General features: G+C 30.5%; 1 protein-coding gene across 1 annotated transcript; it reads left to right on the top strand.

Moving 5' to 3' along the window:
* Positions 1-60,854: 60,854 nt before the first annotated feature.
* Positions 60,855-118,828, top strand: kek3 (leucine-rich repeat, immunoglobulin-like domain-containing kekkon 3 protein). Its single transcript, XM_075369623.1, has 5 exons — positions 60,855-62,412; positions 81,330-81,518; positions 101,422-101,562; positions 107,131-107,409; positions 118,162-118,828. The coding sequence occupies exons 1-5, from the start codon at positions 60,911-60,913 to the stop codon at positions 118,409-118,411; spliced, it is 2,361 nt and encodes a 786-aa protein (XP_075225738.1). The 5' UTR covers positions 60,855-60,910; the 3' UTR covers positions 118,412-118,828.
* Positions 118,829-140,523: the final 21,695 nt, after the last annotated feature.

Raw genomic sequence — 140,523 nt, forward strand, 5'->3', positions numbered from 1 at the left:
ATTATTTATTGAAAAGAAAAGAACCCGAGACAAATTCCAGCTCACCTAAAAATGATATTACTACACCAAAGACATCACAAATTTCAATTTTTTTAATAGAAAAAAATGATAAAGTTTTATCTAGAATGACAACATTAGATGCTTTGCCGTTCAGAGTGATTTATACTTCAACTGAATTGATAAAGTCATTAATTGCAAGAGGTTTCAAAAATATATCAAAATCTGTTAATACTATAAGAACTGTTACAAACTATAATAACAGTGTTCGCAAATCTCTGAAAAAAGGATTAACAGAATTAAAATTAAACGGTACAAATTTTAGTCTCGCATTTAATAAATGGACAAGTGTATGAAATAGACGTTATTTTAATATAAATATTCATTTAGAAAAGGAAATTTGGAATAAAGGACTCACACTTGTCTTAGGAAGTATGCCAGCTACAAAATGTGTAGAAGTAGTTAACTGCAAATTGGAGGAACTGAAAGAAGATATTGTCTCCGTAACTACTGATGGAGCAACGGTGTTGAAATAAGTTGGAGTAATAAGTGCGCAATATCAACAAAATCAAGAACAGAAGAAACAAAATACTCTAGATTTAGAAACTTCTGATTCTGACTTTGAAGAGAGTGATAATAAAGAAAATAATAATAAAACTGTTGAAAGTACCTTATTTGGATATGAAGAAGATAATAATAGTAATGAGGATGAAACATTAACTTACCAAGGACTGCTTCCTGTAATTAAGAAAATTCGAAAAGTTGTTATAATATTTAAACGTTCCCCTACTAAAAATACTGTTTTAAAAAAATATATACTTACTGAAATGAAAAAAGAACTTATGCTAATGTTAGGTTCAAAAACATGCTGAACAGTTTGCTCTTAATCATGGAACGATTTTTGAAATTAAAAACTCCATTTCAGAAAGCATAATTTGACTTAAATTTTTAAATTAATTTTTCCGATAGTGAATTCCGTTTAATATCTAAACTGTATCAGCTCTGCTTCAAATAAACCTGGCTGTAAAGGCATTATATCAAAAGGATTCCAACTTATTAACAGCGTATGCAACAATAAATTTGATGTTGCAATCGCTTAAAGATTGCAGTCACGAAAGACACGTCACTATCTAAGGAATTATACGGTGCATTGAAAATTCGCATGGAGGAATGGCACAGTGAACTAGAAAATATGTTAAGGTATTAACATAAAGACTTTAAAAAAGAAAACGAAAGTAAGAAAAGAGGCTAACAAGGTCAAACTTAATTAAGTTAGTCATAAATTTCCACAAAAACATTTATAAAAAGTAAACACAAAACTATCCAGAGGAATTCGTTGAAGATGTTGATGTTAAAATCGTAAAAGAATTGTCTCTCGAAAAGAAATAATAATTTTCTATAAATTAAAAAATTTCCTCAAACAATAATACAAAAAATAGATTTATCCAAAACCGTCAGACGAGAGAATTGTTAGAAGATGAAGGACTTGAGGCAAATATTTAGAGAAAGTATATCGCTCATTATTAACAGTACAACTAACCAGCGTAGATGCAAAAAGAGCATTTTCAACTGCAGGTAATTTGTGCACAAAATACGTTCCAGGCTTAATATCTATTGATAGTTCAGTAGATGATGCATTATGTTTTTTACGATTATATTTCAAAAATCTACAGTTAATAAATCAGTTTTTTTCTATTAATAGAGATCTTATGTATTAGACTACACCAGTGATTCCCAAATGTGAGCCGCGGCCTCTTCACAGGCGCCGCGAAATATGATAAAAGCTTCATAAATAACTGCAGCAAGACATTTATAAAATAAAAAATAATGAAGATACACGAGTTTTACTTATTTTTAACAGCGTCTGTTACTTACGAGTAGTCATACTTTTACTTAGGGAGCCATCAAAAATTTTAATTGAAAAACGACCCCGCGAATCGGAAAAGTTTGGGAACCACTGGACTACACAAGATTTTTATGTGATATTTACTCTTCTTCATAATAATACCATATGTTTTGTTCCTTCATTGTAATGTAATAATGTAATGTTTATATTTTGATTTTTCATTTCTAATGTTATAAATTATTATTTTACTGCTCTTATTAGTAATATTTGATTTTAACATTTATTCCTTTATTTTATATTTGTAAATAACAAAAATTGTTTATATTTTTATAGATAATGCATTTTTTGTATAAAACTAACAAATATGGCAAAGAAACAACTGTGTTTTTGTACCTTTTTTGAAAAAACTCCTAATATCGGTATTAACACCGGTATTCCAGTATAACTTTTAGAAAATTACCGAATACCGGTAATGTATTTTTGGTCCGGTATTGCAATCACTACTTAGATCGGATTCTGAGGAAGAAATTTCTTTAACACCGATCGATATTAAAGGAAAGGCAGAACGTATGACGACGACTAATATATTGCCACAGAAATATATTTTTTAATGTATTTTTTTAAACATTAAAATAATATTTCGTAAGCAATGTATTCTATTATTGATTTTCTCCAAAACTTTCTAACAATATTTTCTCATCTGTAGAAAATTTCGGTATACAACTTTCTATTAAGACCATTAATGTACTATTGCGAGAATTAGGACACTCGCCAAGGCTCGTGTCATAACTTCCTTCGCACTAATACATCAATGGCTATCATTATAGGCGCGTTACATAATATACTATTAATTTTCACTTAATTAAATTTTGTTGTAGGGCCCGTTTTGTTTCAAGAAGAGAGTGCGGGGAGTAAAAACGATAAAGAAAACAAAGATTAGAAGATATAAAATATAGTCGTGGGTGTAGAATTAAGAGATATGTTGAGACTAAGATGGTGTTCACGATGTTGGTCAAGATCATCCTAAGAAGATGGCGGAAGGAGTGCAGGGACGAATAATTTCCCTTGAGTCTCCCTTGGAACCGTGTTCATATTAAATCAGGCCCGGCCCCAAGATGGGAGTAACCGACAAAAAAAGTTACATCCAAATCGCTTTTCTTTCAGTTATGACGTCACGATATAATATGTACAAATAAATTATTTCTTATGGCCGGCTTTTGATGTTTAAATAAATTATGTTTAATTTCTTAGTTAAAGCTTTGATTCAAATTATTTTTAACTCTATCAACCATCTAATATTTTTTTTTTTTTTTTTTAATTTCAAAACCCAATTTAAAAATTACCATTAAATATATAATGAAATATTTCAACAGATTCCAAGCGAAATTTATCACAATCAACTTTAAAATCGTTCGAACATTTTTACTCGAACATAGTAAAGATTTACTTAACAGTAAAAAAAATCATGACTCAAAAAAGATTTTGATTCGAAAGATATTTTCCAAGACATCGAAAGGGCTAAAATTTATTTTTTCCGATCGTTACATGCAATATTAAAAACTCGTTCTTCTTTTATGAACTTAAACGTCGTTATTCTCTGAATAAATAAAAGAATGAACCAAATAGCAATCGAACAATAAAATTATATCAACCGATTAATACATCGCAAAACCAAAATTTCTTACTTGTTACAAAATTTAAATCCGCACGCACGAGAAATGTAAAAATATTAAATCCTCAAGCAGGTAGGTTTTGGCTACCTTGTATAAATATTTTTATAAAAACATATTCCGTAGACGTATTAAAAAAGTAAACGAAACTGCTAAAACAAAATGTAACATTACGACTCAGATACCGTAAATTATATATTTCAATGGTAATTTTATTACCATCTGAAAGTAATGTATAAAAAAGCCACTAAACCAAAACAGCAACGCTGTAGGATAATAATATTCTAAAGAACAGAATATTTAAATAAAACCAGGTACGGATGGTATTAAAAACAATAATAATAATAATAAGGCCTACTTCAGTACTAAGATTAAAAAGGAGAAACAAAAGAAAAAAATAATACGAAACGAATTGACGATAATAATCAAAAGAGGGATTTTAAAGAAACAACTCGGCAGAAAAATCGTTCGACGTAATAAATAAATATTTAAATAAGTCTTTTCGATACAAGTACCTTAATAAAATCCTTCTATTAAAAGAAAATAAAGACCTACGAATTAAATTACAGTTCTAAAAATAGATAACACAAGACAATACAAACGGATAGTCGCAAAATATAAAATAAAATAATATAAATTATAGGAAAAAAATTAATTTCAGAAATTCAAGAAACTGAATTAGGGATTTGTACTAATTGCTAAACAAATCCTACATTTTAACATAATAATTATCCGCGATGATCTATATAGACCATTCCTTCTCAAAGTGGCCGATATCGTCCCCTTGTGAGCGCTGGAGTCCTTCAGGGGAGGGGGGGTCAGTAGAAGAAACTATAAGAAAATTAGGGTCGTTTAGGCGGTCTAGAAAGACGATTGCTGATTAAAAAATAGGCAATAATTATGTTTTCTTGATATTTCAAACTAAAATCAAATACCTACAACACTAGTAAAGAAAATTAAAGAGATACCTATATTTTATGATAAAAAAGATTGTATTTAAAGTACTTAAAGTTTACAACCAAGAGGCTTAGAGAGACGAATAAAAAGAAAATTAAAGCTTGAATACTCTACTTTTTGACAGTATACTTCAGACTTAAAAAATCTTCAAATTAAAAAAAAAAACAATGATAAAACATTTTTTTTAAATTTGAAAGTTTTTCTTCGTGTTTGATCGAGCACATAAGAGAAATTTTTTCAGTAAACTGCATTAAAATCGTTTAAAGCTTAGCACTTTAGCTTTAATTTCTTCTTTTTTTTTGTATGTCTCTATACATTTTCTGTACCGAAATATTCTAATCTAAAGAAAAAAGTCCGATTTTGTATTTAATGCTGCATATCTCCCGATCTAAGCAACGTATTGATACAAATAAATATGGAAATTAAAGGGTTTTTATAAAAGCTTTAATAAAAAATTGTGAGGTCTTTAATGTAGCGTTGCAGTTTTTTACTTTTGTTCATTTTGCGCCAAGGTATTGGAATCTTTAAAGACTGATACTGCAACATGTATCACACGCTCTCAGCTCGACCCAAGATCGTGTAACAGGCTCAATCATAAAAGATTTCAATACCTCGACACAAAATCCATTAAATGCAACGCGACATTAAAGACCTCACAATCTGTCATTAAAGCTAGATCAAAACCCTTTAATTACAAAATATTTGTATCAATAAGTTTCAAAAATTTTTGGTTAGCTAGAAAATTCTCAATGTGGGGCGTGAGCGAAAACGTTTGAGAATCAGTGATGTAGAGTAACGAAATATCAAACATTTTTATATTACTAATCGATGGGAAAATAATTAGAAAATACATTACGATATCGAATTATCAAAACAGATTTTACTGGAATGAATAAATTTTCATTTTTTTACACACTTTCACACGACCGCTATTTGTTAATATGACCTCCAATAAAAATAACTCAATTATTTCTATTTCTGTGGGGTAATTCCAAACGAAATTCTAAAGATGAACAAGAGTTTAATTCAAACGTGATCACCACTCTACAGACTCTAGAGATTTGAAGGAAAAATAAAGACTTTTTTTTTTTTATAAAGTACTAATTTGAGTTAAGGAACACAAAATTGTCGATCAGTAACGTTAATTTTCGATCCTGTATAAAGATATCCTTATCCCCAAGCGAATGCAGGTGGAATTACAGGGACCTTAGAGAACAAACAAATTAATCCTTTGAAGGGAATTTATTTGTCCCGTTTCGTAGTATTTTATCTATGTAGACTGTCTTTTATCATAGTTTCCTCACATGTTAACCTTTCTTCCCAAGATATTTATGTAATTACGATTAAATATCCATGTGAAATTAAATTTCCACACTTTAAATTTCGGCGGATCTCTACAGCTATCTACTGTGTACAGAGTATTTTTGTGACTAGATGACTCATAGATTAGATTATAGAACTTATAGATTTCTTATAAGTTCTTATAGAACTTATAGATACATTCCTCTTATACATAAACCCGAAACTTTGTTTGTTACACGACTACCCAAAAAGGAGTGTAATGTATTTAGGATGTATGTATGTTTGTTCTACCGTAGCAGCCAACGGCTGAACCGATTTAGACGTATGAGTCCGCGTTGGAATCCTTACATTACCGGGAGTGTTGTAGGCTATATATATATATGTACGTTTAAATAATTTTAAAATTTTGAAAAAATATATATATGTATAAAATTGTCACCCGTCTTTAATTACCCTATATTAAAGAACAATGTTTGTCAGTAATGTTTATTTTTGGCAGTGTTATTTAATTCTTAATATTCAACTCCTTTTTTTGTTTATTTGTGTAGTGTTTGTTTGCATGTTTTCACATCACTTGAGAACCAACCGACCAACTGCTTTCAAACTTGCAGGATACATTCGTGTTATCCAAGGGAAGATTTTAATCCATAGACCGAGGAACTAGCCCCCTTGGGAGTTAAGTTGTCAATTAAAGATATTCATTAAAAAGAAAAAAATTATAATTAAAGATTTAATTTCTGTCAATATGGCAACAGAAATAAGTCGTTAATTTTTCCTCGTGAAAGGTTTGTGTACAGGCTAGCCGGTAATGGCGAGCGAAGCGAGTTCTGCAACCCTGGAGTTGGCCCCGTGGCTCGCCTGTGTCGACCTGCGCCATGGGAGTCCAGGGGCCGAGCCCCGACCGGCTAGGACATAAATATATATATTTTAATTCCTTCGGATTCAATTTCTTTACAGAAGATAATTCTTTCGAAAGAAACAGTATGAAAATCCCAAAAAATATATCCCATAAAAAGGTTTAATTTTTATTTGCAATATTCTTTAGCCCGTGGTATTTCTATTTAAAATAAATTCCCGACGTGTGAGTGTGTGTATATACATATATATATATATATATATATATATATATAGTGTATAGAGTAGTAATATATATAAAGAGTTATATGTAGAGTAATATATATTTTATTTCTATTTGATATAAGCTAGACTACTATTAATGTTCCGCCGGATATCAACCTTATTTTTCTTCCGGAAGGGAATCCTCAATCGAGATTAAAAATTAAAAAACCAAAGAAAATAGTTAAAAATTTAATTTCCTTTAATTATTATTTCAATGAAATCTGTAATTAAAATTCGTAAAAATTTTAATTATAAAAGACCGTAAAAAACCCCACCTCAAAAAGCTTTCCCTTGAAAAATTCTATCCATTTAAATTTTATCTCTTGGATTTTTTTTTGTTAAATTACATTCTAATGCGTACATTGACGCAACAAAAAAAGGTGGTTTTGTTTACCAAAAGCGAAGCTGGTTTAAATCTGTACCGTCAATTTTTCCCGGCAATGTGCATCCCGAGAGAAAAAACTGCAAACAACCTTTTGTCAAGAGATGGTGGCCTGCTGGTAAATATTTTAAGCGAGCCAATAACAGAAAACGCCGAGGTTTCTATCGTGTAAATTATTACGTATATTTAAAATAAGTTCACTCGTAAAGCTTAATTCATCCACGCTTTATTTGGTATTAATAGAAAAATAAACAAACAAAGTGAGAAAAGGAATACGAATTAAGATAACACAGCCATTGAGTTAGCTTTAGTTTTGTATGGAACGCTAAAATAAGATGAAAAAGATTCGGAACAATCTCAGATATCATTTGACATTCATAGCGCACAGATATTTTACCAAACGATAAAAATCACAGTATAATAAAATTTTCTATTAAACAGCCAATCTTTCAAGAGCAGTTTACCTGTCATTGATTGAATACAAATAATTAAATTTAATTCTTCGTTTTAATTTCCTCGATGGAATCACCTAATCATTTCTTACAGGATGTGATATAGTAAAAGAATAATTCACAACGGCTCGGATTTAAATTTAATGTTAAGTGAACATCCAAGTAAATACCCTGTGAGCCTGAGAAATCACAAAAAGAAAAAAATTAAGAAAACAAAGAGGGTGGTATTGTCAAAACGTCGTCAGAACCTAAATTATTATTTTTTTTGATTTCCAGAATATTTATTGATAATTTTATGGATTTTCATCATTTCTTATTAATCTTAATTAAACAGTATCCTAAACAAGTAAATTCTATTTAAAATAGCTACATTTCATAAGAGGATCGGAATTTGCACCCCTCCTCCCGTAAATAAGATACTTAACTTTGCACAGAAGAGATTTCAATCGTCATTATGATAACTACTTCCAACAACTTTCATTAAAATTTTCTTTCCATTTTTGAGTGAAATCCAGACGGACAGAAATCGAGATAAAGTGATTTTTTTAGATTTGTAGAAAAATACAAATATATAGGAAAATACACAGTACGTTCTGTGAAACGTACACAGAAACTCTCAATTAGGTATAGTTTTATTATTCAATAAAATGCTGTAAGATAAAGAAAAAACTGAAAAGTAACATCATATACTTTTTTATGAAAAAATAAAAATTATTTTCCGCATTAAAAATCAATTTTGTTTTACAGTAAGTATTATTTACAAGGCTGCCCAAAAACGAGTGTAATATATTTAGGGTTATATATAGAAATATGTATGTTTGTTCCACCGTAGCAGCTCAACGGCTACCGATTTAGATATATGACCCCGCGTTGGTATTCTTACGTTACAGGGAACGCCACAGGTTGTATAACTATATATACACGTTAAACAAATTTAAAGAATTTGAAAAAACATTCTACTATATACAAATACTACGAGTATATACAAAATTATCATCCCCATCCTCTTTATTTATCCTATATTAGTAAATATCCAATATTAAAGAACAATGTTATTTTTGGCAGTCGTTTTTTTTTTTTTTCATTTTTAATAGTTATCTCTTGTTTAATGTAATGAAGTTATCCATGACTTTTTAACATAATATGTGTTAGCCTGACTAATTTCTTAATAAATTTAAATTATTTTGAGCATTATTATATACTTATTCTACAGAATACTACTGTAATACTGTATACATGTGTATGTATACAGTACATATACATATACATGTATGTATACATACATATACATATACATATATATATAGGTGTTTTAATGAATACAAAATTAGAAAAATTTACATATTCAAGGGTGTAATTGAAAAGTAATTAATTCCCAAAACTTGGAAAATTATGGAAAAACATTACCAGTTTTGGAACTTAAAAAGAACTGATTCGTACCACGATCCGTAGAATATATGTAAATAATATTACAACGCTTAAACTCAAACAATAAAAAACCTGTTTAAAAAATCAAGGTTTTCGTTAAATTTCAAATAAACGATAAATCACTTGAATCAGCGCAAGGAAAATAACAAAAAAAAAAAAAATAATTAAATAATTATCGACTACCTACGAAAATGTTTTTTTTTTTTTTTTTTTTTTTTTTTTTTTTTTTTTTTTTTGGTTAAGCTATCTATATACACGGTACTTAGGAGATCAGGTTTTAATCGATAGGCATTTCAACCGTAACAAGTATCAGTAACACCAATAAGATAAAAATCCGAATTGGGGACCAATGTCGGTCTACCTTTAGGCAGCCCTACCCATTAGAAAATATCAAGGATATCGGTTCCACTGATCCCTACATCCTTACAAAAAACAAAAGGAAAAAGGGATTAAGAATAAAAAACCGGTGGTTAGAAATGAATATCTCGTACCGCGTTCAGAAGATTCCGCATATAGAGGAAAGAAAAAGATCCCTTTTTTCAAGCAACAAGTACTCATCTTGTCCACAATCCCTCGGGATATTTAACCGGATAGAAGCAGGGCATCCTAAATTGTTTTTCCGAAATTAAATCGCGTGAGAAGATTTATACGGAAGATATATTATAGATTTCTAATTAGGCCGGAAGTATATCGCATTAGGTAAGCATTAGGAATAAAAAAAAAATTAAATAACACGCGAATTAATTACAATAAATTAAAAATAATCTACTTTAAAATATATAAATCATCAAGGGAATCGCGTTTTGATAAAAGCAAATGAAAGAAGTTTAACGTGAAAATTAGTAAAAAAGGGAGGTAAATATTCAGTTGATCTTTTTGTATTATATTTACTTTTTTCCTTATAACAAAGGATAACTTAGCGCTACAAAATGAAAGAATGTAAATAAGCGAAGAAATATGATCTAAAAAGAAATGCAAAATCATATTTGATGTTAAACGAAAGATGATGATGTAAAAAGGCGGAGAAGAAAAGAAAGATTTTTCAGGTAAAAATTGTTTCTTAAGGAGAAACAATTTCCAAAGCGCGCGGTAGACAGAGGGTAAACGACTACGACGGGTTGAAAGGAAAACAAAAGAGAGCGAGAAAGAAAATCACTGACGCTTCGCCGTGTTGTCGGTACGAGGGTGCCTTCGTTGATAAAGCACGAAATTCATAAGAACGACCCAGAAACCCGCCAGCCGTCTTCCTATCATCGGCCTACAATCCACTTATACCTACTTAACCTTTTAAGCGATCATAACTCATTCGTATGAAAAATTGTATTATAGGTAAGTCATAATTAAATATTCGTAAAACGTAAATTTACATCGTAAAAAAAAGGAAAACACTTTAAACCGAGTGATTAACATCAAGAGCAAAAATAATGAATTCTTAATAAAGTAAATATTTTTTTCCTCATCGTATTTTATAAATATGACGAGAAAACAGCAATAACCCTGAACGTAATAAAATTAATATTGATAAATAAATAAGATGTATTCTTAAGTAAAGTGATATTAACTTTTCTCCGATTAATACTAAATCGAAAGATTAAATTTAGAATAAAAATTTGTAATAAAATATTAATAAATAAAAAGCCTCTAATGAACTGTATAACTTTCCAGGCTACTCCAGTCGTTTGCTAGGGCATTTACGACGTCTATATGTTTCGGAAATAAACCGAAAAAGAAAAGTTATTATGAATCAAAAACTCGTACGACATTCATATAAAATATTAAACTAATAAATACTTTATGATTACCCAAAAAGCTCAAAATGTAAAATTCAGTACCTGGAGAAAGAAAAATACACCATACGAATGCGTTAAAAAATAGTTACCAAAAAGTTTCATTTAGGTATTTCTTCAGTTATTTATTTATTTATTTATTCTTCAATTGTTTCTTCACGACTTATTAAAAAAAAACGTATGGTAATACATTTTAATGTTATTGATTTAATTTTTTTATTATTATTAAACATAAGATTAGTTGATTATATTTAAATCTTTTAATTTTAAATTTTGTAGTCATGAAATTCCAGAAAATAAAGCAATATTTTTTTTATAATATATTAGTATGAGTAACATAACAATTTCAAAAAATATTTTACGATTTTTTTTTTTTTTTTAATGTGGGGTTCAATAATCAGGATGTTTTTTTTTAATGACTAGAGAATATAATCTAAAATTTATTTTAAATAAATTAAAATTGAAGATTATTTTTTTTTCATTTAAATGTAGGAGGTATTAAGTTATTTTAGTGACTTTAATGTAAAAAAAAATACATTTTAAGAATTAAACATTTGAAATTGAGAAAAAAAAATTGTTTTCTCATTTTGGAGTTCCATACGCATTCGATAAAATTAATTTTTAAGAAAATAATTCCTAAGTGATGATAATAATCCGTAAACAGTGTCCCTGGCCTTAGCGGTTAGAGGTAGAGGCAAAATGAAAATAAGGAAAAGATCCGGAACCGGTGAGCCGACCTGTCATGCCGGACGTACTGCCGGTAGCCGGGGAGACTCATTAGAGTCGCAAGGACACTCCCTTGGGCTGAGTAATACTTGATTGTTGAGCCGGCCCAGAGGAGCAGAAGAACAAACACAAAAAAAAGTGGTGATAATACATTTAAAACAGAACTTTTTCAACTTTTTAAAATTATTTAAAATACAAAGATTCTAAATAGAATTGTAATTTTCTAGGAAGGAAGTGAAAATCTTTAGCTAAAATGTTTTCCAAGAATACTTAAGAGCAATTTACGATTTTTACCTTTTAAATTCAACGGTTAACTTAAATAAGATTCAACATAAAAAAATTAAAATAATTTTTCAAGTAATTAAAAACGGGCACATAAACCCTCTATTTTTGCCTTTATTTTATCTTTTTGAACAGGATTTTATTGGAAATCGGATAAATAGTTTATAGATTACAGTTAATCAAAAAATATAAAAAAATTTTTATTATGAATAAAATTAAAAAAGAAAACCGTACGATTTCTTAAATCGGGATTCTCTACCCAGAAATTAATAAACGATTTAAAACACTAAATAATGTATTTCAATGAAACGTAAATGATTTTTAATTAAAATGTACATATTTATACCGATAGGGTGTAGACAAAGAGTTTGGCATTATTTAAAACCTATTAAAATGCTTTAGGCATTATTCAACTTAAATTAATTTTTCTCCTATCGAGTTGATACAGTAACAAAATGTTTCACAAGATAAAGGGCTACATTAACTTTTTGCCTAAAATCAGGTAAAATTATATGTCCTATGTAATTTATAAGATAATTATTTAAAAGACGGAACCGACATCAGGACCGTGTAATGTGCTGTTGCTCTATAGAATTATAATATTCCCACTGTCCCTACCGATGCTGTAGGGACAACATATTATATACGAGTATAATATGCATATAATTAATGTATATTGGGTATGAAAGGTTTAAGACGAAGTACTTCGATTTTTGATGATTTTATTAACGGTGCTACATATCTTGTGCAGAAACTCACATTAGCTCATCGGGTTGGTCTAGTGGTTAACGCGTCTTCCCAAATCTGCTGATTTGGAAAGTCGAGAGTTACAGCGTTCAAGTCCTAGTAAAGCCAGTTATTTTTACTCGGATTTGAATACTAGATCGTGGATACCGGTGTTCTTTGGTGGTTGGGTTTCAATTAACCACACATCTCAGGTATGGTCGAACTGAGAATGTACAAGACTACACTTCATTCACACTCATACATATCATCCTCATTCATCCTCTGAAGTATTATCTAAACGGTAGTTACCGGAGGCTAAACAGGAAAAAAAAAGAAGAAAAAAAAGTATATATTCCACGATGAAAACGACAACGAGAATCACGTACGTACGTCTTACGTTAACAAAAATTGTTAAAGTAAGCCGCACGGTCAGGGAGAGACCAGTTCCTCGTATCAGATCGCCTAAAACCGCTACGAATATATCTATTAACATGCATGTATCCTTTTTTTCAGCTTAAATTTCACACACTCGTATACAGACATAGATAGATATATAAATATTTTTTAAATTTATTTATTAGTGGTCAGGGCGAGCGAAGCGAGCCCTTCTCGTCTAGCCACGGGGTTCCGCCCCTGGACCCCGATGTGTACGTTATCCTCACGGTTGCGAGAATAATACTAATAAATAACAATTAAAGTTTGAAAACTCTCTTTCCTCGAACGTTTCCCTCGTTCTTGACGTAGAAGTTCTGTCCGACATGCTCCTCTCTTTTTCTATTTTTTCTGTTTAGCCTCCTGAAATACTAAGTTTTTACTTCAGAGGATGAATGAAGATGATATGTATGAATGTAAATGAAATGGAGTCTCGTACAGTTCATTTATATTCATGCATATCATTCTCATTCATCCTCTAAAGTAGTACCTTACAGTGGTTCCGAAGGCTAAACAGAAAAAAGATAAAAGGAGAGGAGCGCATCAGAGCTTCTACGTCAAGAACGAAGGAAACGTCGGAGGAAAGATAATTTTTCAAACTTTAATTAGATACGCTCCTGCTGTATTCGAAGCGATAGCTGGTGTTTGGGCGCAGCGCACTCGGTCCGCAGCTAACAGAAAATCAGCTGTTTTAAAGGACCGAAGTACACTCATACTTTTAGCAGAGTTTGAATAATAAGAAAGGTCATCCTTTCTTTTAAAGACATTTGTTAACTTTTGAAAATCAAATATCGACAGCAAAATAAACTACAATCAAAGCCCAAACAACCTTGCTGAATTTGCTAATTTAAGCTTATTACAATAATAATAATAATAATAATAATAAAGAAAATAAAATATTAAAGAAACAAATTAATCATTTTACTTCATTAATAATGAATAATATTAGTCATTAATTATAATTATTATTTATAATTATAATTATTAATAATAATTACTAAAGTATTTACTTCAAACATTATAATATTGCCGATAACTAGGACAATATACACTTCAATACAGCTGTGAACATTCTGAAATTTTTGGGTACCTTTGTAGATAATTGTGATTATCTTAATATATAATTATTTATTCTGCTATGTAATTAGATTATCACGGGACATGCACGCACTGGTGAAATGAGCTTACTTTGAAAACTCACATCATCAGTGAAAAATAATTTCATCTTGGGATCTTTTACAAATCGGAATAAGTTTTCAAGGTAAAAAATACGATACCAGCCGATCAGACCTTCGTCAGTCTTTCATTAACATACATCCCGTAGACCGATATTTAGTAAATTAGAAACTATAATTTATCAATGGGTTAATAAATTGTAAACCTCAAAAAAAAGGTTTTTCTAAGAAGATATTTATTCACCTTCAATTTCTAGTTCATAAATTACAAACATAATTAAAAGATCTTGCAAGCGATTTATTTAAAATAAAAATAAGTCTGTATATTTTTTATCAAAAGCCATACAGGAGGGTGCGATTGGAGAGGAGAGATATAAAATGCCAAATAGCACAGGCAAAACGAGCTTTCAGTCAGAAATATAATCTGTTTACATCAAAAACTAATTTAAACGTCAGGAAAACATTTTTGAAAGCATATGTTCGGAGCGTCGCTTTTTACGGCAGTGAAACTTGGACGATCGGAGTATCTGAGAGGAAAAGATTAGAAGTATTTGAAGAAATGTGGTGATATAGGAGAATGTTAAAAATCAGATGGGAGGATAAAGTGACAAATGAAGAGATGTTGCGGCAAATCGATGAAGAAAGAAGCATTTGGAAAAATATAGTTAAAAGAAGAGACAGACTTATAGGCCACATATTAAAGCATCCTGGAATGGTCGCTTTAATATTAGAGGGCCAGGTAGAAGGAAAAAATTGTGCAGGCAGGCAACGTTTGGAATATGTAAAACAAATTGTTAGGGACGTAGAATACCAAAATTGAGGGGAGGTATACCAAAATGAAACGACTTGCAGTAGAAAAAGAATCTTAGAGAGCTGCATTATACCAGTCAAATGACTGAAGACAAAAAAAAAATCAAGAGCCAGTATAACTCTATTTAAAGAGTGAGTGAATATTTTTTTAGAAAGAAAAAATATTTCTTTTTTTAAATTAATTTTTGTCCTTCCTTGTTATTGGTACCAATAATATGTTCCTAAATAATATTCGGATTCGAACACGGGACCTCCGGATGAAAGGCCGAGACGCTACCACTCCACCGTGGAATAAGTTAAGGATTTATCACAGTTAACCTTAGACCCGTCCAGGCAAGTATATTGTGCGGTTCAATTTTTTTCCCCGTAATTTACACAAAAAACCCGTTCCTGACATAATTTGTAAAATATATGTACGATGGAAATAATTTTTTTTATCACACCTAGAATATTTTAAAAATAAAAATCTGATGATTAAGCAGAAATTACGAATAGCAGTAATAAAAAAATAATTGATTCCATATCTATAATTGTGTTTATTTAAAGTAAATAAATAAATTTATAACAAACTGAACTACACAATTTAATCCATACGTAATATTAAAAAATTAAATAAACAGGGAATAAAATAAGATTAATCTATCATTGTAATCGTTAATTTCATAACAGGATTTAAACGAGAAAAGCGGGATTATGATTAACGAAAGAAGAAAATTTATAGAAAAAGTAAACTGACGGTACGTATCGGTAAAAATATGAGAATAAGTAACTTTACACAAAGTTAAAAAATAAATAGAAAAAAAAACCAATAATAAAAAGGAGAACTAGTTACGAAACCAAATAACTCAATAAAAAGGAAAAAACAACAGTTATAAGCAAACTGTAATAAAAACTGAAAGGTCAAAGTTAATCAATTTGAAGTAGCATACATTGACTGTACTAATGAACGATTCTTATCCATTGTACGAGTATTCGATGAATTAATAATACCGCGTTAACATATGTTCAATAGCACTTCAACAATAGTTTCGTTGTATTATTAACTACCGCTAACGTGCAAGCAATTTTCATTTCTCCCACAATCATACAAGTCTTTAATAAATTATTGGAAAGTTCCATTCAGACATTACATGGTATATTATACAAACTTTAAAACAAGGTTAATTTTACAACATCGTTGTTTTTTCAATACAACTCGCTGACTTGTTTATAAATTTACTCATAAATTCTAAAAAATAAAAATTCTTTTTTTAATAAAATTTACCTTTATAAGTCACCCATGATAAATATCTCATAGGAGAAGACTTCTTTAAGAAGAATATGTATTTTTCTTGTTCGAGCCCGTCTTTTTTTTAATCAGAAACAAATAAAGCATCTTATATGATTTCCTATTCATGTGTCAATTGATAAATTATCAGGAAATTGATCCAATGATCGGTAAGGCTGCTGCAAAAAAAATGTCCAACCATCTCTAGTAACTTGGTTCCCAAAACTGTGGCTCTATCTTTATTTGATGACAATGTACCAACAACGATTAAAGCAAATACAGCTCAAATTATGCTGGAAGTAGATAAATATGAAGAAGAAGAAGAAGATGAAAAAAAATTACCTGAAGAGGTACATTCTGCACCAAAATGATTTTTCTTCCATTAAAAACATTAAGTTTTCATCTTTTTTAGCTCGTGGTACAATAAATTTCTATCCCCACCTATTCTTCAACAAAGATCCTTCAACATGGAAAAATGATCTTGATTATGAAAGTGGAATTGAAAACCTTGTGTCGATAGTTGTAAATGACGTTTCAAAAATAGATGTTAAACACATTCAGGATTCCAGTAACATGCTCACAAAAGATGAAATTGATAAACGATTTGTTTTACAGATCATTGCCGCAAATCGTAAAAAATACACAACTCCTACTAAATTCTCTCTTAGGAAAGAATACTGTTCAATGTTTGTTAGTTTACGTTATTATGGGCGATGATAATAATAATACATACATTAATAAACCCCTTACAAACATCTTTAACGTTGAAGTTTTTCAAACGACTACACCAAGATATGTACGTATAACTTGTTTTACCGGCATGTTTTTTCCAGGCCGATGGCCCAAACCTATTTGATGATACCAAACGCATCGATTCCGACCGGGTATGTGTAGATTCCTCATTGCTGGACATGGACGGTTCCGAAGAGATCCATGTACTATGGGTCTACTCCGATACGCTATGTGAGTTAATTATCGATATCTAGGAAGTACCATGTATCGTTATGTGTGAGGCCGTCTAATGAAAGCGTTTTCAAATCTCTGAAGCCCCCTGTCAGTTGCACAGTGTGAACTTTTCTTACCCTCCGGAAAAGTTTCTTCACTCAATATAAATACAAACCCGGACCGACTAAATTAGTTCTTTTGCAACGGCTCAATAACTGCTATAAATGAAATTTGTCAGAGAGTAATTTTTATTTTATTGATTTATCCCTATGTAATCTTTCATTTATTAAAAATAATCAAGTAAATAAAAAATAATAATTTAAAAGTTCTTTAAAAAATATATAAATTGAATTACAGAAAATTATTATTTATTTATAAATTATTTATAAAATTTTACGGGGTAGTACACAGAAAAATTATTTTTAAAAGATTAATTATACTGAAATCGTAAGTGTAACCTTTTTCGAAGATAGCCTATAAGAATTTGTTTAAATGGTTTTCAGGCTGAATCGATTATTCGATCCATCAGGCTGGACCAATAAAACATTAGAAAAGCTTCTTTATGGTATATAATTCTTAAATAATTTTTATTAAAATTAAGAAAAATAAAATGCATAAAGATAATTGGTGTCCTATGATAAAATAATTTCTAAATTCTGGACAATCAAAACCTTTCTCAAACCATTATTTTGATTTTTACAGCTTATTTAAAAAATTGGAAATACTTAATAAACCTCCTCTATGAATCATGAGACCTTGCCGTTGGTGAGGGGGCTTGAGTGCTCAGGGATACAGAGTAGCTGGACCGAAGGTGCAACCATATCGGAGAGGTATCTGTTGAGAGCCAGACTAAGGAATGATTCCTGAAAGAGGGCAGCAGCTCTTTCAGTAGTTGTTAGGGGCGTGAGTCAGGACGACTTAAACGGCCGTATCAACATCACTCAGTCCTCTGAGTACTGCGCAGCTGAAAGCAATGGAAAACTACAGCTGATTTTTTTCCAAGAAAATGTGGCTCTGCATTTTCACATATACAATAATGGAGGCGCCTTCCTTGGTAAAATATTCCGGAGGTAAAATAGTCCCCCGTTCGGATCTCCGGGTGGGGACTACTAAGGAAGGGGTCACCAGAAAATTAAAAAATAACATTCTACGAGTCGGAGCGTGGAATGTTAGAAGCTTAAAAAAGGTTGGTAGGCTAGAGAATTTAAAAAGGGAAATGGATAGGGTAAACGTGGATATAGTAGGAATTAGTGAGATTCGGTGGGAAGAGGAAGGCGACTTTTGGTCGGGTGACTTTAGAGTAATTAACTCAGCGTCAAATAATGGGCAGGCAGGAGTAGGTTTCGTGATGAACAAGAAAATAGGGAGGAGAGTGGAGTATTTCAAGACGCATAGCGATAGAGTCATTGTAATAAGGATAAATTCAAAACCTAAACCGACAACGATTGTTAACGTCTATATGCCTACAAGCGCCCATGATGATGATGAGGTAGAATGTGTATACGAAGAGATTGATGAAGCAATTAAACACGTAAAAGGAGATGAAAATTTAATAATAGTTGGAGATTGGAATGCAAGCATTGGAAAAGGCAAGGAAGGAAATATAGTGGGTGAATACGGGCTGGGCAAAAGGAATGAAAGAGGGGACCGACTTATAGAGTTTTGCACGAAGTATAATTTAGTAATTGCCAACACCCAATTTAAAAATCATAATAGAAGAATATACACTTGGAAAAAGCCAGGCGATACTGGAAGGTATCAGATAGATTATATCATGGTTAAGCAAAGATTTAGAAATCAACTCGTTGACTGCAAAACTTACCCTGGAGCAGACATTGATAGCGACCATAATTTGGTGATAATGAAATGTAGATTGGGGCTTAAAAACCTGAAGAAAAGGTGTCAGATGAATCGGTGGAATTTAGAGAAGCTTGAGGAAGAGGAGGTAAAGAAGATTTTTGAGGAGGACATCGCTAGAGGTCTGAGTAAAAAAGATAAGATAGAAAATGTAGAAGAAGAATGGGAGAATGTTAAAAAGGAAATTCTTAAATCAGCAGAAGCGAACTTAGGCGGAATAAAGAGAACTGGTAGAAAACCTTGGGTTTCAGACGATATATTGCAGCTGATGGATGAACGTAGAAAATATAAGAATGCTAGTGATGAAGAAAGTAAAAGGAACTATCGGCAATTAAGAAATGCTATAAACAGGAAGTGCAAACTGGCGAAAGAAGAGTGGATTAAAGAAAAGTGTTCAGAAGTGGAAAGAGAAATGAACATTGGTAAAATAGACGGAGCATACAGGAAAGTTAAGGAAAATTTTGGGGTACATAAATTAAAATCTAATAATGTGTTAAACAAAGATGGTACACCTATATATAATACGAAAGGTAAAGTCGATAGATGGGTGGAATATATTGAAGAGTTATACGGAGGAAATGAATTAGAAAATGGTTTTATAGAGGAAGAAGAGGAAGTTGAGGAGGATGAAATGGGAGAAACAATACTGAGATCTGAATTTAAGAGAGCATTAAAAGATTTAAATGGCAGAAAGGCTCCTGGAATAGACGGAATACCTGTAGAATTACTGCGCAGTGCAGGGGAGGAGGCGATTGATAGATTATACAAACTGGTGTGTAATATTTATGAAAAAGGGGAATTTCCGTCAGACTTCAAAAAAAGTGTTATAGTAATGATACCAAAGAAATCAGGGGCAGATAAATGTGAAGAATACCGAACAATTAGTTTAACTAGTCATGCATCAAAAATCTTAACTAGAATTCTATACAGAAGAATTGAGAGGAGAGTGGAGGAAGTGTTAGGAGAAGACCAATTTGGTTTCAGGAAAAGTATAGGGACACGGGAAGCAATTTTAGGCCTCAGATTAATAGTAGAAGGAAGATTAAAGAAAAACAAACCAACATACTTGGCGTTTATAGACCTAGAAAAGGCATTCGATAACGTAGACTGGAATAAAATGTTCAGCATTTTAAAAAAATTAGGGTTCAAATACAGAGATAGAAGAACAATTGCTAACATGTACAGGAACCAGACAGCAACAGTAGCAATTGAAGAACATAAGAAAGAAGCCATAATAAGAAAGGGAGTCCGACAAGGATGTTCTCTATCTCCGTTACTTTTTAATCTTTACATGGAACTAGCAGTTAATGATGTTAAAGAACAATTTAGATTCGGAGTAACAGTACAAGGTGAAAAGATAAAGATGCTACGATTTGCTGATGATATAGTAATTCTAGCCGAGAATAAAAAGGATTTAGAAGAAACAATGAACGGCATAGATGAAGTCCTACGCAAGAACTATCGCATGAAAATAAACAAGAACAAAACAAAAGTAATGAAATGTAGTAGAAATAACAAAGATGGACCACTGAATGTGAAAATAGGAGGAGAAAAGATTATGGAGGTAGAAGAATTTTGTTATTTGGGAAGTAGAATTACTAAAGATGGACGAAGCAGGAGCGATATAAAATGCCGAATAGCACAAGCTAAACGAGCCTTCAGTAAGAAATATAAGCTGTTTACATCAAAAATTAATTTAAATGTCAGGAAAAGATTTTTGAAAGTGTATGTTTGGAGTGTCGCTTTATATGGAAGTGAAACTTGGACAATCGGAGTATCTGAGAAGAAAAGGTTAGAAGCTTTTGAAATGTGGTGCTATAGGAGAATGTTAAAAATCAGATGGGTGGATAAAGTGACAAATGAGGAGGTATTGCGGCAAATAGATGAAGAAAGAAGCATTTGGAAAAATATAGTTAAAAGAAGAGACAGACTTATAGGCCACATACTAAGGCATCCTGGAATAGTCGCTTTAATTTTGGAAGGACAGGTAGAAGGGAAAAATTGTGTAGGCAGGCCACGTTTGGAATATGTAAAACAAATTGTTAGGGATGTAGGATGTAGAGGGTATACTGAAATGAAACGACTAGCACTAGATAGGGAATCTTGGAGAGCTGCATCAAACCAGTCAAGTGACTGAAGACAAAAAAAAAAAAACTTAATAAAACCTGCAAAAGTACTTTAAAAGTCCTGTTATGAAATAAAAACTACCAAAAATTAGTAACGATTTTTTAAATAGTTTTTTCTTGAATAAACAAATTTTAACAAAGTAATAATGACGAGTTAATAAAGTTGACGGTAGTTAAAATCGATTGATTCTTATTTGTCTCTACGTTTAAAAAAACAATAAATATCTTCTTTTTTAAAAAAAAAATCGTGTAAATTCTTTACAACAAACGATCCTAACGATTTTCTGAAGACGAAAAATATTTATCGTTCAACTGATAAAGTGATGTTTGAAATATCCATCCGGGAAACTAATGAGTTGTACAGTACAAGTTGAATGTTATTAAATGAACAATTTGTTAGACAAGATTATTACAAATAGTTGTTTGAAACAGACAACGTTATAAAGGAACTACAACGCTACAAGTAGCTATGCTAAATGTTAGGATTTGTATCATCTTATTGTTCCATTTGAAATGGGATTTGAAGACTAGGAAACCTGCCAGAAACATAAAGGAGATAGGGTCATACCACCCGATGAACTATTCTGTACCGTATATTTCCGTTCCTGTTCGTGTTGAAAGCTTAACCGCACCTGTACACTAAAATGTGTATTATCGAAAATAAAAATAAAATAGCTCATTTAAATAAAAGACGTTTTTAGCCGACTTAAAACAAAGGAAGAAGTTTTCGATTGAGCAGTAACTTATTTTTATCTTCAAACCTCACTCTTCACCAAACGGACCGATTTCCGATAATTCTTTAAAGAAAGTTCCTTTCTTAGTATCATTATAAATTTATCAAAAGTATTAAGTTTCAAATTTTTAAAGAAGTTATTTCAAAGAGTAATTTGAGAATAAATCAAAATTATACGGTAATAAAAAAATTAAGAAAAATTGTTGGAAAATGTTAGTCAAAAGGAAAATTTACGGTAGACACGATGGATACCGAAAAAATAATACTTTAATTAAAATTGAATACAAAAAAGTGTAAAAAATAACTTTTAACAATTTATTAAAACAGAGTTTAAAACCGTACCAAAAATTAAAGAATACGTACAGAATAGCCCACAAAATAACCCGACATTTATTTTGACAATAATTGTTATTAATGCGTTTTATGTTGGCAGTAGTGATACCAGTTCATAAATAGTTTCTTCTCTTCCCGAGCGCGCTGTTTGTGTACCGTTCCAAGACAGCTGACAAAAGAAGATTGACTGTTGAACAGCATGTAAAGACTGTTGTTTTTTAATGAAACGAAACGTGTGGTGCTTACACAAAGACGGTTTCGTGCACATTTTCAAACCGATGGTCGCCCTCATTTAAAACAATACGTGGACTTTACGAAAAATTTATTAGTGACTGTTCAGTATTTAAGAGTAAGCACGAACAGCCTGTCGATGTTCGTTCTCCACAGAATGTTGAGCAGCGTTGCCGAGGAGCCCGGGCAAATCAACAAGAAAAGCAGCAGCACGACTTGGAATTTCTAGGCGGTCTGTGCAGCGAATTTTAAAAACTGATTTACATTTGTATCCGTACGAAATAACGGTTGACACAAACATCAAAGAATGGCATTAGCTGAACGAGCTGTGAACCAAAACGTATAGTTAAACAATTTTTGGTTTTCAGATGAGGCACATTTTCACCAAGACGGGGTTGTTAATAAACACGAAAAGTGCGTTTTTGGGCTTCCTAAAATCCACACGTGCTTCATGAAAAGATCCATCACGCTCCAAGAATTACGGTACGGGCCGCTATCTCAAGTCATAGAGTAATGGTCCATTCTTTTTTGAAAAGACAGTAAACAATGAACGTTATTTAAAGATGCTGCGTAATGAATGATGTTATCCCTCAGCTTCTTAGAAAAGGATTTCGATTAGAAAACGAGTGCTTCATGGAGGATGTAGCCAGACCACACACAGCAAATGTTGTTCTAGACTTTCTGCGTGAAACTTTTAAACCGATTTTCAAACTGATTTCCTAATCGCTTTGCGTGTGGACAGATCTGGTCTCCGAACAGTCCTGATTTCAATTCGTGTGATTATTTTCTTAGGGGATTTCTAAAGGAAAAGATTTTTCCTAAATATCCTCGTACAGTGATGGAACTGAGAATGATCATTGAGGCGCGTGCAACGAGATAACCGAGGATTTATCGCGTTATAAACAACATAGGCGTTCGTGTTGAAGAAGTTGCCATACATGATGGTGATCATATTAAACATATGATAAGCAGAACATAATCTCCAGGTATATAGTAAACACGTTGTATTTTACTTTTCTATACTGCGACTGAAATAAATATTAGTAACAAAACCAAATGTTGGATCATTTCGAGCGCCACCTGTACATTTACAAACATTTTTTTTTTATTTTATTTTTTTTAATCGGTAACATAAAATAATACACGAAAAATATTGGTTTATGAAAAAAATATAACGATCACACATTTGTATACTCAAAAATAAAAACTATTTAAAACATTCATAAAATTGATTAACATCCAGCCGTAATTTGACGTACGGAATCGGAGAACTACGCATTTACATTTATTTGTTCGTTTTCGCGAATATGACATTTGAAATAAAACATTATTTTTTCGCTGAAAAATAATAGAATACTACAAATGGAAAAGTTTTTATTGTTTCTCAGCGATTCAGGGGAAAATCTAATAATTTTTTTCATATCATCGAAAATTTTTCATACTAAAAACTTCCCATTCTCTATATACTCTTATATACCATACTCTTACGCACAAACTTCCAGTTTATGTAGTGAGTATTTCATCCCCTTACACACACAATCAATTTTAATAACCCGATAGAATTTTATAAGATTACCGAACATAATTTAGTTGCTATTTAAAATTATGTTAACCATCAAAAATTAGTTTGTAATTAATAATAATAAAAATAATAATAGTTTTATTCTCATCTCGTACGTAGTTCATACGTATTTCTTACATAATTACAATATAACAATTCTTGCAAACTTAAAATACAATAAACAAACTTATATAGACATAAAATATACACAGCTATATGAAATGGAAGTATACACGTATTATAATATGTATGGTACTGTTATAGTAACAATGAAAGAAAATTATCTTATATATTCTAAGTATATTACGATTTTTAGATCGTAAAAGAATAAGAACTAGATACTCCATAGGAAATACTATAAAAGATTTTCCAAGTTTATAACTGAACAATGGGAAAATTGGAATTATTAAATAATAAAATTGTTTACGCTGGGTGCTATTATATTAATATGCAGCTTTTCGAAAGTACAAAAAAGTAGAAATAATAGTGGTATAAAATTACTCAAGATATGGAACATGACGATTTGGAATTCTGAACGTATATTTAGTTACTTTATTCAATTTAATGCACTTGTCTTTATTACACTTATCTCATATAAACTTATCTTACTTATATATAATTAATTACCTTATTTATATTCAAAATAAATACTTCTTATATTTATACTACACATAATTCTTCGATAAATTAGCTTATTTTTGAAAAGAAACATTCGATATAAACCTCTTTGAGTAACCAATCTTTTATTGCCGATTTGAATTTTGTAATTATTTTTGTTGTTTGATACCTGCAGGGATTTAAATTAAAATTCGAAGTGCGATAAACAGATGAAATCTACAGAAAATCTGTTTGTTTGGTTTGTGCGGTTTGATCCTGTACGTTCGCATTTTGAAAGCAAAGCGAATGTAGTTGTGCTGCTGGTGGCCAGTTTTTATCTAAAATATTACTACAGTCTTACAAGTATCGAAGGGGTAAGAGGTTTCATTCCCTGAAAATGAGTTAGGAATTTAATGTTCAAGGTTTTTTGGAAATAGTTTTCATAATAGAAATTTCATACTACGTAGCTAGTATCTACGTATAGGTAAGAGTCTTTGTTTGAGACTAGTATCTCGATACCGCATTCATTATATATATTTTTTATATATAGTAAATCTTCCTGTAAAAATTACTGGAAATGATAAAATACAAGTCATCAGATCCTGTCGTCAAAATGTTTAACCTCACAAAATCTTCACACCGGCTGATCTTTAGTAAATTGTAAGCTATTTATCGATAAATTATAATTAAAACAAAGAAAATGCTAGATTTCTGATGGTGCGTTAGGGAAAATCCTAATTTTTTAGATCTTCATAAAATATGTAAAAAAAAAATTAATATCTAAAAATAAGATTATAATACGAAAGAAAAGGCAAAATAGGTTTACTTAAATGGAATAGTCTCTGCGTAAATCGCAAGGGAACATGCAAGACGTTTTTATAAAGAATGAATGAAGCGGAATAAACAAATAATCGTGCAATATGCACAGTATTTATGTATAAATCTTTTGTTTAATATAAGCGAAACTTCTTTAAAAATTGGTCAAGAGAAATAAAAGAAATATCATTTTAAAGAGGAAGTGTTTGAATTTCAGCTTCAAAATCACATTTCATTTTAAGTTGTCAATTCGAAAAAAATATTCCTATTCTAAAAGGATTCGATTTGATTTTCATAAATATATCCAGAAAAAAAATTAGCCATAATTATCTCTTCACGCACGCTTTTATCACTTAATATTACGAAATTATATTATCTTCCAACTTTATAAAAATTTTCATTAAATTTTCAGATTATACATTTTTAACTCTGATATTGTTAGAACGTCAATAAATTATTGGCATTTAAAAAATAATAGTTATAATAAAGGGTGATTCAAAAAGAACTTCACAACTTTAAAGGCATATGAAATCGAAGTAACTTACAAAACGGTTGAGGTCTCACTTCATAGAAAAATACATCAAGTTTTGACTGACTTAGTCCATTAGTACCGAATTTAGCTACCAGTGCTGTTATCAGTGTTGTTAAAAATGGTAGTGTAATGCCTCCTGGTAGATCTCAGCATAAAACCAGTCTGAGCATACTTATTAATGCTGGGCATAGTGATATTATCAATTAGTTGAAAGTACTTTTTTCTTTCTTAATTCCTTCCGTCGTATCAGTTACAACCACCATTTTTATATATTTTTTCTTAGTCGATATATTAACGGTTTATTTTTGTGTTCTTAGTTATTTTAGTTACTTTTCCCACTTTATCCGTTATTCTGTCCTCTCTATATTCACTTATATACAGCACGATATCAATATCCGCTGGTATTATTTCTTACTTCTTCATTTTACTCACACGAGTCCACATTTTGCCGACCTCTTCTTCAAATCTAAGCACGATGCCCGCAGAGCAGTCTGTTCATCATATCAAAAATCTAATCTAATTTTGGGGCTGCAATAATCTTCCTGCTGTCCTTAAATTTGAAGCTATTTACCGTTTTATCTTTTACTATGTTATTCTTGTTTTCCTTTTAATGTTTTTTTTACTTTTAATGTTCCATCTTTCTTTATGTTTTATAATTATACTAATATTCTGGGCAAAACTTGATTTTCATACTTCAATTTCATTATAATAAAAAATTTAAATTATGGCTATTAAGGTGTTTTATATATGAAAGTTTTCCGGTAAATTACAATCATTGATTTTATTTTGTTCGTGAGCTCTGGTCTATTTTGAGATCTAAACATTTGAAACGCATCAGGTCTTTAGTGAAGGATTGAGGCTGTATTAGTGAATGTTTATTAAAATTTACTACGAGCTGTTGTAAATTTTATTTGTGTAATTTATACATCGAGTACACACACCACCAAAACTTTTACCTGTGACTTTGATCGACCCGAATACGAATCTTGAATATTTTAGAATAGTTTGACGATTTAATTTTACAATATTATTCGCAAGATGTCAACACAAAATTGAAAAAGAAATATCGAGTCTATGAAAAAACGTAACATTTAATGAATTTTTTTGCCGGACAGAATTGAAAAAATAAATAAGTTGTTAATGTTCTGTCCATTTTATTATATTCATGTTATTTCTAACACTCAATTTTTTTGCAATTTTTATACAATTTTCCGAATCGTGGCAACAAAGAGACTGATTTTGATTATCCCACTATTAATTTTTAAGTAATTTTGTGAATGCCTTTACATATAAAACCTTCTACTTTCTAAAATGTATTATTAAATACCCATATAGATTAAAAGAAAAAACAAAAACTCTGGGATTGTGTGCGTGTATATATATATATATATATTGATTAATTCTTTTTCTACGACGAAAAAAAAAACTATTAATTTATCTACCTCTTCCGTTTGGCACCTGTTTTTATTAACAAATGTCCATTAAAGAATCGTAAAAATGAATCTTTTCTAGTAGAATCGATCTCTTTTTTGCAGTAAAAATCAATCTATTACTTATTTACTTTTTTCAGACATACAAACGTTTTGAAAACCGTTCTAGTCACATCAATCTACGTAAAATATTACGAAACCTATTTGAATAGATTCACCACTTCCAATTTTTTGAAAGTGTTCCGTTCCAAGTCGAGCCGTCCGGTGCTGCGATCTAGTGGGTGCTAGCGCTCACCGGAGAGTTTAGCTCGTACTCATTTGGCGCTCGAATCTGATTACGTCATACTCTTAGTTCGGATGGACTTTAACTTTAATGTTTTATTTAATTTTATATTTTTTTTATTTTTATACATCAAGTTATACGAAATGTTACAATTCATTTCATTAACTATCAAGACGATAATTCATTAAATCATTATTCAACAAGCAACAAAGCGTTGTCTTCATTCATCACCTATGAACATATAGTCCAACCTCGCTCTAAAACCTACCAGAAAGATTTTCCCAAAATTTTACTTTCGAAACTGGAATTTCACTCAAGATATCGACATATTTAACATTACAGAACCTTCCCCAATAAACAATAAATTCCCTTCAGTACAAGTAAGGAAAAGTAATAATTTAGGCGATGAAGAATATGATAAATCAAACGGTCCTTGAGATTTAAGAAAACACTGGTTCTCTTAAATGTCTATAACTAAACAGTGACATGCTGTTTTATACAAGTAATATAAAACTCATGAGTACGTATACACTTACAGATATATTCGAGGCATGTTTTTTAAGCAATACCGTTTTGATAAAAAAGAATAGGATGAAAATTCTTTTCGTTTGTTTTGGTAAGTCGGAGGAATACCATTTACGTACTGAGCGTCGTACTCGCTAACAGGTTCCGCAAGATGTTAAGAGTGCGTATTTGTGCCTGCTCCTACCGACTAAACCTCCGATCTCACCAACTCTATTCCCGAGGCTGGATCCGCAATTAAGCATTGCACAGCTCACCGAAACAATTTTAAATAGAATACTTTGAAATTAAAGGAAATTCATTACATAGTGATGCAATCGTAAACTCACTGGTTTTTCCTTTAACTCTCTGCACCAGGTAATCTATCAGTAACGACACACGATCGCTCACTCCGTGCCACATCGTGTGTAATTGTACGGTCCACTTTAAATGCCCTAACCTATTTTCTCACCATTCTATTGGACAAGAGTTATCCCCGTACACTACTACTATGTTAATCAATTTCGGCCGCTTTCGTATCTCTTACTTTTGACAAATTACAGCACTATTTCACTATCGGCGATACTGACCATAGTAATAAGCATTTTAAATACGCACAAGAAACTGCAAACAAAGACTAACAACTACGTAATGGCATTAATAACAAACCAATAGATGTAATTACTAAGTGAAAATGCGCGAAACTGCAACAGCCGCGTTGCTGCGGAAATATAACAAGACGGTACTAACTTACCATACTCGAGGTGCAGTCTACAATGTAAACATAAAAAAATGCATACCCTCTACTGCCAATAAGACACACCGGCCAAAACTCCACGTATTCTGTATAAACAAAGAGAAAGTAACAACATTAATACAAAGATCTCAATCAAACAACAATTTTTAAAGCAAGTATATATTTAAACTTATCATCTGAATATTTTTGTGCGGTTTTCTATAGACAGAAAATATATTTTAATTAATCTTTTAGACAAATAATGTGATTAAAGTAAAATACATTTAATGAAATATACGTTGTCTATAAACCATAAACAGATAAGTTAATTTCTTCAGTCAGAGCGAAATATAATAATAACTTATGGAAAAATTTAAGGAAAGTTATGGGTTCACCCCTTTCGGCTATTATGGCAGATTTTTATATGAATGAGTTTGAAAATTCACTATTGCCGAGCATTCTCAACGATCATCAAATCCTTTTATATAAAAGATACGTTGATGACATAATTATTTTTAACAAAAATATTGACGATGACACAAATATAATTTTTAATAAAATTAACTCACTAAATCGTAACATTAATTTTACGATAAATCATGAAAACAATAATAATAGTATTAATTATGTAGACAAGACTATTAAAAAAAAATAATAATAATAGTCTAGAAATCGATATATATATATATATATATATATATATATATATATAGAAAACCAAATCAGCATAACACTATAATGCTAATTCATCTCATACATGGGATCAAAAAATGGCAGCTTAATTCTTTGATTTATAGAGCCATTAAATATCTCAGACATAACAATTTAAATCTCAACTATGAATTAAATATTATAAATATAGCAATATTAAATGGTTACAACAAAGAACTAATTAACAAATTGTACTTTAAAATAGAAATAAAATATATATAAAAGACAACATATGACTGTTACATAATGAATCAGAAAAATCTTATGGAAAAATAGAATTCAACCCATTTTATAATTTTTTTTTTTTTTTGTCTTCAGTCATTTGACTGGTTTGATGCAGCTCTCCAAGATTCCTATCTAGTGCTAGTCGTTTCATTTCAGTATACCCTCTACATCCTACATCCCTAACAATTTGTTTTACATATTCCAAACGTGGCCTGCCTACACAATTTTTCCCTTCTACCTGTCCTTCCAATATTAAAGCGACTATTCCAGGATGCCTTAGTATGTGGCCTATAAGTCTGTCTCTTCTTTTAACTATATTTTTCCAAATGCTTCTTTCTTCATCTATTTGCCGCAATACCTCTTCATTTGTCACTTTATCCACCCATCTGATTTTTAACATTCTCCTATAGCACCACATTTCAAAAGCTTCTAATCTTTTCTTCTCAGATACTCCGATCGTCCAAGTTTCACTTCCATATAAAGCGACACTCCAAACATACACTTTCAAAAATCTTTTCCTGACATTTAAATTCATTTTTGATGTAAACAAATTATATTTTTTACTGAAGGCTCGTTTAGCTTGTGCTATTCGGCATTTTATATCGCTCCTGCTTCGTCCATCTTTAGTAATTCTACTTCCCAAATAACAAAATTCTTCTACCTCCATAATCTTTTCTCCTCCTATTTTCACATTCAGTGGTCCATCTTTGTTATTTCTACTACATTTCATTACTTTTGTTTTGTTCTTGTTTATTTTCATGCGATAGTTCTTGCGTAGGACTTCATCTATGCAGTTCATTGTTTGTTCTAAATCCTTTTTACTCTCGGCTAGAATTACTATATCATCAGCATATCGTAGCATCTTTATCTTTTCACCTTGTACATTTTATATAAATACTTTGATAAAATATATAAAACTTACAATCTAACAACATATACCACTAACAATAAATTTTATACACAACAACGATCCTACTAAAATAATAAACTCTAAATACATAAATATGTTAGATAGTCAAGGAGTCTATAGTTTAAAATGTGAAGACTCCCATCTAGAATATATTAGTATGGCCAACCGTTCTCTTTCCATTAGGGCTAAAGAACATATTAATAGTATAAGTTAAGGCTATTTAGATAAATCCAATTATGCTAAATACATATTACAAAATAAATATAATTACAACCCTGATAATATATTAAAATAATAGATTTTTCCAGGGATTTTTATAAAACCAGCATTCTTGAAAAAATTCATATATACATATATTATTATAACAATAAATTAATCAATGAACATACCAAGCTTGAGAATGATATTCTATTTAAATAAATAATTAATAATTATCAAGTTTCCTAACCTGATTATCTCCCTGGAACCATTATTATTTACAACTGAGACATTCTTACGTAACGGACGTAATTAATTTTATACGTTGACGATCAGTTGCTATGAGTTTAATATTTTACAATTTTTATTTTACATATTTTAATATAATGTTTTAAATTAGAAAAATTCTCTCCTGAAGATGGTCGAGTGACTGAAAGTACTTGAGGATTAATCTACATTTGCTGGTAAGGTTGATTTTGATTTAAATATTTTATATTAGTACTAATAATAATAACACTCATCCGAATTTTTCAAAAATTTTATACCCCCTGCTGAAAGGAAAAGTTTTTATATAATTGTTGTTTTCCGCAAAAAAATTAATAAATTAATCTGTTCCCTTACACTTCTGTTTCGGTCTATTTTATGACTGTGATCCGTGTAAATCATCAGAGTTACAAATGAACTAGTCGAAGTTGGTTTCTTCACAAGTAATGATGTTCATTATAAAGTCAATCCCTCTGACGAACGGAATAAAAATATAACGTATAGAACCAAATATCACCTGCATTTCGTTAGATTGTGAGTATTGATCGACAACGACATATTCGGGTCGATTAAGAAGGAAACCGCTTCGTTCCTCACTTCCTCTTGTAAGAATCTCACGGAAATTTATATTTTTGAGAATACCAATCGCTGTTTTTACAATTTACCGGTGTCTCGTTTCGGATTACTGATGACCGTGATGGTGATTGCATCCGGTACACACGCAACGGAATAAATTTTTTGAATAAACAATATAACGCATCGAATTTCATATTTCATGATAGTAGATTAAATCGTTCTCAAAATATAAACCGAACGGAGGCCGACACAAATGCAAATTACATAAATTTTCATTCGACATTTTAGTATTTGAACTCTTAGGACATCAAAATCTTGAGAATTATAAAAATCCGAAGGGCGACTGGAAATTGTTTTTACCGTTGTAATACATTTCATTTTTTATGTACAACGATCGGAAAAGTAGGAAAGTTCTTGAATACCTTACTATGATGAACTGGCCGCCTCAATAACTATCCGTATGTATTTTTATTCGATAAACGCTACGTAATTAACATTTTGTTCAAACAAAAACAGATTTTTTACTATAGTGAATTTTTCGATTTTTCCTATAGTGAACACAAAATTTAGTCACTCGTAACCATAAACATGCGGTTGCAAGCACATGTGCTGATAAAAAGAAAGAAAACTCCCTTTATTAATATTATAAAGTATTCTACAATTCCTGAATAAAATTACAGACTGCTGCTTATCCTAATACAGGGCTGCAGAAAAAAAAACAAGATCAATAAAAAAAACAAAACTTAATGTATTAAAATATTCGCTAAATTTTATCCATCAAATACATAGGAAAAAAAAATGACAACAAAAAATAATAATAGTTTTCTATTCGGTGAATATTTACATATAAATGGGATATATATATATATACAAAACAAGACAAGAAATCTGAGCTAACAACAGATGGCAAGACAGATAGATAGCAAGGGGACAAGAAGGAGAAAGAGAAATTTGAAGAGAAGGACACAAAATGGGCGTAACCTAGCGAGAACGGAGGAAAGATCTACCCATCACTCCCACAAGTAGTACCGCAACCCCGTACACACAAGCACACGCACCGAAAGAAGAAAGCAAAGCAAAAACAATACCCCATTATACACTAGGTCACATGAATAAACAGTGCTACACCGCTGTCGAGTACCCCTTTTCAGTGGACACACTATTCAAAACATACATATAGCCGCCTGCTTTGCGTACGTGTATATAGCCTATACTCGTACATTAAGCGGCGAAACAAAGCAGAATATTTGAATAAATGAACTTCTATCCTTTCGCTAAAATTAATTCCGTAATGATAATTACGGATCGGTGTAATTCTTATATTAAATAATATAATTCATATTTGATCTAAAATTAAAATCCAACATAAAAATATAGACCAGTATAGGCCTATTAATTTGAAAATACAATCCTAGTTAATTGAAATTTTATCAACTAAACCTTCTGAACTTCAACATTTAATTATTTATACAAATTATTTCAAATGTTTAATCAATTAATTTGAATTATTTATCTAACATTTAATTTTTAAATAAATGAATATAAAAAAAAAAATCAGTACATATTTTAAGCCTGTTATAAAGGAAGATTGATTTTTCTGTTTTATCCATACGTTGAAACAGTTTTAGAAAATTTTATCATTCAAATGTAGCTAAAATCATTCTTTCACTAAAAAGGAAATTGGCTTATAAATATATCAGCTAAACTACCCCGTGTTTCTCCGGTTACAAAATCTTTTGTAATAACGAAATAGGAATTCGGGAGTAAAAATTCCAAAAATATTTTTTTTATTAAGATAGTTTCATTTTTATTCGCTTCAATTTATACCCTCCTTTCTATATATTTTTTTAAATTATCTTGCAGCGAGCAAATCTTAAAAAAACTTGTCCCGCCAAGTTGAAGAAAGTGAGCCATTATTTGAATTTTTTTCTCTAAATTAGACAAAAAACAAATAAAACTTAAAATGTATACATAATTTTATTTTTTTTTAAATTGAAGTAAATAAATCAATCGAAACAAATAAATATTTAAAAAATTTTACTTTTATTCACAACAGAACAGACTAAAGCGTAACAGAAAGATATAACGATTTTAAAACAAACAAAAACATTTTTCATACAAAAAAAAACTCTAGAACTAAATGTAACCTACTAAACACACAAAAAATCATTAAAAAAATGAGTTTTTAGTCTTTAAAGTTACGTAAAAAGAATAGTTACGACATTCATCCATATTTCAAATTAAATTATCAAGAACCCAATCCTTTTCAATTTTTTAATGAAGATATTAGCATATAATTTTTGCTAACGAATTTCCTAACAGAAGAATTCAAAGTCTCAAATACCATGCCGTCATTTTACTTTCGGCATAATGAATAATGTTAAAAGTACTATCTAAATTAAAAATATTCCAAGGAATTTAAGCAGGATAAATCCTTCCTACCAGGAATTATCATTAAAATAATTTATTACAGTCACTTCTTCTTTTACAGTATCTTATGAGGTATAACAAGACCGGTATAACGGACCTGAGTAACGGATTCCTACCAATTATGAAAATAATAGAAAATATAATAATGGGAGGAATCTAGACAGGGGGCTAACAGAACCCTTTTAGTATAGGTATCAGGCCCGTTTAACAACGGTTCTTTGTAAAACTAGCTACTAACATACACTAACATAACAAATGTCATTTTAACAAATGTTATATAAACATGAGAAGTTACCTGACCAAGGTTTGGAATTTCATGGGAAAATGTGAAGGCGATTAATCATCTCACGTTTCGAGTTGAGTCCGGTCCGGCAGGTAAAGAGCATAAAACGACTTTCAAAACTCCGAGGAAGACCAGTTAAAAATCAGTACTGCGAAATAAGTCTACGCGAGAGCGGTTACGATATCAGTCTGAGAAATGTCAGTCAGCAAGAGTATTCTGCGAGGAGGACAGTGAAGAAGCGAACTTCTAGTTTAGGTTCGACGCAAATAAGGTGACGACGTCACAAGTAATTCCAGTACACGAAAACAAGAATTGGTTCGATGAGTTACTATAAGATTATAAACGAAAGGAATAATGTACTAAATTTCATTCGTAAACTGTTAGGGTAGTTTTGTTTGTGAACAGCAAAGGTATTTGCAGTCAAAGAACTTTATATTTGTCTTATCTATTTTATTATTGTTGTTAATAAAACGTATTATATAACAAGTGTATTATTATTGATTAAACATGTTTAGACTAGCGGTCCTGCTAATAATGTCTTTTTTCAATAGGACCCAATTCTCGTTTTCATTATTTATCTATCTGTGAATAAATTCTGACGATTACTTTAAATTCTGTTTTTATGTAATCTCTGTTTATTATTATTGTTATTTATTACAATTATTATCGTGGTTGTGATTACTATGATTATTTATTCGTTATTAACATTTAATATTATTATTATTTACTGTTGCTATTATAGTCATTGTTCTAATTATTATTGTGAGATTGTTTACAGCCCGTTATTATTATTATAATTACTATTATTCTGATTATTGGTTGTGATTACTATACTTCTTTTTATTATTTGTTTTATTATTGTCGTTTACTATTATTATTACCACTGTCATTATTATTATCAATGATTTATCTTGTTTTATTTAAGTTTTTAAACCAAAACATTGTAATTATATAAACATTTTCATTTGTAAATTTCTTAATATCCCGATCGAGCAGCGAACACGCGACAATAACATTATCTAGATCTCTATCTTCGTGGAATTATTCTATAGATTATGCGGTAGAATCCCACTGAAGTTTTTGCTGAATTTGTTGAGTTACTCACTTACATCGTCATGAGTGGAGGGGGGTACTCCATCAAAACGATTTGTAGTACGCTTGTATACTTCTATACAACTCACGGTACCGGGAACATGCAAATTCGTTCTTTAATGAACCCTAAACTTGTTCTCTATCGGCTCTTAAAATTTCTCTTGAAAAAAACAGTCTATATACAGAGTGATTCAAAGAAACGGGAAATTTTGAAAGTTGTGTTGGTAGCCGTGGGCGATTGGTACCACTTGATAAGTGGCGCCAGCCTCTCTAACCTAACCTGCCATTTAGGTGTCATGGATCCTTGGAGTGGTGCGCAACGAGAATTTGCTATCAAAGCGTTTTAAAAAAACAATGACAGTGTGGAGGGAGAGCGTAGAGAATTTTGCCGTCATTTTAATCTGGGACACACGACCGTGTTCCATCAGCACATGCAATTAAAACATGGATATCTAATTTTGAGGAAACCGGTTCGGCAATGAAAAAGAAACCTCCAGGCCGTGAGTAAACCGTCCGTACATCACAGAATGTTCAAGCTTTACAAGGTGCTGTCACACGAAGTCCACATCGGTCAATCCGTCGTCTCTCAGCATCTTTACAATTGCATAGTTCAAGGGTTCGAAGAATGTTAGTGAAGGACTTGCAATTCCATCCATACAAGTTGCAGATCGTCCAGGAACTGAAACCCCGAACGATGCAGTTGTGCGAACACAATTCTGTAATGTAATGCTTCAGAAGATAAATGATAACGAAGAGTTTGTTCACGAACTGTGAATGTCAGATGAAGCGCATTTCCACCTCAGTGGATTTGTTAACGAGCAAAATTTCAGATACTGGGTACAAGAAAATCCTACGCAGCTACACCAGCGTCCGTTGCTCAGCCAGAAAGAGACCGTGTGGTGTGCTATGTCATCTTACGGTGTAATAGGCCCTTATTTTTTTGAGGATGACAACGGTCTTGCGATTACAGTGACGTCAGCTCGTTACGTAGCCGTGCTTGAAACCTTTGTTGGGGAACAACAAAAGAGACTTCCACCGATTCTTAACACAGCCTGGTTTCAACAAGACGGAGCAACGTCACATACTGCACGAATATCGATGGCAGCTGTACGCCGATTGTTTGGACAACGTGTCATTTCACGAAACGGTGACATTAGATGGCCTCCCAGATCGCCTGATCTCTCAGATTGCGATTACTTTTTGTGGGGTCACCTTAAAAGCAAAGTGTTCCACAGTAGACCTGCTACAACGGAAGAACTGAAGGCAAAGATCCGATTAGCAATTGCGGAAATTCCAGTTGAGATGTTACGTCAAACCATGAACAATTTAACGAAGAGACTTCGTGAGTGTTTACGTAGAAGAGGAGGTCACCTGGAAGATGTCATCTATAAAAAATAAACTAAAATGTATGTATCTTAAAATGGCAACATTTGTACAATTACATGAAATAAAATTCATTTTCTAAAAAAAATTTTTCATTAACGTTATTTAATTTTTAAAATGCCCCGTTTCTTTGAATCAGCCTGTATTAATGTCGGTCAACGGCAAAATTGTTGATCATTGAAGTGATACGCTTCTCCTATCCCTGATTAAAGATGCTCCCGCTTCCCAAGGGAATTTTGGTTCGCTGGCGCCTGTGATATTGTGAGGTCTTTAGCTACTCCACGAGTCCGATTGTTTTTTGTCAGCTCCAGTAAACAATCCGTTCTCGCTTACTACTTATTTTTCTTATCCTTAATGGGATCCAATCTTTCCTAGTTTGAATTTCAACGATGTAAATTGGACATAAGAATTAACAAAAACAACATTTTTAATCTAACTCGAAATTAATCGACCCTGTGATCCGTGTGAACAGGGCCTAATCTTAGAATCTAATTTTTTAAAAGAAGATTCTACAAATATGCCCTATTAACTATATAATAATTAATCGTTTATTATACTCTTCCGCTACATCGATACGGGTAGTTTGTTTAGAACAAACAGTAATCTATTTATTGGACATATTTCAGATAATAATCAATTCAGACAGTAACAGCTATTTATAAGAATTAAAAATACATGTAGTATTTTTGTTTTTAATATTTGAGAAAGAAATGAAAATCTTAATGAAATACAATTACTCATACTTGGATATTCGCAACAGTAGTTGTATAGTCTGTGTTATTACGTGATCATTGTAATATTTTTTCCTTGTCGTAGTATTAATTGTAGGAAAGATTTTAAGATGTTTTTCAAATACCAATTTGTCCCCGTTGTAGTAAAGATTATTTTTTAATAAATATATACGTTTTCTGATTTCAAAATCAAAATGTTTTACCTTATTTTGTACAAATTTGCTTTTTATTCTAAAAGCAGTTAAGGAAGCAAAATAACATTTTAACGGACCCACTTCAAAATGTAATAATAAATCCCTTATATGTAAACCCCTTTAAATATCAGACTATTACAAAATAATCTGATCTGACAGCTATCGTACGTACCGCAAATCTCCCAACCTTTGTTGGTAGAGCACAGAAATGTTCTATCTTTTATCCGAAAGATTTTGAGTTCAAACTTCGGTCACGTTAAGGATTTTCAACCCGCTTAACAAGCTTAAGATTACGTAACAAATTAAATTCCTGAAAAAACTCCCCCCCCCCAAAAAAAAGACTAATCGCTGCGGTAAACGGATTCAACAGATAAAACTGTAATCACCAAAGGTAGAGAATTGATTCCCACACACGCGTCGGCGCGGGCGCACACATAAATAAATAGAAAGTTTTTTCACGATCTGACGATCGATCGGTATTTTCTACCGTTACGGTATTTTCTTACTTGTTAAGCCTAACTTAAAAAGGATAATTCAGAAGAAAGGGGAACAAGACACTATAAAGCGATAAAGAAAGTGATACGTTTACGAGTGTAAACATACGCGCGTGACAAAGTACGTGTTAACCTTACCTCTTCGTTTATCTTTAAATTCGAAACAATATGTTAAGTTATCAATACGTCGTCAAAGGCACGTTTGATGTATATCTTTTTACATTAGTTACAAAATATAAACTACAAGTGAAAAGATATCACGAATGAAATCTTTTGTAGCCGAATTACTGAAAAAAGACTTCATATTAAGTAAAAAAAACGTACGTAAAAATAAACGAAATATTTTACGATAATCTTCACAATTTAGGAAAACATATCAAAGTGAAAAAAAACCACGATTCTAATTAGTAATGAAGTCATAAAAAATATAATTTTTAATATTCTTTAAAAACAGAAATTTATAGGTACGAGAAATATATACAATTATCAAAAACTCTGTGAAAAAATTGTTTGGACTGTTTCAAGATAACCTGAACGATGAAATGATCAATTTTGTACAAAATTAAAAAATTATCGGTAAAATTTGCATTAATTAAAACAATTTTGGAGCCGACACAAGATCGCCAGATAGCGCAGAGAATTAGAGCACATCTATTCCTACTTGTTATCGACGGTTCAAGGCCACGCCGGAAAAGTTATTTTTTAACACTAACGGCTTCACTGATATCACATAGACTGCTATTCTGCTGCGGATTTCTAATTATTAACAAGCACTCTGGATCATTAAAATCCGGTAATGTGGCAAATTATTCACTACATAAACAACGAATGCAGCTACCGAACAAAACCGCAGGGTATTTTTATAAGCATCGATTAAAAAAAAGTTCTATGAGCTGCCTAATATGTTTACTTAAAACATTCTGTAGTATTTAAAAATCCCTTCCAGTCATCAATCAAAATAAATGAGAAACATAATATGAACCCGCATCATAAATATTACTATTATATAGAAATTGATGATAAATATTAATTATTTTAAATCGATCGATTAAATAAAAAAACTGTTGTGAACTAAAATAACTAATTATTTCATAGTTTTGTGAGTTTCCTGTCTGATTAAGCAAGTTTTTGAAGTAGTGCTAGGCGAATCGTAAAATAATCTTTCTTTTCAAAGAAAGATTATTTACAATGTCTAAAAGTCATTTATAATAAGAAAGATTAAAAAGTAATTTTTTAATAAATTTTCTTCTATAGCTAAAAGGATATAATATTTAGTATATATAAAAAAGTCGTAAAGTTTTAATTCAATAACAGCACGTACTTTTAAAATAAAACACAAAATCAGCAATCGTTCATCAAAATCAATTCAGTAGTTTAGGGTGTAGGTCGGTCAACATTAAAGAAAAAGAAACAGCAAAAAGTAAACGCTCATAAAAGTTTCTGACTCCTCAAACTTTATTTAATTTTACCTCGTTATTTTCAAATTTTTTATTTTTATTTTTATTTTATGAGATCTGCTACACAAATTAAAATCGTTTAGTTTTACTAAATTTTGAGACCGGATCGTTTAATCAATCAATAATGACTGAAACGGAGATCGGAAGCAGGTTTTTATGGAAATAAAAAACTACGTCTTTGTGCCTATAAAATCTCTAACGTTCATATTTGAGCAATTCATGATGTTTAAAACTAGCAGTATAAAATGAAATATACATACATTTCGAAAAGAAAGTGTTTCTAGAAAGCGATTTAATAATAAGTAGTATTCCGGGACGTATTCTCCGAATTTCAGGAACTGATTCAACACACCAAAATGAGCAAAAAAGTTCATATTGACATAACTCAGTCCTATTTTGCTTTATTTTCCCATTTAATTCTGGTCGCCATTTTGAAATTTTCAACAAAAAAATTATATCTCAAGAACGGGTAAACCTACTTTAATTAAATTTAACAAATCTCAGACTACTGTCTTATTCTACAAAATAAAAAATTTTGAAAACATTACGTTCAAAAATTTCAACATGGCGGCCATCCTAATTTTTTTATCTTCAACATCTTTGAATTATTAGTTTGATCAAATTTTTACTTATTACATTTATTAAGCATTTTATTTGAAACAAAATGACATCTAACTTGTAATAATCCGTTGACAAACAATCAAGTTATTGCAGACAATTAACCCGGCAGTACGCTTTCGCACAGTAATGGAACGTACAATTTTTATTAATTTACTATTATTATTTGTCATTAATAAATCTTATTATATTTGCTATTAATAAATCTTATTACATTTAGTGGAGAAAATAAAAGGAAGCAGAAAATTATCAGCTTGCATTAAGGTGCGAAAGCGTACTGCCGGGTTAATTATCTAGCGGTTAACTCATCGCAAATCAGCTGATTTCGAAGTCAAGAGTGAAAAGGTTCAAATCTTAGTAAAGGCTTTTATAAAGATTTGAACACTAGATCGTGGATACCGGTGTTCTTTGCCGGTTGGGTTTCAGTTACCCACACATCTTAGGGTTGGTTGACCTGAGACTGTATAAGACTACACTTCACTTACATTCACACATATCATTATCATTCATCCTCTGAAGTAATACCTTACAGTGGTTCCAGAGGCTAAAATTGTTGTAAAAATAAAACACGCTTTTGTTGCACTCCTGAACTGTACATCTGTCTCTGTTGCACACTTGAAGGTCATCCGACTTGTTTATAGTTCAGATAAGTTATTACATGATATTATGTTCAAGGAGGTAGTCAAATTTAATTGCATTTTACCTAATTAATATCTTATAATTAACGGCAAGAATTTTAATGATAATGATAAATATTGATTATAATGTAAAGAAATATATAAACTTATTTTAACATGGTGAGACACAGAAGTAAGCTTCCAGATAAGCCTCCTGATAAAAGTTACAAGTGCAATAAAAAAATGAAGTATGTATTTTATGTAAAATTGTTTACTACAGAAGAAATTTTGAGAAACTAGAAAAGGTACTTATGCGGGTGATGTCTTGATAATATGTCTTCAACATGAAGACCTAAACATAATCTCAAAAGTCAATAACGAAAACTTGGATTCAAATATAAAATTCATCACAGCAGAGATTAAGAAATACGAGAAATCAGCAAGATTTATCTAATAATATACTCGACTTTTGAATAAAACTTGACGTGATAAGACATTACTAGAGGAGGATCTTGATTCGCTAAAGACTGAAAATCTACTCTTTCTACAACCGAATGAAAAGTTGAAAGACAAAAACAATTTGTTGAGAAATAAGTACCGATAACAAGGTAAAGCCATAATCCCATGTTTCAGTAATGAAAAAAAGTGGCAATACAAAAAGAATTTGTACAGTGTATTATTGTACAGCCAAAAAATCAAAAGAATAAAGAAAAAGGCTTTACAAAAAGTCATTGAAAATGTACAAAAAGAAGTTCATTATCTGATTAAAAATGTCTTTGCAGAGAAAAATGGCAGTATTAATATAAACTGTGGACATATAAATAACATTTCTTTTTGAAATCCTGTCTTGTAAAATGAGTACGGATAATGTAGTATAGATTAAACAACCTAGAAAACCTAGATTAAAAATTATTAACGTTCAGAATATCACAGATCACCAAGAACTGGAGGAAAATATAAACAAGAGAAATTTAATCAGTTCAGTGGTATTTATACAGTATTACAAAAACATCAAAGCAAAAATGGTTTGCGATGTGCTATCATACAAGTTATACACACAAGTAAAAAATAATAACAATTCTATTTACATTGTTTGTCAGAGATGTGATGGTTATAATGATTTAAATTTAATGCCATGTACTTACTGCAGTAGAATGGGTCACAGTAAGAAAGAGTGCAAATATCCTACCACATGTATTCGCTGTAGCGGCAAACACAATACTGTTACTTGGGACAATTATGCTGTTTTAACAATACATATGCTAATAATGTGTTCTATAGAAACAGAGATACCAATCATCTTTCTACAGATTCAGTAAACTGTAAAAACTTAAAACAAAAAATTAAGCATTGCATTTCTAATACCGACTATCCCATCTATATAGGTATTTCAAAATTCATCAGCAGTATAAGCAGATATATCAATTCATCTTCATCAACGATAGATATTAGAAAGTTAAAATATGTGACAGGTAACTGTATCTTTATATTTATTCTTAATATTTACGTTAAGTGAAGATTTGTATTTTGATTCTATCATAGATCATGAATTTATTCACAATATTAATAATTTTAACTGTAGTAATATCATTTACGATGACATTCTTGTAATGCATACAGATATTCGCACTGTAAACAAAACCTTTAATTCTCTCTCTGGAAGTATTAATAGAAGGTTTTATAAGGAAACTGACATTAATTTGCACTGGAACATGGCAACTCTCGTGTGCCTCTTATTTTCAACTAAAATGATATAATAGGTATTCCAATAATAGTTGGGGGAAGAAAACTGATGGTGTTTTACTGTAGGACAATGAAAAAAAATCAAGCACCAAATTCAAGTAGAAAAATATGGTAACTTGATGATTATAAGTGCATTAATCAATACTAGTGCGCAAGAAGATATTAAAATAAGTGGTGTTTATCGATGTCATTACATTACTAAAAAAGAATTTATTGAAAATATTTTATTGTTTAAACTTGCAAACAAAAAGTAACACAGTCACTTTTTAGCATCTGATGTATGGATGTATTGAAACTGAATAATGAAAGTGAAACCTTTCTTAATAACTTCCTAGAACATGAGTATCTTTTGTTGTTTTACAGCCCCACAAGATAAAATACTGAAGGTGATTGTACTTGCATGAATAATTTTTCCTGTAATCTAAAAGGTTGAGGGTTCAATCTCATAGAATAACACACAAAATTACTGACAATTAGCCAATCTTTATTCATATTGAGACTAACAAAAGAGTCATTATTCAAGAAATTAGGACAAACTCAAAAAGTTAAAAGCAAACTACTTTTAAGATTGTGTGAACATTCCAACACCGTAGGGGGAAGACATCCACCTTGAGACGCTTCCAGTCGCCACCCAACCCCGTTCCTAGCCCTGATGGGCTTTAACGGTAGTCGTCTTTCACCATCTAACTTTTTACATTTCATAATAATAAGCCAGGCCTCATCGGGATGTCACCAATGTAAATGCCTCGGTAGACATTTACATTGGTGATTTTCAAACTCAGCTTTTTTCTTGTAGGCCTCGTCCGGACATCTTGAATGTCCTACATCGTTACCCTCTGAAGTAGCTAACCGAGTTCGCGGAAGCATGAACCCCATACCTAGTTCTACCTTTAATTTGCCCGTTTTTAGTAAATGTCTTGAAATACAAGGCGGTTTAACAAAAACATACCACCTGAAATGTTTTTCGCAACAACGAAATTTTGTCCTGGTTCCGTTAGTGAACTCAACTTGCAGTTCATACTCCTGAGATTGTGTGAACATCCCAATCCCCGTAGGGGAAGACACCCACCTTGTGATGACTGCAGTCACTACAACCGCCTGCCGTTCACTGCCCTGATGGGCTTTAATGGGAAGACTGTGTAAACAGTTAAACTGTATCTTATCATAAATTCAAAACATTAATGAAACCTTAAATGCTTTTTTACGCAAATTACATGAGCTATTTCAAAAAGCCAGTTTAGACAAAAAAGAACTAAAAAAAAAGGAGAAACCTAGAAAGGACTGGATCACACATGGTATTATTAAATCTATTAAAGCAAAGAACTTACCTTAAAAAACTTAGAAAAAATGCCCTCAAATGTTGAACTAGGAAGAAAGTATTGTTATGTATAAAAATTAGATAAAATCATTGATTTAGCTAAGTTGAAATGTATAGTGAATTTTAATAAGAAACATGGAATTTTGTTAAAAATAAAATAGTTGCTAAGGCTAAAATTCACCAGAAAATTAATTTTTTGAAGTCTGACTCTGAAATTATTAGAGGTTAAATTAATATAACTAGTCATTTGAATAAATATTTTAGTAAAGTGAGGTGAGACTCTAGCTAGTAATTTCAGAAATGATATCAACATTGAAGAGTGTACCAAAACCTGTTCTTATAATATTAACACATTATTCTTGAACCCTACTACTCCACTTGAAGTTGTGAAAATAATAGATTCTCTTAAAAAAAATCAGATGGGATGGATGGTGTACATGCAAGCATTATTAAAAAACATTGTTATCCACTAGCTGATATTTTCAACAAGCGCATTGAAAATGGTTATTCTCCATCTCATTTCAAAACTGCAAAAGTCATTCTGATTCATAAAGCTGGGGCAAAAGTTAATGTATCTAATTGCAAACCAATATCACTCATCTCAAATTTTAAAATTTTCAAAAAGATATTGTTTAATAGATTGAATATTTTTTTTACTAAATATAAGATAAAAATTACATGGCAGTATGGCTTTCGTAAAGAGGTTGGCTGCAATAAAGCCATTGCTCACATAATTGACTATATTTACAGTAAACTAGATAAGGGTAAGCCAGTAACTGTGACTTTCATTGTCTTGGCCAAGGCTTTTGATACTCCAAATCATAGGATTTTATTTTAAAAGTTACACAAATATGGGCTGAGAGGTTTAGCTTATAAATTAATATAAAGTTATTTAACTGATAGATCTCAAGTTGTTAAAATCAATATAATTCAAAGTGATTCTAGAAATATGAATATTGGAGTGCTCAAGGTTCAATAATTGGGGCATTGTTATTTCTATTATTATTTATAAATGATTTATTGGATTTGCTTTATGGTGTTGTTTCTTATGCAGATGGTACCATTGCTTTATGTTTGAAAATAAAAAATTTTTTATTTGTAACAAATACTTATATAGTTACGTTATTTCTCTACATAGTCGCCACTCTGATTTAGACATTTGCCGTAGTGTGGTACCAACTTTCCAATACCCTCGTCATAGAACGAAGCCACCTGTTTTCAGCCATGTTTCTACGCTGGTCTGCAGCTCAATGTCTGTGCCAAAATGTTGTCCTCCTAGCCAGCAATTCATGTGAGCAAAGAGGTGAAAATCGGATGGAGCCAAGTCCTGGCTGTATGGTGGGTGATCAAACACTTCCCAACGAAAACGCTCCAGGGCTTCTTTGTTACAGCTGTAGTGTGCGGCCGAGCATTGTCATGGAGAAAGACAATGCCTGATGACAACATTCCTCTCCACTTATTCTGAATTGCCCTTCGTAGACGTTGAAGAGTCACGCAGTATGAGACTGCAGTGATGGTCGTGCCACATTCCATGAATTCCATCAAGAGAACTCCATTCCGGTCCCAGAACACAGTAGCCATACACTTTCTGTTGGAGAAGGTTTCAAAAAATCTTCTCCTTCATTGTGGTAGCAATGGAGAAACGTTAGGGAGGCGTCCATTTTCATTGTTTTGTGATGGTCGGACAGCATCTTGGGAACCCATCTGAAGTCTCTCACTCACAATGGTGTAGAGAGCTGACCTTGAAATTTCAGGAAACGAATCACTCAACACAGAAATTGTGAACCGACGATTTTCTCGAATTGCTTCATCCACTCGCTCAACGAGATTATCGGTTGACACTCGCTTCCTTCCCTGACCGCCTGTATCATGAACATCTGCACGTCCTGCTTTAAAGTTCCTGCACCATTGTCGCACTTTGCTGTCACTCATTGAAGTTTCACCGTACATATTCGTCGATGAATTTCAGCTGCATTACACCCCTCAGCCTGAAGAAATCGAATTAACACACGCACTTCACACTTGGCGGGAGATGCTATTGTTGTAGACATGTTTACGTGCTAGCTGCGTGTTCAGAACTAAACGAAGTGACGCGGCGTGATTGAAGGCCATTACTAGAGCACTGCGCAACACATATGCGCAAAGGTTCATCCGATTTTTGCGCGGGTTTTTATTTCGCGACCGATCGGACCTTGAAAAAAAAATAACCCTCGTATTATGGACTTTTTAATGGTATTGCCAGTTATGGCCTTATAGCAAACCTGCTTACAATAATGCATTAGCACCTATATTAAACTTGCGCAAAAGAATTTTAAGAGCAGTATTTAAAGAAAACAATAATAATGACATCAAAATGGGAGTAAATGATCATCATACTTAAAATTTACAAGTTTTATTGTATAACTATGATAATTTAAGCAAAACTTGTCTAATAGCAAAAAAAGAAATAAATCTTATTGTTTTACTGTTCGTTAGACTCAAAGTGGGCAAAAAAAGGCACTTGTACAATGCTACAAAAGCGTTTAATAGCTTACCAAACAACTTGAAATTATTAATTACAAATAAAAATATACTTAAATCTAAACTGCAAAGGTGGCAATTAATAAGTAAATAAAATAATTCAAGAAAAGATTACTTTTATGTTTGTAGCAAATTATATAACAAGTATTTTTATTATGTTAATTTTAGGATAAATTGTAGTTATATGGACTTTTGAGATGAACTGAAGTACATATAATATTTTTTTTGAGTAAGATATTTATGTTTTCATTTTTTTACTTTTAATTCTATATCTGGACTTGCACACAGGTTTTATAAACCTCTTATGAGTTCCAGTGCTGCTTATGTATGAGTAATAAAAGATAATTATAAATGTGTTATTGTAAGATAGTTATAAATGCATTATAATATTGTAATAATATCTGGAAAACAAATAAATTACTAAATGAAACCATAATATATATATGATGAAGTTATAAATTATAAAATAAAGAATGACTATTCGCTAATTAGAAAGTCTAAAGCTGAACAAGATAGTCATCCGATGACACCAAACCCTTTTAAAATAAGTATTTATAATCGATTGAGTTCATACGGTAGAAAAAAAAAACAGGGTTGTTAACTAGAGAGAAGGCGATGCAGCTAATGCACATCTACATAGCTGATCGACTAGAAAGAATGTATTAAATAGAAAAGGTGATTAAAGAATGCAAAAAAACAGGAATCAGGATAGTAGATGACACATTCTTTCATCAGTTATTTCCACATGACAAAGTGACTACATCGGTGATAGAAGGTAACATCATTTGCAACAATTTAACAATTGAATTACATGTTGTAAAATGATAAATTTCAATAAGCCAGAATATTCAATGGGTGATCACGCTGTTATGTACTGAAGGATAAAAATTAAAAGAGTATATAATTTATTTTACTCAGAATCAATATCTCAGAAATCCAAGGAGGTTTGGAAAAGGATTAAAGAAAAAATAAGTACTGGAAGAACAGCAACTGTGTTTTATATCCAGTACACCAGAGTAGTAAATTCATTATAAGACCACCTTTAGTTTTAAAGAAGAGCACAAATAATATTGATGTTAACTGAAACTGTTTCAGAAACATTTTTAGACTACTGAAATTGGTGTGCAAAGGAAAATGATATAAGAACAATGATACTGCAATTATAGAAGTAGAAAAACCATTACCATGATAACAGAGCGCCTGAGGATGAAAAATAACAGAAATGAAATGAAGAAAAATAGCATAGAAAAGTAATGAACACATGACTAAAGCAAAAACAAGATGACCTGAATTTTTCTAAATTTCAGCAGAGAAGATTTACTTGTTAGATACTTCAGCACCTAGCCTTTTGAGCACTGAATCATTAATCATCTATCCCTGGACACGTACCTATTGTCAGAAACATATCAGAAATCCACCATAGATAAGAACTAGGTAGCAGCACACATATTTTCTATAGTATCTGTACAAGAATAAGTAAAGGAGAATTAATGAGTAAGACTCTGTACAAAGACTAGCTGTAATATGGACAGGTAATATACTATTTTGCTCTGGCCAAGAATTTGACTTTGAAGACCTCAGTCAGTAGAAAAATTCCATCTGATCTGAGAGAATTATGTGATGAAACGATTTGAAATAAGGCATTAAATAATTAATGGCATCAAAGTTTGCTATGTAATTTTTCATGGTGTACTACATTCAGAGAAACTGAGGATTAAGGAAATTTTTTGTTGCTTTTCATTTTAAATAAAAGCCTCTTTAGAAGTTAAATTAGCTAAAACATAACACTAACATAAATAACTTTTATGATTAATTAAATAAGGAAGTCTTAAATCGTCTAACGTATAATTCCCTTAAAAATGTATTCTTAATAAAAATCTGTAATATATATATATATATATATATATATATGTATATACATATAGATTAAATGAACACAATTGAAATTTTGATAAAACAACAAATAGAACATTATGAAACTTCACAAAATTTAACCTATCCTTTTTCCCCTTTTCCTTTTCCCTCTTTTACCCATTTTCATTTTTACCATATTCCCTTCCCTTTCACCGTTTCCCCCATTCACTTTTGTTCCATGTCCTCCCTATTTCCCTTTACTTCCCTTGTTTCTCTTTCCCTTATTTCCCTTTTATCCTCATCTTTCCCCCTTTCCCCTTTTCTTTTTTATGTTTTCCCTTTCCACTTCCTTTTTCACTTTCCCCTTCTACCTTTTTCGATTTTTCTCTTTCTCCCTTTTTCCCCGCTCGTAAATCGGTCCAGTATTTTTTTAGTTTATAACGGACACACATATCGGAAATACTGAAATAGAATCCTAAAATATTTAGTATAGCGTGTGTTGCTTTTACGTCCAACAGATAGCAATGTTTTTCATAAAAAGCAAGTTTTTACCTGTAACAAGTGTGACACCTTATGTATATAAATAGTAGGTATATAAAGACACGCGCGTATTCGAATGTCAAAATTTCAAAGCAATTGGTGAAGAACTTTTGGAGATTTAAGATTTAACAGACGAACATTTACATTTTTATTTATATAGATTTAATATCATGTTTTAAATAAAAATTTTTTTTTTTATCTTCAGTAGATGTATTACAAGAAAGCAATTTTAAAACGATATTAACATTTTTTAATAGTTTAATTTAACAATAAAAAACCCTTCGCATATTATAGTTAATATTTTTTTTTACAAAATAAAAAATTCCTCTTTTTCATTCCTCAGCGATTCAGTATAGTTAGGCTAACATAAGATGAAGAAAAATATTCTTACGAAATATATGATCATCACGCACGCTCGAGGCTATGCTGGTTTGGCCAGGAGAAGCAGCCCAGCAGCAAAACTAGAAAAAAAAAAACCTCATTCCTAATGGGATCACTTTATTTCAACTTCATTTAAATTCCAACTGGACCAGTTATGTTGCACCGTAACAGTCTCATTTTTAATAACACAGCACTTCAACGAAAGTGCGTAATTTAATTTAAAGTACCCTAATTATTTTAATTACGAAATTATCCATTGCCTTATTTATTTCAATCTTTCTATCACTATTATTTTAGCAATGACTAATAATTTAACATAGAAATATGTATAAAAAAAATTTATTTCCAATAAATTTTATAAGATTAAGCATTTTTTACATATATGTCACGTAACAGGTTAATACAATCAAAAATAATACGAAACATGAATATATAATAAAAATAAGAATAAAGTTTTACTAAAATTTGTTAATAACATTTTTAATTGTTCACATCTTTAATTGCACATCTCGTTATTTCTCTTCTACCTAAAAATATATCTATATTCGATATAAATTTACATGAAATTACTAAAATATGTATTTATTATTTAAGTTAGTTCTTAATTACAAACGATTTTTATTTTAATAAAAATATATTATCGTTACATGAGATTCCATCCTTGGCTCTTGTAGTGAAAGGTTGTGTTTTATTGTGCTCTGTGAATTGTCAGTTGTAACCAGTCCAGCCAGGTGTTCAACAGTTCTTCTACCTGCGTCGCCAGACAATGTGAGAAGGGTCTGCTAGGACATCAGCCGGGCGGCCAGCTACCTGGACTACAGGCCAGTCACATTAAGAAAAGGATAATCCTTTTCTTAATTTTACTTTTATACTATTCAATATTTCTAATAATGTAAAGTGAACTCTTGTAGTCATTGTGAATACGTTAAGTAAATAGCCTATTATTATAGGACTATTGTGCTACTTTTAAAATAATTTTATTTTTTAATTGATTTTCTTGTCAGTGATTTTATTTTACAGCAAGTGTAGATTAAGAAGTGTAAATTAAGTTTAATTTTAATTTTTAAATTTTTCTTCCTTATTTTCCTCAATGGAAGGAAAAATAAGGCCTCCTCCACCCCGTTCTCCCACCACGGAACTGTCCGACGGTGGAGAGGAAAGCGGGTCTGGCGCTAGGAAGCGCCAGAAACGCCGGGACTCCGCGCCTCCTATGGAGGCGGAGCCCGTAGCGGGCTGTAGCAAGGCTGCAGCAGCCGCCAACTCGCAGGCTGATGATGGGGCCCCATCACAGCCTGCTACCGTCAGGCGGGAGAAAATCCCACCGATAATGCTGGACTGCCCGAAAGAGTGGCCAGCATTGGCGAGGGACATAAAGTCGAGGATTGGGGGGCGCCTGGTGGCTAAAAGCACCGGGCTCTCGATAAGGCTGCAGCTGGGCAGCGAGGCGGATTACCGGGCGGTGCAGAGTTTTCTGCACTCGAAGGGAATCGCCTTTCACTCCTTTCAGCTCCCGAAGGACAGGGAGCTGAAGGTGGTTATACGGGGGATCCCCTATGGGGCTGCCCCGGAGGAAGTAAGGGAGGAACTGACCTCCCTTGGCTATGAGGTGGTTTCGGTTAAGAAGCTCCTCACAAGGGACGGTCGGGAAACCCCGACCTGGGCCCGGGCCAAAGGGGTCCTCTTAAGGGCCTAGTGGCCCTTAAGAGGACCCCTTTGGCCCGGGCCATTTATGACCTTGGCAGTATTTTTTACTGCAAGGTCGCAGTGACTGCATTTGTGTCACGAGGGGGGCCACCCCAGTGCCACAGATGCCAGAAATTTGGACACTCGTCCAATTACTGCCAGAGGGCCCAGCAATGCGTAAAGTGTGGTGGAAACCACGACACTTCTGCCTGCGTCAAGCCGCGTGAGGAACCAGCCTCATGCGTCAACTGTAAGGGGCCACATCCGGCCAATTACAGGGGCTGCCCCTATTATAAGGAGCAGACAAACAAAGTCAAGGGACTTAAAAAGCCCGCGACTTTGGACGGCCGCAGCTGGGCCCGTGTTGCCGGTGGGGAAAAAACAGTCCCCAAACCGGAGGTGCCGGCACCCGTGGCCAAAGCGGTCGTGAAAAAAGGGGAGGTAACCTCCCCAACACCCGCCAAGCCAAAACCGGCGGCAACCACCAAGAAGGTGGTAAAACAAAAGGCGGCGACAAAGCCGGCCCCGGCGAAGAAGGCCAAGCCTTCCTCGACGGGAAAGGCAAAGCCGGCTCCGGCGAAGAAGGCCAAGCCTTCCTCGACGGGAAAGGCAAAGCCTGCTCCGGCTGGGAAGGCCAAGCAGGCTGTTAAAAACACCGCGGCTCCTGTGGCCCCGCGCCCCACCAAAAGGGCGGCCGCGCCAAAAGGCACCCCCAGCGGCAATCCGAAACCGGCTACCCCGTTGGAGACCACTGGCATGGACTTCCTGTCGCAGATGACAGTGAAGGATATCCTGCCAGATATCATGATGGTTTTGCCACGCCTGCTCCAGGCAAAATCTCTCAAGGACTGTATTCAGTCCTTAATAGAGTGCATCATGGCTGTACTGTCAAGGTATGGTTAGGCCCACCCTCAGACTCTTGCAGTGGAACGCCAACTCAGTAGTAGGCCGGACGGAGGAACTATGCCGTCTGGCCGAGGATCTACTGATAGACGTGATACTGTTGTCTGAGACGTGCTTGAACCCAAACAAGCAACTGACCCTTCGGAACTATTTTACATATAGGACGGATAGGCCAGTTCGACCCGGATCTCGCACCTCTGGTGGAACTGCGGTTTTAGTCCACAGACGCCACATGCATACGCGCGTTGTTCTTCATACAAACGTGATGGAGCAAACGTGTGTGCATGTGGAGCATCTGGGCACGGTGTATCGGCTGGTTTCGGCTTATAGCAAGCCGAACGACGCGGTAACCGGCGCAGATCTGGATGCCGTGCTGGAAAATTGGGATGGGCCCGTGATACTCATGGGCGACCTCAATGCCAAACACGTGTCATGGAACAGCATTCTGACAAATCCGAATGGCAGATTGCTGTACGAAAGGGCGAGAGCCCGCCGCTTGGTCGTCGTAGGCCCTGAGGTGCCCACGTTCGTGCATCGCTCAGGCAGATCTAGGCCTGACGTGCTGGATATCGCAGTCATGAAGGGGGGTACCCTCCCATTCATGATTGAAACGATAGAAGACCTCAGCTCGGACCATTCCCCTGTCCTGTTGGAACTAGGTCAGGCAGGGGGTGGCCGAGATCCCCCGCCTATACCCCGAAGGTCAGTCAACTGGAAAAGGTTCTACGAGACCCTCCAGCGGGAGTACAGGCCGGTAAATCCTGAGCTCCTGAACACCCCGGAGGAAATCGACGACACTGTCGGGCGCGTCACGTCGTCAATGACCGAGGCCCTGGCAGGCAGCTCATCGGCCAAAACTCGAGCAGTTGTTCGAAACGACCTCCCTCCTCATATCTCCGAAGCCATAACGGAGAAACGACGACTGAGGAGGAGATATCGAATCACCCTGTCCCCCGCTGATAAGCGGGCCTTTTATAATCAAACGGACAGGGTAAAACAACTGCTGACAAGCCATCGAGAGGATTCGTGGAACGAATACCTCGCCTCGGTCTCTGACGACATCTCCTCGGTGTTCAGGTTGAACAGGAGACTGCGAGAAGGGAAGAAGCCTCGCCATCCGGTTGTGGGGCAGCGAGGTTTTCTTGCATACTCGGAGGCGGAGAGGGCCGAGGTATTCGCCGATACCTTGGAGGAGCAGTTCACTCCAAACCCCCCTCCCTCCCCGAACGACGAGCACACAACCGAGGTGGAATCCTTTCTTGTAGATTATTTCTCACAGGTGGAGGACGCCCCTCTAGAGATTGACCAAGTCACTGAAGCGGAAGTTTCCGCAGCCATTAAGGCCACAAGCCCCGACAAGGCCCCGGGTGTCGACGGGATCAGCGCCCGTGCATTCCGGAACATACCGGCCTCCGTGATTACAGCAATTTCGGTGATATTCACGTCCATTTTGTACGTTGGATATTTCCCGAATTGTTGGAAAACGGCCAAAGTCGTATGTTTACCCAAACCGGGGAAAAGTTTACTTTTCCCACGGAATTATAGGCCAATCTCCCTGTTACCGGTATTGTCTAAGTTGTTCGAGAGGATTTTTCTCGAAAAACTGAGGCGATACATGGAGGGAGAAGTGCGGCCCGAGCAATTTGGGTTCAGGGAGGGTCACTCAACCACCCTCCAACTGGTAAAAATAATAGACGACCTTGTCGGAGGCCTGAACAGGAAACGGGTGACTGCAGCCGTTTTTCTGGATGTGGCCAAGGCCTTTGACAAAGTTTGGCATAGCGGGCTGCTTTATAAGCTAGCGCGATCGGCGATCCCGTACCGCTATGTCAGACTGATGCGGTCATATCTGCTAGACCGACATTTTGTCGTGCGCGTAGGGGAAACGATTTCCTCTACCAGAGAAATAGCCGCTGGGGTTCCCCAAGGAGCAGTACTTTCCCCGTTCTTGTACACTTTGTACGTGAACGATATGCCGCTGTCGGAAGGGGTCAAAACGGCCCTTTACGCAGACGACACGGCATATTTCTACGAATCTGCAAATGTGGATTACGCGGTCCGGAGGCTCCAAAGGCAGCTGGACTTAGTGGAACCGTGGCTCGACATGTGGAGAATCAGGGTCAACGGTGAAAAATCGGTGGCCGTGATGTTCACATGCAAGACACGAAAACCGACCAGAGAGCTGGAAATCTCAGGGGAGAAAATCCCTTTTGAGAAAACAGTTAAGTACCTGGGGGTGGTGTTGGACAGGCGGCTTACCTTCGGCGAACATGTAAATTATGCGACCCGGAGGGCTAAGGCCGCCAGAGCCTCGCTATACCCAGTGCTGAACAGTGCCAGCCCGTACCCACTGGCAACTAAGCTCCTCATTTTTCGGCTGTACGTACTGCCGATTCTAACATATGCTTACCCGGCATGGGGGGCAGTGTTGAGCTCCTCGCTTCAAAAGAAGATCGAGGCCGTCCAAAACATCGCGTTGCGGACGATCTTTGGAGCTCCGTGGTTCGTCAGGAACGCCACTCTCCGATCTGATGCGAGATTTCAATCCGTGTCCGAGGTGGGGGTGGCGCAGGCGCGCAGACTGTTCGGGAGAGCGGCTGTGTCCGAACACAGTCATCTTCGGGACATCTGCCGAGAGGACCCAACTCCGACAGTTGTAAGGAAGCGGCCTCACGCCGTACTGGACGAACCACCGTGATGGTGCGGTGCGGTAGCCGAAAATCGACAAACCAGGCTTAGGGGCCTCCATATCGCATGAGCCATAAACGGAATAGTGCGTCAGACGCGTTTCCGGGGTCGCGAGTGAAAGGTTTTCGCGAGTTATATAGTTTGAAGACGTCAAACACGGTAAGTCGCGCGTAAAACAAAAACGCGGTCTAAATTTAAAAAAAAAACTTACAGTAAGACAAAATATCCCAGCAATTGCGACTCCTCCGGAAAAGGGGACGCATTGCTCCCTCCTTATAGCTAGTGCCCCGTTGTGGCGTATTCCTGCTAGCCTATTAAAGAGTTAGCACCGAAAGGACTTCAGTGGACGGTCTGAAGGGGAATTACGTCGGGAGGACAGGCTTTATAAGCCTAGCCTTCCGCGGTCGGCCCATGAAATGGGTTCGATAACGCTGGTTTAACAACGGATTGGAATGCAATTAAATCCGTCTTAAATTCACTAAAATAATAATAGACAAAACTTGAAAAATTAGATCCGAGATTAAAAAATAACCCTTTTAAAAACAAGCCCGATTAGAATGATCCAGCAGCAAGGGACTCTGTCCAGGTTCTGCGATAAAGTAGGGAGTAATAGACTCCTGCCAACTTTGCATTCCATTCCACGTTACATGAGTGGATATATATATATATATACATACAAAATCACATATAATAAACGCTCCGTCAAGTATCCAAAAGTCAATCACCTTAAGCACTCTTATATTTTTCCTCGATTTGGCAAAAGATTGAATTTTTAAAAGATTGATAATCATAAAAATTTATCAGGCATAATTCTTAATAAGAATTATTGACAGCGAATAAACGTTTAAGAAAAAGCAAACGTACCTTGAAATTCAACAACAGAAAACCTTTTAATTAAAAAAAAATAAACACAAAAAAATTTATAAACCAAGAATATCAGTTTTATGGAAATTATATATAAAGATAAGCCGAAACAAATTTAGCTTAAACTGAATTACTTCCTTTACAATACAAACATTGTATTACTTCTGCGTGTATGTGTACGCCTGCGGTGTAACAGATAAGGAATAAAGAGCTTTGCATACATCCCAGTCGACATACAATACTCGATGACGGTGAAAGGGAAGGGTGTGGTGAAGGAGGGATGACAGATAATTGCAGAAGAACAGCAGGGAGGGAAGAACAGAGAGTAGATTTTGAAGGGGATTGCCGGAAGGCGGGCTCTCACCGGTCGGAAGTGCCGGTCAGGAAATTGCAACTGACCGGGCTAGCCGCACCATTTTTGAAACCCCCTTTACTATGCCCCGCTAACTCTTGACTTCTTACTCGCTGACCTAAAGTAAATTTGATCCGATGTATAACAGACTACTAGAGTACGATACTTTGTAATCTCCATACTCTTTTATCCCCTCTCCTATAAATTTATCTCGTTAATATTGTATTAAGCATATTATAATACGATAATATTTATCATATTTATAAACGTAATAATATAACGCGGTGTTATCAGATAATATAACAAAAGTATCTAAGTTCTAAAGCGATAACAAAAACATATATTTACACCAGCGTCAATTACTCGTTTCAAATTTTAAAAAAATAATTTTTTTTAGAAAAATTAATTTAAAGTATAAGTATTTAGAATTAAGTACCATATTTTTTTTTAAAATCACACTGATATACTTATCACAAATTTAAATCCACCGATCAACAACCATTTTCATTCATTTAAACGTCATCGATTCTAAACCCCGTTGGACGTTTTTTTCTTTTCTTTTTTTTTAAATAACAATGTCCAATGATAACTCTTTGATTTTGAAAGCAATCAAAAAATGTGAAATATCTTACCGGATATTTAAAACTACGTAAAAAAATTATACGAATCATCCTTAATAACAACAAAGGGATACAACCCCTTGAAAAAATTAGGAAGTTTCCTACAAATTTTCTTTTATTTTAAACCTAAAAACAAAATTCTAGAGCCTGACATTAATAATGATGCATTAAAATAGAAAACCGGCTTGTGTACAACAAATCAGAACACTGATTACTTAATGAATACTCAAATCCGATTTAAATGTAAACCTGACTGTGTTGTAACTTAACGTATTTTATACATTACTTAATTTCGATTTTGATTTAAACAAAAAAGCAAGCGGATAAATAAAACCCGTGATTTAATTTATAAAATAAGATATGATTTTTCGATAGGTAAATAATAAAATTAATACCTGCAATAAAATCCCTATTCTTCCTAACGAAATGACAGGAAGATTAGGAACTGGAGAGGAGTGAGGCAGTGAAGGGGAGTGAGACTGCATGTCATCAATACTGTTTAATATATATCTGGAAGAAATAACTAAACGTTATCTGAATGGAAAAAAGGAAGATCGGGGAAAGAAGAATAGAATATATACATTTTGCTTGCTGATGACATGGCGGTAATGGCGGAGAATCAAGTAAACTAAATGAAATGCTTGACTTAAATGAGACTTGCGAAAGTCAGGATATGAGGATTAACGAAACAAAGCCAAAATGTACTGTATTAGGTGGAAAAGAGGAGAGGATTAAGATTAGCATGATAAGAAATAAAGTTTAATAGCAGGTGATGAAATTTCAATACTTAGGGAGCTTCATAACTGATGACCTGACTTGCACAATGGAAATTAGAATAAGATTATCATGAGGTAAACAGGCATTTAATAAGAGGGAAAACTGAAGGCAAAATTTTATTTTTATTTTACTGATGCAAATGTCTGCTGAATCATTTACATGGATGGCATTCTGACCGCCTGGCTGATGACTGTGAAATGTAATAAGTTAGAGAGTCTAAAGACGACCTCCGGTAAAGCCCCTCAGAGCTCGGATATGAGGGGGTGGTGTGTGCGACCGGTAACGTCACAAGGTTACCTTGTGACGTTACCGGCCGCCGTAGGGGAAAACGGGTATCTTCCCCTACGGGGTTGGGATGCTGTGTGGAAAGTTAAACTTAGCGTTAAGGAAGAGATTACTGAAATGTTTTATTTGGAGTGTGATTTTCTTTGGAGCTGAAACGTGAACAATGAGAAAGGCAAACAGAAAACAAATTGAGGCTTTTGAGATGCGGGTGTGGCGCAGAATGATAAATGTCAGATCATTTATCATGTAACAAACTTCGAAGAAGATACTTCGATCATGTAACAAACGAAGAAGTATTAACGAGAATGAGATAGAACAGGAAGATGCTAAATGTGATTGAGTGTAGCAAAAGAAACCGGCTAGGATTTTGTATGAGAAGAAGGTGTTTTTAGTGGATGCGATAGAAAGCTTGGTGAATGTAAGGAAAGGAAGAGCTTACAAATGACGGAAGAGATTGTGGAAAAGGGAAAATATGCGGAAACAAAGGTGTTAGCAAAGGATAGAACAACGTGGAGAGCAGCAGCCGTGACAGGGACCTACCCTAATGGCAAAACACTATGAATGAATATAGTAAAAAAAAACATAAATATTTACCAATAATAAATACCATGTAGAATACGTATAGTAAAATGAAAATATTAATTTCGCATCGTTAAGAGTAAAAAAAAAACATATGTTGGAAAAACATACTGGAAAAATGTAACTGGAAAGCTGAGTTTTATATCGAATGAAAACGTTTTTTGTTCGTTTGTAGAAAGCCTGCAATAATAGTAGAAAATTACACATAATAGTCCGTTTTCTCCTCTTTTCCTGAGAGTGCAATTTTAACACTCAATAATTTGGTTAAATATGCTTTTTACGTTTATGCTTTTACGTATATATATATATATATATATATATATATATATATATATATATACATAAAAGAAGAAATGTAAAGAATTGGAAAGCAAATTGAGAGTTGACGGACTATCTTGGAAAAATAATATTAAAAATCGCTATTGAAATCGTTTATTTAACAAAAACCAAAAATCAGTCAGAAAAATATTCTATATTGTTTATTGTCAGGAGAAAAATTCAGTTTGAAAATTAAGACGAATAAATTAAAGATTACGAAATGCGAAAGAAAAAAAAGATAATATTAAGATAGCACAGCATAATACAGCGATAATTTCAGAAATTTTGCAACTAGGGGAGGAAAATTACAAGGAATGAACGAAATAAAATGGAGATGAAAAGCAGAAGTATAACCGAAGAGTGATTCATCCACAAAAAATTATTTAACTATAAAATACAATTTATTTAGAAAAATACTCTTGAAAATATTTGTACGGAGTACAGTAGTTTATATTGATGAAACACGGACGGTAGGAAAAAGAGAAAGAAAAAAATACAGGCCTTTAAAATGAACTTAGGAGGAATGTGAAAATAGGGGTGGGGGTGTCTAATAAAATACGAAATAAAGTCCTAAAATATAGAAAGTAGAGAAAATTTTAGGAAAAACTTTTAAAGAAACGAAATAGGTCGGTAGGTCCATGTTTCCGACATCCGTGGCGCGAGTAGTAGCGTCTCGTCCTTTCATCCGGAGGTTAAAAAGAAAAAAAACAAAAAACAAAGGTCTTAGACATCCGGGTTTAGTTAATTTTTTAATAGATAATGTTTATACAGAAGGTAAAAACAAAAAATTAACTGAATTTATAAAACATATAACAGAGGTCGCAGCATGTAATAATTATATCGAGGTTAAAAGATTAGCACAGGACAGTACGGAACGGAGCATAGCGCTAAACAAATTAAACACTAGTGACTCGCAAAAAAAAAATAATAAGAACCTTTATAAAAAGTTACTTTACAGCATATTTAAAATCGTTTTTCCTTGTTAGGTTTCAATACAGCGGCCATTTAAAACAAAATCGCCATTTTTGGCCTCGGTAATTAATTAGGTGAAAGATAAACCTGTCTTGTAAACCCACCGGGTCGGTCTAGTGATGAACACGTCTTAGCAATTCAGCTGATTTCAAAGTCGAGAGTTCCAACGTTCAAATCATAGTAAAGGTAGTAGTTACTTTTATACGGATTTGAATACTTTTAGCGTTCTTTGATGGTTGGGTTTCAATTAACTACACTTCTCAGAAACGGACGACCTGAGACTTTACAAGACTACACTTCACTTACACTCATACATATCATCCTCTGAAGTAATACCTGACGTTGATTCCCGGTAAGCTAAATAGGAAGGAAAAGGAAAAAACCCTGTATTATAACTGTTAAAATAAGTTGTTTAGCGTCAAATAAAATATTCCCTTTCTTCAATGGAAATGAAATAACTACTAAAAAAAAATTTATAAAACTCTAGCTAAACAACGAATTTAATACTATTCAAAACTCAACTTTTTCATAAAATGATTTATTAGAACTATTAAAAAAAAAAGCATTTTTAAGTTCATCATGAATACTGTTGTGGTAATAATACTGAAAATTGAAAGTCAGAGCATTATCATATTTCATAAAGCCCAAAATGTAAATTAAAAATAAAAAATTAACGACGATAAGTAAGTAGGGTTTCAACTAATTAAAAATAACCGGTAAACTAAAATTGTTATACTTGAATAAGAACAGGGTTTACTAGAATCACACAAATTACTTTCACCGAAAAGCGAATATTTAATCCGATTAGCAAATGGAAACAGACAACTACATTTAATAAAAATACATACGGTATAATCTGAAGGAGTCATTTAAATTTGAATTGCAAACATTAATAAAGCTGTATTTGCATCCGAAGGGAGTTACACAGCACGCGCTAAAGATTTTATTATAAGATAGCTACATCACTTCGACCTATACTTTTTCATCCCGATTTTTTAACTGTAGATTTTTATATTTCGTAACAATTCTCTTAATATTTTTATAAATCCCAGTAATGTCTCCGAGTAGATGTACAAATCTGATTCTGTAAAATTCATTTGCGAAAGCTGATTACATTACTCGTACACATAGCAATGAAAATATTAATTATCAAAAACAATGATGAATTTTCAAGAGATTTTAAATCGATACTGTATCAAAGAAATTATTTTTTTCTGTGTGTGTTACAGGGAATGGCCGCTGGTAGAGAAGAAGAAGATGATCTGGAAGGTCAGTAGAAGTCGTAGGCGGAATGTTATGGAGGTTACAGATCGCGTGGCTGGTGCTAGTCGCAGTGAAAACTGTGGCCGATTGTCCGAGCGCCTGCGAATGCAAATGGAAAAACGGAAAAGAAGCGGTTTTTTGCATGAACACCAATCTTACCGGTGTACCTCAACATCTGGATTCCGGCACGCAAGTTCTCGATTTAACCGGAAATCCGATAACGAGCGTAGAACGCGATGCGTTTCGCACCGCCAATCTTCTAAATTTGCAAAAGGTTTTTCTCGCGAAATGTCGAATAAAAAGTATCGACCGTTACGCGTTTCGAAAACTGACAAATTTAGTGGAATTAGACCTTAGCTATAATCACTTACCGGCCGTGCCATCCCACGCCTTCGAGTCGGTTTCTGAACTGCGCGAACTCAAACTTAACGGTAATCCCATTCAGAGACTTTTAAACGACGCGTTTATCAATTTGCCGCAGTTGGTGCGTCTTGATATATCCGACTGTCGTTTAGGAACGATAGAACCTAAGGCTTTCAACGGACTACAAAATACTTTAGAATGGTTAAAATTAGATAAGAACAAGTTAACGGACGTAAGGTCGACGACTTTGACATCGTTGGATAGTTTACACGGACTGGAATTGACCGGAAATCCGTGGAACTGTTCGTGCGGGTTAAGATCGTTACGCGAGTGGATGTTAAGACAAAACATACCGTACAGCATACCCCCCGTGTGTAAATTCCCGCGTCGGCTTTCAGGAAGAACATGGGATAAATTAGAATTAGATGAATTCGCGTGTACGCCTTCGATAGCGGTAATTAACGGTAAAGTTCAAGCCGAAGAGGGTCGTAACATCAGTATGAGTTGTCGCGTAGGCGGTTCCCCTCGACCGGCCGTGAGGTGGTTGTGGAAAAATCGAGTAGTGGCGAATATATCGAGCGGTCTTTCCGCCTCTAGTAAAAAATTATACGTGTTACATCTATTTGAAGATACGAGTAGATTAACTATCCTCGCGGTCGAGATGCAAGATGCAGGAACGTATTTCTGTGTAGCGGAAAATAAGGCCGGTAGAGCGCAAGGTAACGTCACTTTATCGGTGACCCAAAAAATAAACAGCGACGTATCGATAGCGTCGTGGAAAGTACTTTTAGCTAGTGTTTTGATAGCCGCTTTATTTCTATTGGCGTCGTGCTTAGCGGTGTTGTGTATGTGCGTTATACGACAGAAAAACGCTCTCCAGTCGAGTCTACGTCGCGGTGACAGTTACGAAAAGATAGAACTGAATCACAAACCGGCGACCGTAGTGATGAATCACAGCGGAGTCCCGAAAGGAGCGAACGGTTATTCTGAAGTAGCCGTTGTGGGTCCGCTGAAACAGCACCCGAGACACAGCGAATACCGAGGGATCCCCGCCGACGAAAGAGACGCTGATGTCGAGGAAGAGGACGAGACTTCAAGGTGCAGAACAGCGCTTCCAGAAAACGAACACAGAGTGCAAACCGGTCAACCGTCGCTTCAAAACACTAGGCAAGTTAACAAAATGTATCGTTATACTGATTTTTATATTTTTACAACCATTTTCTCTGGGCTTAACCAAACGATTTTTTAAGGCCGAATACAATTCTTGATATAGACTTATTTTCAAGATGCTAGAAACACATTATGCAAATTAACGCTCCATCATTTACTAGTAGTATTCGATGTTGTTATTTAACTGTATTGTTCTATGGAAACGAGCATTTTATCACATCCAAGACCACTTCTCTGATATAGTGATCTAAAATTATTAAATTGAGGAAAAAGTTAAACTTTCATAACAAAAAAATAATAAATTCACTCAGATTATTAAAAACGTTAAAAATGTTTATTTTCTTTAAGCTTTTTTCCTACCGTTTGGTGTTAAGGACAGACAATTTTGACAATTATTTCTGTAACTAATAAGCAATTAGAACAAACAAAATCTAACAAATCAATAATCTAATAAGGATAAATGAAAGTGTGGTAACAATAAGAATATAAGATGGCAAAAAGACAGAAAAATATTTATTTTATTTTTTTTTACAGAAAAAATTCCTTTCACAATTGCAAATGACTCGTTGACCACAATACATATACAATACTAACTCACATTCTGACTTTTTTTATGGCAAAAAAATTTGTATTATTAACTCGGTTTAATATCTATAAATACGATTTAGAACTTTGTTTTTTAAGTGAAAAAGAATACCTAAAAAAGAATTTTTATTTAAAGGAAATTTCTTGAAGGCTATTTGGTGAGAAACCTTACGTACTAGGAACACCATAAAAACGTATGGACCGAGGTTAACTTTTTTAAACCGATTATCACCAGTCCATTGATTTTTATGAAAGCTACTATAACGAAAAATTGTGTTTTAATGGTTTCTTTTCAAACAGAATTGTCTTGAAAAATTTTATATTCTTTTAGCTATTGCCTAATTTTAAATAAATTTTTCATTTTAATTAAAATAATGTAACATTCTTACTTTTATGTAAAAACTATAATTATATATACACCTAATACATTTTATTTTGTAATTATTTGTTTAAAAAGACAATGAAACAAAAACACTGCTAGCATTACAAATATGATGTAAAAGTCAAAAAAAAAAAAACCATTACAATACAAACAATTAAGTAAACTGTTTCCTTCTTTAATTAATTTTTAACTGCCATTGACTTCATGGTAACACCATTAAAATCGCATCAGACATTGTTTTAAGACAAACTATTATACGAAATGTGTAAATTTCCTTGAAAACTAGATCACTTGATAAATTCTTCACAAAGTTATGCAAAACTGATTACATTACATATGATAATGTCAAAACAAATAAATTTAATAAAAAATAATTATTTTAAAGATGATGATCAGATATAAAAATGCTTAAACAACTATAGATAAAGATAACTACAAAATGGAATGGTGTCATACGTAATCTGTCTCATGTAAGGCTGTTAAATTAAAATGTTGTTGTTTAATAAAATTTAAAACTAATGTTAATGGAAAAACCTGAAGTTGTAATTTTCATATAACGATTAAAAACAGCAATAAGTAAATCAAATTAAAAATAATATTTATTTCACTGCAACAGAAAACAAACTATAAAAAAGTATTTTAATCATTCATTTTGAAAAAACATGTTTTTGGTTATTAAATATACCAGTAAATAAATATATATGTATTAATAAAAATCATTGTAAATAGTTTTCTAATACCACAAACATCAGTAGGCAACAAACATGTTAATCTAATACAATTGATGGAAAAAATAAATCATTGTACATGAAGAAAGAGATCATTCCCATAATAAGAATGATTAAGATGAGTGCAATAACTGTATGACAAGATTTTTTTTTTTGAAATGTTAAGAATAAACATAAAGAAACACAGAAAACCATTCAAATATTCAAGTACTGAAACCTCATTAAGTTTCAAGCTTCAATAGAATTAATGAATGTTACTCAAAACACTATTGTGTACTCAGTTGACTTATATTTAAATTATTCATCACTAACCTAACTTACATTAACAGGAATAATCAAAATATCAGTTTTAACTAAAAATGTCATTTTTAAAAAAAAAAAAATACGGTTCAAACACTTAAACAGAGTTTAAGTATCAGGTATAAACAGATATAAATACCAGATAAGAACAGGTAGCTTAATTAACCAGTGATTATTCTGTATTTTTGTAACTTAGAATAAATTAGTATGAGTAAAATAATACTATGCCAGTTTTTAAACTAAAAATACTGTTTTTAACTAAACTTAAAAACAGTATTTTTTTTCTTTGGAGTGTTACAGTGAAGCTAAACAAACAAATTATAGGAGGTTATCATCACCTGGAAAACATGAATAACAAATACTGCTTGCAGTAATCGTCATCTAAGAAAATATATCATTACAAAATTTTCCAATCATTTGAAAATATAAGAAGTTCACAAAAAAATACAAGAGTTTTTTTACGGTCCCCATAAATGTAAAGTATCATCAAATTTAAATGGTTATTTCTCTCAAAAATATAACAAAATAGATATATAAATAAATTAGCAAAAATCGGTTATAGAATGTAAGTAATGAGGTAGAGGTGTGAGGACTCCTACCAACAGCAAATCAAACCTGGAAAATACAGGCTGAGCAACATAAAACCGAACCCATAATGTAACCGCTGCAGAATCAGTAGGTTATGTTGGAATGAGATTTTATGAATGATACGGATAAATTAAATACGAAAAACATAAAACGTAATTTAAATGTTGCATTTACTTACTTATTGTTACAAAAGATGTTCAAAATGACCACCTTGGGCATCGATGCACTTTTGTGCTTGACTGATCATATTGAGAGTAATCTGATGGAAAACACTGTTGTCACTGCATTGATTTCTCGTTGAATTTTCACCTTCAGTTCATCAATATTGTGGGGATTAGATGCATAAACTCTCTCCTTTAAGTAACACCAAAGGAAAAGATCGCAAGTAGACAACATTGGGAAATGTGGAGGCCACCATCCTCTGACAGTTCATTCATTTATGAAAGCTGCATGAACACGATTCAGTGAAATATTTGATGTGTGACATGTTGCTCTGTCTTATCTTCTTCAAAAGTGGCATCTACTGGACTGGCAGTAATTCTCCTTTCAACATCGGCAATGGCATGTGGAGTCCTAACGGAAGGTTGCCTATTTCATTTTGCATTTGAAACCGAACCTGATGTATGCCATTTTTTAACTAAATCGTGTATGCTACTCTTTGCTGGAATACAGGGATTCAGAAATTTTTCTACGAATTCTTGACATGATTCTTCAAATGATCCAGAACAAATATAGGCCTCAACTATAGCTATCCTCTCCTGGATTGAATTGAATGCATTTTACACAAACACAACTGCACTCACAATATTGCACTGCAGCAAAACGTATACTGCACTGACACATAACCACCTGATAAATGGCAGCAACAATCAGTAGTAACATATACACCCACTAGTCACTCTAGTTGTGTGAGAGTCTTTTATAAATAGTGTTGGGTAGTGGTTTCATTATGGATTTGGTTTTATGTTGCTCACTCTGTATATTAAAAAATTCAGATATAAGCCTAACAAATTAAAAAAATTAAAAACATTTGGCCATACCATGTCCTAAACTACTACTAATACCATGTGGTAATTTAAACATTTCATAATTTTTCAATTAAGAAGAATATCATGGTAAGCAGCAATTACAAGAAAGGTAGATTGAAATATCACCAGAAGCCATAAGGTACCTATGCATTAAGTTGGTATCCCAAATGCAAATGTCAGACGACTTCTTCATAGCAAATGTCTCACACTGATAGCTGTCACTACTGTATTCTAGCTTTAATATATTTTCTTTACACCTGTCAATCATTTGCTCTATTGAGCTGCCTTCAACTGACTTTAAAACTACACATTATCAGAATGGATAAGATAATGTGCTTTATGAAAGATGGTTATATGCCAAGATTCATAATGGCTTTTGTAAAATTATTAAAAATATAACGTAAATAATCATCCTACCCTTCATAAAATAATGGTAACAAAAGCATTAACATTAATAAATGAAAATAGAATAATAGCGAGTCAACTTACATTACATCTTTATAATATTGTGATGAAACAATAACAGATGTGCAGAAAAGATTAATTAAATATTTTTTCAGCATCACTTTAAACTGTTTTGAAATCCAGACTTTAAGATCTGAATAAAGGGTATCTAAAAAGTATTTAATAAACTATTAAACGCAGTTAAGGAAATAGCAAATCGAATGTCCCAAAATAAGAAGATATTTGCTGGAATATTGTATTTGCATCAAAGGAAGGATATAGATTTGTTCAAATATGATAAAAAATGAGCTTAATAAGAAATTAAGAGAATAGTTCTGTGAGTGTGGCTAAAACAACTGGATACAGAGAAAAGAAAGCACTGACGCCATTTGTACCCTACTGTCATACTAGTAAGTTTATTAAGATAGATAAGTCTGTAGGAAATCAAAGCAAAAGCATCTTTGAAGAGCGTAACACTAAGACTGACAAAATATACGTTTCATGCTATATACTTTATGAGGTTGATTACTAGAGTTTGTAGAGAGCTACACATAATTTTGTTATTGTTGTATCAAACTCTGTAACAAAATTTAACAGTCAAGCTTAAAATAGGAGAAAAAGGGTAAAGTAATGTGTATTTTGTTTAGTATTAAAACATTTTGAACTGACCTATTGACTATTATAAATTAGAATTAGAATACTATATATTATCTACATAATTTATATGATATTTCTTATTTTGTTCTTTTTCATTCAGGTTAAAAAAAAAAATTGTTAACAGGCAATATTCAAATAACATTATAGATTTAATTATAAAAAAATCAAAAATTAAAATATGTAAAAATTAAAAAAAAAGATTAAGTTTCTTTCATAAAAAGAAAAAGTTAAACTTAATGTTTTATAATTACTACGATTTTATTCTATAAAATGGAAAAGCACTTTTCCATTTAGAGAAAATTATAAATTAAATGTGAGATTAATGATAATTTATCAGGGGATATCAAAAATTTTTAAATTAATTACTAAACAAAAGGATATGATATAAATATACAGAATTTTGAGATATTTTAGAAAGGAAAATTAATACTTATCGCAATGAATCAGTCAGATTTAGTAAAGAAAATAATATTATAATTTATAATTTGAAGCAGAGTTCAGAGGAAGTTCATGCAGCAGAACTTAAAAATATTACTGTTGATCTCTTTAATGATATTTTAAGAATGAAAATTACTTGAATAATATTAATAGAATGTTTAACTGATTCAAGTAATGACTTCTGGTGTGTAGATTTGAATCAAGCTAAAAAATATCATTTCATTTATGCAAGACAAAACAAAAGGTTTTTTCTATTATTATAATCGTACTTTCATTTTATTGAATCGGATTATTGGGAACTCAAGCCTATAGAAGAAAACATGACGTACATATATCATTATTTTGCCTAATGTACTGATAAATTTGATAAACACATGTAATAATTTCAGTATTCAGTATTAATGAGTATTCAAAATTCAGTATTAATGAGCGCTACTCATGTCAAAATAATCAAAACATTACACAGAAAGGGCAAACGGAAAATTATATCTTTTTAAAAAAGATAACTGATAATTATATACATTTGTTAAAATAAAAAATTAAACTTTTTAATTCATTAAATATATTAATCAAAGCTAAGAATAAGTTCACATCAGATTCTTAAAAACTTTTTTTAAATGGCAGGATATGGTACAGAAACAGAGAATGATGAGGCAAAACAAATTTTTAAATTCTATTCTAGTTTTAGAATATTCAATATTTGAAGACTGTAATGAGATAATTTGGTGGAATGCTATAAATGATAAACTGATAGCTCTTCTGCTGACTGATGATGCCATTATTTCTTACTTAACTTATAACTCCTCTGCTGACTGATGATGACATTGTTTCTAACTTTTAAATGAAGAAACTCAAAATAATGAAGACAATAAAAAACCAGAAATTCCTATGCAAGCATAAAGAAAATTCATAATGCAGAAATGCAATGAGTATCATAATAGTTTGTTGCAATTTCCATAGAAATCTTGTGAAATTACAAAGGCTTGTTCAAATAATACTGAGCAAATAATCAGACAAGAATAATTAAAACTAGTGTAAAAATTTTAATTAAAAAAAAAGAAATTATGTTAAATTAGAATGTAAGATGTAGAATTAATCCACACAATTCCCTACAATAAAAAAAAAAAAAAAAAAAAAAAAAAAAAAAAAAAAAAAAATTATAAACTCAAATTAGAGTTCTACGATGAGCAATATCTATGTGATAAGAAATATCTTATTAAAGTACAAGCCTTTAATGTTAGGTATTTCTACTGCATAATAAATAAATACAAGTACTATGTTTTTTTTAGAATACTAAAGCAATATAAAATAAATTTTTATGCTTATTAATATGTAAAACTTTGCTTGTAGAAAGTAGACTCTTCTGGACAGTTAAAATAAATAAATTAGATGATAGGTATTAAATCTGTAGAAAACAAACAAGAAGGAAGATATGGATGAGCACAGAATAGGCCTTTGTTCAGAATTAGAAGAATTAAGACCTAAAAGAAGAAACTTATAAATGCTTCAGTTATGATTTAGTTTATTATTTAAAAATACTGTTATCCACGATCTAGTACTCAAATTCATATAAAAGTTGAAATCGGCTGAAACTTGTCATCGCAAATCAGCTGATTTTGAAGTCGAGAGTTCTAAGGTTCTAATCTTAGTAAAGGCAGTTACTTTTACATGGATTTTAGTACTAGATTATGGATAATGGTGATCTTTGCTGGTTGGGTTTCAATTAACATCTCAGTTATGGTCAACCTGAGACTGTACATGACTACACTTCATTCATATTCATACATATCATCCTCTGAAGTAATACCTTATGTTGGTTCTGAAGGCTAAACAGAAAAAGAAAGTTATGATTTAGTTTATTATATTAATTCTGCAATCCAGCAGAATCTACATGTAGTCAAATCATTCAAAATAATTCAACTAAAATATTCATCAGTGGTTATGCTAACAGAATTACAGTAATGAAATGAATCAAAATTTTTTAGCATACTAAATTTATTTATACGATAAACAAGGAGTAATGGGAAAATATATAAATTCATGTGTAGATACATATGAATCAGAAGTATATGTATATTAAACAATGACTGATGGAGTACGTTCATTATTATATAATGTCAAGACTCTATCAGCATAATATGAAGGAAAACAAGAGTAACAGAAAACTAGGAACAAGGGTAACATCGGAGGAAAAATGAAATAGAGAATAGGGAAGAGAACAAGAAATGAAAGCCAAGGAAGAGAGACAGAATCGATATGATAGCAGTTTACATAATAAATTTATGTCATCACGCTGTTGAATCATAAAACTAGGTTGATATATCAGGGATGAATGAGATAGAAATGGAAGGAGGTGTCAAATTTGTATATATGTGTGTACACGTGTGAGAGGAACAGATAGAGAGCTGTATATCAGAATATAGACGAGAAAGAGGTGAAGGGGGACATACATATCACAGTTCATGACGCTATTTTGCATACGTTATCAAATGGTAAATTACTACCTTTGTTTCTCCCAAATTCCAATGTTAAATGATTATCTGATTTAATTAGGCACTACAACAATAATTACACTGATTATAATTACAACAGGTAATTTCGAGGTAATGAACATTGCAATGAAACTGCAGCGACGCAACAAGAGAGAGGGGAGTCAATAAAGATTTAAACTGAAAATATTATATATGAATTTGCGTATGTTAATAGGCCGATTGTAAAACAACAATATGTAAAACAAATAGAATTATTGGTTAAATTGAATAGTCGTTGCAAAGACTGGAACAGTTAGTTATTTGGTGAATATATTACAGTAAAATTTATTACTTATGGTTTTATCTGCAGTAATTAAATAACATACAGCAGAAATAAATTTTGCTTCTTCCCTAAAAAAACAACATATAACTACAGTTGTTTTTATCGATATGAAATACATATGAATCCATTAAATATACTTTATAGCAAACTTCATTTTTTAATATATCTATTAACATAATTTACTACTTTGTTTTTTCTAAAGTGTCAGGTGAGATGTGTATGAGGAGGAGTTTTTGATTTTATATTTTTTTACTTCTAAAACTTTTTAAACCCTACAGACACCACAAAATATCAATATAAAAAAAACTTATTTTATTCATACAATTTTAATAATATACACATACAATAAAAATAAAATAAAATTAAAGACATCAATAATAAAAAGATATATCCCAAAAACATATGAAAATATTAATAAATATTTAAACAAAAGACAAACTAATATTAATATTTATTAACAGCTACATCTCTAAAGCTCTGTTGCAAAGAAACTGCAAAACTATTAATGTGTAGCAGTAATATTATTAAACAATTAATAGCAAAGAAGTACATAATAATAATAATACAGTGAAACCGGCGAATAACGAGTTCGATTGTAACGAGATCTTGGTTGTAACTAGCGAAATTCCGGGATTGTTTGGTTTTCAATCTCATTAATGATAAATTAACTTGCTTTTTGTTAGGTATCGATATATCATAAACTTGGTTATTACGAGCATTTTGATTTTTCAAAACCCTTAATTCAAAAAATGTTAAACAACCAAATAATCTCAAAGCATGGGAAATTTCATTTCCTCATTTACGAAACATACATTTACAATTTATACATAAAGACTGTGACATTTTATCTTAGGATTGTTCATTTTATCTTAGGCGGTATTACAAAGAGGCTAGTAGTTATTTTAATTACGCGGGTTTTTTTGTTTGCAAAATTCCAAGAAAGACTGGGGCCAAACAATGATCCGTCAAAACCGCCCAAAAAGATTCATCGAACTCTACAGCACATTTTAAACGATTTAAGTGAAAAACTGAAGAGAGGCGTGGTTAAAGATAAATTTTACTTATTCTACCCCCACTGGTAAATTCAGTCATAATTTTCAGTTTAAAAATTGAATGAGTTAAACGAACAGTACTGCGTTAAAATGATCGATCGGACACCCAATAACCAAATACAGTACAGTAATAATGTAGTCACGTCAGTAAATGCGTTTTCATTTTAGTGTGTCTTGCTTAAAAAACATAGTGTATTTTTAAAAACGTGTACTCCTGTTCATTTGTAATGAACGATCTCGTCAAAATCGTCACGGAAATCCGTGAGTGATAAAATCCATATTATCTAAGAACTGGAACGAGACCTAACAAAGCCAGATGTTAGCAAAAAACATGGACTTTCTTCATCCACAGTTTCAACAGTAGAGAAGAGTCGCGAAAAAATCACAAGCTCTTTTGAAAAAAACAATCAAGCTATGTGACAAAGACTGGTTAGACAGCGCCTTCTTATCACGGTTTGAAGTGAAAAGAAGTGAAAATGTAACTATCAGTGTATTCACATACAGAGATTTCCCATTTTCAAACTTTTTCAGCATTTTACGACTCAGTGAAATATGATGTGCCATCTGATCATCGATCAAGTTATGCGGCCAAAGAATATAATGTATTCTAACTTGAAGGTGATCATGCAGAACAAGTATGAACTGTTGGTGCAATAATGCTCAAGGACATCCCTATTTTTTGGTGGTGGTCATATGGCTGTCTGTCTCAAGCATTTTTTGTACTGCATCAATGTTTCCCTCAGTCATAGACAAAGACGGTCAATCTGACTCAAACTTTCTTCTTTTAAACTCCCAGTACATCTAAATATTATTGCATAACGAAGATAATTTTCTCCAAGCACAGTAATGATCTCCTCTAAACACTGATCAACCCATGTGCAAAATTGCCTGGTATTCAGTTTTCAATCGTAGTGACATGACTACCTCTTTTCACCATCACTGCTAAAAAGAAAATGACATGACACAGTTACTACAGCGACTACTACGTAGACAGGGACTTGTCTAAACACACTAAATTGTAACCACCTGTGATGCTCCAATCCATCATATTGAAAAAACTTTCCTACGGCCTTCTGAACTATAAAATCTATATAAATTTTCCACTCAAATAATACAATTTTGAATCAACATTATTTTAATGAATAAATAATAACTTTCAGAAGAGCCTAAAATGCCATTAAAATATTTAGCTACAAAGATATTTTGCACGTACAATATTAAAGTACTTATGTAAGGATAAAAAGGATTAATTTACAATTAAATTATTTTACAACTGAAAGATGTACTAAACCTTATTGAACAGAGATTTAAGTGTCAGTAGAGATCTAACTAAACAGTTTAAACATTTAATACTTCCACAAGCCACATAATTCTGTAGTTGGCCTAGGGTTTTCCTTAAGTTAGTTTAAAACTTGCTTCAAGTGACTATTTAATAATCTGAAGGAAACTCAATTTGTTATAGCACATGTTTAAACTGATGATGCTTAACTGTTAATACATACTCTTAGGTAATGATACCCTGATTTTTTTTAAATCCTCCAGGTGGAATGGGTACTCACCAACTGGACAGACTCAGTTTCGTTTGTCTCACCACCCTCTCTCTCTCAATTGGTAGATCAACCCTCTCTCTCACTATCCATTTCTTTCACATATCCTTCATACTTTCTTCCTTAAGTTGTTCTGTTAGGTTTTGGTCAAATGCACACTAGATCTACACTTTTTTTTTTGTCTTCAGTCATTTGACTGGTTTGATGCAGCTCTCCAAGATTCCCTATCTAGTGCTAGTCGTTTCATTTCAGTATACCCTCTACATCCTACATCCCTAACAATTTGTTTTACATATTCCAAATGTGGCCTGCCTACACAATTTTTCCCTTCTACCTGTCCTTCCAATATTAAAGCGACTATTCCAGGATGCCTTAGTATGTGGCCTATAAGTCTGTCTCTTCTTTTAACTATATTTTTCCAAATGCTTCTTTCTTCATCTATTTGCCACAATACCTCTTCATTTGTCACTTTATCCACCCATCTGATTTTTAACAGTCTCCTATAGCACCACATTTCAAAAGCTTCTAATCTTTTCGTCTCAGATACTCCGATTGTCCAAGTTTCACTTCCATATAAAGCGACACTCCAAACATACACTTTCAAAAATCTTTTCCTGACATTTAAATTAATTTTTGATGCAAACAAATTATATTTCTTACTGAAGGCTCGTTTAGCTTGTGCTATTCGGCATTTTATATCGCTCCTGCTTCGTCCATCTTTAGTAATTCTACTTCCCAAATAACAAAATTCTTCTACCTCCATAATCTTTTCTCCTGCTATTTTCATATTCAGTGGTCCATCTTTGTTATTTCTACTACATTTCATTACTTTTGTTTTCTTCTTGTTTATTTTCATGCGATAGTTCTTGCGTAGGACTTCATCTATGCCATTCATTGTTTCTTCTAAATCCTTTTTACTCTCGGCTAGAATTACTATATCATCAGCAAATCATAGCATCATAGCATCTTTTCACCTTGTACTGTTACTCCGAATCTAAATTGTTCTTTAACATCATTAACTGCTAGTTCCATGTAAAGATTAAAAAGTAACGGAGATAGGGAACGTCCTTGTCGGACTCCCTTTCTTATTACGGCTTCTTTCTTATGTTCTTCAATTAGATCTACACTAACAAATAAATTACTGAAGTAGGTAATTACTTGTAATTATACATTATTTAAATCTCATTCGGAATGTGTGGGTGTTCTACTTTATAGAAATTACCTCAACAACATTGAATTTTCCTTGAATGATAAAGGGAAACTATACAAAAAACTTAATCATAGCACAAAATGCAATATTAAGAATAAAAATGAAGGTAAATTGTCCATATCAATGCATAAAAATAATAAATATGTATTGAATTACAGTATGGCAAGTATTTAGAGATAATAAATAAAATCAGTACATATGAATTAATACATGTCAAACAAAGATAAAAAATTCAAGTATTTTTTTATTTATAAACTCTTCATCAACAGAGGAAAATTAGTTATATACTAGAAAAAAGGCATGAAAATGTTACATAGTTTGTTTCATTACCCATGATTTTGTTAAATGTTTTTGCCAACTGTAGCTAAATAAGGTTCATGAATTTAGCGTACTAACAACAACAAAAACTTTTACAAAAAAACATTTCAAAATCCTGAACATTTTTAGCTTTTTCTTGAGTTGTTTTCCTTTTTTATCCCCAAAACACAAACATAATTTTTGATTAATCGTTCATATAAAGAAATATAAATCGTTCAAACATACATGGCTGTGCGCAGCCACCCGGCACAACACGTGGTCCACTCTGCGCCAATAGCAGCTAAAATAAAAATGTGACACATACATTAAACAAACAAGCCCATGAATTTTATTTTATTTAATTTTAAAATACTGAAGATCATTTAAATGAATTAGTAATTTATAATTAAAAATTGCATGAGCCTTGTGGTATTGTATCACATTACATGAAAAACAATTTTATTCTTTGGCCTTCGAAAAACATAGATATTGTTATTTTTAGGCACAAATGACTTTTTATATTTTAATAAATTAAACCTTTATAAATATAAACACAAGGAAAGTTAGAATTTCTAATTTACCGATTATCAGCCAATGTGATTCATATTTACAGCCTTCAAACAGATATGACAGATCATTTTTAATTCCTGAAAGCTTGTTCTGACTCTATGAAGGGGTCCCAATATATAATATTAATTTTAGATATGAATAGACTGAATATCGCTAAGGACCTAAAAATTTGTAGACTTGTTGCATCTTTGGAATTCATATGGTTTGGTGGAGGTAATTAAAATTAAGTACCAGTTACATAATAGTTTACAAAATCCAGAATTTGGAGCTTAAGTGCTTATTGGGTAAATTTGAGCCTCCTTATGTATATTCAAGAACAGTCCAAAAAGTAATGACACAACAGTTGTAGTAAGAAGAAATTTTATTTTGAATCTACATTCATATGTTCTTTCTTTCCAAAATAGTCTCCTTAAATGCAATGCACAGCTTCCAGCATTTAATCCACTTTACAAACATGAAATCCAGGCCTTCTTTTGAAAGCACTGTGCATTTTAATATGCTACTATGCATTCAAAAGCGCTTTGTATTATACCAACATGGCTTTTATACCTTCTAGATTCATCGCAATGTTTTTCATTTTCAGGTCCTTCTTTATCTCTGGAAGCAGTCTAAAGTAGCACAGAGCTAGATCTGAGCTGTATGTTGAATGAGGAATCATTTATTTTATTTTCATTCAAAAATTCGTTGATTATCTGAGTAACATTGGGATAGGCTTATTGTGATGATACAGAAGTTCAATTTTTTTCAAAGGCTTTTTATCTGAAGTGATTCAGCATTATCTTTAGCATACTGATTAACCAGAGAGAATTTACAGTCATCTCTTCGTCTCAGTAGGTGCCTGATGATGATAAATGAATCCTTCATGATTAAAATAGATAATCATGATATTACCCATGCTGCATGCAGCCTTTGCTTTTTTTGGAAGTGGTGAAGAAGTTGACTTCCATTGGGAGCTTTGTTGTTTCATCTCAGAGTCACTATCAAACATACAAGAATTGTCAACTGCTATCACAATATGCTGAAAGGGTGTTCCTTCCATCTTGTAGGATGCCTACAATTCGCAGAAAAATACATGATACTCCATCTGGTTAAGCATTAAGAGCTGCAGAACCCAACAACACGTAATATGCTTCATATGTATCTGTGTATCTGCTCGCTCAGAATATTATGCGCACTGTTTTTGAGATGTGGATCACTTCCCCCATCTGCCACACACCAATATGGTGATGCTCGCTGTATTCACCATAACAATGTTAATCGACGTGCTTGGTAAACCCATTCTCACCATGTATTCCATGCTTTCTTCCAGCCAAAAATACAACATAGCAAAGAAAGCATTGCACATGACACACACTGTTCACTGAATGCCTCTTTCAACAATTTGTACATTTCAGAAGTTGGTTCTTTTAAATCACACAAAACTGAATTGTGTAATGTTGATCAATACTTTTTCCGTGGTAGGCAATTACACCACATACACTTTAGTGAATGATCACTGACACTCAATGATTATAACATTCAATTTAAAACTGACATGGGAAGTAGACAACATATTCGGGTATTTGTACTGAATACATACAAGACTGCCATTTTATGAAAATCAGTCTCATTACTCTTTGAACCGCTCCTGTAATACACATATATACTTATATATATCTACTTATATTTATACTTATATACTTATCTATTTATATAGTAAAAATAACTTGATACCCAATAACAGTTAATAAAATGGATGCTAATGAATTTTGAAGCATGTGGAAAATGTCATGCCTAACCAGGAGTCAATCCTTTAACCTCAAGATAAAAACAAAAATGTTACCCCTTTGCTACAGAGATCATCAGCATGTGATATACTCAATAACAGAAACAAGGAATAAAAATTCAGAAGATTAAAAAAATTTGGCCATTATTTCTATTATTTTATTTTATTATAATAATATAACATATATACACATATACTATAACAGTTTCCCAATTAAAGAACTTTTTATTTGTGTTTCCAATTGCAGACTTATATTCGACTATAATTGCTGTATTTTGTTTTATGTAAATACATTTGCAAAAAAGGTAATAGAAACACAAAAAATAAATTTTTATCGGCATCCTAACCCAGGATCAGTAAGATGCAAAACCAACATCACATTTCGTTAAGTTTTTAAACAAAATAGCATTAACAATAAACATGAACTGCAAATCAATGTTTAGTAAAAAGAAGAAATTAAATTAAAAACTGGGTTGGTTTAATTAAATTTTCACTTGTTCATTAATATGCAGTAATTAACAAGAAAATTATAAAGTCTGAATAATTTGAAAGCTTGCTATATACACTTTTTACTCTCGCTAAGTTTAAGAAAGAATTAAACTGAAAAGTAGTTTTTGACTTAATCCTAGGATTTTGTAAAAAGCTGTTACTTCTCATGAATAGTAACAATGAAGAAAGGCAGAACTAATTCTAGTTTTAAGTATTTCTTGAATTCCTTATGCACTCTTAATTTCAAAACACTTTAGAATAAACATTACTTTAAATGAACACGCTTATGTACACACTAAGTTTTATTATTTATAACTTTTATTCAATAAAATCATTTTTTTAACCTTTTCTTAATTCAAAATTAAAAGAATGTTTAATATTATCAATATTAAAGAATTTTACAAATAAACATAATAATAAATGTAAAATATTTATTAACAAATGTAATCAGCACAGCCATAAGGTCTACAAATAGTAACACAAAATGGATCAGATATATGATCTAATTAAAACTACTGCTTTTTTTTAAATTAAAAAAAATTGCTCCCATTTTTCTGGCAATTTTTATTGTTCATTAAAAACTGGTATAAGCCTAAACAAATGAATTTGTAAACATTTTTAACATTTTATATACTGGTTTAACAAATCAGTTTAGATCATTCCTTTCTAATTATTTTTCTTTGGTTAAGAAAACATATAATAAATGAATAAGAAAATTAAATATATCAGATTAAAAAAAATCTTGTTTTTTTACATTTTATTAGCATAATAGTCTAGCTGAAAAATGACATAATATTTCATTGATTTGTCTGTAACTATCAAGTGAGGTATTCAAGAGCCAAGTTGAAACAAAATTGCAGATTTACTTAGGTAAAACTTACTTACAGAAAGAACGCGCAAGGTCTAAAATAGTTTATATATATGATATAAATAATTTATAAATATAGTTGATCATCTTTTCTTTAGAAGCAATTAGATCTTCAGAAATTTAAGTATAATGGTTTTTTTATTTTTCATTATTTTAGAATATTACAAGCACAAGGCAAGTAAATCATATAAGTTAACTAAAAAATGTTCACGCACACACACACACACTATAAATAGGTTTATTATAACATAACTACAGTGTAGTTTTATATTAATGCTTTGCACATCACCCACCCATACTTTGAAATTGACTTTACTAAAACACCAGCTTTTACATATCCTCATCAGTAAATCTGCCACCATGGTATTCTGAGATATTAACTCCATCTGAGCTCCTTAATGGTTTCAAAGAACTGAATGTCTAACCAAATCATCAGCCCATTAGAGATATTAGTTAGTTGACAGACTGGGAACAGTTGAGAATCTTGCTCATGAACTGTTAAATAAAGCCTTTAAGTGACATACATGGTGCAGCCACACATTATCATGCAGAAAATAACTCCTTTTACACGAGTAATACTTTTTTTGGATAATTTCTGAATGATTCCTCTGAACCAAGAAAAAAACTGTTTGCCTCTCTCTGAATTTCTGACTTCAATCTCTCATAATTATATCACTAGTAACAGAAGTCTCACCTCTGGATCCTGTCAGCATTAACATCCTTCCATCTACAGAAACTATCATGTACCTCATACATCGGAAAAACAATTACAAATTTCATCAATTCCTTCCTTATTGGTACTGAATAGAAGGATAACATGAAGACATATTTTATGAGATTACAAATTGTTGATGGCTAATATGCATATGTCAGGTTGTTATGACAGTCGATTTAATTTCAATATCTGACAAGGTACATTTTGGAAATATTCCATTATAATTCGACTTTGAAACTACGTTCCAATTCTTGGATATGTTCCCTAAATGTAATCAATCTAATCTCCAGTTGGACATGCATGTTTTTATGTAAACCAAAGTCTACAAAGTAGAAAATTTATTCTATTACTATTGCTTTAGTGTAACTTATTAGTAACATTTTCCCACTTTATATACTTATAAAATTTAAACTGTTTACTTTTAAATATAATTCTAGAATGATGTACCCAATTAGAAAATTACATTAAAAATATGAGTTATTGTGGAAAAATTTATGTTGGCAATAATTAATTTAAAGAACCTGTAGACCTTGAATGATTGATTTAAGGGTAAACACCAAAGAATAAAAAAATTTACAATTCTGAGTTCTATCAAAAACTGCCAAAAAAAATAAGGGTTGTTATTTAAAAGAATAAACTAGGCCAAAGGAAAATTAATTAAATTGGAAATTAACACACTAATGCATTAGAAAAAATTAGTGAATTTCTCATTTAAATGTTTTTTTTTGTTATTCTTTACAATATCAGTGATCCTAATGGTGACACCCGTAATATGAAAAACTGTATAATGTATAATTTCTTTCTTTACTTATTAAGATGCTTACTGAATTCATGCTATTTGTTATGTTCTAACATTCAAAAAAAAATATTCTGACTGAATTTTTATAAAAAATTTCTGAAACTAAAATAAAACAAACGGGATGGTAAATAGATATTTATCAGATACCGATATATACTAGATATCTGTTTACCATCCCATGTGTACATGAAACTGTCCCTATTTAAAGTGAAAACCTGCCAAGTTGAAACTTTTTTGATGTATTCATATTTATCACTCGACAAGTGTTTTTGTATTATGCAGATATCTTCTTTATAAGGCCATACACAGGCTTGATTCATTAAATGCAAAGAAACACAAATATGTGCTACGCAACTCAAACAGATATAATGACTTTTAAAAAAATATTACTGTAGATAAATAAATCTTTTGTTTTGATCAGTACAAAATGCATTATATAGATCACATTATTATAAGATAGATTATAAATATAAAAAAATTATAAGATCAAAAATAGATATGATTAATGTCAATATTAATTATTTAAATAAAAACATATGATATAATGTTAAGGAAAATCTTCAGCAAAGTTTGCACATTTATAAATATAAACACAGAATTAACAAATTAATTTTCTAAATACTGGTCTATACAATTCATACTTATGGGTGCCACATAGTCATCTATCAAATCATTTTGTATCTTAAAAACTAATTCTAACTTTTTGAGGGAGCTGAAAGAGATAACATTATATTTTATACAGTAATATACGCAGGGATGTAAATATTTAAGAATAATGACAAGCTTAGGATTTTATTAACACACTTCAGAACAAAACAGTACAGTGTGATTTAGTAAAAAATGAAATCAATTTGATCATCTCATCAGAACTTGTCACATAATAAAACACCCAGAAATTCACTTTTTGGGCAACAGAAATATTATTGCTAACATTACTGGAAATTCTACCCACGTGTACAGCAATTTTATATCTACCTGAGAAGCACAACGCAACTGTTTTATCCATACTTAAATTTAATGGTTAGAATCTAGGTAGTGAATTTTTGAACTGCCATTGTAGAATTTTCAATCCCTTTAAATAATTATCTTTAAATATAGATACAGTTGTGTTGTCTGTGAAAAGATTACAATAAATGGTTTAAGATTTTGAGGCAGGTCATTAATAAAAATACTGAAAACACCTCCTGATCCACTCCACATTCTACATATTGAAGTGAGGATCTAAATTTTACCAGTGTATTCTTATCAAAAGGTAAAGTTTCAATTGCTTGTTTACGGATGCTAAATTAACTTTAACCAACTGTAAGGCAGCTCCTCTGTTACAATAGCTACTAAGTGTTTTATCAGTACAATATGTGTAATTAAATGGGATGTTTTATTGATGTAACAAAAAATTGAAAACGGAAATTTTTTGATGTATTATTTATTATAAAATAGAGAATTAAGTAAATAATTTTATAATTTATAGATATGATCAATCATTTTACTGACACTGTTAATTTATAATAGCAGAATTTTTTTTCTAACAATTTGCATTGATTTTATATATATATATATAGTTCTCTGCACAGAAATATAAAAGTATGAAAAGAATTTTTAAATATAAACTGAATCACTGATCATGGTTTTTATTTTTAGACGGTATTGGGAGGAGGATGGGGTACAACAGCATGTGATGAGGAAGGAGATACTGCCTCAGGGAACTTTATACACAACAGCGGCGGCACAAGAAGAGATAAACTTTCCAGATTTACTAGGAAGCCCTCCTCTTAACAGCTCACAGGATATATCAGCACAGCAAAAACACGATCAAAATGATAGGTTAAGGTAATAAATGAAAAATTTATTAAGCATAATTATTAGTATGGTTAACAACGTTCGGTAAAACTTTAATATTAAAGTAAAAAATTGAATATCAAGGAAATAAACAACATAAATAATTTTTAAACTTTAATACTGTTAAGAAAAAAAAATGTATAAACAAAAAAGTTAATGAAAAATACTTTAATAAAAAATCATAAGTTTTGTTTTTTAAATTTAAAAGAAAAACTTTCAATTTCAATTTTTTTAAATAAAAACTCTTGAAAACAGAGGTTAACATTTAGAATGCTATTTGATTTCCTTTGTATTTTTAGCAAGCTCGGTAAAGCTTTTTCATTTATATGGGAGTCAAAATGACTCCCTCTATTTATCAAAAGCAATAAGATACTTATTTCAAAAGTATTTTAGTCAGAATTTTTCAGGAAGTTATTGAAATATATATTGTTTTGTATAATTCCATAATTTTGTTTTTAATGTACTTGCACTCTAGATCCCCAATCAAATGGTAACGATAGATCATTCATCAGACACTATTCACCCCTAAAAATAGAAAATGATATAGCCATTTCCAAAAATAACAAGCATCCCCTATGCTAGGATAATTACTGAAATTTAGAAGTAAGGTGATCTTTCATTGTCTTCTTTGCTGAGCCAAATATGAGTCAGGCTTATTGAATTATGGCCTATTCAATTATATAAGAGACATTTACACTTTTTTTTCTGATAGGTTTTCATAAATAATAAACATCATAGGTGTTCATAAATAATAAGCATCATTAGTTTTGGAGAAAAAACATTACTCTGACTGTTATTTGTAAATCAGATATACATATGTAACAGTCATAAAAAAGAAGAGTGAAATAGGGCAAAGTAACAAATAAATGAACAACCACTTTTTAAATTATCTGTCTTTTTAAATCTGTCAAGAGAATACTCTTGACAGAATATTTTTAACCATAATTTCAAAATATGGGTTAACATTTATTTAATCCTAATATGTGTGCTAATATTACTGCCCTCTCATTCTATATTCATTATTTCATTTTTGGAGGAAATATTCTTATTCTGATAATAAATGTACAGGGTTATTCCTGTTTTTTTAAAATTATTCCTGGATTATTTAAAATGGAGTGCTTACAAAGTTTTATCCAAATTATTGCAAAATATTCTACTACAAAAAGATTTAATATTTTTTAACACTTTCTACTTTGACATTACATTGAGAAATGATGTACAGGATGTACTTAACAATTATTTAACTCCTCTGCCTCTCCTGAGTTATAATTTGATAAATCTGATGCCACCTGTTATTTTACATAATTAGTTTATTTTATCATGTTTTAAATATTTTATGTGAACTTTATTAATTTTAAGCTTGCAAACAGAAAAGAATTGATAGTCATTGGCTTAATTGGAGATGGCACAAGGCATTAATATATGCTGTTGTGTGCCATTTCTGTAGCAGATACTGAAGAGCATTACTGTAATCAACGTTTTGCAGAAAATCATTAATTTATTCTATCTCCTAGATAATTTTGTATAGATTTTTGGATTATGTTTTGCCTACAGAGAATGCAGAAATTAACAAACATCCAAACAGGATCATTATGAGTACAATCAAAACCTGCACACTATATGATGAGGAAAATTTGGATATGAACCAAATTTTTTTTTGTCAATACTAATATTGTTAGTTTTCTGTACATATGGTAATGTGATTTAGTAGGTTGCATTTTGTGATAGTAAGATGAGGAAATTTGACTTGATATAAGTTCTTTGTGTTCTATTCTTATTCTGTTTAAAGCTAATTTCTGGTTCATTTTATAACAAACAAAATAATGTGGCGAGTTTGTAACAAACAGCGAAGATAATCTCATTAACACATCAAATAATCAACCTCACATAAATCATCTCCTCTTTGAAATACAATCCAAGAACAAATCAACACACCTGTGTTATCTGAAGATCACATAGAACTCAATGCTACAAAAACCTAGCATACAAATGAATATAGGAAGAATGAAGAACACTTATTGATACGCTCTTACACAAAGAATATATAAATAAAAATAAACATTACATCAACAAATATTAACAATGAAGAAAACAGATCACAAATTTAAACAAATTTAGGTGCAGCATGCCCTTCAGAACAATGAACAAAACAAACTGCATCTTTACACATTGACATTATTAAATATATAAAAACAAAATGGTACAATAAATGAGAATTTAAATCCAACACAGTTTTTTCCCCATATTCTAAATTATATCCACTTTAATTATAGCTTTTTAAATCTTTAATAGACATGAGATCAATAGTTTCCTTCATTTAAATCATAATTTTTAAAATAATTTGAATCAATTTATTAAAGACATCAATAATTTATTTCATTAATCCATGATATGAAATCAGTCCTTTATTAATAAGTTTTGTTTTTCTCATGAACATACTCTATGAAACTTTCACTACTTATCATCACATTCTTTTGTATACTTGTGACACCTAAGTAGCTAAAACTGTAGCCCATCGGGTTGGCATAATGATGAATTAATCATCACAAATCAGCTGATTTGAAGTTGAGAGTTCTAAGGTTCAAATCCTAGAAAGGCAGTTACTTTTATATGGATTTGAATACTAGATCATGGACACCAGTGTTTTTTGGTGGTTGGGTTTCAATTAACCACATGCCTGAGGAATAGTCGAAGTAATACCTTCCAGTGATTCCGAAGGCTAAACATAAAAAGAGAAGAAAAAAAATAAAGCTACAGCTGTAGCTAGAACAGTTCTGGTGTGATATCCATAAATATAACACAAAGCCTATTCAGTATTAATGAAGAGGTATTCCAGTTAAAAACAAAACCATCATAAACCAGATTCTATTTCTTAAAAAGATAAATTATATATTTTAAATACCACTGAATCAAAATTGAACAGCTCACACAAACCAAATTTAAGTTTTCACACAAATAAGCAGAGCATTAACAGCCAAACAATTATGACTACACAACAGCAATTCAGAGACAAACTAGTGATAAATAAAACTGCATTCCAATTCATTTAGTCAATATTATCAAAGTACTGATCATAGGCACAAAAATATTTTACTCATACTAAAACAACTCAATTAAACTTTATGTTTTCCTGTTAACCTGTATTCAGTAACAGCATAACTTTGTGCTAAAGGAAATTTCTGTTTTTATTATTTTACATAAAGAATTTTATACCAAATTATTCAAATTTTCATACAAATTTTTATCAGGAAAATTTACTTTCAAAATAAAATTTGCATTTGTATTTGAAAATTAGACCAAAACGATGATATATCAGCTAATAAAAAAATAAATCTTTCAAACGGCATAACTTAAAAAAGAAAGTATTTTTATATGAATATTTTAATTTTTAGCTCTAAAAACTTCCCAAGCATTGACTTCTCATCTTAATCATTTTATATATATGGAACTTTCAACCAAAATTTTAATATGTCTGGATTCAGATAACCTCAAAATGTTGATAACCATAAAGTCCAAAGAACAGAGGTCACCATTCTTCACCAATAGCTTTATTTCACCTCCATTGTACTCTTCAACAACTGGACAATTAAAAATACATAAAACAGTTTGACTAAATACATTCGTTTTCTTAACTATTAATTCACCACAAAAACTTAAAGCTTGCATGTTTGAATATGAAATCAAGTTTTTGTAATATGAAAAATATGCCATGCTGACCAGATTCAAACCAGGAATATTCAGGATGAAATGCTGATACACTATCACTCTGCTGTACAGGTTGGCTTATATTAGGTTAACATAATAAAAGTAAGCTAAGTCTGAGCTTACTTTTGTTGCATATCAAGCTTGTTCTGAGACTAACACACCAGGAATGTTGATCGTTTACATGCCGTTGAATATAGTGCTGGTGTTTGTAATAAATCTTTAAGGATCTTTGTTTGTGATGTTTACAAAATGTCTGGCAAATTAAATTGTATGACTTCTAGAATATTATATGCTGTTTTTATATCTTCAGTTGTACAGCTGTGTCTAGTTTTACCTTTAGTATTAAGATTTAAAGATATCTTTAACATGTATGATTTTCATATTGTTCATGTTTGTGCACATGTATCTTATTTCAATGAGGTGGTTCGTGAGAATGGATTCAGTGTTAAGTGTTTTTATACGTCCTTTGTACTGTTGTGAAAATCTGCACCCTATTTCTCCTGAGAATGTTCTCACACTATCACAAACAATAAAGATCTTCCATAACCTAATCCAAACACCAGTAACATACCCTATGATATAAAAACACTCAGAATTTCCAGTGGCATTCTCTGAAGAACCATGATTAAGAGTGATAACTAGCTCAGATCCAGGTAAAGTTTTTTTTAACTTTCACTAAAAATTGAAGTGTACTGTAGTCAATTCTAAAACTTTTATGATTCTCCATGGATACCAAGATTGAATATGTTTAAAAACATATGAGGAATAATAATAATAATAATAACAACAGAGTGAATGTCTTTGTGTTCATGTAAAAGAAAGAAAGAAAAAGAGAGAGAGAAAGACTGTGTTTTTTAATAAATATAGTATCTATATTTTTTATCATTACTAATGATAGTGAAATTGGTTGCAACGATTATTCCATAATGATATTATATCACCATATAATCATTTAATCTGGCAATGAAACCATTTGTTAATTTGTTAGGCAACTATATGAGAACTAAATTGGTCACATTCCAAACATTGTACGAGTGGTTTCAGTATATACCAAATAACACAGAATTTTTTAATGATGAAATATGTAACTGAAGCTACACAGAGATCAGAGTTTAATTTACAATCTAGTTATTTTCTGAATAATCAGAGAGGAATTTTTAATTATAAATTCTGTTTTTACTTCTTACTGAATAAATATGCATAATTTATATTTATGCATATATATTTATATTTATTTATTTGTGCATAATAATATTTCTTGCTTCAATATAAAAATATTTTATTTCCAAAAAACTAAAATTGACTTTCATGATGTATTTCATCTAGAACTCTCCAATTACAAAAACACTATTAATTATTATAAAAAAATGCATGTAGTTACTGTATTGGTGATTCATTGTAACAATTTCTAAAAATGAACAATCAGATCATGAAGTGGCAAAAACAAAACATATATGTTATAACATTGTGTAAGGTAGTTTGTAAAACAAGGCTACACTTCATTTACATTCATACATATCATCCTCATTCATCCTCTGGAGTAATACCTTACGGTAGTTCCAGAGGCTAAACAGAAAAAGAAAAAAGGTAGTTTGTAAAAAGGTTCTTTTGTAAAACGTTAAATAAAGGAACATCCTGTCAACACTGCAACGATGGTGAAAACATAAAATAGTATCATAAATGAAACAACTCCGCTTATTAAAAAATTGTAGAAAAATATATAAGTACTTGATAAAATCATTTGAAGAAAAACAATTGCTGTGTTTTTAGGTTAATCACTACTAATCTACCACAATTTCTTCAGCAGACAAGAAATTAATCTATTAATAATATTTAATGAAACTGTATTAAACTAGTTATATGAGAAGATGTCTACACACTTTCATTAAAATAAGATATTTATTTCATTTGACTGAACATAACACATAGCATAGTACCTAGTAACAAATTATAGTATTACAATTATTATTAACATTTAGATAATTGATTGATTACAACTAATAGATACAATTTAAAAAAGTAAATAATAAAATGTAAAGACACAAAATTTATCAGCAAAAAATGGAAAAAGAATAAAAATTATATCTTAAATATTTTACCCCATTTTTTCTGAGATTAGGCAGGAAAGATTTATTCCCATACCTTCCTGATATCAACCTATTAGATGGACTCAAGAAAATTTGTAGCATGCAAAAAATAACTAATCAGGGTCCAGAAATTTATGGATGAAAGTCAAAGATGCTACCATTCCACCAAATGTCAATAATAAATAAGTAAAAATAAAAGTGGAAATTATAGTTATTAATATTGCAATTTAAGAATATGTTTTTTATCCACACAAAATTTGATGTATTTAATTATGTTGTATTCACCAAGGATGTAACAAGAAATTAAGATTACTCAAGTTTATACAAAATAAACACATTCATAATATATTTCTAATATTTAATGAACTCTAGTATTATAATCTCTTAAATAATCAAGAGAGACCTTGAATGCAGGCTTTTAAGAAATACTACAAATGCTACTAAAAGAGATAAAGATACAAAACTACGTAATTATTCTTGAAAAGAAGGAAGGACAGAAACAGAGATTGGAATTTGCCAAGAGGAAGTCATCAGACAACTTGAAAACATTTAAAAAATCGACCATTAATAAAATGTAAACAAAGACAGTTACATTTTCATAAACCATTTTCAAATGGAAGATGATTATATTAAATTATGTTTTTGGTCAGGGAAAATTACAATTCAGAATTGTTGTTATGACACGAAAATAAAGTGTTTTAATTTTTAATCACATTAAAAATAATTTAAAAAATTCCATAATGATTATTATTTGTTAAACAAATAAAAAATTAGAAAATTAATACAAATTTTATCCTGTTTTATCAATGTATTTGTGTAAAACAAAATAAATCAGAATTTTTTGAGATGTTTTAACAAACAATTAATTCATTATTGATAATATTTAAAAATTTACCCTCAGCTTCTGTGATAAAATTTAGCAAAAGTATTTACACACAGACAGTGCCACAATTAGAAAAATATAATAAAAACATGTTTGAATTTTTTGATGTAGGAAAAAATTCTCTTGACATCTCAGTTAGGTTTTAAACTGTACCTCTAATGGTTAATTAAAAAGATAGTTTTAAAAAATGTCAAATTAAAATCAGAAATAAAGATAATTCATTTAAAAAATCACAATTTTAAGGGGATTTTTTGAAAATATTTAATGTTGTTACTGCCAATGACTAAAATTTTTAAATTCAGTTAAAAAATATATAGTTGCAATTCAAGTAACATAATTTTTTTAAGCTAAAATACATAATAAATATTATTAATATTAAGCACAATCCTCTTTTAAAACATCACTTCAATATCTCCCCACTATCTCAAACAATCTTTTTTTTTAACTTAATAGAATCAATCAACACAGAATCGACCATTACTAGATTTCATGATTCTATATTACTAAGATAGCCAAATTGAGGACAAAACATAGATATGTACACATAAAACAGAATTTCGCAATCTTTTTTTTTGTAATTTTCAAATTGCTCATGAAATGTCAGAATAAAATTTCTTCATACACCTAAAGATTTAAAATTCTCTTAAGCCTAACTGAATAATAATGATGATGATGATCTATAAATACAACACAACATAAAAGAATAGTTTTTTCACGTTTTTTCTAAAAAGAGCACTGTTTTTTTGTTTTGATTAGCAAGATTCACTACTAGCAGCTTCTTGAGATTTAAGCTCCATCTCACTGGCATAAATATCATTTAAATATGTCAATAGTTCTGACATATATGGATCAGTAAATTTTTAAGCTCATATTTGATGTTAAGAATTAATTTCCTACAAAATGATACTCGGTACACACATCACTTCTAATTTCAGTGGTTACTCATTTATTATTAAAAAAAGGACCTAACCATTAGATATCAGAATTATCATTTAAAAGTTTTATAAGAAATCTAATTTTATATAATGAAGATCAGTTTAAAATTTTTATCAGCTCATTCATTTCGCTGTCGCATTTGAAATTATAAGGTCAGAGCTGTAGTTCCTGCCGCTTTTAAAACGGATAATTTTATAAAAAATAATTACATTTAAATCCTCCACCCAATAAAAAGGAACCTTACTGCAAAATTCATAAAAATCACAAAATACATTTGACTACAACTGTGTTAAAAACAGAAAAATAGACAAAATGTCAATTGTGGCTTTTTTAGTTTTTTTTTAATATATATTCAACTACACGAATTCATTCAGTACGTAATTGTTTTCTATTTAAACCTGATTAATACTATAACAAGTTTTCCAATTTTCTAACTGCCCAGAACTAAAGCAGAATTCTTCATAATTACCACCCACATCACTAGATAATGGTTTTGCCTTTTCCAGTAAAATAGGCCCTGAGAAAGACATTGTTTTTTTTCTTTCTGATGCAGTACCAAAAATACACACTTTAATTTAGCACTCCATGGTTTCACTTCATTATTTTAAAATGTGACTAACCTAAGTTTGAAGAAAAGTGTTTAATCTTTTACTTTTCTTTTCCCTTTATCCCAGATTCTAAAAAGTCAATGTTTTACATTTAAATCTGCTACATAATATTTAATAAAAATTTTTTTTTTTAACTTTTGTAATGGCTTTCAGCTTTTTTCTGCTGTAATAATAGCTCTTTTCCTTTCTTGTTGATATCTAAGTCTTTCAGACACAATGTGCTGACAGTAGTGAAGGTTATATATAACATAAAACAACATGACATAAAGTCATCAACAACTAACCACATGTACATTGAGTATACATCGTTAAAAGTTATTTGCATAATTATTATATACATTATACTGTGAGTAATATTTAATGAGATTTTCTTAAAAGAAGTAAAATTATGAAGATAATAAAGCCCAATAGATCTGTACACTTATGTGTTTTTTTACACAAGAAAATTAAACTGATTTACACAAACGTTCACTGTTTCTTGAGTAAAAGAATAAATATAAAAGTTTAAAACTGTTTTAAAGTTTATTATTTTTCCAACTGCTGATCTTTCTTTCCACCTATGAAAGAATCTGGATACAAGAAGTTGGAAAAGTTTTACTGATATTTTCTCATTTAAAGTATAATTATGACTTCATAATAAATTCATTAAATTATGTTTTTGCAATATACAACAGGATCCATTTCACAGGGAGATAATTAAAATTTAGATAATAAAATTACCTTAGGGTAACATGCACCCTAACAGCAATATAATAATTTAATTGTTATAATATAACAATATAATCATTTAACTGTTATTGCATACAACTGAGTGCTCATTTGTTTCTGTGGCCCAATAAAACTTCACTAATTTGAAATTCAAGAGAACATAAAAATAAATTATAATTTCTAACTACAGAATTTTGGTTAATGTACCTATATTGATACTGTCTTTCTAAAAAGGGAAAATTATTTATGTCTTCATTTAAATACTGTAAAGAAACAAATAAATAAATAATTCTTTTATACTGAGTAGTGCATAATAATACATTAAAAACATTACGAATGGGTAGATATGCTACTCCATGGATAAAAAAAAGGAATTGCCCCAGAATCATCTGGATGGTAAATGCTTGATCTGAGTAGCGTTACAAAATATACAGTTAATTATAAAATAATATACAGATGTGAGCTCCATATTAATTATTTAAAATATAAAAAAATGAAATAATAGCAAGGTAAATATGTAAGATGTCAAATATAAAAAATAATTCACTATTCAGAAAGCTTTAATGAAAAAACTTAATTTTAAATCCTTAACAAATTAAGGATTTAAAATTTCTTTTAATTATGATTTAAAAATTCAGCAACAGAGAAATATTGTTTTTTTTTTTAATAAATCTTTTAATTAATGTTAAATTGCTAGGATGATTTTTTTTTAAATGGTTCAGCATTTTATTAAAAATGACAATGAAAGCTTAATAAGACTTTCTCATAACCCAAAGTATAAAAGTACATTTAGTATAAAATTACATGAAAAATAGCTCTTCTGTTTGGTTTGATAGAAATGGATACTGTTAATTTTTAGGGAAAAACTATTCTTTTTAGCAAAGACTGCATATTCATAAATATAAACACATAGATAAGTTGGCATTTTTTTAAATACTGATCAATATTAAATCAATCTACATGATTCATGCTTCAGGATATCAATAACCTGAACAGCAATCTAACAGTACAATAAAACCACATAATCAATATACTGACAGCCCATACAACATCTAAATTGATGTGCGTTCTGATCGAAAAGAATAAAGCCCTTTTTCTCTCTTTTCACTTATGATTCCATATCTCCTGCATGATTTTATAAGCTTGCAATGCAGTTAAAAATAATTACAATTATTCATTATTATCTTGAGCTTAGAAATATGGGGAGCTTAGCACTATGATGTTGGACACACATTTACCAACATTTTCATCCTTGCCCTCATCATATGGAGCTTTTGACTTTTTCCTCTTCCATATGCTATATTCCACCAACAAATTCTTAACTAATAAGGATTACACTGCAATCCCCAGTAAGAAAGAAAACTGGAAAGTACTTTTGATTTCATTCCACATATCTCATTTCCTTCCAGTATTTCAACAACTTCATCACGTATTGCAAAGAAAAATTTCTTTAAAAAAAATTTAACAGTTATTTCATTTTTAACATTTTCAATGAATTTAGAATCATTTTATATAAGTTATAACAAACTGGTATTACTTTATCGATCTGCAAGCATTATATTTGTTTTTAGGCTTGTATTTTCGTTTAATTTTGTGAACATTAATTTTTTCTCAAAAGTGTTTCTCTAATTTGTATCCTGAAAAAGAAATTTAAAAATAAAAATAATTCATCAAGAAAGGAGTGAAGTCCCCCAGAGAAATTTTTATGATGAAATGGTGTAGGGTTAAAGAGAGGATAGTATATAAGTATCCTCTGCCCTGCATAATAAAAATCAATACAGCCATTTTTTAATTAAGAAGGAACAAACAAATACTTTAAATATGATTGATATGTTGAAAAGTATCAAAATATAAAATCAAGAAAGATGTTTAATGAAACATAATCTACACTTTTTTTATATTAATGCAGTTATTATGCCATAAATTATTATACTACTGTTATTAATAAACTTAAATTAGGATACTTATAGTCACTTAATGATGAAACATACAAGCACAGATGTGTCATACAGAAAAAATTACCATTAAAATTGAATTGTATATATATATAAATGACATTCATATACTAACATGAAAAAAATAATAATTTTATTTCAGAAAAATCAGAAATACATTTAACACAAAACTGTCATAAACAATGACATTATATGGGAGAATAATCATGTAAACATAAATCTGTTATTTAAATTTAAAAAAAAACTAAAATTAAAAAAAATTAAGACCATCTGTCAGACGAATGTGTTTTAAATAGTCACTTATTGTGCCAACTTATATTTGGAAAGATTCAGTATGATGGTAGCAGCTGGCAAAGTAATATTGCTTAAAATATAATACTACTACATGTAATCAAACATTCATAAAAACAATCTTTTTTCTACGTACAACAGAGAAATATTTTAATATTTAAAATAAAATGGTTTTTAATAGAATAGTTTTAACCAGTGAATTTTGTCATTAATCTTTTAATTAAAATAAGATTATAATATACTCTAATGTTAAAACAAAAAAACATAATTTTATTTTTATAAAAATAAATTATTGTTTCATTTATTGTATGTATACCACTACCAATTATTTTCTGTTAAGAAATAAATATTTTATTCTAATAAAAATTTACTCTTTTCTGTAAAATTAATCACTACCTTTTTTTTTTTATTAACATACTCAACTGCTAAGATATTAATTAATCTTTATGCAAAAAAACACTGAGGATAGTTAATATCAGAGCAAACACTTTTCATAAAATATCTCACAAAATTTTATAATATTAATTTAAAATCAAAGTTCCTAAATTAAGGATAGATATGAACATTACAGAATTATGTAAACTATAAAGCAGTGTTGCTGCCCTTAAAATTAATAAATGTAGAGATCCACAGTAAAAATATATTTGTTTGTAATTCAAGAACAAATCCATTAAGTAATTGTATATTTAATTCTATATTGTACATTTTTTCATTCACTTACTACAAATAATTAAAAAAAAATGTAAAAATATTATTGGATTGATCAAAACTGAATAAATTTCTGAAGTTTAATGCTGCATGATGTTACAGAATACTTTTTATATTATTTTCACATTACATAAAATAAATAACTTAAGACAGTTTGAAACTGTTAACAACAAACAAACACACACACACACATAAACACTGATGTTAAGTTTGTGCCAAGTTGAAACGATATTTACAACACATTGTTTTACAACAGAAATGAGTACATTAATTTGTTCTTTTACTCTATCTGTCCCAGTTTTTCTTAATAGTTATGATGAATGTACAGCACCTGATGTATAAATGGTACTGGTCAATGTAACTTTCTCTGAGGATAGTTATATTCACCATTCAGCCAGTCTCTGCAGTGAACGGCTAGTACTGAATAACAGCTGCTCTTGTAAATTTGGCATACCGATAAATATCTGTATATTCAAATTGGTGAAAAAGACAACAGGAAACAGCTTCACTTCTCATTTTCCATAGAACACTTGTTATTTTTTAAAATTTCAGTCATTTACAGGAGCAACTTGTGACTCATGTAAGCATCTACAGCCACTCATAACATTTAATGTAAACCCATTAAATACTATTGAATAATTAATATAGGGTTGTTCTAATATTACTGCAAACACACAAGCTTTACTTTCAGTAATTCCTTTAAGCATTTCTTAAATTCATGTAAGTTTCTTATTCTGTAATAAAATTTTATAAATATATAAAGTAAATCTATTAAAAATGCATTTATCATAACTTAAAATATAGCCTATGTGAATAATAATTTTTTGAAAAGTTAATTTTACTGAATAAGATTAAAATTCTGTTGAGATTATTTTGCTTGTAGATTCCCATTGCTCACCATCATATGACCATTTTCAAATTTTGTCTTATTTGAATGCCTTGAATTTACAACTTTTTTACTCTACTGGTAACTTTAAATGTTAAGTTTATGTAGTCTTAGTACATATATTTGCTGCATTTTTGAATTGATTTGTGAAGATCAGTTATGTTACTGTATAATATATTCTCCTAACTCCAGATGTACACCCAGTCTGTTCATTGTAATATCATTATAATTACTACAGTTTAATTTGTATACTCCAACATTGTTGTGCACATCATTTCTATGTCATTTGTGTACATCGATCTTGCGTGTTTGTTCAATCAAAAGCAGTATTGTTACTTTGACAGTTGACAGTATGTTAAATAAAGAACCTCCTTGCTAGTTAGTAAAGGGGTTTAACAGCAGTTTAGGTATACTGAATTCTTCAATAATGTTATCTGCAGATATCAGTGTCTGTATTATATTATGTAACACGTGTAATAAATCTTATCGTCTTCATCTTGTACTTGATTTTGGGAGCCATTTTTTTACCATGTCTATCTAGTTGACTGCACTTACTTCATGATCTTTAACGAAATATGGGTCAACTCAATATTCTACATAACAACAAAGTACATAAAACAGTTAACTTTGGACTATTCAAAAGCCGAAGATTTGCGTTTCAAAAAAACACAAAAAGGATTTTCAACTACGAAGTAACAGCAATTCTGCTTAGTAACTAAACCGTCAAGATGGAATTTGCTTGATCAGAAAAAATTTAATTACTGAGTGACTTTAAAATAAATTCACTAAGGCTGTATATAGTTTTTTTTTCTTCTCTTTTTATGATTATATATTATTAAATTTTTACCTTAACTCCTAAATTTTGTAAGAATGAAGATGTAACTGCTTAAATATCCAGGAAAACTTCTTCTTTACAGATTTACAGAGCAGTATTTTCCTTACTATGAACAGATCTACATCAACTAAATCTAATCAATGTAGGAGGTTTTATGTCAACAATAGAATCCTCTTTCTCAAACTCTGACATCTACAAAAAAATACTGTTTCCATATGGTGTGTTGCAGTGATTAAATGCCTGCACAATTCTATTTGAGTACCCATAACAAATTTAATTAAAATAAATAACTTGACGCAAAAATAACAGCAGTGACACAAAAATATACAGGCTTATGTTCAACAGTGAATAAAACTCCAAATGCCACTGCAAGGTAGCTTTGGCAACCTGTAGGCTACAAAAATTCCCTTTTTAAAATTGTTGTGTTTCTACTCATTTCTGTATATTGGAATTTGCTAATTTTAAAAAAGGAACACAACAAATTTACTTTAAAGAAAATTCAGATTATACAATTTTAGCAGTAAATGTCTACATAATAAAAAAGGTGTCTCAATTTTTAAACATTATAGTCAAAAAATTATTAATATATTTATAAAATTTCATCACATCAATGTAATTTAACATTAAAGTACCACATATTAGGTAATATTTCTTTAATAGTGTGAACAGTAATATATTAGGTTTATCATTGCAGTACATTATTGATGAAAAAAGGAAATTTTGCTTGTCTTCTTTTGAGTTGATGCCAAATAATTTACACATTCTTCTAAATTTCCAATAAAGTAAAAAATTTCCATGTAAATCATCAAACAGTCACTTTGAGCCACTTATTATTTTCATTTCTTTTGCTATCTTCATTATCATCCTGTTCTCTTTTGTAAGTATACTTTTTCTTCCTCCCTATGGAATACTTTATTGACGTCTGTTTAAGGAAAACAATGTGTTACCAAGTTCATTCACATTTACACTTCATTTGCATCTGTTAATTTTCTCAACCTGCCAATATTTTTTCAATTTTTAACATACTTTACAGTACCTGGTTCTTTTTTAAAAATTTAAGCAATAATTTCACTTGTAATATCCTGCCACCTTTTTAAAATCACCAACTTACTTGCAATAAGTAATCATTAACTCTATAAAAACTGCTTGTTAATTGGACCTTAAATTCTATTATTAACTTAATCTATGAAAATTACCATTTATAATGTTTTTAATCTTTGGTAAAGCTTACCAAATTTAAATTTGCTAAGCTAAGCGTAAACAGATTTTAAAAATTGATGTATTTGAATTAATCTAGCACTTGTATTCGTAAATTTTGAATCAGAAAGTTAAATTTGACTGTAGAGAAATTAAAAACCCTTGAATTATTAAACATTTTTTTAATTATATATGACTGAATTATTGAGATTACAGTACAATTGAAAACAAGTTTATCTATTTTACATAAAATTACATGTTGAAAATTAAGTGGTTAGTAATCATATTTGACAGTGAACTGTAAGGTGTGATGAAATTACTTGATGAATGTATGATATTTACATATATAGCCTCTGTACAAGAATGTAGTGTTAATGTGCTAAGTAATATTTATTGTGCACCTTTTGGCGTGTTTAGAATTTATTTGTTTTCAAAATGGTGTAAAAGGATTTCCATCAAAAGTGTAGAAATTAGTGAATATAAGAACCTTATCGGTAAATAAGATTTTGTATAGCTGCATATGAAATATTTTTTGCTCCATTATGATTGATGTTAAAGTACGACTTTTATTGTACATTCCATTAGTGTATTATATTTTAATGTTTCTTGTTAGATGCTGATAGTTCTCATGCAACACGTATGTTACAATTCGGTATGTAAGGGATTAATTGCCATAGAATGCAACTGTTTAATTATGCAGTATGTGTACAACCTTGATGTTGTCAATTAATTGTTTTGTATTAGCATTAGCAGAGGAAACCACTAGAATAGCTATTAACAGACAAAGCATCAACAATATAATTATGATGTTATAATATAATTATGACATATCTACCAACAGATAACTTTAGTAATTTAAGAGTATTTAATGAAATATTTAGAATATTCAAAGTAATAATTTAGATCTTATACTAAACCTAGAGACAAAATGGTATTAAAAGATCTGAAAATTTATGCTAATTTAACAAACTATGAACCAGTATAAATATTACAGGAACACTGATTAGCAAATCTATTTAACAAAGTGAAAAAAGTAAGAATAAAAGCAGCAAGAGAAGTAATTATCAAAATAATGTTTTTTTTTATACTGTCATTAACCTAAAATAATTATTGATTGAACTGCAGTTGACTGATTTAATCAAATCTTGTTTAACTGACACTAACCACCAATCTTAATTCATTATATCAACAAAAGGAAAAAGTAGTTTGTTTTCTTTCATATTTTCTATAACCCATACTATCTGTATGCCATGGATACAAGTAGCAAAATTACTCGTGTATTTCTTAGGGTTTTCCAACTCCTCTTACAATCTTCTAAATCTCTTACAGAAAAATTATTTTCAAAAAAATTAATACTCAATATATTTTTTCCAATATTTACAACATTGATAAATCATAAATCTTGATGCAGGCATTATAATAATTTTTTAGTAAACAGTTTTGTAAAATTATTTATTTAGCATATGACACTGACAATGTTTTATACTTGATAAATGAAGCAAGTTTTACATTTTATAATACCATTTTTGTTCCAATAATTTTTAGTCTTAAAAAGTGACAATTTTTCCAATTTGCAAAAGACAATACATAATGGTTATAATAAAATAAAACCTAAGTATATTTTTGAAAAACCAACACAATGAATAAATAAAATTAGTTCTTTAAGTTTAGGCATAAACTGGCAATGGCTTAACATTAGAAGATACCGATTCACAAAAAAAACATCATTGTACTCAACACGGGACTTGTGTAGCCTTGAGCTCAGCCACAAGTAAAAAATTAGTTTTATAATTTTTTTTTAGATATTGAAGATATCTTTCAATAAAAAAATTTAATGAAACTATGATTATAAATCAGAATAATAATAGATTAGGAGAATAAAAAAAAAAGGTAAAGCGACTGAAGACAAAACTAAAGTGTAGGCACAGAGGTAAAATTTTAAAATGTAGTACAGCAGCCTAAAAAACATACTATCCTCAAGATGCTCCAATATAATTTTTAATATCCTAGAATTAGAAAAAAAATATTTGAAAAAAAGAATACTGTTTCTTTTAAACCAATGTAAAATAAATCTTTTTCCAAATAAAAATTATGTTATACAAAAACAAAAGTCAACCAAATGAACAATTAGCAAATTAATTTTTAATGATAAAAATTATTTAAAAAAGTGAGTATAATTTTTTTTTAATTGTGAAAGTTTCAAAAAAGTTTCAATTGTAAGTTAGAGTTGGTTGACATATTCAAGATCAATCGTTGCTAGCTAGAAATTGTATATAATCCACACAGTACAAAAAAATGTAAATTCTATTTTCTTTCTTTTAAAAATAATTTTAATTAATACATTAGTCTTAAAATGTGATTTGAAAATGAACACTAAAAAAAAATGGAAAAAGAAATCCAGTAGACATTTGAAATATTGGCGCAGAGATTGGAGAAGACCCAGATCTTTTTTTTTTAGAACAGACAGTAAAAAAGGTCACGCTAAGAAGAGTGAATGAATAGAAGTGTAATTAGAATATGATCTTCAGAACAGAGAATATAAATGACTGGGACACATCATCAAAAGAAGAAATGTTAAAGTGCTACAGGATCAGTAAAAGGTGAAAAAAGAAGCTTGAAAGGAATAAAATTTAAACTTAAAGAAAATGGGAGCTATCAAGATTTTTTTCTTTAATTTTTAAATGCAAGGAGACTACTATTTACTTTGTCTTATTTATCATTTCTGGAAAAACTGCCTTATTAAGTGTTTTATCCAGTGAAATTTTTTTGTTGAGTAGTACTTCATTAAGAGATAGATACATACAAAAACCAGTTATCTAGGTTATGTTTTGTCCAGAGCCATTTATATTTTACACAAGTTTCTTAAGTACAGCACTTGGGCCTAGTATCTTTTAAGTAAGGGCTCTTAATTACATAACCACCATCTTAAAATTGTAACATTCTTGGGCATATTAATGAAAATACTTTAATATCATAGTCTGCATCTGTTTATTTTCAGATTCATATGTAAATTTTGTTTTTCATTTATTAAGTGAAATATTATAATTCACTTTTAGCTTTCATTTGTAGGTTTCTCATGAAAAGATAATTAGGAATCCAGAGAGGGGTTTTGTTGTTCTATCTATCTATTTATAAAATTCATTATTGAACTAGAGAATGTTTAATTTCATACATAAACACGTTTACTTATATATTAGAATCAATAGATGGGTGATTAACCAACCAATCTTTCAAAATTGTTTCCTCGTTGAGAATGCTCATAAAGGAAACATCCTGACTCTTCAAACTAAGATCCAACATTTCCTACTCAGTAAAGATGCAACGAATAGAAAAAAAAATTCTAAGAACGTGCATAAATAAAAGATGACTTCTTGATAGAGGAGAATAGAGACTCATACCAAACCAAGAGACATAGAACCAAGAGATGTAGAACCAGCTCTAGACTACTTTATAAAGACAAGAATCTCCTTCTTTGGACACATAATAAAAACAGAATCAAACAGGCACATCGGGAAACTGATGTGCCTGAGTCGAGAAATACTGGAAAATGTCCAAAACAACAAGCTGGATCACTGAAATTAAACAAGATATGCAAGAACTAGACATCACAATAGAAGATTTACGAAACAAAACTAACAATATAAAAATACTAAAAGAAGCAAACTCCAGATTTAAAATTAAAAAAAGAAAACAACACCGTGTGGGTTTGTTCAAAAGAACTCAAAAAAGCAAGATCTGACAGAATGAAAAAGTATTGGGAAGCAATCAAGAAGAAAAATAAAAAGAAAAGATGAACCAGCGTTGACCTAAAGTGGTCCACTGTGACCTCAAAAAAAATACTGATATATGCAAGAAGTGTATTTATGCTTTTTTCTAAATTTCAATGTTATCTTAACATTTTATCTTTTAAAATAAGAGCTCCATAACAGAGAACTCAAACAAAATTCTGACCATTTTCAATTCAAAAAACAAACATATTTTGAAGAAATTAAAATGACATATTTTTGAATAAAATATTTATTCAGTATTTAAAATATTTATAAGTATACATATAAAATATACTTATATATTTCTCAAATAAAATTTCCAAACACATATGCTTTTATAACAGATTTTTTATTTTAAAATCGTGTTTAAAAGTTATTATACATGTAAAATAATAATTATTTTAAATTTAGCTTTTGAAAACCTTTCTAATTAAAGGTATAATAAGATAGCTTACAGCATTTATAATTCATATAGAAGTTACATCAATACGATTAATCTATTCATCAAATTTGATAGATGCATCACAAAAAACCTAATACAGAACAGTTCAAATATACTATTTGGTCACATATGCATGTAATTTTCTAACCACCTTAAAAAATTCATCAATGATATGTTAGTCTGTATATACCACAGATCATTGAGCTGAAAGATCTTTTTAGAACACAATTCAATGTATTTAGTTATTGGGTGTTATTCTGAATTTGCATTTATATAGAATTTAACTTAATTATTTTTAAATTAGGTCAGGTTTATATCGTAATTAGTTAAAAACAAAAAAAAAAAAACCAAAAAACAAAAAATCACTATTGAGTAAAGGCATTAGTTATTAATTATTCCTTGATATTAAAAAAAATAATAGTTATATTATTTAATAAGCATAAAAGTTATACCTAGTTATACTAGTAACTTAATTAGTAACTTGTAAAATTATTTAAATAATTAGTAAAGGCAACTTTGTAAAGCAATCTTTTTAAATATTTAAAACCACTGACTTAGCTTTAGTAGAGAATAAAGTTTAAAAAATTAATTTAACCAGTTATAAACTGGAAAGGAAATAAATAAATCAATGACAATTGTATCACCAGGAAGTGGCAAATAAAAATGAAGTAACAATAATTTTTCATTAAATACAACTGAAAAGAAGGTTTTATTATCTTATTAGACATACCTTATTAAACACATACCTTTATTCAAATACAAAAATAATTATTATTTTGAAATATGTTACTGGACACAATAAAGATGGTATAAATATCTATCCAGAAAAATTTACAATTTCTTCTTTATTTTTTAATAAACAGGCAATAAATTAATTCTTTTACAGGTCAAGAGGTCTGGTAGATACTAGAAAGGCTGCAGTATCTGAAAGTCAGTCTCCTTTGTTACCTGGAAGCAGATACAGTAGTAGTGATAGTGCCAATTCACGTGGTCCTGGCTTTTTAACACGTTCCTCATCAACATATCGGTAAATTATGAGCAATATTTTCTTGACATTTATTTTTCTCATAGATTAAGAATCTTCATTTCTGAAGAAAATCTTGCATTTAATATTTCTTGGGCATGGACTGATAAGGGTATTAAGGGTATAAGGGTATTATCTATAAGAGATCACATAGAAAATATTTGGTAGTAAATATTTCAACAGTATATTGCGGTAAAAAAAATTACAAAATTATGAATTAAAACTTAACATATAACTAATGGAGAATTTATTTTTTATTTTTTTTTAAGAATGGCATCTAACACTACTTAGATTAATAATTAAAGTGCAATAACATAAAACTAGTCACACACATTCTTTTATTGCTAATAAATAAAGTGATATCTTAAAACTGTTATGATTTTCTCTACAGCAGGAAATTAATATTTCCATTATAAATTGTCTGGATAAATAAAATAAACAAGAAAGGTTGTCTAGGTATATTTTATAAAAATGTCACCAAATGTAGATGAGAATAGAATTAATGCAAAAGAAGATGTAATTTATTAAAGCTAATATTATGAAAACTAAACTCTAGTTTTAACTCGACATAAATACAAAAGAAGAATAATCTAACAAATAGCTTAAATACTCATACAGTAACATTAATAATAATGCTTTAAGCACCAAATATTTCAACAGAAACAGCTTTATGCATTATTAGTAAAAATCATTCTTTTCATGCACCTTTAATACTTTTCCAGTTGAAAAATGAGAACAGTTTTCTTGTAAATCATAAATTGAAGGGTTTTTGAGCAATACATAACCACCCAACTCTAACTCATTTTGTAGTATATGTACTAGCTAAACTTGCAATAAAATACAAGACATAATTAAGTTTTGAGAAATTACTTTTCTTTGATAATAACTACCTTAAACAACAATTAACTAACTCAATGGAACAAAATATTGAATCAGAAAAATATAACAATATTTCTTAATTAAACAAAATTATAAAGCTGGACAAAATTATACAATATTTATGGTACCAATTACAAAATTTTATAAATAAATAAACATATTAAAATTATGTTGCCTCCCTTTAATTATTTAGACATTCAAGGACAGCCGTATAACTTCTACCATATAAAATTTATTTTACCTCTTTCTGGACTTTGCATGACATCTGCTATCTTTCTGGCATCCTTAAAGAAACCTATTCCTATTTAATATTAATTAAAATAGCAACTTTCCCCAAAATGGTCACACTCTAACAATATTTTATTAAACCCATAAAAATAAGAAGCAAACAGAATTTAATTAAAAATATTTATATTGAGAATTGTATTTCTGTTTATGTTTAAAGACTTGATTTCTCTAAAATTAATTTGTTCTTTACTATTAGCCACCAACAATCACCAAACTTCCTCATGACTATATGGGGAAAAGGCCTCAACAATGAAAATTAACCAGTTTAGATGCCATATGGATGACTGCTTGAGAGTTGTGTTGACTTCCAAACATATATCAGTACATCATGTTATTATGTCCAGTTTGTGGAACATATTTAAGAATGGTTTTTTTTTTATGTTTTGAAAATTAAACTAATTGTGAGAATTTCATACAAATTAGTGTAGAGAAAATTCTCTTAAGTAACTCATGTATTTTCTTTTATTTATGCTGAGATGAAATCAAGTCTCTAAAACAACCTTAATATAATTTTAATACTTCACAAAGCTATAACAGAAAAACTGATTCAAATGCACAAATTATGTTCTTGTTTCACACAAGGTGAAATATATATTTTAACAATTACCACATGACCTGTAAACAGTCAATATGATGAAAATCTTGAAAATTTTCTAACAGTTAATGAATCGTTAGAACCTTGTATCAAATTTTTAAAATAACTTTTTGTTCATATCAACAAATAATAAAAATTTGAAGATGAAATTTGTTTCTGTGAATTTTATTCATTATTTATATTATGTACTTGCATTTATATATATATATTAATGCAAGTACATATGATAATAAATATATAATTACAGTGTAATAAATAGAACCTCCCCAGTTCATCATCTTTGAGGCCAAAGGTATGAAAATGTTTAATGGAATTCATGAAAATAACAGATATTAAGAGTCTAACTGAAAAATCAAAAATTTTATAATGTAGCTTATTAAAATTCAACAGTTCGGAGAAAAAATGAAAAAAATGAAAATGAAAATTTACTACTATTTCTACAACTAATATAAAAGAAAGTCTGTGCATTAAAACATGATTTTTTTTAACATAAGATTACAAAATATTGAAATTATAAAAATGTATAAAACATTTTAGAAATATAAGCATATCAAAAATATGTTAAAAGATATTTATAAAACTAAAAATATAAGAACATTAACAAAATTACAAAAATACTTATTTTTTATAATTGTAATTTTATTATTATATCATTATCTATTTTTTTTACAAAGTTTCTAATGTAACAAATTTTTTTTGTTTTCTATGGAAAACTGATAAATATGCTGTACTATTAACTATTCAATTTATCGTATCTTTGTTTTTTTTACCATATGATGCATTTGGTGGACATTTCAATTAACTTTTCTGAACATTACATCATTTCTTGGTCATTTGACCCCCATAAGTAAAAACACCCACCTTGTGACGATCTTGGTCGCCACACCACCCCTTCCATTCCTAGGCCTAATGAGCTTTATCAGAGGTCGTCTTTTAGAACCTATAAACTTGATAACACAACACAGTCATCTGTTTCGCCTCTGTCAGGATGCTACCGATGCCAATATGTTGGAAGATATTTCCATCAGTATATTTACACAACCTACTTCACCTTTATGTGGTCTCTTCCAACCACAACTACCTACATAACTTACAACCCTCAACTATCAAATTAACCAATTCGCAGAAGTACGATCCCACACCTTCCTCTAACACAAATTTAATAAGCCTCTAATGAAAACATACCCTACCTCTTTCTGCTCTATTCTGTCACTTCCTGGTCAGTCAAAACTCTCCTCCTCAAAAGTCAAAGTCTTCCTCCTCAGTTTTCTTTTTTTTTTAGAAAACTCAATGGTATCATAAAAAGCACAATAATAAATATACCACAAATATTAACCAAAATTACTTTGCCATGTAATTTGTTATCCGTAAAAGAATGAAAAAATTGGTCTAAGAATTTATCGAACTCCATGATAAAACATAAAAGTTAAAAAACATTAAATAATAGATTAGGGAAAACATTTCTTCAAATTTTAACAAAAAAGGAACCATCTTTTGCCATTCTTCAGGTACAATCATAATCCCGTCCTTTTACAAAATCTCTGTTGGACAAAGCAAACTATGATAAGTGATTTATGAAGATGTCTCTTTTGAAGACAACCTTATATACTATTAAGATTTTTGTAGACTGAATCAAACGGTAGTCTGACAATGAAAAATTCAGGTATATACAGTGTAAAACTCTCTCAATTTCTACCGGTGACCAAATGTGTGTGGGGTCTAATATATAAAATGCTAATATCCCTGATGCACTAAATAATGTTCTACATATGAAATATATTTACCAGAATAATATAATCATCATATAGTTATCTGCATCCACAACATCTCTATCACCATTCTCATCAATTCTCATTTAAACTTTTAGATCCTGATAGCTCCCATTTCCTTTTAGACTGTCTATAATGTTTACTCTTTTCCAATCTCTCTTTATTGTAACTTCTAATGATTCTAAGAGCACCGTTTTAATAAATTCTTCTCCTCTCATAATATGTCCCACCCAGACATAACTTTCCCATACTGAATTGTAGTCATTAAGCTTCTATTCTCATCATCACTCATCATTTTTCACTGTCTGTCCATTCAAACATTTCCATTCTTCTCTATGCCTACAATTTAACTGTCTCTGTCCTTTCTTCTTCTCTTTTTCCTAGTGTTTAGGTTTCATATCATAGAAGCACAATCCAATTATAACAATTCACAAAATCCCACTTCAACTTGTAACTATTTCACCTTCTTACATAATAATTATTTCATTATGTTAAATACTTCCTTAGCCATTTGCTGTTTTCTTTCTTTTTTGTTTCCTTTTCACGTTTGAGATGTGCATCAGCTTATTGTCTCCTAACCGCATTACTTTTGTTTTCCTAACACTCATTTTTATTTCACATTCTTCTAATATTGAAATCATCTTTGAATATTTTGTGCTTCATCTCTATAAAAAATCATAAAAAAGATCATTCTATGATTTGTATACTTCAAAATCAGTTGTCTAAGTATCAACTTGTACAGCACTTATAGAACACAACTTGTCCAACATAATCCTATCAAATCATGCTAAACATTTCAAATAGCTAATCTGAAAGTTGGGAAAATGTTAAACCTTCATCACACACTATTTGTTCTATTTGAAAAAATTCATTAGTCACGACTGAGTGTCGCCTTTTTCCCTTTTCAGTGTAAATCTGTCCACTCTTCTTTGAATTTCTGGCAGTAACCTTTCACAGCACTGTCACTTATAAATCTCACACATAACACACAACATAATCATAAACATGACACACATTGACAAACAGATCTTGGTTTTCCAATTGCAAACAACAGATCATTCAGACACCTCACAGTCAATGGGGCAACAAGCGTTTCCATATTTCATTGATACTGCGTTGTGACCACAGAATAAAATAAGTGACAGATGGGTATGTGACAAGATTATATACTAGTGTTGGCTACTGTACACATCTCTTGTAGCTGTTGTAACCACTTTATTTTAAACTGCTAATCCAAAGTCTTTTTCAAAAACCCTCATAGTTTCTTTCTTCATCTTTTCATTAAGTTGTTAATTATTGAGTCCTTAAAATCCATTCCTTAATCTCCTTTCTACAGTTGCCAATTTTTAATTTCTTGCACTTCCTTCCCTCTTAAACTATGATCATATAAAATGTAATTATTCTGCTACATACTCTCATCAACCTATTTTCTGACTGTATCACCAGTTAAGGGCATTTTATTTCTCTCCATAATCAACATGTATAATCAAGCATCCTTCATATCCTTTTACCCACAACTAATGTCATAAGATCATTTTTTAAATTATTACAGATATTAATGTTCCAAATTTTATGATAACTTGATTTTCTGAACCTTCCTCATATCTTATTTCAGTTGCAGTCAATCCATTGTTAAGCTTATCCTACAATATTGAACTTTCTGTTGCTGCATACAATTTGATGCAAATATAGAATTATATGTGTTAATATAATATAGTGTTATTTGCTCAGTTGTTGATAGTATATCTGATCGACTTTTTAAACACAGTTTTAATTTCTTTCATTTGATTTCATCATAAAATGTGATTATTCTGTGATGAATGAATGTAGTAATTAGAAAATTGAATTTTTAGCCTACTGAATGAAATTTTAATGATTCAATTGGTGCTTATGACAGGTTGAAAGAAAACTTCTTAATGAACACCCCAAATTTTTGGACTTAAATTTGCATCATAATAAAATTTACATTAATATTTAAAGGACAATAATTTTTATTTATGAAATGCATTAAATTCAAATTTAAAAATATTATGTTAACAGGTTATCAACCACAGATATAGTTAGCATAGAAGAAAGGAGCTGTAGTACAGTTAATTTAAATACATCAACTGGAGTAGGAAGGTGGAGGCATCCTAGTTTACCCACATCTCCAGTATTATCTGAAGATGTTAGCAGTGCTGGAGCAAGTTGGAGACATCCAAGTTTGCCTGTTTCACCGGTATTAACAGAAACACCAATATTAAATATTTTAGATCCATCAATTTATTCTCCTTCGATAGCTGCTACTACCTATGACTACCATGCAGCACAACTTGAAAGGTAACTCATTTTCATATTTAATATGTTTAATAGTTATAGAAAAGCTGTAATAAACTGGAAAAGTTCAGTATAATCTTAATCTAATACTCGCAAGTGGCAAATACTGATAGTTTCTTTTAAAAAACATATAAAACTTGACTGAATTTTCTACAAAATTACTGAATTATATAGTTCCATTTGCTTGGTGACATAACTAAATTAAAATATAATTTATGTAACAAGTCTATATCCTACAGAATAGAATTTATTGATAGCCCGTTGAACTGTATAGATTGCAAGATGCTAGGTTGCTTATTTGACCTCTAGGCTAGTTTTCACGAATTAAAAACACGAAATACCATATTTATTTGCAAAAACCCCACAGCATTTTTCGTGATTTCCTTTTTAAAATTTCAGGTTGCGGGTCTTATTTGAATCGTTAAAACAGTTGGATGATTAGTACTGCATGAACGATGTATTATGTTTGATTATTACTTTACAAGCCAGTAAGTATTGTACAGGGCTGATTATTAAATGTTATACAAAAACAGATACAATAGGTAAACAAACAGAAATTTTATTATAATACCCGTCTCTGCCACTACAGGAAGAGTACAAAGGTAAATACTGCTGTTTCTCTATTATTAGTTCTTTTTCCTGTAACAAAATATGGAGAATGAAATGAGTTTCTGGAAATATGGTACGTTCCAGCTTTTAGTTTTATTCATTTCAGGTGAACTTCCTTTTCATTTACCTTTCAGTACTCAGTTGATTTCAAACTTATATACATGTCACACCTCAGTCACATTCCTCTCCTTTTTTTAAAAAATATCTTTTGATTAAAAGTTATGTTTTTAAACAAAAATATCTCATTCATTTACTACTGCCAAAAAATTAAAGGTTTTGTCAGAAGCTGAAATAATCAGTAACTGAACAACCAGTAAAAAATATGACATTGATGAATAATGTATTCAAGATTGGCGACAGAAAAAGGATTTGGAGCTTGGCGCTTCTTAAAAAAATGATCATTTCTTGGATCAAAATCCAGAAAATTCCCTGAATTAGAGCAAGAACTAACTTTCTTTATTTAAGAGAAAAGGGAAAATTATTTTGCAGTTTCTACAGAGATGTATATTACAAAAATGAACCAAATAGCTTTAGCACATAATATTTAGAATTTTACAACTATCAGAGGCTGGTTGCAAAAATTTAATATGTGTAGGTCTGGTTTGACTATAACAAGATGGACCACTGTTTGTCAAAAGATTGCCAGAATCATATGAAGAAAAACTTATAAAATTTTAGCAATATGTTATTGGCTTGAGCAAAAAATTCAATTTTGATATATGACAAATAAGTAACATTGATCAAATCCCTGTACACTTTGAAATGCCAAAGAATTCAACTATACGTTTGATTAGTGAAAAAAGTATTTCTATTCGATATACTTGGTGGTTATGAAAAACAAAGGTGTACAGCTGTGCTTGCTATTTTAGCAAATGGAACAAAACTTCCACCTTTTACTATTTTCTGACAAAAGACTTTGCCTAAAGAAATTTTTGAGAATAATTGTTCAGTATAATGAAAATGGATGGATGAATATTGATTTAATGTATGAATGGTTGAAATTGATGTGGTTTCGAAGACCCAGAAACTTACAAAAGGTAAAATCTATGGTCATATTTGACAGCTTTCAGGGACATTTAACTGAAAAAGTAAAAAATTCATTACTGAAAAATAATTCTGAATTAGTAATTATTGCAGGAGGATTAACTTTCCTTCAACCTTTAGATGTACGTATTAGTAAGCCTGTTTGCCAAGCCAGTTTGAGTTTTTTTTAGATATACGTATTAGTAAGCCTTTTAAGACAGATTGAAGGAATTTTATTATTCTTTGATGGCAAATAATTTATTCTTTGAATGATCATTCATTTACACTCAGCAGCTATACAAATTGAAGGATCATCTCTCTCCTTGGTCTGTAAATGGATATTGATTGCATGGAAAAATATATCTTCAGAGATAGTGATTAAAAGTTTTAAAAAGTATTCAATTTCAAATAATATGAATGGGATAGAAGATGAAATCCTCTGGGGAAAATTAAGGGACGAAGACTCTGATTCTAGATGTAAAAAAGAATTCAAAAGTGAAGAAGGCAAAGCTGGAATACTTAGCAATTGTAAATAATTATTTATCCATTGATAACATTAATAAATAAATCTGTGAAACTGAGTGTTATTTATTTTTTATTAATACCAAATCTTTCTTTTATTGATGTATCTAGGAGTAAATATATATTCTATAGTTTATCTTTCTCACTAATCTTAAAAATTGCCTGCCGGTCTTATGTGGTGGTGAGCTAATGAAGATAAATATGGTATATGATAGACACCAAACTAAGATCAATAATGAAAATCTTACAAAAATAGCAGATACTTAATCATAAAGATATTCAGTAACTAAAAACAAATGACTCACAAGGTGGAGTATAGATAGTTGTATTTAAATAACCTTCCATCATAATTCATGTGCAACAAAAAAATAATTATAATACTAAAATAAAATTTTTAATTAACGTACATTTAAATATACTTCAATATCTGCAAATATCAAATAAAAATAAAATTGATAAAGTAAATTGCAGCAGCAATGTAAATAAAAACCATTTTTTCAGCAAATTTTATCATCAGTTTTCTAACCAGATATCAGTTTTTAAGTTTACTGTATTAATAATTTTCAGTTAAACCCTTAACTAGTCAGTTTACATATATACATTTTTTCACAAAAATGTGACAATATGAACTTTTTAAAATTTTATTTTATGTTCGTTCACATAAAATAAAAAAAAAAAATTATTAAATGTTTCCAAAACAACCAAGATCTCATTATGATGAAATTTTGGCTTACTATTAGGAATGTTTATAATTCAAATTATTTCAGGATTATTTTTCCTTGTTATTTTTGTGTTTATTATCAATATATCTCTAACCTATAATGGATGACTACCTTTATTGTTAAATATTGTGAAACATTCATTAAATCTAACTTAAAATGCTATATTTATCTCATTTCAACTGTCACATGTGGTTTTATATACAATGCATAAATCATATTTATTACACTTTTTAATGTCATTCAGTTGTTAGTATCAAAGGTTTATATACATTTATGTCATTTTATAATCTTAAATATATATATATATATATATATATTATATACCATTATTAATAATAATAAAATAAAAATATTCACCACTTATTTTTATATTTATCACAGTGCGCACCACTTCATCAGATGTAAAAATTAAAATAAATTTAAAGAGATGAATCTTGTCTTTCTGTTTAGGTTGTAAACTGGTAATGAAGGGAAATTTTTTTTTTAATTTTCCCTCCATTACCAGTAACCATAACCAATTTACAACCTAACCAAAAAGAGACTAAGTTCTTCTTAATTTATTTTAATGATTTTATCTGATGAAGCGGTGCACACCGTGGTAGGGATAATATTAAGTATTATAAAAACAAGCAGTAAGTGAATATTTTCATTTTATTATTATTTATAATAATTATATATTGCTATGAAGCATAATTACAAATTCATTAATTTATACAAACATTAACAGAGTTTTATGGATTTTGATCTTCAAAATATCAGTTTACACAATTCTTATGTTCTTGTGATAAATAATAATCTGACTAGATATAAAATAATATGTAAAAATTATATTTTACATGTGAATAGGTGACTAGGTAGGTAGAGCTGTAATAAATATTTCATAATGACTAACTCAGAATTTTATTGAAAAATATGAATGTGGTTTGATATTATTACAAATACAATCAATCTGATCGTCTCAAGAAAATTTATCATTAATGAGATGCCCAAAAAATCTCATACTGTAAACAACAGAGATACTGTTAATTGGAATACCAGCACACAATTAACAATGATACATACACTATAAAAAATTCAGATATGCCTTATATGACATGTTTATCTGAGAAAAGCATTTGAGTTTATCCATACAGTATATGAGAGTTAGTTTAAATCCATTCAATAAATTATTTTATGAATCACTAACGCAAAGCTTCAAAATCATGTTATTTAATTTTCAGTGATGCAGATACAATGATATAATACAAACAAGATTATAATATGATTTAAACAAGATTATAATGAATGGTCCAAGATTGTAAGAAAGATCCATCAATTTTGAAAACAGTGAAACAGACCAGATGACAATGGCATCATATTATTTAACAAGGAATGGAACCTTCTGGTGGATTTATTATAACAGATCAAACAGTAATAAAAAAAAATAATAAAACAATATATACTGTTAAATCTCTAGCAGAGGTGCAAACTTTTAGAAGTGTTAGTTGTTTTCTTGGCTTAGTTCAAGGTGCAAACTGACATTAAGAAATGCTTGCACAATTTGGTTGAACATCATACATAAGTTTTGCACTTTATGCATGTAAATATGTTAAGTTTTATTCATAACAAATAAAAGTAGTAATACGATTAATGAATGTGCAGTAAAAAAATATACACGTAAAAAATACAGTACACATAAAAAAATGAAAAGAGATATGAAAAGATAACAAAAAATTTTAATTTAAACAGTTAGGCTAAATGATTTTTGAAATAAAATGAAAGATCAGATTACACCTCCAGAGATAATTAAAAAAAAAAAAAAAAAAAAAAAAACTAAACCTAGAATACAGAGATACATTACTGATATTTTTGCTATTTTTTTATATTTCTCATCATAATAAGAACTGTCTTAAAAACTTAACTGAATCAACAAAAAAATGTTATTTACCTATGAAACTGAAAACAAACTGATGTTATCATTGCTTTATAAAAATATAAATATAGAAAAAATATACACACTAATGTTTATATCATCGATCATTATTTTCAACCTGCACAACATAAGATGGCAGTTTTTAATGAATGAAGTGATTTACAAAGTATCATTTGGTCTGGAGGCTTATGACAAAAAAAAGATTCTATTATACTGAGTTCAATAGTTTTAATAGAAATGCTATTGACAGCTTACAGAAAAGAATCTATAAAAAATTTATTTAGTAAATGCAACAAAACAATATAGATAATAGAAAAGTAGGATAGCAGTAAATATGAACAAAAATTGCATACTGCCATACAGTATTACGTTAAAAATAATGTTTTAAATTGCAACTTTAACATTGCCATAGCTATGTCTTAGAAACTGCTCTCTATCCATAGAAAATAAAAAAACTAAACCCATCGAAGAAGCAAGCATTTACAAATAGATTTGTAAAAAGACAACAGTTGTTATTTTAGGATATGTAGGGCAAAGTAAAAGAAAGATTAAAACTTAAATAAAGGAGAATTTAGCCCACTATTAACACAGAAAACCAGAGAAATTGGCTATAGGTCAGCATTGCCCGAAAACTTGCCACAAAATTAATTTATTCGAAATAAGAATGTTTAAAAGAAATCTGATGTGGACATCACATGACTTTCTTGTACGCCAATTAAATTACATATACACATTTTTTTTTAAATGAAAAGTACATAAAATTTTATTTTGTTAATAACTTTCTGATATTTTTTTGAATTTTTTTTTATTGTTATTATTGAAATAATATTTATTGTAAATTTTTTTTACAATCGGAGAGGTTAATAATTATTAATAAATCAATATATTTAAATTTAAAAAAAAGTTAAAAAAAGGAGAAGTCGGATTCGAAACGATGTTCCATCCCCTTGTAAGATCCAAATATTTCATTAATTAAAATTTCATTTGACTATAACTCTGGAACCAATGAAAATAAGTGCCACTCAATGAGAAAAGCTCTCAATGAAGGCTTATTGCAGTTAAGAAAAAGTCCAAAATCCAAATTTTTTGGTTGTTGGGCATTTTTGGAACTTTTGGTCTAGTTGGTTGCAATCAAAAGGGGAGGTTCTAGATGTTACAACAGTCCTAAGTCCAAAATTTCAACATCCTACAGCTAATCATTTTTGAGTTATACGAGATACATACATACACGTACGTACACACATCACGCCAAAACTAGTCAAAATATATTCAGAGATGGTTAAAAGTGGATATTTCCATTGAAATCTGAAAATCGAAATTTTTCATGATTACAATACTTCCTTTACTTTGTACAAGGAAGCAATAATAAGCGATAATAAACAATAAGCAAAATTAAACAATAAGCGATAATAAGCAATAATTAAACGACTGAAAAGCTTACTTAATTGTTTATGAAGCTAAATGTTATTGTTTAATAACTATATGGGCTCGATATTTAATAACCTTTAACACAAATTTATATAAAATATTTTTGTGAAAGTTTTCAATTATAAGATTATTAAGTGATTATTCCCCCTTAAATTTATTCATGGGAGATGATAAATTTTTTATTATTTTAAGATTTAAACTATATTTTTCTTGACATAAATTTTTAGCAATCCTGCATTTAATATTAGAGTCATCCATTAGGTTGTGATCGACAAGCTAATCTTTCATGTAAATATTTAGGTTCCCTAAAACAACAACACCTATTTCAACTCTTACTTTAAATCACATTAACTCGTACTTAGCCAAAAATATTTGTTTATTGTGTTATTTAAGTATTGTTTGTTTTCAATTAATATACATTAAAATATTTTATTGCCCATGATTGTTTAACAATCAAAATTCTATCTAGTTTTCAATTCTAAACTAAACATTTGTAGAGGTTTTGATCGTAATATGATTTCCCAATTTAATACAATTTCAAATAAATTTTTATTCATTCTTGTTTAAGACTTAGTTTAGATGTGTTTTCTTTTCTTTTCTTGAGAGTTCTTAATGATAATAGTACACTGATGGGAATGCCACATGGCATTCATATTGGTGGCATCCTGACTGAGGCAAGAACAAGGCTGAGAGATGCATTTTGCCGAGGTTTTGGAGATGACCTCCAGTAAATCCCATAAGAGCTAGGTACGGAGGAGGTGGCATGGTAACCGAAACTGCCACGTGGAGGATGTCTTCCCCTACAAGGTCAGGATGTACATACAACTCAATTTTAACACTTAACATAAATCTCCTTGCACTTTGTTTTTTTAAGTTTTATCAGCTTACATTAAATATCTCATTTCTGTTTTACAAGTAATATAAAAAAGAACATGTAAAATATAAGAAATATTGAAAACGTTCCAATTCCAAACTTATTTAAAGACAGAAAATGTAGAAAAAAGCGGATAATGTACAGAAAAATTTGTTGGGACTGTACAATTTTTTAATGTATAAGGTCAACACTTCTGAGTAAAACAGGGATGGACTAAAAAAAAATTGAGAGGTTATATCCATAAAAAAGATTTACATGGTTGAAATGGCAAAAATACAGTAAACTGTCACAAAAGTAACATTAAAATGTTTTCCACAACATAATTTCCAGCAAACAATATTCAATATCAATGTACCTACTCTATAAATACAACTATATCATTCAAATCTTCTTGAGCTGTTTTTTGAATAAACCAATATACTCCTAGTTTAATTTTAAGTTCATCATATATCCACCTTACTAACCAGGTTATCATATAACCAGCTTTATTTATTGAATATTATACATAATCAAGGTATGAAAATAAATATCTGAGATTTCAGTCAGATTCTCATACAGTGTATACATAAAAATTTAGCCTATTGAGTTTATTTACATTTGTGATTAAAATTCTTGTAATCTCCCTGTTTTGGCAGATAATTATACAAAAGTGCAAGTCCGGCCAACCATAGTTTTTAAAATGTCAAAAATTGACTTCAATAAGATTTTAATCAATTTTTTTTATGGTAAATACAAATTTTAATTACCTAGAGGCAATTTAAAAAATATAAAATTTTGAAAGGCAAAATTTTTCTTTTTTTCTGTACTGTAAAAAACACTATCAAATCCATCTAAAGTAGCTTCAAAAATATTCATAGAGAGCATTAGATTTCAAGAAAGGTTTCAGTTCAACTACAACCAATTGTTTTCAATCTCATTTCTTTAACGAAGTTCCATTTTTTATACTTGTAAAATTATAAGACGTTTCCCATTACATAATCTTTCAAAAAAAGAAATCTCAATTCATATAGAACTGAAAATTTTCAATCTACATTTCTCAAAAATGGACATTTAAATTTTAATAAGTTTATAGTAACTTAATAGAATACACAGCATTTTTAACATCAGCAAACAATTTTCATAAAATTATCAAAAGAAAATTTGTTAGAATTGATTACTAAATTTTTTTGGAAAAGACTTAAAAACTATTTAATATTGACAAGCCAGTGAAAAAAGCATATATTCAAGGTCAAAGTATAATACATGTTTACTTATTAACTTTTTGACTAGGTGCAAGGAATGGGTTGATGCATTATCATGATGGAATTTCCAGTTCTACGACATTCTCACATCAATCTTTTGTGCTAAACGAAGCATGAATAAGACTTCTCGATAATAACATTTAATGAATTTTCACTATCAAATTATAACTTCTCCAGCAACATCAGTATTTCTGCTTTTACAGTATATTAGAATTTTGATCTCTTTTCACCAAGGTCCGACCTTTTTTTAAAAAGAAATTTTATCAATCCTTTATTTACGGTATCCCTTCATCATTGTAAATTTCTTTTAACAAAATTATACAAAAAGATCTGTAGTAATTAACTAACAAAGCTATAAAGACTAACAAGGCTAGCTAAACCCCAACACGTGAGCCGGCAGAAGTAAGTGTGTCACTCATACATTCTAGCTGGTAGTTGATCAATGATAACAAATATTTTTTTTTAATTGAAAATTTTCAAGATAGTTCCACCAAAATTTTTGATAATCCACAATTTTAAAAATATTATTACCTACACTATAAAATGGTTGTTGCTAAAGAAACCATTTCAATAATAAATCCATAAAACTTCTGTTATGAATATATAAGCTTAAACATGTAAAAAAGTAAAGAAACAAGTAAAATGATATTAAATATAGTATACTATATACATAGTATAATAGTCAACACCCAACTCTCTGTGAGCAGTTTAACTGTGTTGCGGCTTAACCACAATGCCTCTGAAAAAATAAAGTTTTAAAAACTTATAAAGAAGTTAAAGATTTAAAGGTTTTTCATCGTTCTGCGACAGAATTTACTGCTTCATTCATTTGCTATTTGAATGTGTGATTATTTTGAGTATGATAATGCTATAGTATAGTTCACTGTGGATGTGATAGGAGAATAGGATTCATACCCAAAGATATAATTCATTGTGATATTATTATGCTATGCAACTACAAAATTTAATTTAAAAAAAGTGTTTTCAGACATTAAAACAACAATCAACTGCATCTCATTTAAAAAAAAATATCTGAAAGAGTAAAATACAGAATTTATTAATTTTTTTTAATGTCTATGTATCTTTTTCTTGTTAGTTACTATAGTTTTAAAAAATGTTTGTTAATATATTACACAGTACATACTCTACTGCATGTACAATCTATTTACGTACACTATTAGTGATAGTCGACATTTACAATAAGTTAAATTGTATTTTGAATAAACTCCTGGATATTACTTTTACCAGGAACATAATACTGTAGTGTAGCATGCTATATTTTATTTTATTACTTTTAGTTATACATTAATGTATACTGCATGTAAATAATATTGAACTGCAGTACAGTATTAGGTCATTTTAACAAATATTACTCGATTAAATATTATTTTTGGATCAACCATGATTTTGCTACAATTTGGATTATCCACCATCCTCTTCCCAGTTATTATCATGGATATTAGTGAGTTGGCTGTATTTAAGTTTTATTCTTCATGCAATATCTAACTTGTCAGGTATGGTTTTGTGCAGACACAATACAAAACAAAACAAAATACAGATCATTACTGAATCCTGAGAAAAATGTAAGTTAGCGTCCAAAAATGGAGATGGGCTTAATGAAATGCAGAAGAGACAAACTCGTGTTTCTCCATTAATTTAGTCACAGAAACAGCATCTTAGGCTTGCAAATTAATTAGAATATATTATTGTCAGTTTGAAAAAATAAACAAAATGTAATGACAGTCTTACTTTGTGAGAAGATAGTTTAATTTATTCCCATACTCTGTGACTCAATATTATGTTATGAAATAAATAGTTTACCTATCTTTTTAAACAAACTAATTAAAATTGAACTTATCCTAAACCCAATAAGCATTATGTTTTCCTAATACAAAGAAAGGATGGAAATTTCTGTTCAAGTAAAGTGAACAATGAATAAAAAAAATTTAGAAAGCTGAGAGAGGATATGGTGTATACCATATTATTTAGAAATTATAATTAAAATTTTAAAAATCTGCTTAATCCTTATCTCTTATGTGTTGGAAAAGGTTTGCTATCACATTAAAATAGGATGAATAAAGTGATGAGAAATGTTAAATTGAAAGCGAATGGTAAAATATACATGATACAGCACACAGAAAAATGGGAATTTACAACTAGATAGGCTCTTGTAATCACGCATCTAATTTTTTTCCAAAACAGTTCTTTCTAATAATAGATTTTAATTTTTAGGTTCAAGAATTGTTAGGCTAATTGATAGGCTGAGGTATGGCTGGTATACACCATCCATAACCTTAAGTGGTTCTGGGATCGATTTACAAAACAAGTTTTCAGAAATTTTACACCATGACAAAAAAAGATTTTATTTAATTATCATGTGCTTATGGGCAAAAATTGAATAAATTAATGCAATTTAATTTTCAGATTTCTTGAGGAGTACAGGAGCCTACAAGAACAGCTATCAAAAATGAAGGAAACATGTGAAAATATGAGGCTAAAAGAACCGGCAGAATCATCCAGACTTGTTGAACCGCTCTCAGTTCAAGAAGAAAACCCTCGATCTATCCTAAAAAATAAAAATAAATCCCAGCCATCATCAACTGGAAATCCTTACTGGGTCCCAAGAGATTCGCTTTTTGATTCCGCTCATGGTTCAGATATATTTCAGAGCTGAGTTTTACCATACACTAATTATAAATTAAATAGATTGAAATAATATTTTTTTAACTTTGTTTCGAACATGTAAATATGGGGGAAGTAGTGGTCTAACAACTAGAAAAAAATTTTAACACCATTACTCTTAAAATTTATGATTTAAATCTACTTCTTTTTAAAATAAATTTATAATTTTTATACTACAACTAATTATAAAATTAAATCGTAAAAACAATAATAGCACAAAAATAATATACCACTATCTGACGACCATATACTTCTACTTCTATCTGATATTACACCTATATTTACAATTAAGTTAATCAATGCAAATAATGCCAATATATTTGTTATAAGAATATTAATGCTTTAAGTAATATTAAAACAATGTTAATAAATATATATATACATATATATATATATAGATTTTTCATGAAAAGAGAATTCAATATATCAAAATAATTGTTCATAAAAATAATAATGTTTATTTACTTTTGTATTTAAATATTTATTTCATATGATAAATGTAAATATATAATGTGAAATTATATGAAAAATAAAGTGTATATAAGAGATTTTAATTAAAACTATCATCTACTATTATGTTCATTAACAACTAAACCCTAAGGTATGAAAGTGGAAAAAACTGTAAGTGTAATATAAATTTGAAAATAAATATAATTTTCACAAGTTAGTTTCTATAATTTTCCACAGTATGGCAGATCTTTTAAGGAACTTTTATAGTATAGTTGCTTCAAAAGTTTGGGATTTGGTCTATATATATATATATATATATATATATATATATATATATATATATATATATATATAAAGAGGAAGAGGTTTTTTTGTACGGGACAAACAAAAAACTACACAATCAATCTCAACCAAATTTTTTCCCATGTTTCTTGATAACTCTATTTCATCTCAAAAAATTCCAGAAAAAAAAATATATATATTTGCTGGTTGAAATACAAACTTTAATGATTTGAATTAATGTACTGGGAGCAGCATTTGAACTTAATGACTGGAATGAATAATATTACATTATACAATTACATTTACATTAAATAAAGTAATTTATCTATAACTATACTATTACATAAAGAGGAAAAGGGTTTTTGTTTATTTGGAATAACAAAAACAACCCTATCAATCACAATCAAATTTTTACCCATGTTTCTCAGCATAATTGAGAACGTTTTTAGATATATTTCATATTGAAAAATTTTGAAAAACATTTTCAAAATTTTGAAGTATATAGCTAATTATAAAATACAAAATTTATTCAGCCATTCCACAAAGTACAGAATTAAAGAACATTCTTATCTTACCTTTTTTTATCACATTAAAGCATTTGTTGAGTACTGTATTAACACACAGAGAGTATGTTAAATGACATTACATTTTAATACATAACTTTTTAAATGTAAAAAAAAAAATTTCTATTGACTGAACAAATTTGTTGTATAAATTTTAATTTATCATGTTATCTAATGTGTAAATGTAAAAAAGTAAAATAGATGGGCTAATGCCTGAAATGGCTTTAATGTGAAAAAAAGTTAGGTATGAATGTTCTTTAATTCTGTACTTTGTGTAGTGGCTGAATAAGTTTTATATTATATAATTAACTAGATTTTACATACAGAGGAGATATGGACTACAAAAAATTTAATTTAAATAAATTTATATATATATACACACATATAGTAGTGGAGATTGGCCGGTTGAAGCACAAACTTTAATGAATTGTGAACTATGAGTGTCTATCATTATGTGATCTGGGTTTTAACTGAATGATTATGAATATCTAAAACTGATTTCTTGATTTTTTGAAATCCTGTGTTTTAAGGGTTAAAATTGATTTTTGAAACACTGTTATTTTTTAATTTTTCGGTAACAAATGAAGAAATCAATCTGAATTCTGGTGCATGTAATCTTCATGTCAATAAACCAGTTTCTGGATTTTAAAAATTTGACCTTGAAAGATGATCAAAGAAAAAATTTGTTTTTATAATTGTAAATTTTCACAATGGACTATAGTAAATGAGATATTCAGTAAATTTTGGCTTGTAAATACTCTTCAGATAAATATTTAAAAACCATTTTCAGGTTTCTTTTTAATTCCAATTTTTTAAGGGTTGCAAAAGGGTGTGACTCAACCAACACAACCATTTCCACTGTTATTGTTTGTGTGATGAGCTGCACCTCCCTCCAGTTACCAAAAAGTATTAAATACAAAGATCGACCACTACAGAAAATGTAAGTAACCATACAGCACAGGCGATACTTACATTATCAATGGTTTTTTTCTTTTTCTCTCAAAGCACTTATAATTATCAAACACTATTTCATCATGAATTACTTTACCACAATATTTCATTACCTAATGAAATATTGTGGTAAGCATATGATGTGGGCATATATGATGTAGGCATATATTGTGGTAAGTAATGATGTATTGCTTTCTATAAGTAGTAGTCACATAGTGACTACTACTTATAGAAAGCAACTATGTGGCAACTTATAGAAAGGAACTAAAAATCATGAAGAAGGCAATAACATTAAAATTATTCTGCAGTTATAAGGCATTAAAAAATATATTATGCTTTTAAATATGTATAAACTGTCATAGCTATTGAAGCCATGAAACTTCTATGCTAGAAGATGGTGGAAACAGATAAGTGGGAGACTGGTTTTTTAGACTAATGGTTTACGGTGGCAACCAGTAACCCTTGGCAACGAGCCAAAATTATTGTAATTCCAACCTAAACTGTACAACTTGGCCAATCAGCAGATACATAAGATACCAAGTGCAGAGATGCTTGATCATTTAGATGCTATTCATTCCAGTCAGAACTACCTACTCTGTATAATAAACAAGAACGGATCTTTTAAAATCTACAGTGAAGAGTAGAGGGGTAGGCTGAAAAATGCAGCCATCAACTGCTGTTAGCTACAGGGGCTTCTAAATCAAGTCAGCTCTTTTCAGAGCCAACCCATTATGAAAGACACTAGCCTGTCTCGACCGTCATAGCATTCTAGATGTTAATTCACTAATATTCAAGGTGTGAATCTGTAAAATATACAATAATATAAATATAAGGTTATATAGGATATACGTATACACAGAGAAATGCAAAATTACTTATTTTGAAGTTGGCAACCCTAATTACCAAAGAGGAATTATTAACTTTTCTTACCATTGTTGTTTGTATATGTTTTGGATTTACTGAATGAAATAGTGGGTCCAATATTAACAATCATGTGTTGCAATGAATTTTTGTATACTCAGCATAAACGTAGTGAATGGGTGTTCAGTTATCATCAAAACAACACTTTCATGAATGAGCCAGAGATTAATCCAACTCCAAAAAATTATTCTGTTATGGGTAAATAAATGTATTAATACAAGTGCGTGATGCGAAGAAGATAAGACCAATGAAAACTGTTATCATTCCTCAGAAGGTAATGTGTATAAAAATTCCTATACTGCAAGGTAGAACTTATTAAATCAAAATCAACAAGAAACTCACACACGTTAGATTTATTTATCTGTTCACAGTCTTAACTAATTCTTCATTAACTTCATGTTTTTCACTGTAAAGAAATCTAGATCGTACTACTTATTGGTCATGATAAATTAAACTATTTAGATTTTTAGCAAAAAATACAGGGCTTAATTCAAACAAATTCAATGATGGTAAGGGAGATTATTGAATGATGAAATTAGTTTCCATATTTCAAGATTTGTTAACAAGCATAATTTCTGTTTATTATTTATATACAAGTCTTTACCATTGTGAATGACTACTGCACTGAAAAAAATTATTCTTGGAAAGATATTATATGAAGAGGGTATAACAAGCCTATTTCTTCAAGAATACTGAGGGTCATTAATTAATAATACTGCATAGCAATATATCAAGATGATGCAAACCTTCTTTCAACTTCAACCTTGAGAATATCTTGTTTCGACATGATTTTAAAAGTAATACAGCTCATACAAGACAGAGGACAGTAATTCTGCTTGATACGCTTAGGGTCCTTTATTTTTGGTGTGCAATGGGCTGCAAGATCTCCTGATTTGTCATTACTCAATTTTCTAGGGGTTATACTACCTTTTTTTTTATTGTTTAGCCTCTGGGAATTACTGTTCATGTATTACCTCAGAGGATGAATGAGGATTATATATATGAGTGTAAATGAAATGTAGTCTTGTACAGTCTCAGTTCAACCATTCCTGAGATATATGGTTAATTGAAACCCAACCACCAAAGAACACTAGTAACCACGATCTAGTATTTAAATCCATATAAAATTATTTATGCCTTTACTAGGATTGCTGCCTTTACTAGTACTTGAATGCTGGAACTCTCAACTTCCAAATCAGCTGATTTGGGAAGACACATTTACCACCAGACCAACCCGGTGGGTTAGGGGTATACTAACTTTTTCTGCAGAGAATGAGATGAATGTTTTGTAGTGTGTGTAAAAATGCCATGCCTTACCGGGATATTCGAACGCAGGACCTCCAGGTGAAAGGCCAAGATGCTACCACTCGTGCCATAGAGGCCAGCAGGGGTATACTACCTAAAAAGGTACAATATTACCGCTTCACAATGACTCTGGTTTTAAACCACATTAAAGTGCATTTATAATGAATTTACTCACTATCAGTAACACAAGATAAGTCTGATTGCTATAATGAACAGTCAATATAATTTGTTTATTTTTTTAATAATTCTCACATTTTCATCAAAAAGTGTAAGAACCTATATGATTTAGTAAGAAAATACAAACTGAAAGTTAGAATTACTGGAAATTTGAGTTGTAGCATTAAAAATCCTGCTACAATTTGTAAAGAACCATCCCAACTTTATTCATCCACTTCAACAGTATGCAGAAAAAAATATGACAATAGAAGAAAAGAAAATAATATGAAAATATTAACCTCGAAGATAAAGTCTGAAAACAAATTAAATCTGTTTGAATACTTGAAAATAACCGTTTTTATTATGATCTGGATTTATCATTCATAAATTATTTAACCCAGTTATGAAACCTATATGTATTTTAAGAAATACATACCATTTGAACTATTATTATATTCATATTACATAAATAAAATATGTTTCTGGACTTTTTCCTTAAAGATTACATCTCCAGCAAGTTAATTGGTCAGTTAAAAAGGAAAAATCTGTTCAGAGAAATTTAGTTTAACTGCCATAATCATTATAAAGTGCAAAGAAAAGTGGAAAACCTCAATAAGAAGCAATTCAAAAATTTGTCTCCAGATTAGTAGTAATACATCCTCAGTACTCATTAACCATGATTTCTACTTTAAAACTATTTAAATTACCCAAAATTCAACATAAAATAAGTACAGTAAATAAATGATACAAAAATGTCAAAATAAGAAAACTTATTGTAAAACTGAAAATTAAAAAAATGTTTTTCAAACATACATAAACATTTGAATTTTAATTTGGTAATTTTGATTCCAGTACTAACTCTAGGAAAGTATATCTCAAATATCATTTATAAATGTCAAATATCACAGACGTGCGAGTATTAACCGATACTTTGAACATTGGTGTTTATTAAAGCAGTACTTCAAGATGTGAATCATTTCAGAACAAGGACAAATTTATAAACTGGTAAGTAGATTTGAAAATGTAAGAGGACTGGACTCATTAGGACTTGTACCATAAAAATTCAGAATATTTTATTATTACCTTAGATAAAGCCATGTAAATGTTTTCTTACTATAAAGAAAAAATTAGAATACATTGTAATTTCATATGGAACACAAAATACACTGTCAGTTTTTATTAAAAAAAAGAAAAAAAAGTAAAAATAAAGTGGTTATTAATCATTTTTATGATCTGCTCTGATTTAAATAAATCACTGCATTTCAGAATAACAAAAGATTATAATTTTATAAACAGTGAATGAAGTATTTGCATAAAATGAGTATACAGTGATGTAAAATTGGATAAAATAAACTCTCTAAACACATATAACTTAATAATTTCATAGATACTGAAAACTATGGTGATTAAGAGTGGAAACAGGAAAGCTATGATTCACAAATATAAGGGTATGAACCAAGACATTAGAAATACTCATAATAAGTAAATCAATTACAACGAATATGAATATGAATTATGCAGGCCAAAAGCAAGCCACTACTAATATTACAAACATTTATTCTGGTTATGGAAGTAGCTATTTCAATAAATAATTTTAACACTACAGTCCACCGCTCTACCAACTGAGCTACCAGTGGATAAAAATAAATTTAACTCCACAATGTTGTTACTTTTCTATAGCTAAAATCAAAAACATTAATTGGTACTTAAAAATAGCGTAACAAGTACTGTAACTACCAGCTTTCATGGTAAAGTGGAATCTTCTTTACTGGCCTGGATTTTAAAGGCTCTAGACTTGAATCCCAATCAGGAGTGGAATTTCTCCTAAACAATAATTTTTCATACAATATTCCCACATATAACCTTTAAGTTTTAATTAGAAAATATTAGTCACTTCCATATTAATAAATCATTTACTGAAAGAAAAACATAGAGATCTATTCAAGCGATTTACTTCAGTTCACATCTATTATACATAATAGATAGATAGATAGATTATTATACATAATAATGAAATTTAACAAATCATGTTCACAAAAATTTCACCCCCATTATTTTCACAGAAATTTCACAATCATAAATCAGCTTCCATGGACAACAGGAATCAGCTTAATGATTATTTTTTCATTTTATCCTTATACCACATCCTTCAATTTTCAGGAAGCTTCTCTTAATGTTTCAAGAGAAGAAATTTACCCATACTTTCTCTAAGTAATACCATTGAGTTAACTATAGTAATTAAACAATTCACAATTTTTTTTTTTAAGTATTTATTTTGATTATAGTTTAACAATAGGTTTGTGCATGTCAATTTCAGTAAGTAATATATATTTTGTTTTTTTATGTCAATCAAAAGTGTTAACACAGTAAACTCTCCATAAGAGATCTCTTCATAAAGTGATAATTTCTTGTAACAGGAGAGCTGGTTAATCCTTTCAAAATTCCAATTCCAATCATTGTATTTTATTTAGGCTCTCTACTACACAACAGAAAATACCAACATTTCCTTATAACAGCCAAAAATGTATATAATTTGCACTATTTTTTACTACTTTTGAATCAATGAGCACTATATTTTTAGAGGACTAATGAAGTATTTGAACTCTTTAAATAGAAACAAGTTACATTAGATTACATCTGTTGTTTGAATTTGAATTTATCAACTAACTTTACCTGCTAGATAAGATAACACAGGCCAGCAACTCAACAGATTCATGCAGACAGGTGCACCTCCTTTGATTCATATCAGAAATAAAAGTTGGAGGTGGTAAAATAACCCATGAAATAAAGTTATGTAACATAAAAAGGGATTCTCATTAAGAATTTTTGGAATTTTGTAACTTGTATAACAACTTACACAAGCAATTTTAGTCTCCGACTATAAATACTGTACCAGTAAATTTATTTTTCATCTTTATCTTATGGAAAGGAAATTCAGTGCTATAAAATACACAGCACTAGGCAGTGCCCGAGTTCAACCTTAAACAATGCATAGCTTAAGAAAAAATTTTTTAATTTGAAATCGAACATATTATGATTCTCCCTTTTAACAAAATTTTTCTATAACAGAGAAATATCATGGGCCCATTAAATTCATTTCAGAAAATGTACATATTAATCGACACATAAAGATGGAGCAAGTTGAATATTTATCCCTGAAATTGTAATATGATAAAAATTGGACTAGAGGTCAAAAATCATTTTTACTGATTCAATTAATGCATTGTTTAACTGATCTAGTGATTTTATCATTAATTCTTTTCAATGGATTTAACTGAAGGAAAAATGCCATGATAGTTCATCATTTACGGCTACAGAAGAAGAGCAGCATTATACATAACATTCAAAAAAATTAAGAATGGTTAGCTTGATTTTTCAATTATTTTAAAATGGAAAAACTAAAATTGAAAGTACTAAAAACAAAGGAGGTCTGGATGCACAGGTTGGAAAATATGCATGCTCTCACTTGAAGTAGGCCTTCACAAAAATCTCTTAAAATCGAATTTTTACAACTATGTTAAGATTGTGTTTTTGCCATGATAACACTCATATATTTTCAAATGAAACAATGAATCAATGGAAATTAACAGAAACCTTGTTTCAATATATAGGATAATAACATAGTACTCATGACACATTATCACAAACATTAATTGGTCTTAATTTGCACAGAATGATTAGAGAATTTGCTTTATGAACAAATGGCATAGTCATATTTTTTCTTAAGATATGCATTGTTTAAGGTTGAACTCAGGCACTGCCTACTGCTGTGTATTATACAAAACTGAATTTCCTTTCCATAAGATAATGATGAAAAATAAATTGACTGGTACAGTATTTATAGTCAGAGACTAAAAAAAAACATGACACTAAAAACAATAATCATGATTTAGTCCAGTATTAAAAAAAAAAAAAATCAGAATTTGGGTGGGAACCCCAATGATTGTTAAAAAATAAGAGTACAGTCACTTCTTGTAAGCATAAAATAAAACGCATTGATTGTACGTTTTTGAACAACCGTTTGTAGAGCAACAACCATTGTAGAGCGATGGGAGGCAACTTTAATATTTAATGTAACTGATATAGGGTTAAATAAGATACAAATTTATCTCAAGAAAGACAAATATAGCATCTATCAATCTTAAACCAATCAAATATCATGTCCACAAAACAAAATTTAAGGAAAAGATACCTGTTAATGATCTATGAAAGAACACTTTCACAAAAAATATATAAAGACAAGATGGTTTGTAATTCAACAATACAGTTTATCCATTAATGTTAATTAAAGTAAGTTTCTCAATTATTTATTGTACGTTTTTTAAATCATTGGATTCAAATAAACCAATTCTGTGATGAAATAAAACAGTCTGTAGATAATAACAGGCTATAGCGAATTTTTCATGTAAACTTATAATGAGGCTTTATTCTAGTTTTAATCATTCTTTTACATTGCCCAATGTAAATTTTATTATTTGTCTTGTGAAATCAATTTACACATTTCAACTCTTTAATGTATGGTTTTATGTCTAGATTTTGTGTGGATAAAAGCCGTTAAAAGTTAGGATATAATTAGCCGTTAAAACGATAAAAGTTCAAGATGTAATCATGATAATAATAATTTTTTTTTCATTTTGCTGCTAAATAGATAGTAATCTGCAATTCTTCTCTATACTTTATCTGAACAAAATAATAATAATAATAATTTGAATTATTATCCTTCTTTGTAATAAATTTTCTGATCATTAATAATTTTTTTATTTCTTATTACACATTTGATTTTTCTTTATTCCTCAGTAATAACAGATGGCAATAATTCAACAATCACAAAATTATCAGCATCTAATTTTAGATTTTAAATCAATTTTTGGTTAATTGTCCTCCATTATGAAATCCTTTCTTTTTCAAGTGGTAACACTATTTAATGTTTGTAAATATAATATTACCTACCAAGGAAGTCAGTAATTAATAATAAAATGTAAAATTTGTCCAAAATGGTTAACAGCAAATGGAAAATAAAGGTGCCATAGAAATCCACGTTGAGATTTGGCAGACCTCTATAACTTTTCCAACGACTTATGTACATTGACCGAACATTGGATAACAACATTGATTTTGTCATGGCATAAATTTTGGAGGTCAAAAATTGTTAACAGTAAATCCATCAATGTACTTGAACAGTAACTGCAAAACTACAACTTTTTACAGCATATAATTTACTTATTTTACAGAATAAAGTATATTTTATAACTGTTTACCAATTAAATAGATAATATTATTCGTTCTAAGGAGTAAACAAAAAAAAATTTGTTTACTTTAAGTGGCATGCTTGATATTGTTCCTCTAAATAACTGCATCATCATATTAATACACATCTACATAATTCAAAGACTTTAAAGACACAAACTAATAAAGAATCATGAATTTAAAAAAAAGATTATTTTTAAACTTTATACAACATACAGGGAAAGTGTTCCCAATGGAGGATCATTAAAAGAAAAGTACCTCATTTTTTATTACTGGTTATTATTTCTGAACATTTCTAAAAAAAAATATTAATCCAAAAAAAATTTGATTTCATAGATTAAAGAGAAATCTTTTGATGTTTTGTTTTAACATCAATGTTAAAAATAAAGAATAGATAATTGAAACTGCTTTCTATAAAAATTTCTACTGAATATTAATAGATATTGTATATAAAAACACACTTTATTCTTACAACATAACTTTTAGTACCTTGTAAGCAAAATACAAATAAAAAATATATTAATGAAAAATTAAGATACATACAACATAAAATTAACACATATTAATCGAATATATTTATTTTTATATTATATATACTGGTATAAGACCATACTTCAGTAACATGTTAGTTAACTGTTTTTTGCTTACAATATATTAAATTTAAAGTTATATAAGAATGAAGTGTGAATTTTTAACTAAAATATTTCTCAATAATCAGTAGTAATTTTTATAGAAGCAGTCTCAATGATCAGTATTTTATTTTTATATTAGTTTTAATATTTTTATATAAGACATAATACATAGCTTCCTTTCAGTTATTTACAAACTCCATCTCATAAGCATAATTTTCAAAATTTTTGTACATATCTTGACTTCCACTATTAAATATTCATTTTAAACATCAAATTGCCAGCCTCCGTGGGATGAGTTGTGGCAACTCAGCATTTCATTCGGAGGACCCTGGTTCAAACCCCACTCAGGCATGTCATTTTTCATAAATTTCCATATCCCACACACAAGCTTCAAGCTTATTTGGCTCTATCATCAAGCAAGCAAACAAAGAAACAATTATCTAATGACAAATTTATATCAATTTGCCACATTTTTATATTAAATATTTCATCTTATTTTTTTTCTTACATGTCCACCATTTTACTTTTTGGTTAAAGGTCATTAATTGATGAACAGGAAGGCCAAATGGTTTTACATTTAGTTTTATCTGTCCTATTGTTGTTTTTTTTTTTTTTTTTAACAAACTGACAATTTTGTTAAGTGCTAATGAAACTCTGAATTGATAATGAAATGGAAAAAATTTATATAATTTATAGAAACAAATATGAGAAATTAGTTACCAAACTTTTGAAATAAATCCAGGTAAAGAATTCATTAACATTATTTGCTCGAACAACAGAAACTTCCATTGCTGAAACTTCGATGACTATATTGATGGCAAACACATAAATTAATATCTACACAATTAGAAAATTATCATGTATTGTTACTGCAGTGGAATAGATTGAAAATGATCAAAACTAGGGCAAAATATGTTTATTCATAAAGAACAAATCCAAGTTATTATTCAAAATAATCAAACACATTCATGAAACTGAATAGGGCATCTACCAAACAATATGATTGATGCGCATTATTTTACAATAAATTATAGATTTTTTTCATAAATCACAATCTAAGTTACTAAATTTAATTAAATCTTAGATAATTATTATAAAAAACCATCAGAAAGTAATGGTTAACATGTATAAATTAAATGAAATAATAAATTTTAATAACTTAACAGAATCACTGGATGGACTTCATGAAAACTGTTAATTTTCTAGAATAATACAGATAAGGCAACTCCACAAACTGTGTTAAAAAAAAATCTTGTACATCTTGTATCCTTGTACACCTATTAAATTACATATACAATTTTTTTTTTTAAATGCTAAGTACATAAAATTTTATTTCATTAATAACTTGATTTTTTTTTAATATTATTTTTACAATCAGAGGTTAATAATTATTAATAAATCAATATATTTAAATTAAAGAAAAAAAGGGAGATAAAGTTTGATTTAAGCCGATGTGCCTTCCCCTTGAAAGATCCAAATATTTAATTTGGCTATAACTCTGGAACCAATGAAAATAAGTACCACTTATGATATATCGTTGAAAAGCTCTCAAAAAGGACTTTTTACTGCAGTTAAGAAAAAGTCAAAAATCCAAACTGTTTTAGATGTTGGACTTTTTTGGACACTTTTGGTTCAGTCAATTATAATCAAAAGAGGAGGTGCACAACTAGATGTTACAAGAATCCTAAATTCAAAATTTCAACATCCTACTGCTAATCGTTTTTGAGTTATACGAGATACATACGTACATACAGAAGTCGTGCTGAAACTAGTCGAAATGGATTCAGGGCTGGTGAAAATGGATATTTCCGTTGAAATCAGAAAACCGAAATTTTTCGCAATTACAATACTTCCTTTACTTCGTACAAGGAATTAAAAACATATCTTTGTGCGAACTATTGTAAAATGGTGTTCGATGCAATAAATAAATAAAAATATCACTCCCAATGTTAAAATGTAATATGCACATTTCAATTAGCATAAAATACATAACTAAATTACCTTTAACGAATACAAACGATGATTCGGCGACTTGCATCAATAATAAAACAGATCACCGAACTGAAAAACAGCAGACAGTAAACTTAATAATTAACTACAATAAATATTCACATTAATAAAAAACTTACAGAAGAATACACTAAAACAAAACTGAATTAACTGTAAAGAAAAATAATGCAAAAGATTATCAAGCATAAACACGACAAACTGGGGACGCCGCTTGTACAAAGCGGGAAAACAACACAGAGCAACTGCACTCTACCGACAGCAGCGAAACACACGACATACAGCAGTGTTCAATTGCAACAGATTTAAGAAGAAAGCTAATGAAAATCAACACCAGTCACGTGATCTACTTGCTACAATTTTTTAGTACGCGAATTGGTTACACAGCCGTCAGCGTCTCGGTTATAATTCAAAGAACGTTTCAACCACTTACAATAAGCATCCATCTATTATTTATTAACTCATCCGCGTATCTAAGTATAAGAAAAAAATTTTTTTTGCTCAATAACATTTTAACACATTTATTGTTTGTAATAATAAATTCTAACTATTTGGAAAAGAGAAAATATTAATTAAACTTATGATACAAAAACCCAGCCGTACAATAAAAATTAGTATGGAAGTTATTTCATCCAGCAAAGATCTGACAGTATTATTTTAAATAAAACACGTCAAAAACGACAATGAAAAAAATAGACGCAGAAAAAGAAATTTAAATCTGATAAAAAATATGGACATTACAAAAATGTATATATTTCAACTAATATATATAGACACAGGGTTAGTTTGGTGTAATCTCAAAAACTGCTGAACCGATAATTGATTTGATTTGCATGGCATTTTTCCCATCACCACCCCATTCAGTCGCCCTAAAGCATAAGACCGAATGTCTGTGCCACAAACGGCTACTGGGCCTCGAATCAGTTTAGCGACCAGTGTCCTAACTAGCTCCTAGAGCTAACCTAATTGCGTGAGCGAACTAAGCATGGTGCCACACACCACTTGTTTCGTGTCCCACCGCTCACTTGTCATATATTCTAAAATGGGTAGGCGTACTCCGTCAACTACTAAAATATATATGACATTCAATAAATTAAATTTATTTCGTCAAGAGAGCAATTCGCTGCCACGTCTAGGTCGCTGATGCCAGCAAGTACCTGTCCACTAATATTAAAGCGCTTGGAGCTTTAATTGGCTGATGGCCAGCAATAATTCTCGGGAGCTTCCCACAGCAGCGAGGTAGGAGTCTTTCCCTTAAATAAACTATCGATGCCGGTTAAACAAAACAGCGCCATCAAGGAACACCACACGGTCTGACTATGCGGCTCACGCCACACTGACTCACCGCTTATGTGTAGCCAATTTTCTCCTTGACCTCTAAGTTCCAGGGTGGCCCGAGCTCTGCCTCCCCCCCCCCCGCCCAAAAGCTGAACAGTCGAATATCATATGTTTGTTCGACGGGAGGTCCAGTCGAACAAACATATGATGTTCGATTGGAACTCCCCGCGGAACCGAAACAAATATTGCTTCAAGTTCGCGTAGTTGGAGAGCAGCTGGGCATCCGTTGCCCTTAAAAACGAAGGAGAAGCATACCATATTTATACAGGACTTGGGGGATGGTCCCCCAAGGTCTTGGAGGGAAGGTCCTTGTATAGAAATCTATACAAGGACCTTCCCTTAGTCGTGGTGTGTCATTATTGCTGTAAAGCATCCATAGCGAGGCTGTAAAGCCTCCTCTTCAGGCGGGAGATGGGCAACTGAACGAAATTTAGAACCGGTGCATTGTGATCGCCGTTCCGCTCCGGTACAGGCCCGGCTCGAAACCGCATCCCAAATAACTCGGCCTCCCTGCCTCTTCGCAATTTCCACATAGCCGCCCGAACTTTCACCACTAAATCGATTGGGAGAACCTTTCCCAATACGGCGGTAGCCTCGTAGGAGGTTGTTTTAAAAACACCACTGCATATTAATGCTCTGCGCGGGCACTCCTTAAATTCTGAATAAGTGCTCAATTTCTGTTCAACCTATGCGTCCAAACAGACGCAGCATAAGAGGCCATACTTTCGAAGACACCTCGGTACACCATATACAAATGACGACCCGACAGCCCGTAATCCTTCCGAGCAATCCTCCTAAGCTTGTGCAACACAGAGACGGCATCCGCCGCTACTTGCCTAATGTGTTAGCTAAACAGCAACTTCTCATCTACTTGAGAAGGTACTTATGAACTCTAACTGATCACACAGCCTTTATGCTTAATGTGGGGGTTACGACTGTACGATAATATGTCTGCACCCTTGAGAAGCATAAACTTCGTCTTGGGCACAGAAATCTTTCAATTTTGCATGTTCATCCAGCCCTCCGCGGTCGAAAAAGCCGCCTGCGCCCGGTCTTCTAGCTGCGGTCGTGAATTACCACGAACTAACAGGAGACAGTCATCGGCGAAAGCCTGGGCCGTGACCTCTTCTGGGATTGTCAGTCTCAGAAATCCGCTGTCAAATACCAGGTTCCACAACCATATCGACTGAACCGATATGAAAAATTCCTAATAATTTTTATTGTTTTATATCTTTTTCTGCGTAAATAGTGATAAAAAATCACTATGCAATTTCGCCTCCTTTGGTAAATAATAAATAAAATAAATGAAAACATTCGCTAAATGGTTACTGAAGTAAGAAAACGCTGAAAAACAGTTTACAAAATTTTACAATATAACAATTCTAACATTACAACAATTCTTTGACTTAAATAATCATCTTCAGCAGATATTGAAGAAACAGAACATAAAGAAAAGACTAAATTCACGAAAAAGTAACAATAAATAGTAACTGAAAAAAAAAACCACACACAGTACTTACGAAATACTACATTTTATAAACACTTACACATATTTATCAGAAATACTCGTTTTATACAATGTTTCATAAATTGTTCATTTGTAAATCACAATAATCTGTTAATATTTTTTATTACCTCTTTGTTATATATACTTTACTTTTTTATGATGCATATTATTTCCTAATTGTCTACTGATCATAAATGTCTAACAGTCGAAATAACCATCTAGTTTTAGATCTGAAGAAAAATTTATGTAAGCAGTTTTTGAACGTTTTATTAAGCAATTTTTTTCAATTTATTAATTAATATACAGACAAAAATAAAATATGTTCATTACACATCCACCACATTTGTAACTGATTCTACTGAAAAGAAGTGTAACATCAGTAAGGTTGAATAAATTTTAAAAAGTTCACCTAACCCACCCAAGACCCACAATCACACATTCACTGCCGTTAAATATTTAGAGAATGTAATACTCAAACGTTTACTTTTTTTACGTTTTCTCAAACGATTAGCCGTAGGATGTTGAAGTTTTAAATTTAGGACTGTTGTAACATCTAGTTGTGCACCTCCCCTTTTGATTGCAATCGACTGAATTAAAAGTGTACAAAAAAGTCCAATATCCAAATAATTTGGATTTTGGACTTTTTCTTAGCTACAGTAATAAGCCCTCATTGAAAGCTTTTCAACAATACATCATAAGTGGTACTTATTTTCATTGGTTCCAAAGTTATAGCCAAATAAAACTTTAATTAATTAAATATTTGGATCGTACAAGGGAAAGGCACATCGGTTCGAATCCGACTTCATCTCCTTTTTTTTAATTTAAATATATTGATTTATTAACAATCATTAATCTCTGATTCTAAAAAAAAAAAATGTGTATATGTAATTTAATAGGCGTACAAAGAAGTCATTTGGTATTCACATCAAATTTTTTTAATTGATGCCAGCTTTCATCGGATACATTTTAAAGATACATGTTTATTTTTGATGGTATCTAACGATTATAAACCGAATTAACTACCAAAATAAATAAAATTATATTCTATACTTCGCGACTACTACAACGACAGGGAAACTGTAAATCGAACCATCTACCTAAGTATACCGTAATAATTAAAACCGGAAAACATCTTAGTTATAAATTTTGTGAATATTAGTTTTTTTTTCTTTTTAAATTATATTCAGGTTAGAAAACGGCAAAAAAATTGTTTTCTGTCAAAGAATAAGGGGGTGACCGATCTTTTAAATTTCAAGTTATAGCGTACAATACCCTCGTACTTGCGGTCGGTATAGATATGGCTGAGGAAAAAAAAAAAATTTTAATCTGTAATTCAAAAGGGAAATAAACTAAGGATAAAAATAAAATATCTTTACTAATATGCATATTATTATTATTATCACAATAGACTACATATTGTTTTGGCGTAATTTGTAAAACAAGTCAAAGGAGAAAAATCAAACTAAATTATATTACAGTTAATGCAATATGAACTGACATAGCTGTTAATGTACAACTGGCATTTAATTACTGCGCTAAAAATACATATAAAACAGAACTACAATATGACACTTGCAGTTAACAGGTATAACGACTTAATTCAAGTGGAAAGAAGTGTTCCTTAATTAACATTCCTTGTCATGTTATCGATCTATCCTTCAAACGGATAGATAAACATATTAATTGATACATTTTTAATAAATATTTAAATTAAACTAAAATAAATAAAAAGTTTTCCTTTTCTGCAGAGATGCATTTGAAAAAAAAAAGATTAATAAAAAGTAATGAAGTTACTTCTAATTTTTTTCAGAAAAGATTCAATTTATGAGGTAATTTATAGTTACATAAACTGAATTTGAGGAAACAGAGAAAGGTTCTGATTAGATAGTAAGGCGTACCCCATCTGAAAAAGCTTTCGCAACAGCTTAAATAAGAAAATCTACACGCAATTTCTCTGCTTGTTTCAGATACTTTCTTTAACTAATGAACAGTAGTTAATGACATTAAAAAAGATCGTTAAAATAATAATTGGACATAAAAAAATTTACCTCAAACATTTAATGAAATTATCTCGCTATTTCCCTTTTGCTTACCAAAATAGAAATACGAGATAAATTGGTATTCGTTGTACGTGATTTCTATCGACAAAGATCGGGGTGGTTGTATTCCTATGAGGAACGCAGCCGCCGGCGAGCTCCAGCTCAAAAAGAGAGCTGCACGAATTGTGCGGAATATCGTACAAATCGATCGTTTAAAACAGAACTGTGAAAACGTATGTAGCAAACAACACGACGAACGCTTTATCGACCACGTTGAGATACGTTTTCGGAGAGCGACAATCGCGATGGCATTCTTAATCGATATAAATAAATTAATTTCTTCTCTACACGTGTTGAACGGCATTAGTCGCCTTCTCAGTAAAGAGCCGAATTTGTAACTTTAGCTGAATTAACCGACAATCATAGCTATTAAATAAAAAGGAATCAAAGTCAAAACTTCGAAAAAAATTTGATTTTGAATTTGAACCCTAAGTATTTATATTATACCAACAAAAAAATTTCCCTAAAGAAATTTTTTTGATATTTTATTCGCTGCATATAATTTTCATCCGTTGAAATTCTTATAATATATCCTATATATATATATATACTCTTCAATTATATAGATTTCTATTTCTTTTTAGCGACAGACAGGCTTATTTACGTCGATCGATGGATAGAACCTCTTTTTTCCTTTCGCAGACCGCAAAGGGAACCATTTTTTTAAAGAGTAAATAAGTTCATACGGTTTAAGAAACGAAATGATACCGATGGCACGCTAAGAAATATCCAATTACAAATGTATTGTAGTTGTCAATCTCTGCCTTATCCATCACTGTACAAACATTCACACCACTCGACATAACTACGTATTAACGTCCGCACCTACACATTCACTACTTTCTGCTATCCGTACTTAAAAATACACGCAAGCACACGTATCGGCTACTTCACTCCTCTAGTATAAGAGAGGATGCTAAAAACTAGAGAAATAATTCTGTGAAATCATTCAGTAATAGAAGTAGAAATGAAATGAAATAGAATACACTTTTACCGTTTCCATGAAATGAATATCTATGATGATCGCCTATAAAAAATTATTATCAGACCTCAAACTGACCCCTAGTTCTAATTCAAGAATACAAACATGATATTAAGTTAATAACAGTGGACTGAACGAAGGAAAATTTTTAATTTACTAATTTTAACAATAATAAAAATTAATAACCAACAGAAGAATTATAATCTGATAAATAATGCAATCAGCAATCACGTTTCTTTTTCCACAAATAGCTAATTTATGACAGAATCCTGTTATTCCACGATATACTTTTGATGATTTATAACGTTTATGTAAGTAAGTATCTAATATGACTTTACTTAAGTTCGTAAAACTTCTGCTGTTGACGTCAATATTTATTACAGTCTCGTAAACAGCCGGCAGGATGATCGCTATTTATATAAAGAAAGCTTTTTAGGTGCCCGAATCATCCAAAATATACTCCGTAACTATCGTGAAACAATATTTCAGAACAAAGTACACTAAAAAATAAACTATCAACAAAAAGGTAACCCATGAACTACTGGATAAAAGCAATAAAAAAACACAAGATGTTTGTGTAAAAAGAAAGGTTTTAGAAGACCTACCGCGCCAGAACAAACCGATCGTATTCCCCCCACCCAACATGTACCAACGTGCTCCAGGTAAATAAATCAGTCGGCGAGTTTAGAATTAAAAATTGGCGACCGCATGGAAAATTTTGCGAAAACCATTTAAAATGACGCCTTGAAAATTACAGTAAAAGTGACGATGATAAAGACTTATAGTCGCCGCCAAGTAGCGGCAAGCTTGGATTAGTGACGATTGCTACACGAAGTAAAAACATGTTCCTCGCTCTTAGTAATCCTCCATAAATGAACCAATGAAAATAAGTACCACTCACGCGATATGTCGTTGATAAGCTCTCAATGAGAGCTTATTACTGCAGTTAAGAAAAAGTCCAATTTTGGGCTATTTTTGGACACTTTTCCAAAAATGTCCAATGGATTGCAATTAAAAGGGGAAGTGCACAACTAGACGTTACAACAGTCCTAAATCCAAAATTTCAACATTCTACGGGTAATCGTTTTTGAGTTAAGCGAGATACATACGTACGTACAGACGTCACGCGGATACTGGTCAAAATGGATTCAGGGATGGTCAAAATGGATATTTCCGTTGAAATCTGAAAACCCACATTTTTCACGATTACAATACTTACTTGTACTTCGTCCAAGGAAGTAAAAATGTGAGCACTTACACAAAAGCGTTTTATACTCTGAGTTTTTACAATTTTTAAGATCTTCTATTCTAAATAAATATATACAAGCATAAAACAAACACAATATGGTGCAAAAAAAGCATCGTTAAAAGAAATATGTTTTTTGATAAAAATAAGAAAAGGAATTGAGAGAAACTACGAAGACTAACGCAAATTATGAGGTTCTCAAACTAAGGTTTTCCGCCTGTTTGAACGTAATACTGTACTTTTTTATTACCTTAAGACTTTCAATCAATTTTCTTCAACTTCTGCCTGAGAGCATTACGAATATCATTGTATATGAATCCAATATTAAACATTGAGAAAAAAAAAATTAATTTTGTATTGAAATAATTTTTTAATATAATAAATGTTTGACTTACTAAAAGAAACCAATAACAGGGTTACCGGACGAACGATTTTTCAATTAAGAAAAAAAATCATCGAAATAAGTGTGACTGATGTAAAACAAATTTTGAATATTTATTTAAAAGAAAAAGTACGGGTCGGATCAAAAAACTTCTACTTTTTTTAAAATCTGATTAAAACAAGCTGAAATTAACATCAGATTATTAATAACAAGCCGTATCGAATAATCAATTACACATGCAGTGGACAAATTAATGTAATATGAACGAAATCCGAGTGGGTTAAAGTTTTCCCTCTACGAGATATTTAAATATAAATAAATTGGCTGAGAAATTTCAGTCTGAAATAGAACTTGATCGAATATCGCTGTTTTAATTTAAATAAAACTTTCTTCGATTCACGTACATCAACTTTTAACTATATTATATAACATTTAAGTGAAATCTAATTGCAAGCGCGATCGATTTTAGCTGAAACATAAGTCCTATATTGTTTAACTGTGATTTAATAAGTTAGTTCATCAATAAATATTTCCGATTCAATTATTACATTGTAACGAATTTACAGCCGCGTATTAAAACTTTTAACACTAAACACTTAAGTTAAACTAAACATATGAAAAAATTAAAATATAAAACTAAAACTTCCTTTCTCTGGTGATTATATAGAGTCCGCGAAAGTTGGATTAAGCATTAGGGACTAATTCAGGAAATCAAAGTAAATAAAAAAGTTTATGTGGACAAATGTCCTATTTCGCTTCGTTTTCCTTTTATCTGTCATTTTGTGTTTCAATAAAAACTTTTAAATTTAGAACGGATTAAAATACTTTAATGAAATTTTCTGTAGTTATAAAAAAAAAACATTTTTGCCCCCATATTTTTTTATTTTTTTATTATTGAAAATAAATAAGTTTAAAAATTTAACCTTCAGAAATTCCTAAACGGTGGTGATTTAAATTGTTTAATGATATAAATATCTCTGTAAATATTAGTTTACCGAATTGTGTTTTTCTAAGATAAAATGTTAAACCTTATATTGTGAACAAAATGACTCCTCATTTGTTCAAATCGGTTGATTAACAGCTGATATACGGCTGAAATTGTTAAAGTGGATTCACTGTTAAAGTGGATTGTTAAATTGAAATTGTTAAAGTGCAGTCTAATAATTTTGTGCCCTTTATAATAATATAAATTATTAATTATTTTTAATTCGATACTTTCTTAAATATTTCCTTCATTAATTTTTAATAAGATGTTGTTAGAAGCATGTAGACAGAAATTCAATAAAATATCTCAATCCCTTCTAAAGATAAAAACTTTACTGAAAAAAACGCAAAATAGCTAACAGAGGGAAAATGAAACGAAATACGGCTTGAATTAGTTTATTAAATTTGGCTAACACTTTCCTGGACACTGTATATTAATTTTATAAAATTGAAACAAATTTCTCAATTGTCTACCTGTTCACAACGTAAAAATAACTGATGTGGACACCACATGACTTCCTTGTACGCCTATTAAATTACATATACACATTTTTTTTTAAATGCAAAGTACGTAAAATCTTATTTTATTAATAACTTCCGATATTTTTTCATATCTTTTTTTATTGTTATTATTGAATTAACTTAATCGTGAAATTTTTTTGCAATCTGAAGTTAATAATTATTAATAAATCAATATATTTTAATATATTTAAATTAAAAAAAACTTAAAAAAAGGAAATGAACTCCGATTCGAACCGATATAGCTTTCCCTTGTAAGATCCAAATATTTCATTTATTAAAATTGTATTTGGCTACAACTCTAGAACCAGTGAAAATAAGTACCACTTATGATATATCGTTGAAAAGCTCTCAATGAAGGCTTATTACTACAGTTAAGAAAATGTCCAAAATCAAAATTGTTTTGGATTTTGGGCTTTTTTGGACACTTTTGGTTCAGTCGATTGCAATCAAAAGGGGAGGGGTGCACAACTAGATGTTACAACAGTCCTAAATCCAAAATATCAACATCCTACGGCTAATAGTTTTTGAGT

Source organism: Lycorma delicatula, chromosome 6, assembly GCF_047948215.1.
Source record: "Lycorma delicatula isolate Av1 chromosome 6, ASM4794821v1, whole genome shotgun sequence".
NCBI lineage: Eukaryota > Metazoa > Arthropoda > Insecta > Hemiptera > Fulgoridae > Lycorma > Lycorma delicatula.

What these genes read in the sequence shown, in the direction of transcription:
- kek3 (XM_075369623.1), top strand. Translation starts at nt 60,911, where the DNA reads ATGTTATGGAGGTTACAGATCGCGTGGCTGGTGCTAGTCGCAGTGAAA. An exon ending in CCGTCGCTTCAAAACACTAG is followed by an intron (nt 62,413 to 81,329) that starts GCAAGTTAACAA and finishes TTTTATTTTTAG; the next exon opens with ACGGTATTGGGAGGAGGATG. An exon ending in CATGCAGCACAACTTGAAAG is followed by an intron (nt 107,410 to 118,161) that starts GTAACTCATTTT and finishes TTTAATTTTCAG; the next exon opens with ATTTCTTGAGGAGTACAGGA.